This window comes from Rhinopithecus bieti, unplaced genomic scaffold (assembly GCF_001698545.2).
Source record: "Rhinopithecus bieti isolate Rb0 unplaced genomic scaffold, ASM169854v2 scaffold_41709, whole genome shotgun sequence".
NCBI lineage: Eukaryota > Metazoa > Chordata > Mammalia > Primates > Cercopithecidae > Rhinopithecus > Rhinopithecus bieti.
Genome location: NW_016817151.1, coordinates 1,027,714 through 1,171,892, shown reverse-complemented (window position 1 = coordinate 1,171,892; position 144,179 = coordinate 1,027,714). Strand labels below are relative to the sequence as shown.

Below are 144,179 nucleotides of genomic sequence, written 5' to 3'. Positions count from 1 at the left end.
AGCCATATATGTAAACTCTCTGAGGGATATATACTTCAGTTGTCCAAGGAACAGAAAGAAGACCCACAAAGCAGGAATATATAATATAATAAGCCAGGAAAGAAGAGTAGACAGTGAAGCTGAGGAGGCGCCAGAGACCAGATCACCTAGAACCATGGCAAGCCACTGTGGGGTTTTAAGCAAGGATTGAAATGATCTGATTTATACTTTTACAAAATCACATTGGTTTCTGAATGGAGAATTGTTCATGTGGGTCATAAATGTAACTAGAGAGACCACTCAGAGTGCTGTCTGCTTTGGCCATCCAGGTCAGGTGCTGGCTTGGATGAGAATAGGCACTGGGAAGATGGTAAGTTCTTGGAATATGGGTAACGTTTTTTGGTAACATAATTGATACGTGTTGACAAATGGTGAAAGAAGGGAAAAGAAGAAATCAAACAGACCCCTATGTTTTTTCCCAGGCAACGTGGTGCCTGATGATGATGCTATTCACTGAATTGGGAAGTGTCCTGAGATGAACTGATTCAGCAACATATAGAAGCACATTTTACACAAGATGAGAAACATGGACAAAGTCCTGGAATCAAGAAAGGAAGCAAAGCTTTCAGGAAAGTCAGTGAACATTTGGCTGGAAAGCAATATACATGTCAGGAAGCTAGGGGGCACTAGACTGAAGAGGCGAAGGTTGTATATTGAGGCTGTATAACATTGAAGGCCATCGATGTTGTGGTTAGGGTAAAAGGGTTAGGTAAGTATTAGACAAGGAAGTCACAAACAGTTCAAAAAATAAGAAAAACTGGAAGATCCTTATGCACAGACTTATTGCTGCCTTAGTAAACCCAGAAACCAAAGGGACTCAAGTTGGCCACTCAAAAACCACACAGGCCAAGTATAGAAAGTGCCTATAGGCCATCAACAACTACCCAATGTCAGGATCCTTGGAGGTGAGTTTCATGTACCCACTTCCTCTGAATGCTGTTCTTCATAGCAGGCAGATGGGCACCTACTTATTGAACACTGGCAGAGCAGACTCCCTTCCTGACAATCCCATTGTGTGGGATCCAGCATCTTAGTTGCCATCATTAACAACAAATGGCTATCAAGAATAAGCCATTTGAAACTCTCAATACCTTTATAAAGTACATCTAAAATATCAATTTAAAGAGAAGTTGGGGGTTATCTAATTCTCTTTCCAAAATGCACTGTTGAAACATTTTCCCCACCTAAACAAGAGCCATAATTTTCAAAGAAAGAAGGAGAAACCACACCCTCTCCTCACCACCAGGCTGGAGATCATTCAGGCCGAGGGTGGTGGCTCATGCCTGTAATCCCAGCACTTTGGGAGGCTGAGGCGGGTGGATCACGAGGTCAGGAGATCAAGACCATCCTGGCTAACACTGTGAAAATCCGTCTCTACTAAAAAATACAAAAAATTAGCCGGACGTGGTGGCGGGTGCCTGTAATCCCAGCTACTGGGGAGGCTGAGGCAGGAGAATGCAGGCGTGAACCTGGGAGGCGGAGCTTGCAGTGAGCCGAGACTACACCACTGCACTGCAGTCTGGGTGACAGGGAGAGACTCCGTCTCAAAAAAAGAAAAGGAAAAAAATAAAGAAGAAGGCCTGGAGACCATTCAAACCACACATCTACCTCCCAGAATTGCTGAAACTCCTGCCTGCCTTACCTCCTTGCCCAGTGGTATGTGACTCCCCACCTTTAGAAGGATCCACATGGAAAAATGGAAAGCTGAGACCCTCTGAGTCAAGGTGCTACAGGCATTTGCTTTTTGTCCATTTAAGTCACTGATATGCAATTTTATATCAGGAGGCAGAGTCTAAGGAAAAGAAAAGGATCAGACAGCTTTTGAAACCAAATTATTGCCTCTCTGACAGATACCACTGTGCTGCTTACAAGTATTTTTCCTATTAAGTTTTAGCAAGTACAAGGGCTATAGTAAATAACCTTTCATCTGCAGAAGCTTTTCAAGGAACAAATAAGGAGCAATGCAAAGTAATCCTGGGAGAAGTTTAAAGAGAGATCGTATCACCTGAATTTAAAGTAATAGAATAGAAGGAAAAGTAGAAACCTATATACAATAGCTTTGGGGAGGGGGGGTGAGTAAGCCCTCTTTCTAATATATAATTTATATGCAAATTGTTATAAAAATAATTACGCCTACTTGGATTGGAAATATATGTATATATATGAGATTACATTTGAGGCAATGACCAAAATCTGACATTAAGTAACAATACCTTGAGATATTTAGGAAGGTTTTGCTATCAAATAGTTAATAGAGAATTCAGTTTTTACTTTCTTATTTTGAGTTTTTCTTTTTTTCTCTCGGCTAGATGAGAGAAATGATTTCTGTGGCATATGATGGTAGACTTGTTGCGAGGTGGTATTTTTATTTTTTCAAGGCTCAACTAAACATTTTATGCAGTAATAACCACATTTCCAGGAGAAGTTAGGAAACCTTATAATATTACACATGAAAAAGAAACAACAAGACCAGGAAAATGCTGGAGTTTGCACTGGTTTGAAACAAGCCGTGCATAGCTAATCAGTCAGAAAACCCTGGATTACAACCAAACCATAACAGAAGAATATAAATGAACAGAGGGCATGTGAATGATTCTTGCTGGAGAAAAAAAAAACTTGAATTATCAAGTAGTTTTCTGAAAATTGAAAAATAGCAAACACTCAATTATCGGCAGCACATATCCTCGATTAGGCAAATCTGTGTGTCAGTCAACCAGAATATACAATAGAATAATTTAGGTTCATTCTTTCTCAATCTACAAACACAATCATTTTCACATGGAAACTTGGCAATGTCACACCTCATTTCTCAGCAGACTTAAGAACAGTGTGCAGTCTTGAGGTGTTTTGGATCACCTTTACAAAATGAATCCCAGTACATTTCCACTCCCCTTACAGATTGTTATCACGTACAATTAAATCTAAACTGCACTTGTCAAAACAAGATAACAAATCATAGTCCCCATTGCGGTAGCCCTAGATTTCTTTTTAATCATCCTTTGTCACCTGCTCTCAAAGTTTACTAATTGAACCATTTGCAATACAATCCCAATACTTACCAGTAAGACAGCCATAGTTAAAACTTTACACCAACAAATAATTAGTACCTAACAGCTTTATAGGATGTTTAAATGAAGCAGCAGTAATTTTCCAGAAATAAAAATTCAGAAAAGTGACAATTCTTTTTTTTTCTTTGTCTTTGTTTTGGAAACTTGTATTATGATAAAATAAAACCAAAGCCTAATTTAGAATCTAAGATCTTCAGAGAAAGAATACAGTTTTACATATGCATCAACAGACTGAATGACTTTGTTCTTTTCCAGTTTATCAGTTAAGATGGGCTATGGCACCAAATCTCAGTGGCTTAACATGACAAAGTTTATTCTTCGTGCATGCTAATACCTAATGTAAGGTAGCAGTGGGGATACTTGCCCAATGTATTCATTCAGGCAGGGACCAAAGTGAACAGAGGCACCATCTCAATACATGCTTCCAAAGCATAGAAAGGAAAGCCACACATATGACTTCTGTTCAATGTTCACAAATCTTTGGCAAAAGCAACTCAGAGCAAAGCCTATATTCAAAGGGAGGATAGATGTATTAGTCCATTTTCATACTGCTACAAAGAAATACCTGAGACTGGGTAATTTATAAAGAAAAAGAGGTTTAATGGACTCAGAGTTTCACGTGGCTGGGAAAGTCTCACTATCATGGCAGAAAGCAAAAGAGGAGCAAAGGCATGTCTTACATGGTGGCAGGGAAGAGAGTGTGTGTGGGGGAACTGCCCTTTATAAAACCGTCAGCTCTTGTGAGACTTACTCACTATCAGGAGAATAGCATGGGAAAAACCACCCCTATGATTCAATTACTTCCTACGGGGTCCCTCCCCATGACACGTGGGGATTATAGGCGCTACAATTCAAGATGAGATTTGGGTGGGGGCACAGCCAAACCGTATCAGTAGAGATGTACAGTCCTACCACATGCCTGGAAAGCTACCTATTTCCAGTATTGAGGCAATAGTTTTACAAAATGTTCAATATTACATATAGAGAAAACCCGAAATTATCAATAACAAAGTAAATAAATGAACAGCAGAAGAAAATCTTCTATTTTAATTAGAATCATAGATATTCATTTTCCCATTTGGGTCCCCTACTTACACATCAATCAATGAACAACTATAATAATAAGTGACAGAAATGGATTCTTACCCTGCCAGTACTGTGTGGGAGATGCTGGTATCCCGAGATTTAGTCTGGGAGCCCAGAAATGAAATATGTTACTGACCATTGTAATACTAAAGGGAACTTGACCATGTTGTTCATAGACAGGAAGTTTTGCCTCTGCCCATTTGACACAGCCATTCTGATGCCATTGTTTTATCCAGGGAGATATAGACAGCTATTTTGACACATCTACTTTGACACAATCTTGTCAAAATTGCAAAGGCCAGATGTAATAATATTTTTATTGTTGTTAAAATATGTAACAGACATTTTTAACCTTCCAAAGCCTTCCTTAACACCAATATACACTGTAACAAATCAGAGCAGAATAAAAATATTATTTGTGTATTATGTTTATTATGTAATAGTTATAAATTCTTGTCACTGACCTTCATCCTATTATTGAATTTCTCTCCATTCTTTAATGTCAACTCCTCTCATGTGTTTGCTAGCACTTTCAAACATTCTCTACCCTCCTCATTCCATCCCAAAGTCAGCCCCTTCCTTGCTCCTCTTCACTGATGTTGTCTAGCCTCAGTATATATAATCACTGAAAATTATTCATAATATAATTTTATCATCTGTAAATCCATGTTTTGCCGTGACAGGAGATTTGTAAAATATTCATAATAATTGGTGCTCATTAAGTGTTGGACCAAAGATTGACAAAATAATTTCACAATTAACCCACAGGAATTTGAGAGCTACTCAGATACTTACGGAGAGTTTTATTTTTGTATTCCCTCTTTACATTTGAGATTTTTCTATCACTTCTAACCTTTCCTTCTTTTGTAATGTATGTGTCCTTTATCTTTTCAATGCTAGACTGTGAGTTCCATCAATAAGCTCCCAAATGAAAATATCCCTTTTTAAATTTTCTTGGTTTCTTTTTTTTTTTTTTTTTTTAGACAGAGTCTCACTCTGCCACCCAGGCTGGAGTGCAATGGCACAATCTTAGCTTACTGCAACCTCCACCTCCCAGGTTCAAGTGATTCTCCTTCCTCAGCCTATCAAGTAGCTGGGATTACAAGCACATGCCACCACATCTGGCTAGTTTTTGTATTTTTAGTAGAGATGGCATTTCACCATATTGGCCATGCTGGTCTCGAACTCCTGACCCCGTGATCCACCCGCCTCGGCCTCCCAAAGTGCTGGGATTACAGAAATGAGCCACTGCTCCCGGCCTGTTTGTTTGTTTCTAAAGTTGATAGATGCTTTGAACTAGGGGATCACTTATTGTCATTATTTATTGTCCTATTATGAAATGACTTAAGATGACATAAAAATAATGGAGCCTGACATTGTTCTTGATCCTGTATGTACGTGTGGCTGGTGAGTACGCACATAAGCAGCTCATAGATGGATAGATATACAGAGAGTAGACTCTTCCAACCAATTTTAAACTGGATGCAATCTTTCAATTTTGTTGCCTTCTGAGACTTCAAATGTACGTTTTAGTTGATAATATAGCATCTTTATTCTTTTAAAAAGGCACTAAAAGAGTGGGATGGTGGTCAGAGGTAAGTATCAGAAATGCACATTTCAAAACATTACCTAATAATGAATAACGGAGTTTTAAATAAGGGGAAAAAATAGCAGTGGGACAGAGGCCAGGAATGAAATGTACACCGCCTTTGTGTACATTACTCATAAGTATATAAATGAACTTAGTAAATTTGTTCTTTGTTATACATCAAAATAAAGTCAAAATTTCTGCTTCAAATTGTCAAAATGTGGTTTATATTTCCCAAGATTATATATCTGAATAACAATTTTATTTATTTCAAATGATCTGCAGGCTAACCTCAATGTGCAATGCACTGTGCTTAAGCATTTTAGAATAGATTAGAAAAAAACACAGAACTTGACCTAAAGATCTCTTCAACTGAAAAGATAGGTATGGTAAGTACTAGTGAGGGTAGAGAGTCACTAGCCCTGGATGATGGCTCTTAGACTTCAGAGAGGGGAAAGCTAATTTAACAGACTTAGGCCGGTGATTTAGAAGTCCACGGTTTCAAAAAGAAATGCATATCCATTCTTACATATGACTATGCTTTGGAGGTTGGACTTGGGTTCATCATTCTGAAAAATTTGAAAGCTGAAACCACGAGGCAAGTTTTAGTGTGAATTCCCCCAATTTATTTTCTGAGCATGCAAAATTTGATCTTCAAAATATCAAATGTGTGCAGAAGACACTCTGTGCTGAGACGCACGCATCTGTTGAAGTGCCAACTGGTCTGGCCAAAGAAAGAACAGCTGCCTGAGTCTTCAGGCAGAGATGGGTTGGAGACATCTCAGCCTCCAAGGCTAGTTAACTTAAAACATGGTCGGTAAGAAGAAAAGCCTCACCCTTATCCTGCGCCTTCAGCATCTACATCTGTTTCCTAAGTTCTCAGTGAACAGCTTGTTCCTGTTTCTTCACAGAAAATATAAATAATCAGCATTTTCCAAATAGCAGCTTCATAGTACCTGCCAAACAGAGGCCATGTATTTAGCAAGTATTTACTAAGACAAGCTTTCTTCCCATCATGGGCCTGAACAGAGTGTTCTACCCTGCTAGGTAGACACCTGGAGATTAATGCTTCAATTGCATTGCCAGGTATGCTACTTTTTGCTGTTATTCTCTTGTACGTCATTGTCTAAAATGTGTATGTATATATATATAAAACATATGTTACACAAGTGAAGGGTGAATTGTGGAGAGAAAGAGTTTCAATAGATCCTATAATTAGGTTTTCTATCTACTAGGTTTTATTAGGTTATAAAAGTGAGCTCCATAATTAAGATTCTGTGGTCATCCCTCTTAAGTACTCAGTATAATATCTGTTGAATATGGTTGAAGTTCACAATTTGTATCATGGAAATGCATCCTTGGAAAAGTATGTAAATAAAGTCATTCTAAACATCTTAACCCCAGGCAAAATTGTAAAGTAGGTTCGTGTTTTATCTTCAATGATGTCTTTTTTCTCTAAATCCTTTCTTCATTAGATTCTAATTTTTTGAATTCCCACACCAGTGGGAAAACTAGTGCCTCCTGATGCCTCATCCCTCTGGTCATAGGGGGAAAAAAAAAAGCTACTCTGATAAATTCTCACGTTCAGCAAGTTTACTAGTCCTAAACAACAATGGGAACACAATGGATTGCTTCTGTCAAGTTGCCTATAGTCTAGTGAGGGCAACAGATACGTAAACAACACCTCCTCTCTACAATTACAGCCTACAATAATCAGTATTACAATAAAAGGAAGCTCAAGTTGCAGCTGGAATACATGGGGCATCAGTTACCCAGACCCTTTAGACAGAGTTCTGCAATTGGTGACAATTATTTTGAATCGTGACAAAAAGATGTTATCAAAGCAAAAACATGGGTTTACTCCAAGCAGAGGCAACAGCATGTGCACAGTCACAGAAATGAAAAAGGGGATGACCATCAGGAGTGTAACCCCTCCCAAGATGGGTTCACCTAAAGCCAGGTAGAGCCAACTGGAGCCCAAATCCCAGATTCTGACCTGTGGTTCTGGGCTCCACACACTACAGACAGGCCAGACACATAGTCCTGACCTCAGTCACTCTAACGCCCCATAAGAGTTTTTTTGTCCTAGAAAATCCACAGATTCTTCATGCTCCACCTTACTGATTAAATTAAAATTAAGCCCACTATTAGCAGTCATTTGAATTCTTTGTATGATCAGCATATCAAAAATAGGAAAATTGAATAATGATACAAGAATAATAAACATTTCTGAGTACCACATCAGGCACTGTTTATAGAATGTACACGTATTAACATTTTAATCCTCACAACCCGACAAAGTAGGTGTGTTGATTATCCATTTTGTGAGGCGTGAAGAGATGGTGCTGATAAGAGGTATAACTGGCATGCTGAGCCCGGCACCAACCTCCCACACCTCAGAGCACACATCATTTCTCTGCTTTGAGCTGAGGCTTCCAGGATCATATGCTTGGATGCTACTCACTGCCTGATCCCCATATTCTAACTCTAGACTTCCTGATGGCAACAGAAGGAGCAAATATAGACTTTAGAACATTAGGTTTTATTCCTATTTTCAGGAATTAACCCACGCCAGTCTCACAATGTCCCTAGAGAGATATGTACCATTGTCCCACTTTGTAAATGGAAAACCACTGCAGGTTTCTAAGCAGGAGAGGAACAAAATCAAGTTTGCACTATGCAAAGATCATTCCAGCTACAGCGTACACAATGGAATAAAGAGAAGGAAGGGTGAATGTGAGGAGATGGGTTAAGAGGCTGTTGCAGTGAGGGGGGTTAGAGATAATGGTGGCTGGGCCCCAGGTGGTGGCAGTGAAAAGGAGAGAAATGAGCACATTCAAGAGCCCTTTAGGAAGGGAACCCTCAGTTCATCCTCCAAACAGCAGCAAGATTTGGAAGGCAAGTCAGATAACAACTGTCCTTAATTTAAATCCTTTCAAAGGCTTCCTGGTGCCCTTGGGATGAAATCTGGAATCACTTCCAACAAGACTGTCTCCGGGACTCCCTGCTGTCTACATTGCCAGCCCCTGGCTCTCTGTTTCCATGTTTTTCATGTGTTAGTTCCTCTGCCTGAAGCCCTCTTCCGACAGCTTCCACAGTGAGGGCTCCTCCTTGTTTTTTAAGCCTCAGCTTAAATCTACCCTCCTCCCAGCAAACTTCCTGGACCATCCCATCAAAGTAAGTACCACAGTATTACCTATCTCAATGCCTCCTCCTTTCCTTTCCCAGGCCTTAGAGCAATTTTTCATCATTTGTCTATTTCTCATTTACCACCTTTTGTTTGTCATGAGGAATGTAAGATCATGTGAGCAGGAGACCGATCCACCTTGTTCATCTAGCACAGTGCCTGCCCTGCCATGTAGGGAGTTCTCAGTAAACAAACGTTATCAAATTCACAAAGCAATATGTATGGACAGCTTGGGAAGCTTCCATTTTCTAGCAGGCAGAGTTGGCTGGGTGATGGTGACCTTCTCCAAGGACCAGGTTTGGTGGAAAATAGTCAGATTTTAGGTCCAGAAGCTATGTATTAAACATCCCTGAGATTTTTCCAAGAAAGTAACAAGATCAAATGGCCTATAAATTTTCAGACAACATGTACAGCTTGCTAAATCGTCTTTTTACTGTATTGTCTGTTATACCCATATTTTTGTTTCAATTTCTTAAAAGTTGCCAGCACAATGAAAAGCCACCATATTTAACTAGATGATCAAAATAGCTAAAGGTCAAATTGAGCTGCATTTTGATTACCGAGGAGATTTTTCTGATTACTAAGGGAGAGACCCTAAGGGATAGATACAGTTTTAATTAGTTATTAAATTATTTCCTCTTACATTCTGGAGAACTTTCCATTTGAAATCCCACTTCCAGTGATTAATCTTTATCATTCTCCATAGAAGCCAATGTTTAGAAAATTGTATAATCCCTATATTCTAACTCAGGAAATTGAAGCAGGATGAGATTACCCTGGCCAAGAAAGAGAGTGATTTTATGGCTGAGTTGGTTTCAAATTCAGAGTATATCCCAGGCTTTCAACACTCTACTAATGAACTGTGTACTATTTTCATTTCTGTTTGCTTACATGAGTATTCACCAAGCCACCAGCACCATATAAGATTAGTATCCAAGCTACAAAGTCTTCTCAAATTGCTAACACCAGACATAGTTCAGACTTTAAATACCAGCAAGCAACTCGGAACAGCTGCTTTTGAATCAGACATAAATCTAAGCAATGCTGCAATATAGCAAAAGGGGAAAAAAGACCTTGTCTCATTAAATAGCTAACAGGAGAGTGTATCTGATAGTAAAATCTTGGCAGAACATAAAATACCTGTTTACTGCCAAAATCTAGTCACACAACATTAAGGTTACCTATTTAAGCACAGAGCACTGGCTTCTCATCATATATAATTCTATCAAGGAGTCTCCCTCATTGCCTTTAGAGTGGGTAAAAACATGACTGCCAAGATAACCAGGACCCATCCTCACAGGAATTTATAGATAAAAATTAATTTCTCAAACGGTGTCCAAAAGCAAATCAGTGACTAATGGAGACTATCGAGCAAAAGCATAACCAACCTCCTGGAGCCTGTAGCAGCCAAAGCTTTTGAATAATTTTCCAGGGCAGCTCCTTAGTGGAGAACATAGACAAAATCCCATCTGGGTGTTATCAACAGGAACTATACAAACATGGTCTGTGTATTTTTTTTTTTCTTCTTTTTCATGGCCCTCCTCCAATTATTGTATTTGGGTGTCTTCAGTTTGTTGTAGCGCAACCAACCCATGACCAGAAAAAAAAAAAAAAAGTGTGTATGTGTGTATATATATATATATGTGTGTGTGTGTGTATATATATATGCATATATATACACGTGTGTGTGTGTAAAAAGCTATGTGTGTGTGTGTTTGTGTGTGTGTGTGTGTATATATAAATATATATACACCCCATTTTTTTTACTTTTACACAGCCAAAAGATAATTTCAAGAACAATCCTGGGGAAAAATATCCCATGGGATATTTTTAATCAAGTAGCACAACATTTCTGATATAAATATTGCATAGGGACTGCCATGAAAATAACCCATTAAGTAAAATATTCCAAAATCGAATCTAATAAAGCTGGATAGAAAAATCCATTCTTCTGCTTTGGCATAGAATGTATAATAAAACTAGGGAAATGTTCGTATGCCATTAAACTCAACAAGCCTAGGGTAATCCAGAGCATTCACAGAAAAGCACAGTAAGAAATGGGAAAATGAAAGGGTGATAGCATTCTGCCACGGCCACGACTAATAGATCTACCTTCAAATAAAAGAAAAAGAAAATCAATTCAGTTAGAAAGATGTCAGGATGGAGCAATTATTCATGGCTAATTACTTCTTAAAAGATGATGACAATGGGTTAGTTTTCCCTGATATTGATGAAGGAAAACCTTTGGGGAAATCATTTGCAAAGGTTAGCAAGGATATGAATTATTCTCTGGTATGTTGGAAGGCAAAGAAGAGGGAAGAATAAGTAAAATACTAGTACAGCCTCGTGAAGGTCATCAAGACAACTGAGCTGATACTATGAATTACCGTTTTCTAAAATCCAAACTTGTCATCAATATGTCTCACAGTGAATTATTTCCTAGAAAAGATGATTTGTTATGAAATGTTCAGTAACTCACCAGACAAATGACTTTAAATAATTGTATTCAGTAGTACATTGTGAAAGCCAAGATTAGATGTAGTTGTTCTACCTATAAATTAAGAATCCTTTTGAAGCAATTACTATAGCACAATTTTAATGTGTGTTCTCGGCTTTGGCCTTAGAAAAGTTGGTGGTGTGTTTAGTGACACCTGCTCACAGAATTCACCTAAAAAGAAAAAGAAAAAAGAAAAAAAACCATGGTGGTTTTTGCAGGCAGTCTTTGAATATAGGTTAATTATAGATTATAGCCTAGAGCTCTGATCAAAGACCATGCATATTTGTAAGAAATGAGCAGACTGTGGCATATTTGGTCCATTCATTTTCATCATCTAAAGCACCTATAACTAACAAGAGGAGATGCATATCAAAGAAAACCTTTCCCCTTGGTATGGTGAAGCAGGAGCTGCCTACTGTACACCAACATTTTAAAGATACCCCTATTTAAACTCTCTCTCCAAAATACATACGCAGTTGGCTCTCTGTAGCCATGGGATCCGCATCTGTGGCCGCAACCCACTAGTATTGAAAATATTCGGGAAAAACACAGACGGTTGTGTCTGTAATAAACATGTATAAATTTTTTTCTTGTAATTATTCCCTAAACAATGCAAAATAACAACTATTTACATAGCCTTTACATTGTATTAGGTCTTATAATCTAAAGATGATTTAAAGTGTATGGGAGGATGTGAGCACATTATATGCAAATACTACACCATTTTATATAAGAGACTTGAGCATCTGTTGATTTTGGTATCCTCAGGGGATGCTGGAACCAATTCTCCATGGATACTGAAGGGCAACTGTATATGTATATAAATTGATTTGCATATACTAACGTGTATCTATGAGCTCATATTTAAGGCCATGTGTTACCCCCAGACAAAAAGACATGCCACTGAGAACCATTAATAATGGCTGATGTACAGACACACTTTGAGCAGAAAACGTGTATATTTGCTCTTGTCTAAAGTGCAGTGAACAAAATAAAGATCATTAGCTAGTACTGTTTAGTCATCCAGTCTTTGACACTAAACTTGAGTCAGTTACTGAGACAACAGGGTTAATTCCCACTTGCACAGAAATTTATTTTTCCTGACTTGCTGAAATCACAGCTGCAAATCCAAGTTTGAGAACCAGTTAAATGATTTCATCTTTCATCGGGCATTTTACTAGTCTCCCTTCTCTCCTGTTATTTCCCACTACTTCAGGTTGACCAAGCAGTTCCCTGACCTTCCCAGCTAACCCCAGCACTCTGCAGCTTTCGCCTGAAGCAGTTTTAATTGTGTCAGTTCCTCTACCTGCAGTGCTGTCTCTCCCTGCTCTCCCTTATATATCTCTTATAGACCAATACATACCTCTACTCTTGGTTATTATAGCTTATTTATACCTCATTTATCAAGCACAACCCAGGAAGCCTTCTCTCACTGCAGCAGCCCACAGTGAGCTCACCATTCTCTGGCAGTCCATACTATCAGACTTCACATTCTCTTACTACCTCATGTGATTATTTGTCTTTAATAATTATGTCAGTTATAAACCACTTGAAAGCAGGCCAGTACATAACACATCTCTGTGTCCTTAAAAATAATAGCATCATATCTCATTTATAGTAAGTGGTCACAATATATTTTGATTCATGAATGGATTGATTTTAAATGGCCTTCAATGTTTCTCCAGATTTTATGTGGGCAAATTAGCTTATAAGCAGATGGCATGCATATAAGCAATTGGATGAATTTCTGTTAACCATAACATACATGCCAAAATTCTACATCATGATGTTACTGGATAATAGAATTACTCTTAATTAAGTCAATAATGTGAAAAACAAAATGTAGAAAACAGTCGTTATTATCTTAGCTAAAATTTGCCCTTGTTGAGATCATTGTTTTAAGTTCAGAGATTCAGTGATCAAGAAAATGGTAACTCCAAGTTAATTTTCCTTTCATTGTTCTTATTTGAGAATGTTCATTCATTGCTTTTCAGAAAAGCTATTCAGAAAGAGGAAAAGTTGAAGACAGAAGCTGAATAAAGAAGTCTTTCAATGGAAGATACCTGCAATGAAACAACTCTTGCCTTCTTTTTAAAAACACTTCCAGAAATGGGGGGAAAAAATGAAGAAACAGATCGAGAAGGTGTCAGACTCTAACACTCTCAAGCCAGAATATAGAGTACAGTATAATGAAACAACAAAGTCCACTTGCTAAGTCTTAGCAAACATTTCTGAAAACATCCATTAGCCTCTTTTTCCTTTGAATATGTGACTGTTCTGCCAGAGTGTTGCTTCTTGGCTGTACATTTTACTTCAACAAAGAGAAAGAAAACCCTCCTTTTACCATCTTAACAGAATCAAGACATTAATGGGATCAAATTGTCATGGTCCAGAGGGATTCCAATAAGTGATTTTCTATCCTCAGCTGTGTAAGGGAATTCACCATGTCTATTTGTTCATGCGTATTATAAACATTTTCAACATCTTTTGTGAAAATTTCATTATAACCAGCTAAGGGCATTGGTTTTTCAAACCTCTGGAAGTGTTAAGAGTTTGGGTAGACTCTCTTCTGAATAAAAGAATGATTACTCTGATCGTTCTTCCTAAGGAATATTTTAAGATTATGAATGCATTGTATCATGTACATTTAACTCAACTCTACTTTTTTATGAGCATCTAGTTGCTCTTAAAACCACAATAAAATTTGATCTAAAAGTCCACAAAAACTCAGATAAGAGAAAATTACCTATTTCTGAATCCTCTTTGGAGAATGTTTTAGAGAGTTTGAAAAAGGACATTGATGGATTCCTGCAGAAGAAAGTTTAAGAAGTAATAATATCTGAGCTGGGTGGAAAAAAAACAAAAAGATGCTGAAGTGTTTCCAGTGTATTCTGCTGATGCTTTAAGTTCTGCACTGTAGTAATTGGAATGGGATTTCATTACGAGAAGTGTTTACCCAATCACACCAACTGCATCCTTGTAAGAGTGATGGAGACTAAGCATACCTGTGATGACCATTACCATCAAGTCTCCAGGGAAACAACTCAGGAAGTTATCAAAGCTATAAAGTATAGAGGAAAAGCATAACATGCTGCCAACAAGCCCAACACTCCAAAATACTTGAAGCTTTAAAATAAAATAAATAAATAACTTACAGAATTCCACCTAAACAATCATGAAGGAAAAAAAAAAGGCTTTATTTTGAAGATTTTAATACTACAAACAACACATTTCCCTTGAGAAATATTACTCATACTTCTTTTTTCTTTAAAGAATATACAGATTTAGTAAGATTGTCAAGTACAGTGCAGTTGAAAGTTTAGGTAAAGTTAAAATTAGCCATCAATGCAGATAATTCTTTCTATTATAAGTTATTTAAATATAATAATTATTTGTGCTTCTTTCATGTTTCTATTTTAGCTTCCAGAGGTGTGTGTCTAAATAACACTTGGACAAGACATTTAATAGAAATCTGTTATATACAACAGCAAAATTCTCAACTCCAAGCTCTACACCTGGGATGCACATTTTCCTTCTTGTCCAGGGCTGTCTTTGAAATTCATAGGCTCTTCATGCAATGTGATAAGTGGTTTAAGGGCAAAAGGTGGCATTAGCTGGTAGATCTTTTTTCTAGCCTTTTTAGCGGTCCTCAGTCCAACAATCTGAGAGGCAGTCTCCTGTTTTAAAGTTCCTGCTTAGTGAGGAAAGATGGAGTGCCCTAAATCTTTACTACCATAGGCAAGAGGATGTGCAGACCAGTACAGCAGCCTCAAGCCTGCCTTCTTCAGAGCTGGACTTTCCCAGCTTCTGCCATGTTGCCCTCAGGGCTTAATGGCATTGGTCAAGCCTAAACCACTCTGGTTCTAGCTAGAATTGACCAACAGTGGACCAAGAACATCTGGTTTGTACCTCCTAACTTGACTTACTATGTGAGGTAAGAAAACCAAAGTTAACTATCACTAGCAGAATCCAAAGACAAATGAGAGAACAAAGGTGAGAGGGGTAATTTTTAAAACTTCAACTAGCAGGTGGTTCTGAGTATTTATTTTATAGTAAATACAGCAGACTCCTGTTGTCTGCCTAACCCACATCTTCAGCAGAACTGAAGCTCTGTTCTTGAGGGTCAAGGAAGGCAGGGGCCCTCTTCTCTCCCAGAAAAGAGAGAGAACCCTGCCTAGGGAAGAGGGAGGAGGACAAGGACAGATCTGTACATCCCTGGAACTCTCTCAGCCCAGAGTTCATTCCTTCTCCATTTTTAGAGTATTCTTCCTCTTTAAATATACATATTCTATCCTCAGTTCATTTGTTCCCACTCCAATAACTCTCCTCAGAAAAGTCTGAACCCTTAGCTCTAATGATCAGGGAGGATTCAGTTTTTGTGAAGGCAGAAATTTACACAATTTTGAAAAAGAACGCAAAGTTGCCAATACGAAATTAGGTATGAAAGTGAAGGTTTACTAAGAATAAGAAAAGAAAACACAACACATTAGTGGGTAGGTCATGGCTGGTCCTAAGTGCTACCCACCAGGCCCCTTCTGCCATCACAGGATTTAGACCAGGGCTGCCACTGCTACCAAAACTACGACGCCTACCCTCACTCCCACTGTATTGATTTCCATTTTCACATAATTGTGCTTTAGAAAATTTCCCCTTTTGCAAATAAGGTGCCTAGTCAGTTGAGAGATTTCACTAATGCTTATGGGTCTTTTGTGCAATATTTCATTAAGCTGTTGTATATCGTGTTTGATAACTACAGAAGGAAATGAACAGTTATTACAATTAAAAAAAAAATCTTTCGGACAAATCTTTACTTTCTTTTTTCCAAGGATTCTCTTTTGTTTTACATACATTTCTAAATTACAACCACATGTAAAAATGAATTTTATTTTAAAGACTCACCATTGCTCTGTAAAATGCACATAGATTTGCAAGATAGATAAAACATAGACTACAAATTGCTCTCAGTAGTTAAAATTCAATTGCATTGATGAAATTATGGGAAAAGGTTCATTTTCTGGTGCTGTCTTTGGGGTTTTTTGAAATCCTGGTTGCTGGCTTACTCACTAATTTGGTAATTTGCAATAGGCTTCCCAGTCATTAGTGCAAATTAGCAAGGTTTAGCTATAATGTGAATATTAATATCTTCATTTAGAACCATTCCACGTGCTTTCTCCTGGTTTCTAAGGACAAGTTGTTTTTTGAAACCTTGGAGAATGGCTACACAAAATACATGAATATGATGTTTATGAAAAGGTATTTGGTAGCCAATGCATTATTTTTCATCTCATATGAATAAAATGTCAGTGACTTTGGTAATATTGTATTTCCAAAGCCCCAAAGACTGACAGACAGCCTCATGCACATATTGTGCTATATATAAGGAATATTGGTCCTTGGCTAGAAAGGATTTTCTAGCCCAGTCTGAGCAATAACCACTTGATCACACATCTCGCTGGAGTCTAAGCTCCTGATAGCAGAATATGTGCCTCTCATTTGAAGGCTCCAAGCCCTCACTCAGCATTCTGCACAGTCACTGGGGCTGTGTGCCTTCAGCTACATGACCTCTGGGGCATGCTGGAGAAATGTTGCCTTCTGTCCATGACCCTTTTAAGACCCTTTAATGTCTTCCAAAGTTGTCACCATGGTGCTCTCTTGCTTTCATAATTCTCCCTGACAACCACTCCTCCTCAATGCCTGCTTTCACTGTAGTGCTATAATTTAAGTGCATGCCACAGACTTCCACTGTCAGTGTATTTTTTCCTAATAGAACAACACTGGAATTTTTCTTACAAATACACCAAAACTACTAACTCACGGATTTCTTAAGGATAACCTTCTCAGCCTAGTACCTAGTCTTGCTTCGCCTGACTCAGGCCTCAGAGAATTCCAATGCTTTCTCCCCATTTCTTCCCTAAATGTGGCATTATTTCAATTTAACACTTGTAATCAATCAGCTTTCAGGCAAGAATGATCACATGAAACAATATCCTCATGAAAAAGAAAGATAAATTTACCAGCTGAGACCTCCAAACAAGACAGTAAGATGGATGGGGGCATGAGAAATCAGAGTTCCTTATTTTTCTGAATTAAATCACCTTAAACTTATGGTTCTAATATTCCTGAAAGAATATTGAGGTTTAGATTTGAATCTCTGCTCTGACACATCTCAAAAACTCAGTTTCCCTTAATTGTAAAATGAGAATAAATAATATGATCTCACAAGGCTACAGTAAGCCCTAGAAAGAAATATATGTAAAATACTTAGCACACAGCCTGGTGCATAGTTGAGCCTAAATAGATAGTGATGTTATTGTCTTAACCAAATGTATTACTTATGAGGTATGTGCCTGATTGTCCACTCTGGTCCTTACTGGGGCCCTGGGATTGACTACTAGTGAAATACTCATTGACAAGGTTGGGCTCCTAATCCAAGAAGGATTCTGAGAGTAGCACGTGTACAAAGAGGCAGAGAGGCAAGCCAACTCTGGATTCTTTCAGAAATTCTAAGACTCAAAAAACAAGAGATTGTCCATACTAAATTCAAAGGGCCAAGTGCAGGAAATGTTAGGGACAAGATTTAAGAGTTGGGATGGAGATGAAGTCAGAACAAGAATAGATGGGGCACAAGTGACAGCCATCCTGCACCTCAAATGCAGGTGCCCATTTGCAGCTCACTCCTCTGAGCCAGTGAATATGTGGCTCTTGGATAGGTAGGGCAGGTGTAAAGAGACCAAAATGGGACAGAGAACATAGAATATGAGGGATAAGAATGCTTTCAGCCTATTTTTTTAAATGCTGCATAAATACATTTCTAATACTACCACCTTTGGAAAATACCTGTCTTCAAAGCCTATCTACCTGAAAGACCACATTTTCTATAGACCAGCAGTTCTATTTCCTGAAAATCCCACACGTGCTACCCAAAGTCACATTCCCTGCTGTGCAGAGGCAGCCAACAGATCCAACAGCTGTGTACACTTGAACTGTGTGGCAAAATGACCCTGTCGGGGCAGAGGGCTCTGTAGAGCATCCCTCAGAATCGCCTCAGCATGCCCTTTCCAGTTGCAGTCAATCTGTCAACAGCCTTTATTGGGCACTTGTCCTCAGGGCTGTGGACAGTTGTGTGAACCGACGTGGGGTTCTCTCCAGGAGAGAATGAGATGTGACCTCCTCTACACAAATGTTTGGGCCACCCCTTTACGTGGTTAAAGGCCCTTCTCCCCACCCTATCTCTTGCTATTATATGTCATAACTTTCCCACAGCCACCATCCTGGTGCTTCTATAAATGTTTAATACTTTAACACAACATGCCTCCTCTTTAGACTCCTCATGCCTGTTCTTGAAATTCATTGAACCCTTTCCCCGCAAGTTATCACATGCTTCCTGCTGGTCAATGTGCACCCACTTCAAAACTTAATTTTCAGTGTAGTGTTTAAGGGTTTAGTCTAGGGAAGGAAAAAAAGGGGAAAAAGAAAAAAGTGAAAATGTGAGCCTCATGAAAAGGGAAAATCAGAACAGACTGCAATAAAGCTAAACTGTCTATTCATTTGAATCAAATGCTATAAATTTCTAAGCATAATGTTTGACAGTAAACTGTCATCAAAGCAACAGACTCATTATAAAAATGCTAAGGGTATATAAATCTCATTGACTGCTTATCATTAACTGCACGGGGTGCTGATAGGAAATGCCTGGTTATAATTTATATTTCACTAATAAGGTCCATTTTAGAGTATAGCTGTCAAATCTATTACTCACCTTTCCCCAGTTTTATAGTTGTTCTGGACAGCACTGAAATTGAATGTTAAAAGTGTGGTTTCAAGCGTTATCTTTTCCTCTAATATCTCATCCTTGCATATTGAAGCATGCTTCACCTTTAATCAGAATTCAACAGCCAGATTGTTTTTCAGAAAGTAAACCAAAAGGTAGGGGCGGAAACATTCTTTTTAAAAGGCAAGATACAACAGAGTATTATTTGCCCACTTTCAAAATGTAAAAGGTAAAATGCAATTATAATATATCCCAATTATTTTATTTTTCAACATGCTATCCATATTAATAATTTTGGGATGAGGGTTTTGGTGGTCTGGGGGAGTTGGCCATAGTGACAAAAAGCTGCCAGTAAGTTACTACCAGGTGGCAGGCCCAAGACTAGGTCCTTCCACTTAGGTTATTTTATTTATCTTAAGGCTGGTTCAAGGACTTCAAGAAGTTTAATCAAGAATTATACCATATATTCATAACCGCCTAATAAGGAAAAAAGTCATTCATCCCACAAATGATGTGTACAGCAGGGTACATGTCCAAGGAAAATATTAACACAAATACCAAAACAAAGCAACACAATGTTGAACTGCCAGCACACTTTAGGGTCTGTATTCTTGATATGCAAAACACTGAAAAAGTCTCAGTAAACGTGGAGAGTAAGTTTTCATATTTTTGGCATGTGATAAACGGAGTTAGTTACACGTTGGATCTTCAGTGCACCAGTTCTTGTTCACTAGACACTTCCAAGGTATCAAGAAATAGAAAGAAGAAGATTCCAGAATGTAGCAAGCTTATGCATTAGGCAAGGATATGAATTGAAGGCCACAGTGGGAGTTGAGTTTCGACAAAATGTCAAATCAATGAAGAATAGGTTTGGAATAATGAAATCACAGAACTACTAGGTCAAGACCAGCTCTGAACTGAGGAGTTCAAGTGTGACAGGTCTAAGAGAAAGCCTGCTGAACTAGGAGTTGTTGTCCCCAGCCAGTTGGATTTGACTTTGAAATGCTTCCTTTTTGATGGCCATACCCTTTGTGTATTTATTGCAGTAGTACTTATGAGCTCTCCTAGACCCAAAAGATTGTAAATTTTAAGAATGAAGTCACTGAACAGCAATACTACTCCACAGTGGCACTATTCTCAGAGTCAGTGCCCTTGGAACTTCTGGTGCTTCTAAAAACTAATGCAACTGTCTAGAGGACAAGTGGGAACTATGTTACACCAAATTCAGCTCCAATGGGTCTGGGTTCCCAATCCTCCAACTAGATCATCCAGGTGAAAATCAACATGATAGATTATGGAGAAATTAGTTGTTTGTGTCACTGATGCTTAATGTTAGTATCCTACTACCACTCCCTCTGAACTCTGCTATAACTCTCCAGAAACTTCCCCTTAGGAAACAGCTCTTTAACCAGAAATTGTATAACTTCTACTAGATGCCCATCTTGCTGTTTTCGTAAATATTTTGAGAATTCTACATTTCCTCTTAAAATCTTGTTCCCTTTCCATTCTATGCAGCCAACTAGCATTCAGCTTGTCCTCCCTTTGGCCTGAGCCATAAATCCTTATCTACTCTGTCGCTTCTAGTCTCCCCTTCAGCCTTTTAGTGAGATGAAAAGAGCACTAGTGTATTTAGTCAACCTGAATGAAATCCTGCCTCAAACATCACTAGATATTTAACTTGAAGGAAAGTCACTTAACCTCTCTGAGCCTTTTTCCTCATTATTTAAATGAACGTGTAAAGCTGATCCAGTGTGCCCCTGCTCAGATGTGTTCAATAGTTCACAACTGCCACAGCAGTAATCTCAGCTCTTTTCCACTTACATTTGACATATTCTCAAGGGCACACCTAGCTTTTATAGTCACTCAAAGGAGGTTACAGCTAGGGTACTGGAGATGTGTAATTGCTACTCTCCAACTGCCATTTGTCACAATATCTCCTATGATAAAAATCTCTTATAGAGTATAAAGGCTAAGTTCCTTTGCTTGACAACCAAGGTTCTCCATAATCTGGCTGCCTCTGCCTGCCTCTGCCTGTCTATGTGTAGTCCCATCTAGCTCAGAACATCTCTCCTCCAAGTGCCCCCGCCCAACACACACACACTCACTCACACACACACACTTTAATACCCAGCAATACTGAACAACCGTGCCTTGAACAACCATGCTATCTTTTGCCTCCAGACTTTGGTATATTTTCCTCCTCCTGAAGTGTTCTATTTTCTTTTCTTGTTTTCCCTTTTTTATTGGTATAAACTTATAATTGTCCTTGAAGTCTCAATTCAAATTCTATTCTAATCAAAAAAAAATTTCCCTGACACTGCCCACTCAAGCAAACTGTGATTCTTCTACATCTACCCTCTTTCTACAATTTAAACCCTCTCTTACAGCAGTTATCACTGGTGCTTATTTGCAAGGTTGGCAGCCCCCTAGATGTTAAACTTTTCAAGGGACTGTGTTGTTCGATCTCATTTCCAGATGTGCACAGTACCCAGCACATTGTAGTTGCTCAATAAATATTAGAAGGATAAATGAATGTTACCAATCCTTCCACAAAACCTCACCAGAAACTTCAAAAAGAATAAACTATTGTTCAATTTTGAGGCTACATAAATATGGCACTGGTCTCATACATCCTCCTGGCACTGTGTTCATAATGAGAGTTGAATAATAATTTGCTCAGATCATCCCAAGTCAAATGTAACTTCATCCAGGAACTTATCAAAATTGACCACATATATGAAGTCAACTGCCTTATAGAGTCATACAGGATCAAACTGTGAAACCGTCACACTCACTGGAGCCACTGACTCTACAGAGTGGGGAATGGAGGTAAAAAGATGACAGCAATTCGGTGCTTCTGAGGATCCATGAACACTACACAGGGAAAAGTGCTGTTTAATGTCTAGTTACATTCCTAATTTTAGCCAGATATTTCACTAAGTTGAGAAAGCACATACCATAAATCCATCTCCATGGGTGGAAAAAAATTCAATGCATATATATCATGGATAGATAAATGATGATATGACTTCCTTAATGGAAGCGTGTGTGTGTGTGTGTGTGTGTGTGTGTGTGTGTGTGTGTGTGTGTGTGTGTCTGTGTAAACTATGCAACTAAATGCTTCTAGATAGTCTAATCTGACCAACAAGACAGTCAGAATCAAACCTGTGTGTGACAAGCAGGGTAGTAGAAGAAATAAGGCAATCCTCCTCCTAATTTAAGCCTCCACCTTCTTATTACCATAAACCAGTGAGAGTATGCAATTCAGCTAGAAACACTGAGATAATAATAGCCTCACAAAGTGCTCCCGAATCTCCAGACTTGCTAAGCAAAGAAAAGCAATTTTTATTTTTTGCTGATAAATGGTTTAATCAAACCTAACAGATGAGGCAATATATTTTAAGAACATTTTGTTGTTCAGATCATGGGGTCAGTAATTTTCTTTGGTTGAAACACATTACGGTGTAACTGAGTTATGGTGTTGCGGCGGGGGGGCGGCGGTGGTGAACTAGTTGAAGGGGAGGATGGACATAGTTTTCCTGCAATAGGTAGTGTATTATGTTCTATCTAGAAAATATTTTTAAAAAATTCTTATATTTCAAAAATTGTATATAAGAGGAGAAAGGGCATCAGAATTGATAGGTTTCCTGTGATTTTGCAGGAAAGAGAATAAAATAGCAATGCAACATTATGTCTCTCAAAAGAACACAAAAAAATAAAACTGAGGTAATAAAAAAGTAGATGTTGAATTTTAATACAGCTTTCAAAATTCAACACATCTTATACATGGTAGGAAGCCAACTCTGGCAAAAATAAATGATCACTAAAAATAACGATCAGGTCATCAAATTACTGTCATGTAATTTATACAATTTAATTCCATAAAAGAGATGATCCTAGGCTATAATATTAGAAAGACACTGCTTTTCATGGCCAGCTATCCCTATGTTATAGCCAAGAGCTTCCAGCTTTCGAAGCTGTGTATCATGTGCTTACAGATTTGCTTTATGCTTTTGCACAGGCTTTTTTGTGCATATATATATATATATATATATATAATTTCAATAGTTTTGGGGGTACAAGTGATTTTGATTACATGGATGTATAGTGTGAAGTCTGAGACTCTGGTACACCAGTCCTGAGTAGTGTACATTGTACCCAATATGTAGTTTTAATGCCTCACCCCCTTCCCACCTTCCCCTTTCTGAGTCTCCAATGTCTGTTATATCACTCTGTATGCCATTGTATGCCTGTAGGTTATCTCACTTATAAATGAGAACATATGGTATTTGGTTTTTCATTTCTAAGTTATTTCACTTAGAATAATGGCCTCTAGCTCCATCCAAGTTGCTGCAAAAGACATTATTTCACTCTTTTCATGGCTGAGTAGTATTCCATGGTGGATATGTACCACATTTTCTTCATCCACTCACCAGTTGATGGGTACTTAGATTGGTTCCATATCTTGGAATTGCACAGTGCTTTTTATATGCCTGAGAACAGACACTTCTAGAACCACACTGACTATAACTCTTAATGGAAAAACTCAGTATGTGTTTGTACAACATTGCTATGAGATAATGAAAGCCCTTCCCATTTGCAGAGCACTTATGGCTTTCAAACTACTCTCACACACACTGTTCACTGTCCTTTCAAATTTCCAACAAACCTGGGATGCATACAGGAAAGCACTATGGCATTTTACAGATGAAGACACTGAGGCTGAAGTCAACTAGCTTTGGAGAATCTCTAACTAGGTTTCCCACAGTGTTCCAACTCCAGCCCAGGACTCCTGCCACCCTCACGGCTGCCAAGAAAGGGAGCTTTGCAGATGTTCCATCATGGATTTGAGTTTCAGCTCCATCAGTTCCCTCACTGGACTACTGTGAGGATGTTGCCAAGTCTTCTACCTCTTGGCCTTACAGAAAGCTGATCTCAGAAAGGCTCAGCTCACACTCCCTTTAGTTTCTCATTCAGCTACATCCTCTGGAGGTGCTAGAGGTTGCTGCAACTAAATAGAGCAGAAATACTAGGAAGATAACCTCCAAGACATAAGACTTCTAGGGCAAACAACTGCCCCCAGGTTACCCAGTCATCCCAGGACTGAGGGATTTCCTAGTACATGAGACTTTTAGGGCTAAATCAAGAGTGAGAGCTTTCCTTGGAAGTAGGATTTAAGGAACAGTCCCAGGAAAATCAGGACAGTTGGTCACCCTAGTTTTCAAAATTTTAATTTAGTGTCTTTAGAAACAAGGACTTGACTCACCAAAGGTGTTTGGAATGCTCTTCCCTTCTATTTCCAATTCACCCATCTGTAAAATTTAGCAAGGACTCATATAAGATGAGCCCACTTATGAAAGACCCAGTTTAGGGAAAAATTGAAACTGAACTCACCCTTTATTGAGCATTTATCTTACTTTCAGTCATTTGTTTAACATAATTGCTAAATGTTTTGTGCTTCATGATAAGCTAAGTATTAGAGAATACATAGTTAAACCATCAAGACTTAGAACTTGCCATCAAACAACTAGAGAGATAGATGGCAAGCAATGAAGCATCTATACTTTAGTATGGAAAAGACAAAGGATGTTATGAGAGGACAAAGAAATAGGCTGGGCACAGTGGCTCACACCTGTAATCCCAGCACTTTGGGATGCCAAGGCAGGCGGATCACCTGAGGTCAAGAGTTCGAGACCAGCCTGGCCAATATGGCGAAACCCCATCTCTATTGAAAATACAAAAAAAAAAAAAAAAAAAATTAGCCAGATGCAGTAGCACATGCCTGGAGTTCCAGATACTTGAGAGGCTGAGGCAGGAGAATTGCTTGAACCCAGGCAGCAGAGGTTGTAGTGAGCTGAGATGCAGCCACTATACTGCAGCGTGGGTGACAGAGTGAGACTCCATCTCAATTAAAAAAAAGAAATATCTGTGTGTACATATAATGAATTTATGTTTCTCATTCTCAAAGCAATTGTGTCCCATATACACAAACTTTAAATTTTGCCTGAGTAATAAATAGAAGAGCTTGGGATTCTGTAGCTATCTCCTGTTATTACCTCTTTAAAATATTCAGGAAATAGGTGGTTATATTCGTGAGGACTTCTGGAGGAGATTCTCTACAGACCTCTTGCAGAGTTGGTTATATATTTCTATCTCATCCCATCTCTCTCTTCCAGTGAGTTATTTATAGAAAAAGACTGTTTCTTATTTATTACAGAACCATACACAGTAGGTACTCTATATGATACATGGATGGATGGATGGATGGATGGATGGATGGATGGATGGATGAATGGATGGATGGACAGATGGATGGAAGGATGGATGGAAAGAAAGGAGTAAATGGATATTAACTTGACCTCAAAGGATTGAGGAAGAATGGCCATAAATTCATGGAAATTAATGAGGAAATGGTGTTTTATGGTGAAAAGGGATTTATAGAGAAGGTACTGGATTAAATGGTCTATTGGTTCAATTTTGTTTTGTGGAGTTTGACCCTTATCAGTTGATTCTCATTGCTTAGTATTTATTGAGCCAGATTTTCTCTGTACTTAAGCTACTCTCTGGGAGAAGTTTAGGCACTTCTGGAAGCTGCATTAACTCTTTCAAGCCACTAGGGTGCTATTCAATGAATTACTTTTCAGTAATTAAAGATGCTGCAACACAAAAACACAATGTACTGGGAAATTGAGAGCTAATCTCTCTCCTGCCTTCCCCAGCTGCCTATTTCTGATTACTGAAAAGATAGGGTGCAAATATGTGGGGATTACACAATGACAGTCATTCCTGGTTTCACATAGGAACCTACAGTAGTCTCCTCCTAAAGCCCATGAATTTTTCACATTAGAGAACAAAGATTAGCAGGATCAAGTGACTAAAGCACTTAACAGCTTTAATCCTTATTCCTGCACAGATTCACTCTGTGGTTTTGTACTTATCTCCTTCAAACTCTTTACCTTCTTTGCTCCTCTCTGTGCCTCTGCAGGATGATAAGAGCAGTTGTGAACCCAGGACAACCAATATCTCTAATCTTTTTTCTTCTAATATTAAAAAATATATACAGTTAGGTTTGAATGACTGCCTCTCTTTTCTGGTGCCCATATACATGCCTGAAATCAGTTCATTAAACAGGTATGGTCTGCCCTGCCCCCATCTCGCTTCTTTAAAGCCAGTGATATTCACCTTCCATTTTCAAATATCTTGTACTGCTAGTTTGCATCTTTAATTACCCAGAGCACTGGTCTTGTTTTATATGACTTACAACAAGCAGTTTTGTCCTCAGTTCATTTAAGCAAAATCATTCCTAGTTTGAGCCAAGACATATTCAATATACAATTACCTGGTGGGTCAGGGCACTGCCGTTTTGTCATTTTTACTGGCATTTTCTCCAGTATTGCTAAGTACTAAGCAGTATAAGCTGTCAGCCACATGGCTGGCCTGAAGCTTAATTTTCCTAAATTGCACAATTCTTCAGAAACAGCTTACCCCCCAAGCACAGTCCCCTTGACAAGGGGCAAATAGGGTTAAATTTCAAACTGAGTTATACAGAGCTTGCCAAGAGCAATGGTAGAAGGAAGCAATTAAGCAGAATTTGGGTTTGCAGGGTGAATTAGACTTTTAGAGACAATGGGGAATTCTGTGTCAAAGTGGTGACTCAAAAGCCTTTGAGTAGCCAGAGGTTTTAGATTATATAGTGCTGGAGTAAAAGGAAGCAGGCAAGGTGAGGAAAAGAAATGCTTACTCAACACCCATTATGTCAAAGACGGTGTGTTAGACATTTTTATATGCACTATTTCAATAACTCTGATAACCTTTAAGATAGATATTTTTATTCCCATTTTACAGATGAGAAAACAGAGGTAGAAAGTTTAGTGGTTTGACCGAGGACTGCACACTTAGTAAGTGAGGCAATCTTATTCAAACCTAGCTCTTCTGAATCCATGCACAATGTTCTTTGCACTGAACCACCTTGGAGATGGTTTAAAAGAAGTTTTCTTGGAGCAAAGGACTAATAATCTAGCATTATAGGCTCCCTGATTAAAAGTCCTGGAATGTAACCAAGGAATACAAAATTAACCAAGTCCTGATGTAACCGAGGAATACAAAATGCCCAGAGTTAATCTTTCCTTACCTTCACCCCATTATCCTCAGTGCCACTCATCTGCTTTCTGCTTTGCCTCCAGGTGATCTGACAGAAGCATGTCCTATTCCTATTCTGGGTAACATCTTAACCCCCTGCACGCACTTCTCATGAGGAGAAGCCCTTTGAAGTCCAATAATCTACACAGTCCCTTGCACCTGGAGAATTTGAGAAAACACAAATCAGCTTAGCCACTAGTATTGCATTAGCCTCAAAGACAAACTGTTCCAGCTTTTAATGAAGAGCAAAACAAGATTACTATTTCCTAAATCAGAGTGTCTCTGTGAGCAAGTGTACAACTCAGAGCACATTGAAATGCAAATGTTAATTATTTGCAGATAACCTGACAATTTCCCCAAGTCTTTGCTCTCTGGCCTGCCACCCCACTCTCTCTCTCTCTCGCTCTCTCTCTCTCTCTCTCACTCTCTCTCTCTCTCTCTCTCTCTCTCTTACTCTAAAGGATTGAGAATTTGTTTTAAGCAACACTTATTACTCTGGCATTATCAGGTATTTCTGTTTTTGTTGTGTGAAGATAGAAGTTTAGACTATGAATTCATAGCCACTAGTGGTCTACTTGAATGTAAAAACTGGGACAAGCCTAGAGATTGGACTGTTCTGACAAAATATGTGCAGTAGCTGCATTTCTACTCAGGTAGCATGTCTCACCTGGTCTCTTGGTGAAGCAGAGTTCAGCCCATGCAGTTCCGGACCATGGCACATGGCCACGAGTCTCCTGACAGCATTTTGTCCCACTGCTCATTCTCCCTGACCATCTGCTTGCCACACCTTTTCACAACCTGACAAGTTTACACATCCATGAGCTTCGGGTCAACCCACATTGCCAAACAGCATGGTGAAGAATGAACTTCACCCAATCAGAGGTCTGGCCTTTTTCCTGGCTCCTTAGAGGTAACCTCTAAACCCTTGGAATTGCCCAACTGATAGTGGCGCCTTTGGTATTCATCATGGTCCCTCAGACCATACATGACCATCTGTGCTAACAAAGGGACTCACAGTGGGGACTTGACAGTTTATGCTAAAGAATGACATGGGGTGGAGCCAGCCACATGGAGAGGCTTAGGATGGGGTCATGCCACAAACAGCAAACATGTGATTAAAGAATTGGAACTGGGCCGGGCACGGTGGCTCACGCCTGTAATCCCAGCACTTTGGGAGGACGAGGCGGGTAGATCTCAAGGTCAGGAGATCGAGACCATCCTGGCGAACATGGTGAAACCCCGTCTCCACTAAAAATACAAAAAAGTTAGCCAGGTGTGGTGGCGGGCACCTGTAGTCCCAGCTTCTAGGGAGGCTGAGGCAGGAGAATGGCATGAACCCGGGAGGCAGCGGAGCTTGCAGTGAGCGGAGATTGCGCCACTGCACTCCAGCCTGGGCGGCAGAGCGAGACTCCATCTCAAAAACAAAAAAAAGAATTGGAACTTTAGGTCACATGAAATCAACCTGACCTCTGGAGAGGAAAGGGCTGGAGACTGAGCTCAACCATGTGGGGAATAACTCAATCAATTATGCCCATCAAATGAAACTTTAATAAAAACTCCACAAACTAAAGCTAGGATATGCTTTCTAAGTTGGCAATGTTCTGCACATTGCCACACACTGATGCCACGAGGGTGCTGTGTCCCTGAGAAGATGAAAGCTTGGTGTTTGGGACCTTCCCAGTCCCAGATTCTACCCTATGTGTCTCTCCCATTGGCTGGTTCCAGTTTGCACTGTTTGCTATCATAAAACCGTAATTGTAAGTATAGCACCTTCCTGAGTTCTATGAGTTGCTCCAGCAAATTATCAAACCTGAGGGATTCCGCAGGAATCTCCAAGTTTGTAGCCAACTGGTCTAAAGTGAAAGTAGTCCTGGTGACCTCCACACTCAGGATGGGTGTCAGCAGTCTTTGACAGGCTTGACACTATGGAGGACATTGTCCTTAACCTAGATTTTGGCTGATTCTGGGTGCAAACCTACTTTCTGAAGGCAGTTGTTTAAATCTAGGTCCACCTGCTTTTTCTACTGGCCCTGAATCAAAACTCGTATCTTCCTCATTTTCTAACTCAGTCTCATTGTTAACACTCCATTTAGTGTCCTGAGATGTGTCCTTCACAGGCTCACCCAAAATGTCAAAGGTTAAAATCCTTAATTTATGATCACTACTCACTCTGTCAAAAGAAAATTGTTTAAATGATTCAAATAGAGATTAATGACTTCAGCCAGCCAATGCACATCAGGAAACCTCTGAAGACCAGGGACCTCTCTGAGTAGAAGAGAAGCAGGATTGGAGTTTTATAGTGTGAGGAGATGAAAGAAGTATGTGTCCCTGTGGTCCAGCTCAGGTAGCAGTTTCATCTTTTTTTATATATATTCTTTTTTTTTTTTTTTTTTTTTAAGACGGAGTCTCACTCTGTCGCCAGGCTGGAGTGCAGTGGCACTATCTCGGCTCACTGCAACCTCCGCCTCCTGGGGTTCAAGTGATTCTCCTGCCTCAGCCTCCAGAGCGGCTGGGACTATGGGCACATGCCACCAGACCTGGCTAACTTTTTGTATTTTTAGTAGAGACGGGTTTCACTGTGTTAGCCAGGATGGTCTCAATCTCCTGACCTTGTGATCTGCCCACCTCGGCCTCCCGAAGCGCTGGGATTACAGGCATGAGCCACTGCACCCAGCCCAGTTTCATCTTTAACTGCTCTGAAATTTGAATTTAGAATGTTGTTCGGGCATTGGTGCAATCTCACCCCCAAAACTGTCAGAACAGTACTCTCAAGAGATGTTTTTACAAGCCTTGCCCTTTGCAGCTTAGTTAGGATTTGGGGATGGGGTGGTAGCATAAAGGGGAAAGGGAGAAAAAGAGAAAAGCAGCAAGGGTCAAAGGCAAGAGAATTGGGGGAGTCTCTCATGTCTGTTTCACTCTTTCTAACTTCCTATGCATGGGTCCCCACCATCTAAGTGTTTAGAGGCTTAGCGTCCCCCGCTCTGCTCAGTATTCTTTACCACTCCTGCCTCTTCCAGTCAGGCATCTACTCACTCCCCCTGCACGTTGGTATTACTGTTGCAGGGCCAGAACTTCCTACTGTGAGATGGATGCCACACTTCCTGTAGATATACGTGGAACATAAAGAGATGCCTAGCTTTTCTTCTAGGATCTCCGATGTGACATGCAGTATCTCATTGGCATTTTACTTGGTGCCTTAGAAATGAGTCCTGTTGACTGCTAGGCTTTCTGAGCCTGGTGATTCTGTGTTTCTGTACTTTCTGGAAAAATAGACCTATTGCAGTGCCAAGAATACTACTCACTCACTCACTTACTCACTGCAACACTGCTCCTCCTGTAATCGCCAGTCCTCTGAACGCTGCTTCTTCCTGCCTCTTCCTGTCCCGTGACAATCAGGGAGGGGATGTTTACTGAGCTGTTGGAAGCTTGGAGCACTGAGGACCCTTGATATGCCTGAATACTTGTGCTACTTGCTTTCCACTGTTTATTTTTTGGGAAATAGTCAATTCTCTGCACAGAATGTCAGATTATCCTTCCACATAAGAAAATGGGAGAACTGGGAAATTTTTTTTAACATCTTTGTAAAACAAGAGAGAAAAAGCTTAAAAGAAAGTCTTGTTATTTTAAAATGCCACATGGAATCTCTGATGCCTCTACTGTCTCTTTCTAAGACTAAGAGATGGAAAAAGTCTCTGGAGTGGAAGTCAAAAGACCCAGAGTCCAGGTCCAGCCCTCCCCTCACTAGCTGTGTGACCTCAAGAAGCTCGCATGACCTCTACAGGCCTCAGCTTCCTCATCTATGAAATGTACAGATGACCTTAGAGGTCCCTTTTAGCTCCAAGATTCCATGGTAAAGAACACACATAAGAATACACGCTCTCCCAGGGAGGAGAAGAGAAGACAGTGAGTCAAACATGAGAGAGGAGGCAATGGAAAGGAGGCCCTTCATGTGTGGCTGGAGCCAAGAAAGAATCAGATTCCCCCTTTCTTCATAAGGGACTGCCTTGCCTGTAGTGACCCTGGGCACCTTGGCTCTGGGAAATATATTAAACATCTGAGAACCGCTATTATTCCAAGTGATTAAATGAGCCACTGAGACTAAAGTGGACATTAAATTGAAACCACCCTGACTGATTAGACTGTCCTTGATTGTGTGCCGTTAAACAACAACCTGAGTGGGCATGGTGGGCCCACAGAAAGAAGAGGATTTTTACTTAACAATGAAATAAATCATTATAAACCTAAAGAGGTCATTTTAATAGTGGGAGTGGGAGGGAAGGTAATTTCAGATGATTCTATGAAAATTAGTTATCCTACTTCATTTGCATTTTTTTTTTTTTTTTTTTTTTTTTTTTTGACACAAGAGTCTTGCTCTGTCTCCACCAGTGCTGGAGTGGCCAGAGGCGGCGATCTCGGCTCCATCTGAAGAGCTCCGCCTCCCTGGGTTCATGCCATGTCTCCTGCCTCAGCCTCACCGAGTAGCTGGGACTACAGGCACCCGCCACCTCGCCCGGCTAGTTTTTTGTATTTTTAGTGGAGACGGGGTTTCACTGAGTTAGCCAGGATGGTCTTGATCTGCTGACCGCGTGATCCACCTGCCTCGGCCTCCCAAAGATCTGGGATTATAGGCGTGAGCCACTGTGCCCACCCCTTCATTTACATTTTAAAGCACAGTAGGCAGGTATTAAATAGACAGGAAACATGTCTTTGTTATGTCAGTTGCAAATACTATTGAAGCATAAAAAATGAGGTGATATAGTTTGGATGTTTGTCCCCTCTAAAGTTCATGTTGAAATGTAATCCCCTGCATTGGAGGTAGGGCCTGGTGGGAGCTGTTGGGGTCATGGGAACAGATCCCTCATGAATGCTGATATGGTTTGGCTGTGTCCCCACCCAAATCTCATCTTGTATTGTAGTTCTCATAATCCCCACATGTGGTGAGAGGGACCTGGTGGGAGGTAACTGAATCATGGGAGCAGTTACCCCCATGCTATTTTTGTAATAGTGAGTTCTCACTAGATCTGATGGTTTCATGGGGGGCTTCCCCCCACCCCCTTCTCTTATACTTCTCCTTGCTGCCACCATGTGAAGAAGGACATGTTCCCTTTCCCCTTCTGCCATGATTGTAAGTTTTCTGAGGCCTCCCCAGCCATGCTGAACTGTGAGTCAGTTAAACCTCTTTCCTTTATAAATTACCCAGCCTTAGATATGTCTTTATTAGCAGCATGAGAACAGACTAATACAAATGACTGGCCACCATCCTCACCATAATTAATGTGTGAGTTCTTGCTCTGAGTTCACACGAGATGGGGTTGGTTAAAAGAATATGCACCTCCCCACCACCCCCTGCTCCCTGTCTCGCCATGTAACCACCTGTTTCCCTCTTTGCCTTCCGTCATGATTGTAAGCTTTCTGCACACTCACCAGAAGCAGATGCCAACACCATCCTTCCTGTACAGCCTGCAGAACTGTGCACCAATTAAATCTCTTTTCTTTATAAATCATCCAGCCTCAGGTATTTATTTATAGCAATGCAAAATAAAAGGACTAATGCACAAGGTTTGGAAGTTTTCTTTGTAATATCTTGATTGTAGTTAAAGTCTATTGTAAGTTTCCTGGTTAGTAAAGCCATTCCAGATTGCATCTATATATTTTGTGCATTCTTATGTTTTGTGCAGCAAGAATATAAGATCTTTGAAATATAAAGAATAAAGCAAAATAAAAGCAATTAATACTTTATGCCAAAAATGCAGAAAACTTTAAAGTTTGAAAGGACCATTGAGAACCATCCAACTTCCACTTCGCAGATGGGACATCAGCAGTGGGAAGCATTAACACTGTGGAAACATGTATCTTTTTTTGTTGTTGTTATGGTTTGCAGCACAGTATTGCTTTGCTTTTTTCAGAAATAAATAGGGTTTCCAAATTTCTTTCCACTTGAGCATCATAGAGACTCAGTTCTAAATCTCATTTTCACATTGGCGAATATTCTGCATTTGACATTTTTTCAGATTTTGCCATATTTTGGTCTTCAGCCCCAATATAGGATGGCAGTTAATTAACAAACAAAATCACCTACTATGTGCCAGACACTACGCTAGACCCTGGGAGGGAAGCAAAGATGGTAGGATGCCTGCCCTAATCAAGGAGGCAAATATGCAAACAACAGAGCGACATTGAAAGGGCAACAGGTATACGCAGATGGAAAAGAGTCTGCTCGAAGGAATTGGATAAGGCTTTCTCTACAGAACTCTGTACTTTTATATACACAGAACACTCCAGATATTCAATTCCTGACCGGTGAAGACACATAGCTATGGAAAGTCCTGTTAAAAAAGAGTTGTTGCTTATATGTGCTGCACAAAGCTCTTGTGACCTCTCAGAATGGGTAAACCGAAAAATTAGGAAAAGTACCCATGCTGAGAAGTGATCCCGAAGTAAGAGTTCACCAGGGCACATGATGCATTATAGAAGGCTAAGTATAACACATTACATACCTACCAATCTTTCTGCCAATGAATATCTCACACAAAAGCAAAACACACTAAGAATTTTCATTTTGAAAACACACTTCTCCCTACCTCCCAGTGGCACAGCTTGCCAGGCATCAAAGGTCCTGTCTGCCTCCTCTGGCTGTCCTACCAGTAACAGAAGCACAACAGACCTAAAAGGAAGAAAACAAAAGGTGAGAATAAAACACGATGTTTCTGTCGGCCAGACAGCGCAGCTTTCCCTAGAATCCACATGACTGCTGAGGCATACTGGAGAACATTAAAAATCAGGTTGACACTTGCTATTTAGAATTGCAATAAGAAAGTCCATTATACCAGTAGTCAACATTCTGAATAATACTTAAAAATAGTAATATATATATAATTTATCTCCTAATATAGCACTATTATTTCTGGAAAGCTTGCAGCAAGACTGAAATGGCCTTATTCCAACCACCAAAATCAATTCTTTTGTACAAAGTTGATATAGGCAGCCTGTGTACCATTTGAAAAGGCTCACTGACCTGTGAAGCCTGGCATTTATACCATAAAATTTAGATCCTATTTGATGAAGTTATTGAACACTGTACTTACCTCATCTAAGGTCTGAAAGCAGTCATACATACTTTCACTTTTTCTCTTTAGGAGGAAGTTTTGGATAAGCAGCAAATCAAATTGTTTGTGCTTTGAGTTTGGGTAAAGTCTAGACTGTACTTAATGGAAATTGTAAGTTAATTCTGAGTGTCATGCTGTAGGTTCATTGCCAAGTTGAAATGATGGAGATTATTTTTAAAAGGCATTATAAGTGAAGAAAAAAGAGACATACTGCAATATTGGAATATGAGTCTATTTTCTTCACTAGATTGCTAATTAAAAGTTTATTTTCATATTCTCTCATCTTAAGGTTCAAAGAAGATGAATGATACACAAAATCTATATGCTGTGTTAAATGGGGGCAATAAAGAATAGGAATATCCGGCCGGGCACAGTGGCTCACACCTGTAATCCCAGCACTTTGGAAGGCCGAGGCAGGTGCATCACGAGGTCAGGAGATTGAGACCATCCTGGCTAACACGGTGAAACCCTGTGTCTACTAAAAATACAAAAAAAAACAATTAGCCGGGCGTGGTGGCAGGTGCCTGTAGTCCCAGCTACTCCGGAGGCTGAGGCAGGAGAATGGCGTGAACCCGGGAGGTGGAGCTGGCAGTGAGCCGAGATCGCGCCACTGCACTCCAGCCTGGGCAACAGAGCAAGACTCTGTCTAAAAAAGAAAAAAAAAAAGAAAAAACCAAAGAATAGGAATATCCAACCTTCTTAATAATAGGCTTTACAATGATCCACACACAAATGAATTGCCTGATTTTTTCACTGCTAAATCACTGCCTATTAGGACATCGACTTTTAAAAGTACAGAAAAAGCAGTCCAAAACCAGCTTGATCCACTTTATTCACAAAAAGAGCAAGCTTAGCAGCTGTGAACATTCTTGTACATAATCTGGTAGAACTTTGTACTCATTTTTCTTCGATATTTCTGAGTGAAATTGCTGAGTCATGAAATTATGTTTAGCTTTAGTAGATACCAACAAAGAGTTTTCCCTAATGATTGTACCAGTTTGCACTTACCTGGGGTGTGTGAGAGTTTCAGTTGATCTGCACCCTTGTCAACACTTCGTAATATCAGTCTTTAACTATTCTAGGTATATAGTGATATTGTTGTGGTTTTGATTTGCACTTCCCTCATGAGTAGTGCAATTCTATACCTTTTGGCCATTTGAGGAATATGTGTACGTTTTCTGTGATGAAACACCGGTTCAACATTTCTGCTCATTTTAAAAATGGAATGTTTTGTCTTTTACTTAATAATTTGTAGTTCTTTATAAATTGTAGATATGAATTCTTGTTCAATAAACATATTATGAATATTTTTTCAGACGAAAACAAAAGCAAGTTTAGCTGTAACCATTCAACAGTGTTTAAAGAGGCCATGAAAATATCAGTACTAAACAGACTAAGCCGTGGGTGAAAACTGCTATGCCTAACTCTAATCTCACCACAGGTTCACATCACTGATGCGAGTTTCCAGCATCCAATTTAGACAACTTCACAGAAGATGATCTATGATCACAAACCCAGAGGGGCCCAAATATTGGCTTGATTGTGGCAAATGAGTCAAACTTTCCAGGATTATTCTGATATGCCTTGTATAGTGGGTATGATTTTCTTTAAGTATAATCCATTTATTTAGAAATTTGACCAAACTAATACAGCAGACACTTGATAATTGGGATAAATCCTAAGATTTCAACTCAATAGGCAACCATGGAAATGTAATTGCACTCAATAAAATCCATGTCATTTCTGAAATTGTGACTTTGTTTTGCAAATCTTCACACTGAGTGATCAATTCTTTCAAGTATAGGTTGTTTGCTAATAGAAGTCTCAGTCTTGCCTCATCAACTCACAGATATACCTTGAGTCTAGATACATACGTATCTCATAGGAGGTAGATATGTGGTAAGAACAACAGGAAGAAGATCTCTGTGAGATAGAAATAAGGTTGCCCTCTGAGGTCTACCCTCTAAAATCTGCGTAGAGGGAGTAATTCTTTATTGTCCTCATTTTAGCACATAAGCATGCAGAGTCACCATAAAGAGGCAGGATATCTCTCAGGACAGCAACTCTGGCCCATAAACTACTGGAATCTGTTTGCCAGCTGCATCCATGAACCTGACAGAATGCATCATGTGGTCATAAGCTAGTGCTATAAAGCATAAAGATAGAGGTAACTCCTTCCAACACCGTGATTGCCAGGCAGCTGCTGATAATTTGGCTTCCTGTGGCACTTACCCACAAAGTGAGATAAGCTGATCAAGCCAGTTTGAAAGTGTACTCCACTTGACATTGCATTTATCAGCGTAAATTATAACAGCTGACTATTATGCCTTGCTTACTCCGCACCAGTAACATTCTAAGCACTTTAAATTCATTTTCTCATTCAGTCCTCACAACAGGACTGAGAGCTAAGTCGCTTAGCCAAGGTCATAATGGAGAAGCCAGGATTTGAACCTAGGGAACTTGCATCGAGAACATGTATTCTTCACTGCTGTGCTCTCGATAATCTGATTTTAATTATCAGGGTTGCTGGGAGCTTCAAAATCATTTGCTAGCATCCAGATATATGATCATTTGTGAAGCACTAATAAGATACTGTTTTCGATGCCAAAGAGCTCCAGCTAAACCCAGGACCACAGAGAATTCCCCAAGGAAAGGCCACCCATGGCTCCCAAGAAACATCTCCATACATTGCCATCCCTGTGCACCTTGACTTTTAAATTCAACACTTGAAGAAATTAACTATATTTCTGTTTTCTTTGTTGCAGTTTCAATTTGACTGTGTACAGATTATTTTGTCACTTGAATAAGAAAGTGCACTCTTCTACATCACTGGGAGTCCAAAAGCTGGACTCGAAAAGTTGGACTCTCAGTGATATAGAAAGTCAATGGCCTGGCCTCCTGTTTATGTAAACCAAATCTCCAGGCTCTTCTTGAGCTTTTCCAAATATCATCCAAATTGTACGCCATTCAAGACATAGTCATGAACAAGATAGGAATTTACATGATCAGCGGCTCCAACATGCCATGCATGAAAACTGGATTCAGTGTCTTTTTGACATGAATAAACCATCAAAATCTTTGTCTTCCATCACTTTTATTTCTGACTTTTTATCTGGAGTTAAATTAGTGTATCCTCACATGGATCAACTCTTGAAGGTATGTGAGTAGGTACTACAAGTTTTTAATATCCTAAATAAACACACACATTCCTGAATATGCAATATGGCATCATGTTTGGTGTGTGGTATTTACCCACTGACTTCATTTTGAGTAGTTTTTTAATAAGATATTCCTGTGCATTCAAAAATATAAAGTATGCCCAGACTGGAGTACAGTGGCACAATCTCAGTTCACTGCAACCTCCACCTCCTGGGTTCAAGCGATTCTCCTGCCTCAGCCTCTTGAGTAGCTGGGACTACAGGTGGACGCCACCATGCCCAGCTAACTTTTGCATTTTTAGTGGAGATGGGGTTTTTCCATGTTGGTCAGGCTGATGGAACTTCTGACCTCAGGTGATCCACCTGCCTTGGCCTCTCAAAGCACTGGGATTAGAGGCATGAGCCACCATGACTGGCCCAAAGTATTTTATAAACATTGCTTATCATAATTTAATAATTCCCAATATGTATTCTGTAAAACATGAAATACTAATACAATAGAGGTAACCCACAAGAAAAAAAAATATTTCTGAGGCCTCAGAAGTATTTGGAAACACTGAATTAAATGAGTCTCTTTACTGTGTGGCTTCTCAGAACTTTTAGTATATAGTAAATACTGTGAATCTCGAAGCAAAAACAATAGTATATATCATTGTTTCTCTAACTATCTGTGGTGAAGGATCAGTTTTTTATTTCCCCCCACCCCCGCCAATTCATAGAGGAGCATTATTTTAGTAAAATATAATAGAAGTGATTTACTAGAAAACTGAGATAAAATAATCCCTAATTTTTAATTATTAGATTTAACAGATATAAAATTATTACATCAAGTTTCTATTCAGGTCTCTGCATATTCTCATTTTTGTATGCATCACATCACAGACAGGAAACAGTCTGGGGACTGGCATCAGTTAATGGACCAACCTTAAAGTTGTAGCAGATATAGTATTTGCACACATATTTAATCACAAATCTTTGCTTTCCAGATAATATGAATCTAGTGTTCAAGGTAACATGTGATGAGAAATGCTTCTCCATTTTCAAAACCTGTTTTGTTGCTTTTCCAAGTTTAATTACCAAAGTAGGGAAATTATCTCAATTAATTTTTAAAGAATCCCAGTTACTTGGGAAGCCAAAGTGGGAGGATTGCTTGAGTCCAGGAGTTTGATGCCAACCTGGACAACACAGCAAGGCCCTGTCTCTAAAAATAAATAAATAAATTAATTAATTAATTAATTAATTAATTAAGGTTGAATTCTGTTTCTTTTCAGTCTAAGTGATGAGCACGATCAAAGTGAAAAGCATGTAGAATTAATTAATGGTTGGGCTTAGCATATGAAGATGTAGAAGATGGGGCAGGTTGCTAAGGAATGAAACGGTATCTACCTGGTCATTGTTCCCTGCTGATATCTGCAAAGTCCAAACAAAATAAAAGCTAGTGAGGAAAAAGAGGAGAGAAAATGTGCAGTGTTTGCTTGTATTTGGGTTTATTTAAATAAATTTTCATGGTAAGGAGACAGAGCCTCCCATCCCAGATAAAATAGCTTTCTGTACAAACCCACAGGGTCATGCAAATTTCATTTCTCCTGTAATCATTTTGGATCAATCAATCACATTTTTCATTGATTACTCTGTACCTAATAATGTGTCAGATTCTATGTCTTTTCTGATTCTGAGCCTGTTTTGTAATATAAAAATCAATGAGAAGTTTTCTTGAGAGCCCTTTGTGTTTGCCTAAGGTTTCTTCCTCATCAGAAATGTTAAATTATAAAATCATAAAACACAGGTTTAAGAAATATGCCCTTGTCTAGGAAAAATATATATATTAATTCTGAAATTTAACTCAAAGTTTGAGTCAGTGGAAGAGTTCTAAAACAACAAAAGTAAATAAATTCTGTTGATTCTGTACTTTTGTTATCAGAAAGAAGTACCAAGAGAGTGTTCTTGGATTTCCTGCAAGAAAGAATTTGGGGCAAGTCCGTAGAGTAAAGTGAAACCAAGTTTATTAAGAGAATAAAAGAATGGCTACTCCATAAGCAGAGCAGCCCTGAGGGCTGCTGGTTGGCTATTTTTATGCTTATTTCTTCATCATATGCTAAACACAGGGTAGGTTATTCATGAGTTTTCCAGAAAAGGCGTGGGCAATTCCCGGAACTGAGGGTTCCTCCCTTTCTTAGTCCATATAGGGTAACTTCCAGATGTTGCCATAGCATTTGTAAACTATCATGGCACTGGTGGGAGTTTCCTTTAGTATGCCAATGCTTTATAATTAGCATATAATGAGCAGTGAGGACAAGCAGAGGTTACTTTCATTGCCATTTTGGATTTGGTGGGTTTTGGCCAGCTTCTTTACCATGTCCTGTTTTATCAGCAGGGTCTTTATGACCTGTGCTTTGTGCCAACCTGCTATCTCACCCTGTGACTAAGAATGTGTAACCTGGCCGGACGTGGTGGCTCACACCTGTAATCCCAGCACTTTGGGAGGCCAAGGCAGGCGGATCACCTGAGGTCAGGAGTTTCTACTGGCCTGGCCAACATAACAAAACCCTGTCTCTACTAAAAATACAAAAATTAGCCAGGCATGATGGGGGGCACCTGTAATCCCAGTTACTCAGGAGGTTGACGCATGAGAATTGCTTGAACCCAGGAGGTGGAGGTTGCAGTGAGCCAAGATCATGCCACTGCACTCCAGCCTAGGCAACAGAATGAGACTCCATCTTTAAAAAAAAAAAAAGGAATTTGTAACCTCCTGGGAATGTGGGAATGCAACCCAACAGGTCTCATCCTCATTTTACCCAGCCCCTGTGCAAGATGGAGCTGCTCTGGTTCAAACACCTCTGAGACTTTGGCACCACTGTTGAAATCAAAACCAAATTACTTGAATCTTGAATATAGACTCAGGTGTTAAAAATGAACTCATCTTACAGCAAAATGTTTTCACCCAAATTTAAAAGTACAGGAATGGTGTTTGTGGTATTCTCTCACTCTTTACAATGGTTTTTAAGAAAGATGGACACTTGTGCTATACATACGTATAAAAAGCACTTGAGTGATGATCATTACAATTGCAAAGGTGTCATAATAGATGAAATGGATTATTCACTTTTAGAATCCTTTTTGCAAATTAAAGAAATTAATCTGAGACAAGGATGGCTCTGCCAATATTTGAGGTCACAATTACCATTCGTTATCCTTTTACCAAAGGCTGGCTCCATAGGTTAGAAATTCAGAGCCAATAGTAGAGTTAGAATAAAAAAAGATACTATTACTGATACTATCTCCACTCATTTCATAAGTGAAATGTTGTTGGTTTCAGCTGACCTTTTCTCCCATGTACTCTTCTTACTTTTGCTAATGTCCCATTTTAACACCTGAAAAGGTCATTGTTTTACTGCAGTCAGATACATGAGAATTGATAATGATGATGAAAATTTTGCCATCCCCATAGAGTCAAACGATGCCACAGATTGCTTGACATTATGATATAAAGCAGGGTAAGCCCTGTAGAAAGATATTACAAGTGGTGTCACTTGAGAACGAGCAAAATATCCACTTCGTCCTCCAAATTTCTCTCCCACTGAATGCTGTATTACCTGAAAATCTCAGCCTTGAAATTACTATTTGAATTAAAATACAACGTCCTCATGTCAATATCCTTCACTAATTCCTTAATGGGAATGGTAATTTTTATATACATGAGCCTGACACATAGCAAGATACTAAGGCAAGGAATGCAGAAGGTGTGGAAATGGAAAGGAGTGAGGTGAGAAGTATTGAATCTGTTGAACACTATTGTGAGAGTGGTGAGAAAGGACAAAGAGAAAATAACCACCTGGAGTGTCCAAGAACATCACAAGAGGAGGCTGGAACCAAAGACAAGATGCATCACCTATAGCTCTGCCAAGAGATTGAAACTATCCCCACAAGGCTGGCAAAAATTGCATGCCAGGTTCTGGACAGAAATATCATCATAATTAAGCATTAGTCAAGCTGTGCTTTTGCCCAACTTGCTTGTTCCTAAAAGTCACCATACCACTACATACTGACCATTTGCATCCCCATTGTTCCTATAGATAGGATTTCTGATGTTAGAATCATAAGGCTTTTGTTTAAGGATTGCTTAAGATGTTTTCCAGACCCAAAGTCCAGCAAAACAGCTGACACCCCCCAGTTTAATGACCCCCACGGAGAAATGGGTTCAGCATGAGAATACTGCTTCTTCAACTTCCTGTCTCATGAACTCACCCTGCACTCTTCAACCAATCAATGATCTCCACACTTTAACTGTCTCCAAAACCCTTAAAAACCCTAACTCCAGACTCCTTGGAGAGATTAATTTGAGGTTTCCTCCCATCTCCTCACAATTAAGCCTCTTTCTCTGCTGCAGTTTGGTGCCTCTGTGTATTGACTTGCTGTGTGCATGGAGTGACAAACGTATTATGGTTACAAGATCTGCATATGAAGTAGCTAACCCATGTTGGTACACAGAAAATGTTCAATAAACAGTCCCCCCTCTCCATTCTCTTCTATTGGCGAAAGGCCTAGTTTAGGGGATTGGTTTTCATTGCAATAAATCCAAACAGAAGTTTCCTGTTTTGTAGTTTGAAATTGACATGCACTTTATAAGCTTTACCTTCAAAGTCTCAAAACTGGAGGGAGAGAGAGGCGATTTTAGATACTGTAATACATTTCAGTTGTTTTCTTATTTCATCTGCTTATTTACATTTTCAAGAAGGGTGTGTCTGAGCTTGTTTCATATGTTGCTTATGTAGGCATTACCTCCCTTTTTCCTTCCAACCTATTGCAAGGTAAGACAAGACAGGTGACATCATTCTCATCTAAGATATAAAAGGAGGAAGAAATATCAGGGTCTAGGACTAGAATAAGAACCCCTGATCTCTGTCATCTGTACCCAGTATTCTACTAAATCAAAATTTCAAGACTTACACCTAATGTGCAATGCTTTGAAGCCATTTATGTAGCATTGGGTCAGGATCTGAAAGTTGTGAAGCTCTATGAAAGGCAGCAACTGGGTCTTATCACTGCTATATTACAGGACCCATCAACAAAATCTCATGTGTACTAGGTAGTCAATACTTGCTTGTTAAAACTTTGAGTGTGTGGAAGGGAAGCTATTGAGAAAGAATTGGAGAAGAACATGAAAAGCATGGAATTTAATAAGTCATCCATTAAATTTTCAAAAAGCTGGGTTCTTGGTGGTACTATGTTACGTGAAAGATACCTCTGGTGCCCTGTGTCAAATTTTCTCCGACCATATGTTAGCGGCACCTTCGGTGGAGAGTTGTGTGCAAGTGTAGATTCACACTGCACTGATATGCACCCCCTCGGACATGCATTAGGCGCGTTACTGTTTTCTGTCTGCTTCTTTTTCTGATGCTGACAAGTCTCCTCTATTTACACACACATGCAATCCAGAAGTGCAAAGGAGTGAATGCTTCCAGCAGAGATCCTCAACCTGGCGGGGATGGGAGCCTGGGGAAAAATGCTACAACCTCCCCTTCTTGAGAAGAAAATTTTGGGAGGAATTCTCTCACAATCAAGGAGATGAGGCAGCATTCACCCTTATTCCCTATAGCAGTGACTTAGAAACCACACCCCTGGCTTGGATTTTCTTCTTTCTCCTCTCACTCTCCCCAGTCCTTTAGTCTGCTGTTCTGGGATCAATTTCTAAAAATCTACATGCAATGAGTTCTTGGCTCAGACTCTACTTTCAGGGGAATTCAACTAAGACCATCCTTAAAAGGGTATATTGATTAAGACTCAAAGTTTGGTGGAAAATATATATAAGGAAATAGACCATTAGAATTACTTAATAGTATGATAAGTGTGTTGCTAGAGGAAGCATAAAGGGCCTCAATCAAGGCTTGTCTTCCACTAGTAAAACTGCCATGGGCTCAGCAGTTAAGCCATTATACTAGGCCTGTACCATCTAGTGTGTAGCTGTTGCTCTGAGCTCCCAGAATGCCTCCCTTCATCACCCTAGTTTCCTCAGCCTCTCCGTACCTTCAAGAGTGCCTCTCAACCCAGCAACTAAAGGAAAGATGCCAGGGCCTCCCAAGACCCCACTCTAGTGCCATGACAGTTATAAGATCATATTGATTATGCCAATGCTAGACTCATTATTAAATACTTATAATATCCTCCCTGGCTATAGTAACTCATAGGAAATACACCTAATTTTAGGAGTGAGGAAAGCAATTAGCAAGGAAGACATTCCCAGAGAAATGATACTAAAGTTGGGTAAATGTATACCAAGGGATTGCTTGTATGAAAGCCTGAAGATGAGACAAATTATAGCACTTTACAAGGGAAGGAAAAAAGTTAGCATATCTGGCCAGGAATATAAACAGAGGCCAGACTATAAAGGTCTCCTACGTTAAGATTTAGAGTTTCCCAAAGTCACTGAAGGAAGAAAGACTGATCACAGATATTATCATAGTGGTTTCCAGCACATTTAACTCAGGGATATGAAATCCTTGCTCAGAATGGAACAAGTCCCTAAATAAATTTTTGAAATGGCATTCCCTCAATAATTGCAGAGAATGTTTATTGTCTGTCTGTTTCCAGCATGCCAGACACTATTCTAATTAATTTGTTTGTAATAAGTCATTTAATCCTCACAACAAACATGGAAATTAGCCTCTATTACCACCCCCACTTCATAGGTGAGGAAGCTGAGTCAAGAAAGAGGTTAAGTAATTTGACCAAGGTTACAATGCTAGCAAGTGGCAGAGCTGGCTCCTTAATTTCCATGTTTTACGCATTAGAGAGACTAATCCAATTTCAAATTAAGGACATGCAATTCAGAAGCTACTCCATACAGTGTTTTTTTTCTCAGAGCTGGAGCTGGGTTTCAGCACAGCATTTCTATCCAGATTAATAATGAGTGAACAGAAACCCAATGGTCAATTATAGGAGTTTGAGTCTAAAAACACATCGTGTTGGGTCAGCAAATCCCAATGCCAGTGAGGAGTTCCACAACATCATAAATATATAATGTGCAGAAAATAGAAGAAAACTCAATGGTCAGTCAATGATTGACATCATAAAGAACATATATGGGATTTGGAGAATAAGTGTAGAAGAAAAGAGTGAAATATTTATAGTTATCAACTTCTCATTTACCAGTGAATGCAAGTCTGAGTGATTCAAGCATCCTTTGTGGGTACCACAATTGTGAAAGGTACAGAAACATAGGAATTATGCCTCCAAAATATGGGAGACATACTTCCCACTCTCCAGGAGCTTACAATTTCTTGGAGAAAGACAAGATAATAAATAAATAACCACAATATGAGGCAGGATGCAATAAATAAATAAAGTCCAAAGACTCTCCCAGTGCAGGGAAGGCAGGATGCAGAATACAGACTTAGAGGTGGGTTTTAGCAGTAAAGGTGGAGAGAATGTAACTATTCCAAAAGAGCAGAAGACAAAAGGAGAGGGTAGGAAATGTCATTTTGTAATTAAGAAAATAATAATTTCAATTGATTCAGCACAGAATTACAGAGAGGAGTAAAGAACATTTATTCATTCATTTATTCAGCATATTGTTATCCAGTGCTCCTATGTCTCAAACATCATGTTAGGCATTGTGAATAGATACATCAGTTGACATGGATGAAAGTGTCTCTGCCCTTATAGAGCTTATTTCCAGTGTGAGTGACAAACAGTAAAGACAAATAAATAAACAAAGCGAGTAAGTTGAAATAAGTGGCCTGAAGACTGGAAAGATACACCAGGTGTTTCATGTGGACAGCCTGCCATACCACGCCACACAATGGCATTAGGACTGCCTTCCAAGGCAACAGGAAATAACTGAGGGGTTTTGGTCCTAAGCATGAGAGGGGAGTGACAGTCGAACTAGATTTTTGAGACATTTAATACCAGGATGGCATGTAGGAGGAAAGACTGGAGCAAAAACACTAGTTGAGAGGCTGCTACACTGATTCAGAAAGGAGAACTAAGGTAGCAGATATGGAATTGTAAAAGTGTATTTGTGAGAAAATGCAAAGGGAGTCAACACAGGTCTTGGTAGACAATTAGATGTGGCAAGCAAAGAACAGGGAGGAACCTACAGCTAACACCTACTCAACCAAGGAGGACAGGGTGCTGCGAGCAACATGTAGAACCAGGAGAAGATGGATTTGAGACTAAAACAAATGCTAAATTGCAATATAATGACTTTTTGAAAACATCTACTAGTCCATCACGATCAATATCTGAGTACCTATTACGTACTAGGTACTGCTGTAGGTGCTTCCAATCAGTAACCCTGCAATTTGGGTAACAAATCTGAGCTGAAAAGAGATCTGCCAGGAATTGTTAATATAGACATGATGGTTGAAGCTATAAGAAAAGATGATCACACTGAGACGCATCTAACACTGTACATGTCATTAGGTTCTTTTTTTATTCCTAGATAGAATTTTTTCTTTCTAGACCAGAGACAAAAGCTAAGGGTGAAGGGATGTCAGTTGCCTTTGGAAACATTTTCTATCAGGACCACACTTGGCTTTTCATGGTGAATCCCTGAGACACTGGTTTTAGGAGCCTTCAGCTAGCACTGAGCTTGCATACTCCTGACTCTTTCTTATTCCCTCCTCCTGCATGCAGTACTAACAGCCCAGAGGAAAAACGGAAGAGAGGCAAATAACAGTTCTACTGCCAGACAGAGTGTGAGAAGCAGCTTTATATATGTCTTTTTTTGTTGTTGTTTTGGGAGGTTTTTGTTTGTTTGTTTGTTTTGTTTTGTTTTGTTTTGTCTTTTTGAGATGGAGTCTCACTCTGTTGCCCAGGCTGGAGTGCAGAGGGGCGATCTCGGCTCACTGCAGCCTCCGCCTCCCAAGTTAAAGCGCTTTTCTTGCCTCAGCCATTAGCAGAAACAGGGTTTCATTGTGTTAGCCAGATGGTCTCGGTCTCCTGACCTCGTGATCCACCCACCTCGGCTCCCAAAGTGCTGGGATTACAGGTGTGGGCCACCGCACCCAGCCTATATACATCTTTTTAGAGTCACTATATTCCACTTAACTACTTCTTGGTATTTGTAAATATTAATTGAATCACTTACCCTGTCATAGAAAAAAATACATTACAGCTGGGGGAAAAAAATTATTGTCACCTATCCATGCTATTGCTTAGTCTATCTAGGCCCTGGGGAACAGCCCAGACATCAGCAGCTGCCTGAGTTCACTCACCTGACAGCAGGCACATGACACAGAAGAGGCAAACGTACCCTCAGTAGTCTGGCTTGAGATTTTCATTCCCACATTGCTAGCTTTTCTTTCAATGTTTCAATGTGATGTCTAGGATTAGCTTCAAAGTAATTCAGTGAAAGGAGAAGAGTGAGGAAAGATAAAGAGGAAACAAGATTGCTCATGAGGTATTTGTTGAAGCTGGGTAACAACTACATTGAGGTGCATCATACTCTTCTCTCTACTTTAGCATATGCTCAGATTTTTCATAACAAGAGTATATTTTTCATTTTAGATACATTCCTAGAAGTAGTAGACCTGGGCTTTCATGCTGCTCCCCTCTGAAAGAAGCAGGAATAAACTGTAGAAAAGCCAGTGTTCCCAAGAGCTGCAGCCTGAGATCATCATAAATCATATCTGCCTCACAGGGGGCTTCTGAAAATAAACTAAGCGTGTATCTTTACCCCACATTCTCAAGAGGAATCACAATGAAACAATATGAATGTTGCACAAAACAGAAATAAATCCAATAATGCGTGGTGAACAGGTGGTCAATCTTCATTAGTTAGGAGACACTGCTGAATTTCTGAAAGGATAGGAATAAACCAAATCATTCTGAAGTTTACCCTGAGCAAAGGAAGACTCAGAAGAAAGCTTCAGTGGAAGTGGGAGCCACGCCTCCCCATAGAGCCTTAGGAAGGCCTCCACTCTGAACCATCTGTACTGAGAAGGAGCGGAACACCACAGAGGAATCAAAAGTCCGTACAGCACACCTGTCTCCCTACGACTCTGTGCAAAGACGCTAACAGTTGTGGCATTGGCCCTTGGGGAAGCAGGCGATGAGCTCTATGAAGAAGCTGAACAAGCTGTCTGGGGAGAGCTGAGGCTTATATGCCTGGCCACAACACTGAATTTGCAGTCACCTGTTTGTAAGAAAAAGCCCTCTTGGAGAAGCACACCCGCACAATGCCACAGGAAGCCCATGCCAGCTATCTGGAACTGAAGGCATTGATATTAACAATCAAGGGACTCCAAACGCTGTAGGAAAAGACAAAAGTATACAAGATGGAAAAATTATCCTGGAGGATATAGAGCTAGTTTAGGAAATAAGAGATAACTTTTAAAATACAAGTAGTAAACTCAGAGAGATTTGAAAGATAACCCAGCCATAAATTAGAAGAGGATGCTATTTAAAACATAAAAATCAGAGAGAATTCAAATGAAAACTTTAATCATCAAAATGAAAAAAATACAGTGGAAGACATGGAAGAGAAAAGGGAGGCCAAAAAAAATAAGTGACGCAATCTCCCAAAACACAGAGCAAAATTATGAAAAGATGAAGACTTCACTCCAGGATATTCAATATTCATCTAATGAAAGTTCCAAAAGAAGCTAGAAAACTATGGGAAATAGAAAATAATTTTAGGAAGTAAAAGTAGAAAATTCCAAACACTAAAATAAAAAGTCCACTTTGAAACAACCCATTGAATTTAAAGGAAAAAAAATACCCTACACCTAAACACAACCTCACGAAGTTGAAATGTTATAACTATATAACCATATAATGTAAAAGCAATAGTCTAGAGCTGATAGACGTTTGGAAAAGAAAAATGCAAATCTCATCTTACATAATAAGGAGTCAAGAGACATTGTTTACATTTGATATATCAAGAAATAGATCATGAAGTTATGATTTGGAATCATAAAGGTAGTCAGTAGAAGATCTAAAAATAATAAACAAGTAATAATTGGTAGGAGTAAAGGGGGAGAAAGGCATAAGTAAGCTATATTCCTTATCTTTCCCGATGATGATGATGACAGGGTAGCAATAGATACATGTCCAAAATCAGTAAATCAAAGAATTGAGGTGTGAATGCATGGTAATCAAAGTTGTACTGAGAACCACTTAAGAACTAGAAATAGCCAGAGGAATGATTAACAGAAACAGAAACTGTTAGAATCTCAGACTTAATTTTTCCCAGTGACTTACTTGGCTCCTTTACAAAGCTGAGTTCCTCCTTTTGCCTGGGTGCCTATACCACTATGGTTAGTTCTTCTGCCTCAAGTTACGGGGAAACCATTGAAAGTGGTCACTTCTGAAGAATAAACTTGGGATTGGGGAGACAGGCATAGGGTGGGAGAACACAAGATCATTTTTATAATCAGATTTGACATGCCTGAAACATAAGACATGTTTTTTATTTAAATTGAAAGACTCTCACAACTGGATCAAAAAAATATGAGCCTATGGACCTTTTCACATAAGTGAACATATAACTGACATAGGCTGTGCCAAGAATCATCAAAAGGACATGTGATAATATTGCCATGAGTGAAGAAAATGCTAAGCCCATGAAAGCAATGACTACAACCAAGGACTGTAACCACTGCGCTAGCTGAGAATCTCACAGGGGAAACTAGCACTGCTGATGCTTGTGGGCTAGAATCATGAGTCGTTCGGTTTGATATTTGCTAGTGCTTTCTGGTTGTTTGTTTCATAAGTAAATGTTTATATATTAAATGCATAGAAATAAGTTATGCTGAGAAAATAAAATGTGTACATTTTAACTAATAGCAAACATCACCATAAAATATGTAAATACATAAAAATGCAGTGACAGCCTATTAGTAAGAGAAAAATATACATATGCAAACAGAAACAGATTAATACATTAAAATACACTGACCTTCTATTACTGAGGAGAAAAAAATACATGCATATGCAAATAAACAACCTCTAATGAAATTATATACCATATGCAGGAGACAACAATTAGCAGCTTATAAAATACGAATGCTGAATTATGAAGACACATCTGAAATAAGATTGCTAACCTTGAACAATAAATGCTTTAGAGGCACAATCTAAAATGTTAGTGGGAAGAGAAAAGCAATAGTAATATTAATGTCAACATATTTGATTTTCCAACACTAGAGCTATTGATTATTTCCTCCGGCACATTGGTTGGAAACAACCATTTGTCTGATATAATTTTATTTCAGTTATTATTCCCAACAGCTACTTTTTCAAATAGCTAGTGAAAAATAAACCAGCTTTGAAAAGTTTTGGAAGGTTTTTTCCAGTGGGTTTTAGTAGACAAAAAAACTCAAAATAGAAACACATAAGGAAAGGTCAATTTGGTCCAATAAGGCCACTCTTTTCAGAAAATCAGACTTCACATTTGGGTTAGTATTTATTTAAGCATCTCTAACTCCAGACTGTCTTAAATTGGCAACTTAAGACAACAAAAAACAGCTCCTGGCAACCATAAAAAGGGTTGCACAGTGAGAATTATGGCAAGCCCCTGAGAAGGCACTTTATTTGTCTGGGTCTACTAAGTTTCATTGGAGTCTGAGCAATCTTTTGAAAGATGAATGCCTTATTTGAGACAGGGAAGCTGGCTGATCGAGGTTTATAGAGATGACAGGTCTAGACCAGCCATCATTTCCAGTGTTAGGACAGCATCAAAGCCTCGCTAATCCCAGCAGCTTTGAACTCCCAGCTTCTGCCTCTCTCCCTCCCTCAACAGAGTGGAGGTTCTAGAAGCCAATAGCCTGCCATGTAAATTAACAAGATCAGTCTTCTCAGTGGATATGCTGCACTTTCAACGAGTTGTGGAGCACAACTTACCATTTGCATATTCTTGAGAACGGGTTATTTTAGAGCTTCCTGAAGGTTAATATTCTTTCACCCATTAAAAAGAATGCTGGTGTCAGTAATGCAGGCTTGCAGCCAGGCAGCCCACACTGCTATTTGCTGCCGATTTTAATAATAGAATCACGCCATAATGAAACCTTTTTAATGTATTTGCAGAAACTCTGTCTGTTTCAACAAAAACCTTACATAAGTAGCTTTAAAGATTAATTTATGGGAGGCGACTCTCACGCCATCTCTCAGTGGATATGTATTACACTGCATTACATTCCTGCCATTCTACACTGGCACAAAGGCAGACTCAGATCTCCTTAACTCAGCTCTGAAATTAAAACTTCGATTTGTAAACCTATGAATCATTCTGCACAGTTGAGGGAGTTAGCTTTCAACCAGCTTCAGAACTTCACAATCTAACCGTGTTTAGAATCGGAGAAGGTGGAGTATATTCAGACAGATATAATGATAGGTATAATAATTGTGTAATCACAATAGCTAAATGTATTCAGCTTCAAATGTGTGTCATGAACTGTGCTAAGTATTTTACTTTATCCTTCAAAACAACTCTGGAGTAGGGGGTCTTTATTGTCCCACTTTCAGAGAAGGGTTTGGCATGGGTACCTGCTTTAGTTTTCTAGGGCTGCTGTCACAAAGTGCAACAAACTGGGTAGCTTAAGCAACAGAAATTAATGGTCTCACAGATCTGGAAGCCAGAAGTCCAAGACCAAAGTGCTGGCAGGGTTGATCTCTTCTGAGGGCTGTGAAGAAGAATCTGTTCCACGCCCCTCTCTCCTAGCTTCTGATGGTTTGCTGACAATCATTGGTGTTCCTTGGATTGTAAAATCATCACCCGATCTCTGGCTTTTTTTTTTCACATGGCTTTCTCCCTGTATGCATGTCTGTGTCCAAATTTCTACTTTTTATAAGGATATCAGTCATACTGAACTACAGCCCACCCTAATGACTTTATCTTAACTGATTACATCTGCAATGACCCTATGTCCAAATAAGGTCAAATTCATAGGTACTGGGAGTTAGTTAGGACTTCAGCATGTTTGTTTTTAGGGGACATAATTCAACCCTTAGGCAGGCTCTATTTCAGGCAGTGGGGTGACCATTCTAAGTTCCCTTGTTTTCCTTAATGTGCTTTCCCTATGACTTGCCTGTGCTTATATTTGGAGACTTCCTCAAGAGGTACACTGCATCCTACCTATACTTTAGACCCACTAGTACCAGGTGAGGGGAGTCCTTGTGGCTCTGAGTGATCCAGCCTAAGTCACCAGGAGACTGTGATTTTTTGAAGTAGCCACAAGATATCTGTCCCCTTTGAAGCTCTGAAAGAGCTCATCCATTCTCCCTAGCATGGGATATGATCTGTCATTCTAGATTGTTCATGGGAGATCTGGTTATGAATAGAGTGTATCCTAGGGGGCTCCTTGTGATGACAACATGCCCTGAGAGTTCCTTAAGATCCAATGTAAACTACAAAGTGTAATACACAAGGAAACCACAGAGACTGACAATGAGAAAGCAAATGTGGGTCAGCAGGGGAAGTTAGAAAATAATATGTACCGAAGAAAGTAACCTATATGGTATGAGAAGCATAGTGCAGTCATTGCCTCTCCCCTGTAAAGCAATCATTTAACAACTGAATTCTCCTTAAAAATAGTGAAACCTCACTTTTCCCTAATCTGCAGAAATCTAAAATGGAGTTGGGCTTCTCAGTGCATGTTTGGGTAGGTGCCTTCCAGGACATGCAGCCTCTGGAGTAGACTTTGCGATCTATTATAATCATTATTGAGTCTCAACACAGAAATGTAACAATCAAACAACAATCTTCACAGGCTCCCCTCTGGACTGATGGACAGCCATTGGAAGTTTTAAGAACACAGAAAGCTATAATCTTGCTGTTATCCACAATGCATCCGTGCGAGGGCTTCACAACAAAACAATATTCGTACAGGGTTGCCTGATGGTACTTTTCCAAATCACCAGGACCTACTGGGGAAAACACTTTAAGGAGACAGCCTTATTTCCCCTTAAGTATTGGTCACTGTTCTGCTAAATGTATCATGGCATGGCACAAGTCTTTCCCAACATTGCCCCAAAATTACCAGCATTTAATAGGACTGTTTCAGAAATGATGTGTTTGTTTATTCTGGACTTAGAATCCCTAAATGATTTGCCCAATATTATCCAAACCACTGCGATCCTTGGAAAGGCTCAGAGTCATTAATTTCCAGGCCACTGCTGGAAACATTAGCCTCTGCACTCCATCACCCCTGTCAGGACTCGGCGTGCCTGCCTTTTGTCCCATGATATGCTTCTCTATTGCGCTCTCTGAGTTCAGTTCCATTTGCTATTCTTCAAGAATGAATTGTTTAAGTGGTTGATACCTTATGATTATAATTCGGCAGGGTACTGTTAACTTATTAATTAGGTGAGCACTGTGTAATTTATTAGCACAGGAGCACAGGGTGTTTTTTTTTTTTTTACTTGTAATTGCTCCAAGTACACCCAGGGAATCTAAAATTAAAGGGGCTGGGGAATCAGTAGCCCTGCCCGAGGGGAAAGAATGTAATAATCTCATCTTCCTTATTCAAAACAATCCTCTAGGCAGAACAGGTACCTAAAGGACAGAAGCCAGCACAGTATCCAACTGTCCCCTGGCTGACCACCACCTTCCCCTGCCTCCACCCCAGTAGACTCAAGGAACTTAAGGAACCTTGCTCAGCTGTTGAAGAAGTAATTGCCTTTGCTAGCTTTAACTGACTTTTGGGTAGCCCTGAGAGTTTGAGGTAAAACAAGGTTCCTCGCAACCTTCATAACTTTTCTCACTCAGGAAAAAGGCTAAGTGGATTCACATCCTGAAAATCAAGCAAGTCTTACATAAACTTTGACGTTTTTATTGAAGAGGAGACTGCTGATAGCAAAAACTCTTCTTGAAAGACTTGAGTAGGCGAGGTGGTGCCTGCCTTCCCTCTCTGGCCAGAGGCTTGTGGTCAGGGAAGATCTAAGACGACACGCAGGAAGGCAGGAAGGCAGGCTGGTGGGAGAGAGTAGCCAGAGTTCTGAAGAGCTTATGAGAGAGCAAAGAGAGGTGGGCATGGAAGCATGCCTGGAGAGATCTGGGTGGCTTACAGTTACCTTACATAGAGATTTTTTTTTAAACTTCACTAAATTCGTACTTATTTCCCACACTGCCAACTCTGCCAATATCTCTGGTTTCTGGACTTGCTGACATAGGAGAATATCTGCTTTTAACCCTAAAACATGAATTCAAACCATGCCAATAGCTGTTTGACCTCAAATATTTCCCTGGCTTCCATATATGTGGTTGTTTTCTAGAAGGCTGTTGAAAACCTACTTTTAAGGCTCTAATCATGTGGGCCTGTCTCACAAAAGATACATATTTTTTTCAGTCCCCTTAACATTTTTGAGTATCTACATGGGCTAAACCCTTTACTAAGTGCTTTTATTTGTAGCCACTCAAAAGACCTGTGTAGGATAGAAGTTAAATGCTTGGGTTATACAGTCAGACAGACCGGACTAAATTCATACATATGCATCTTGCAATCTATGTGAACTTGGGCAAATGAATAGGATCACAATTATTTCTACCTCCTGGAATTCTGCAAGGATTAAGTAAATTAGAAAAGCAGGCCAGGTACAGGGGCTTGCGCCCATAATTCCAACACTTTGGGAGGACAAGGCACGTGGATTGCTTGAGCACAGGAGTTTGGAACTAGCTTGGACAACATAGTGATACTCCGTCTCTACAAAAATTACAAAAAGTAGTCAGGCATGGTGGTGCACATCTGTAGTCCCAACTACTCAGAAGGCTGAGGCAGGAGGATCACTTGAGTCCAGGAGGTCAAGACTGTAGTGAGCCATGACCGTGCCACAACACTCTAGCACTTCAGCCTTGGCAACAGAGTGAAACCCTGTCAAAAGAAAAAAGAAAAGAGAAAGGAAGGGAAGGGAACGGAAGGGAAGGGAAGGGAAGGGAAGGGGAAAAAAAAGAAAAAAGAAAAGAAAAGAGCCTAGTGCTTGACACATAGTAACAAGTTCTTAAGCAATACCTGGGGTGCCAGGGATGGCCCCTGTGTCAGAAGCCAAAGGGTAGTGGACAAAGTCCAGGACAGACTGAAGGTGATGAAATGAGGCTTGTCTGTAAAGCAAATAGCTTCTCTGTCCATCCCTCATTTCCCCAAGACAAACCTGAAAATGTAAATGATCCCCAGGAATAAAAAAGAAGCAATAAATCTATCCCTATTGAGGGCAAATGAAAAGGTCTAGCTCCTGTAAATCTTTCTCAGCCAGTTTCTGATGATCTTCTAAGAGGCTCCTTATCTGTGTGGTCTAAGTAGCACTGCAGTGATCTCTGTCCCTCTAGGTATGACCACATGGCACCTAGGTTACAGCACCAACATTTTCTGATGTTTCTAGTTCTAGCCTTCTCGTAATGGCTGGAGAATCGTGGAGGTGAAGTGAGTCACCTCCTCACCCATCCCATCACTCCTATGCCACGAAAATGCATTATCCTCTGCTGCAAAGCTCTAGAGCAGAGGGGAGCTAGGTTCTTGGTTCTTCCTGAAAGTAGACTTGCTTCTGATTGCTGCTGCTCTCTTTAGGAGACTATCATATATTTTCAAGTGGCCAGGACTGCAGACAATTTGAGGGCTGTTCCCTGGTTATACTGAAAATTTACCGTTCATCAACTGCAGACCAAATTCGTGTTTTTAATTCTCTCTCCACTAATGTAAATTCCTTCTCCTCTGATATGTCACTTGAGAGACTAGATAGTGCACTTGTTCCCCCAAATGCTTGGAAATCCTGGTGCTGAGAAGCAAGATATCAGTCTTCTTATGTTCTTCTTACTTGATAGCAAAAACACCTCAGCTGGTCTATCCATCCACCCTCCAGACCGGTCTGAGTTCATTTGTTTCTTTTTGTTGCTTACTTGATTATTGCTGCTGTCATGGATGTTCGTTTTCCTGAGTTCCTATTAAAGGATTCTTTGAAATGTCTTCATTTAAAATCAAAAGAATTCACATTAGGGGGATCAGCATGGTCCCTGAGGCCAAGGTCTGAATGACAGAAGACATCCCTGCTCCATATTCTGTAGCACCAGAGTTGGGGAGGAGGAGGAGAGAACCAGGGATCAGGGAGAATTGGAATAGAGGTTGTAGATCTCTTCCCACCAGGGTTTCTCGCCTCATCTTGTCTTGATATATTTGTCAGAAATGATTTGGAAGAATTATCCAAAGGGAGTACCCCATTTCAAATCACGTACAGTCTTTTCTAGTGTTTGCCAGATACTCTGCTCTCCAAAGCCATTATAGAATTCATGCAGTTTGGGCTGATTTGATCGTTTCTAAATTAATAGTAGCTCACAAGATGCTGTGACTTTTTTAAGTCCTTTATCCATTGCTTAATTGTCTTACTGTCTCATACTTCCAGAACAGCTCTTCTCTCTGAGGCATTGATGTACTCCTGGTGATAGAGTTACAGAGTACTGAGAGGGATCGGAGATTAAGAAGCAAGAGGGAAACGATGAGATTTCAGATGACATTGGAAATTAGATGGAAAGCTGGTGAGAGAAAGTTGATGAAAGGAAGCTGCGGACCAATAAAGGGAGTCCAGCAAGAAAGCGGTTTCTAGGGAAAGACAGAAGGAATGTTTTGGCAGGCGCAGGAGCAAGAAATAGAAAAAGCAAAAGTTCTTCAACCACATCTCCTAAATTGCCTTCCAACTTTTTGAATTTCGAAGTAAGTTAATATGCAAACTCTCGTGTCCTTTCATTTATTCAATGCCTTTATACTGAATACTTGCCATGTGTCAGTCAGTTCTCAGTGTTAGGTATACAGCAGTGACTGAAACAGACAAAATCTTATCCTCATGGTGCTGCAATTCTAGAGAGGAAGCGGACAGCAACGAAGAAATACAAAAGATCAGTAACAGCAAGCACTGTGAAAAAAAAAAAAAGCAGGGTAAGAGGTTACAATATGATAAACAGTGATCATTTAAATAAGATGGTCAAGGAAGTTCTTTTTGGGGAATTGACAACTAAGCAGAGACCCAAAAGAAGAAAGATTTGGGAGAAGAGCCTTCCGGACAGAAAGAATAGCAAGTCCAAAAGCCCTGAGGCTGAAACTCCATTGCCTGGAAGCACTGTGATAAGAATCAACCAAGGAGAGGATCAGACATGAGACCAGAGAGCATGTTACATCAGGCCTGTAAGTTATGGAAAAGCTTGAATTTCAGTCACCCCACAGTGAGCTGGGCAGCGCAGCGTCATCCCTATTTACAGCTGAGGAAACAAGTTTGACTTGAATTCAGGACACCTTTACTCCAAGTTATGGGAGTTAGTAGACAGAACAAAAAGAAATGATGGCAATTGAGAACGCCACCAAATGAGCTTGAACTGAAATATAAACTTTAGGAATCTACCATAATTTGAAAGGGGAAAACAGGGCATTTATATCTTTCCCAGTACCACCATTGTGTCCAGAATTTATTCCTCCTGGTGGGTTCTTGGTCTTGCTGACTTCAAGAACAAAGTCGCGGACTTTGCTGGTGAGATGTTACAGTGCTGAAGAGTGGCACATCCAGAGTTGTTTGTTCCTCCCCAGGGGTTCGTGGTCTTGCTGACTTCAGGAATGAAGCCCTAGACCCTCGTGGTGAGTGCTACAGCTGTTAAAAATTGCGCGGACCCGTAAGTAGCGGCAAGATTTATTATGAAGAGCAAAAGAACAAAGCTTCCACAGCATGGAAGGGGACCCAAGTCGGTTGCCACTGCTGACTGCAGCGGCCATCTTTTATTCCCTTATTGTCTCAGCCCACATCCTGCTGATTGGTCCATTCTACAGTGCACTGATTGGTCCATTTTACAGAGTGCTGATTGGTGTGTTTATAATATTTTAGCTAGACACACAGCGCTGATTGGTGTGTTTTTACAGAGTGCTGACTGGTGCATTTACAATCCTTTAGCTAGACCAGAGCGCTGATTGATGTGTTTTTACAGAGTGCTGATTGATACATTTACCATCCTTTAGCCAGACACAAAATTCTCCAAGTCCCCACTGACCCAGGAAGTCCAGCTGTCTTCACCTCTCAATCCCCCTCCCGTTTTTACAGAGTGCTGATTGGTGCTTTTACAATCCTTTAGCTAGACACAAAAGTTCTCCAAGTCACCACTTGGCCCATAAAGTCCGGCTGGCTTCACCTCTCACCATTATGCATGATGTTAAATGTTGCAAGTTTTTCCACAAACACAGCTCTGACACTGGCGACATTGTTTGGATCTGTGTCCTCACCCAAATCTCATGTCAAATTGTAATCCCCAGTGTTGGAGGTGGGGCCTGGTGGGAGGTGATTGGATCATGGGGGTGGAATTCTCATGAATGGGTTAGCACCATTCCCTAGGTGCTGTTCTCATGATAGTGAGTGTGACGGTTAATATTGAGTGTCAACTTGATTGGATTGAGTCAGTGGACCAGGAGAGGCAGGCCCACCATTAATCTGTGTGGGCACCACCTAATCAACTGCCAGCACAGCTAGGATAAAAGCAGACAGAGGAACGTGGAAGGACTAGACTGGCTTAGTCATCCAGCCTACATCTTTCTCCTGTGCTGGATGCTTCCTGCCCTCAAACATCTAACTCCAAGTTCTTCAGCTTTGGGACTCCTAGACCTCCAACTACAGACTGAAGGCTGCACTGTTGACTTTCCTACTTTTGAGGTTTGGGGACTTAGAATGGCTGGCTTCCTTGCTCCTCAAGGACCTCGTCTTCTAATCATGTGAGTCAATACTCCGTAATAAACTCTCCTTTGTATACACATCTATGCTATGTGTTCTGTCCCTCTAGAGAACCCTGACTGATACAGTGAGTGAGTGAGTTATCATGAGATCTGGTTGTTTAACAGTATGTAGCATCTCCCCCATTTCTTTCTCTTCCTCCTGCTCCAGCATGTAATACATGTTTGCCTCCCCCTCACCTTCTGCCATGATAGAAAGTTTCCTGAGGCCTCCCCAGAAGCAGATGCCAGCATTATGCTTCCTGTACAGCCTGTGGAACTGTCAGCCAGTCATACCTCTTTTTTTATAAATTACCCAGTCAGAGTTATTTCTTTATAGCAGTGTGAGAATAGACTAATACAATTGGTTATCAAAAATTGAGAAAATCCCTGCTAAAATGGGTAACAAAATAGTATGATGTCAAAAAGAGGTAGGAGAGTGCTGAAAATAAAACGGATAAAAATTAAACATGTGCCAACAGAATATTCTGAGCATTTGCTCTTACATGTAGCAAGGTATAGGCTTGTGCAATAATTACCAAATTGGTTCTTACCCTACTTTATAAAAGAGAGATCTTTTCTATGTTCATGATGTACCACTATTAATAATGATAGTTAATACATGGATGATGCCAACCATGTGCCAATGTTCTGAGTACTTGCATTACTAATTCACTTAATCCTTTTAAAAATTCAATGATTTATTTCCATTTCACAGATGAGAAAACTGAGGCACAGAGAGGTTACTAGCAAGGTGACTTGTCATTCAGATAGTAGTGCATGGTAAAGTCAAATATCAAAGTCAGCCAATATCTGGTTTCATAACCCACACTGTTCACCACCATAATATGCTGCTTCTGAATATTTATGGAATTATATTGATTTATAAATATATTTTCCCTTGGAAAGAAAACATTGTATTAATATAGTTTAACTAACAGGTAATATAATCCAGGGGTTGGCATGCTTTCTTTATAAAGGATCATATAATAAACATTTTAAATTTTGAGATCCATACCATCTCTCTTACAGCTACTCATCTCTGCCACAGGACAGGGAAAATCACCATAAACAGTGTGAAAATGAATACACATGGCTCAGTGCCAATAAAACTTTATTTACAAAACAGGGAGGGGCCAATTTGGCCCACAGATCTAAGTTTTATGGTTTTTGACATAAACAATTTCAAAGGGAGATACACAACTTGCAACTATATTGCAGTTATGTTTGTGTTGTCCCTAAATTACAAAGCTCAGAAATGAAGTGTCAGAGATGTCTGTGAATCGAAAGTCCCAGATTTTTCCTGAATGTCCTGCATCTTTTCATTTGAACTTTCATGACAAATCCTAGAGAAATCTCATCCGATAGCCCAGTCAGAGCTATCAGCATAAGCATGCTGATCCAAATGTGTTAGAGAAAACACACATTTTTTAAAAATTATTCATCCCCAACAAGATGGCAAAATTTTATAGTCTCTCAGTATCTTAAATGAGTTTTCCTACATTTACATACAGCCCTCTGAAAGCAGTCTCAACCTTTAAAGCCTTTACCTCAAAGCTGTTCACCACCCTATTGATGTGGCCATGCTATGCCACATTTTCTTAGCCTCATTCAGGATCTTATCCTGATGTAAAAGAAAAGTTTCACTGGATACTTGTTACAAAAGGCAGAGAAGACTTCACTAAGACTATTACAACAGGGGAGGAGTCAAACTATTGTAATAGGAGCGAGATTAAGCTCAGCTCCACTGAAACAAAAGGTGGGAGGATTTTTAAACACAGGGTTGAGCTAATGGAAAGGTGGGACATTAGCAGGGAGGATGGTCTATGTGACTGAGTCATCTTTATTTGCCAAATGTTAACTGAAGTCAGGTTCCTACTCTCCCATAGAGACTGGAAAAGTGAGGCTCTATCTTTCCTGATGATTACATTTCAAAGGGATGGCTTCCAGGTCCTTGAGAAAGGCACTCCTAGGTTGTAGAAGATTTATATCTCAAAGAGGCAGAGAAAGAATTTACAACTGCAAGTGTTCTCAAATAAAAGGAGATTGGGGCCCACAGTCAGGAAGAAGCTTCTCTAAAATTGAGTCAAGCTAAGGGGAATGTTAAGGTTGTCTTGGTCACTTGTAGGGAAGCCTCGGAACCTTCCAGTTAGCTTTCTCCTCTAAAAACAGACACACAATCTGGAGTCCTTTCACTCTGCCCACACCACTTCCTTTAAAATCATACTTTGTCCTCTCTGTCTTTCACATCCTGGTTCCCCTACTTATCCTATTCTTACCTTTTTTAATAAAAGTTTTATTTTAGAATAGTTTTTGATTTACAGAAACGTTGTAAAGATAGTACAGAGAGTTCTTAGACATAGTCTCTCCCTACACACAGTGTCTTCAATTGCTAACATATTAAGTATGGTCTATTTGTCCAGTAATGAGCCAATATTGACATGTTATTATTATTCCAGATTTCCTTAGTTTTATCTAAAGTTCTTTTTTTTTTTGTTTTGGGATCCCATCTCTCTTAGTCAGTTTGGGCTGCTATAACAAAAATACTGTAGACTCAGTGGCTTCAAAAAATTGTTGTTGTTTATTGTTATAAAAAACAGTTATGAAGGCTGGGATATTCCAAATCAAGGGGCCAGCCGATCTAGTGTCTGGTGAGGGCCCACTTTCTGATTCGCCCTCACATGACAGCAGACAAAGACAGATCATCCCTCTTAAGTCTCTTCTTGTAAGGGCACTAATTCCATTCAGGAGGGCTCCACCTTCATGATGTAATTACTGCCCAGAGATCCCACCTGCTAATATCCATCACATTGAGGATGAGGATTTCAACATATGAATTTTTTGTCTCAAAGTTTCAGTCCATAACACATTCCAATACACCATATTACATTTTTTTACGACGTTTTGTTTTGTTTTTCCTATGGGTTTGTAAATCTAAGAAATGTTGGTTTTTTTTTTTTTAATAAGTCCTACCACATAAGAAACTTCTATATATGTTCAAGAAACTTCTACTTTCTGGTTTCCATACTGGCTAGAGCCTAGGGTTGATATGGCAACTGTTGAGAGAATAAAGCTAAAAAGCTTAAAGATCTAATAATGCTAAGCTCAATAGTTTGAAATTTTATTCTGTAGAAAATTGAAAACTTAGAGATTTTAAGCAGAAGGATGACACAAAGTGATAATTTGATAAAAATTAATTCATCAGCAATGTGCAAAATGGATTGAATCAGGAAAACTCTGGAGGTAGAAAGATGACTGCAGAGGTCATGGCCCCAGTCTATGTGTAGTCAATATGACCTAATTTTTGTTGCTGCCTATAGAGGTAGCAAGAACAGACACAAATATAATTTAGAGAGGCAAAATTGCTAGGAGTTGTCAAATGATCCAAAGAAAAGAGTAAAGAAGAAAAGAAGAGATATTAAATATTAATTTAATGTTTCATGTCTCAAAAGTGAGGAAGGGAAGTTGTGCTATCTTCAGAAATGCTGAAATTAAGAGGAATAACTTAATTCTGAGATACAATAGTGGATGTACACTTAGAACTCTTAAATTTGAGACGTGGATAAGACAAATCTGGCATGTCAGTGATAATATCTTCTCTTTCTCCCCTGTGGTGGGGCTATAAAACATTGTATAAGCTGCAAAATTCTATATAATTTAACTTTTCTATCCTAACTTTGGATTGATTGTTCTGGTCAAAACTTTCTAAAATTGCCATATCAGACAATCAACTGAAGGGGCAGCCCTCTCTGTATGGGTGAAAATTGAAGAGATCTTCACCAACATGTCAGATTGCTCATGTTTTAACTCAGTAAGTGACGTTATTGAACATTGGATGTTCAGCATTGTCATCAAGAGTTCATATCAAAAACAAAAGAAAAACACCTATGTCACTTTTCTCTCTTTCACATTAAGCTGCAAAACTGTTAACATTTTCTGAATTGATGCTAAAATCGTATTATGCATTTCTCCATGTCAATCTATCCTTATTGTGGAAAAAAAAAATCTATATAAGAGAAAATGAGCTTTTTAACAGCTGTCTGTCAGACTTACGATGTGTAAGTAAAGATAACTATCTTTATAGTGAGGAAACTCCAAATTTAAGGAACTTTAATACTTCTGAGGTTAATATATTTGGCCAAAGGTCAAGTGATATGACTTAGCTGGTGGTGGGCCACCGTACACAGGTAATTGTAAATTGCTTCGTGCCTGGTATAGATTCAAGCATTTGCTACAATCTTTAAAACTGGATGCTACGTCTAAAAATGCATTAGCCTAGAGTCACAGCCTGGCAAATTTTTACCAAGTGCCTTTCCTGTATTTCCTTTCCCTTCACTGCTGATTACCCAGACACATATGTGTGTAGATAGGAGCATTCTCATCCGTAATTATCTGGCTCCTTCTGCTTAATTCAGTTGGATGCATCAATTCAAGTTTTGTGACATCACAATTTCACTAAAATGAAAAGAAATGTCGCATCTCAAGCTGTGGGTTGTAACATCACTGAATGAATCAGACAGCAGGGAAAGGCTTAATTTTAAAAGGAGTTTTATTTACACCAAAATCCTGAGTCACGGAATGGAAAATAAAAGCCAGAAAAGGTACAAGCCACTCTGAAAAGATTTTGGATTGGCACAAAGTCCAACCATGGTTGTTTATTTGAATATTATGGAAATTCATACGGTTTTGCCAGGAGCCATTTTCTATTTTTGTTTTGAGAATTACAAACTAATAATATCATAGAATCAGAACAGATCTTAGAGGTCATCCAATCTAACTCTCTGATTTTATACATGAGGAAGCAGAAACCTAAAGAGATTAGGTAGCTGTCTCTACAACAGGCAGTGAACAGAGCGCCAGACCTGAGCCCAGAGGTCCTACTGGCTCATTCCAGTAATACCTGCAAACTTCCGCTTTACCTGGAAACGCAAGTTCCTCAGGGCAGAATTCAGGAACTTCTCAGTACCCAAGATTTTGCGTCACCTGGTAGCTTAACAGAAGGGCTAATAAAATCCATCCTAAATAAAGGAAAACTTGTTGTTGTTGCTGTTTTTAAGGTAAAGAAGTTTTCACATGCTTTCTCCACATGTTCTGAAATAAATTTCAGTAGTTATAATTTTGCATTTCTGTATCATAGTCCTTCATATAAATTCTATTATATCTGGGTGTGATTTCGGTAATGTTCTCAAAAGGATAGTTTAACTAACTCAAGCCACATTTTCTAGAATTACAACCCTGCTCCACCTTTGATCTGGGTTTTGATGAATACGTTCTAACCTCTAAGCCAATGGCTTCCAATGATTGTGATGGTATTCTCTGCAAAATATGGAAATCTTCAAGAGCAAAGGGAAGGTCTCATGGTTATCCTTTAACGTTTAGTATTTTTATGGGGAGAAAAAAGGGGCTAAAAAATGGACAATACATACTGTATATTCTGATAGTTTCCTTTTTCTTCTCTCTAGATGAAACAGATTCTCTTGGTACACTTAACGGTTTTCCTGGTGTATGCAAATGTCAACATCTCTGATTCAAAGACCACAAATTGATCTCCACTCTTTTCTTTCCTTTACTTTTGAACTGGGTTAGTAGCCAAATTCTGCTTTATCCCAAAGCAAAATATCCTTCCTGTGTAGCTCTTTCTACATACTTCTTCACTGGTCCACAGAATAGGCAGTCTTCTAAGTGGAATATTCAGGACCCAGAAAGGCCACTATGATCCCAAATGTCTTTTCTCCAGGCAGATACCAAGAACTAAAAGTCAATCTATACAGGTATAGAAGCCCCAAGGGACCAAAGGCCTCCGTCTACAGGATAAGTGATTTGTCCAAGCCTTTGGCAAGGCACAGTACTCCCAATCTGAGACATATGCCATGATCTCTCCCACTTCTTACTTCACTGTTATTTCCCAAATTGTCTTCTCCATGCACTGTTTTGAAAATCCCAGAGTCAAGGCTTTCACCTAGCTGCTAAACCTTTTGCCCAAGTTAATACTCACCCCTCCTTTCCTTCTCAATTCTAGCTTGGTTTGTTCAATCTATCCTTCTCCAAATTAGCCTTTCAAGGCAATAATTCATTTTTAGCCTTCAATCTGCCACTCTACCTTCTATTTGCATAATTAGCAAAACCTTGCATCTACTTTTATACCTTGTGTGTATACCCTACATATGTCACTCATGTTTCTTGGCAGTTTGGCATTATAACCTCTCAGAGCCCAAGTTCTTAAATACTAGATCACAAAAGTTATCAGGAAGATAGAGAAAAAGTAAGGGGAATACAAAAGTTTTTCAAAAAGCTAAACAAATCTAAAGAACTAATCTTCCTTGTGAGATTATATGCTTCCCACGTTTTCTGAATCTTCGAAATTATACAATCCCTGAATTTTCTTGTATAAAATGATAGTGATGACAAGTAGTTAACAAAATAAATGATATGCAACCCTATGTGAACTACTCCTCAAATTAAAACACTCCTCAAATTAAAAAAAAATCTGTGAAGTCTAAAAGTTTGGGAACTACGTCTTAGAAGACATAAAATATAATCTATAATTCTCCCTCAGCTATGCTCATGACACAGCAACTATAAACATTCAGAAATGAAATTAGATAATATAAGAAAGTATTGGTAGTCATTATTGCTGCTCAACAAATGTCTATTTTCTCCCTGGACACATGATAGGATTGTATTTTTGTTACCTTTAATACTACATGTGCCATGTGGCATTCTTTGGCTAATAAAATTTTAGTGGAAAGGATTTGTAGCCCTTCTGAGTGGAAGTTAAAAGAGCTATAACATAAATTTGCCACTCTTTCTTTCTCTTTTCTTCAGGGACTGGCCACACTTCAGAGGGTGGCCCAGAGTGAGGATGACCGAGTTCAGACACCCCAGCCAATCTTTGTAGTGAAATAAACCCTGTTGGTTTAAGTCACTTAGATTCTGACAACTGCGAATGCACTTTGAATGAGTTAGAAAAAGCATATCAATGCAAGGTATTATTATTATTTTCCCTAAAACTGAAAGCTTGGAAATAGACCCAAAGAAAATTAGAAGGAAGTAAAGGGTTCATCTTATGCGAGAGCCTTCATTTCACATATTTTCACAAGTGGGAGATCTGACTGACTATTGACAGATCAATTACCACTACAACAGGGGTGGACACTGCGGAAGGACAGGACAGAGTTACACTATACATATCAGGGCTGTTTGATCTGTTCAACAAGATGTTTTCAGAACCCCCCCTTTTTCTATGAATCTAAAAAAACCTCAGTCTGAAGAAAAATAGCTTTGTCCGCTCAAATAACTGAGACTTAAATGGCATACAACACAGAACTATTGACACAAAGTTTTACATTGACCTAGGTTTCCATCAAAACAGAGAAATCCTGAATTCATCCCTTCATCCGCTGTCTGTGGTACCAAAATGTATTCCTCTAGCTTGATAGGATGAAAATATTTTCGTGCTGTTAAAAGTCCCTTTGTACCCCAAGCCCAAGTTACAGCTAGAAACAGTAATTCTGGATCAGAAAAGAGCAAAGAAGACAGAAGGGAAATCTCTTCAGCACCTGTCCACTACAACTCCCACATTTCCCATAGTTGTGTGGTCCAAAATACTGCCTTCCAGCTCCCATTTCATGATGGCAGTTTGCTAAGTGAAGTATGCTTGTCTTTCACAGCCAGGCAGATTCAAAGACAGCTGTAACCAGATTCCTGCCCAAGGAGTACCCCAAAAAGTTAAGTTTGCAAACGTAGGAGGACACTGGCCAGGACCACTACATTTGTTTCTGCTCTGACATCTCAGATGCTGGAGTTTTTAAGTATTTATGAACACATAACACTAATTTATTGAAACTTAAACGCTAATTTTATTAAAACTTTAACAACTTCCTCATTATAAACTGTTCAAAAGTCCTCATGTACTTTTCACCAGAATGAGCTTAGCACAATTATGAGATGAGCGAATTGCTAAAACCCAACAACACAGAGTTAATGAAATTGTCATCTGTGTGTGCAGTGAGTGGCAGCTCCATCTCCTACTCCGTGGTTAGCATGTGAAGAGCAAAAGCAAAAGCAAAAGGAGCCTGTTGTATTTTAAATGCTGAACAATGGTATGCCCAGCCTGAGCAGGCACATCAATCCAGACTCCCAGGGAGATAAATGGAAATTCAAGCAAGTATAAATCATCATGAGAAAGTGCAACCTAGTAATGTGAGTGGCATGGGAGGCCTGGGTTCCAGGCACAGCTCTGTTACTGAGCAGCTGTGTGACCTTGAGAAGGTTGTATGCTTTTTCTGAGTTTGCTTCCTTACCAGAAAAATAAAGAGACAGGACTAGGTGACCCCTAAGGCCACTTCCCTTCCTAACACTTTGTGATTCTCTATGAAATGTGTATTGAGTAGGGTTATTTGGAGAAGCATTCAAATGACGATTGCTCTGCCTTAACGGTGAGTCCCATCCTAATTCAGTGAGCACATTCCCATAAACACAGTACTCATTTCCCAGGCCCCACAAAGAATAGGGTGGGTAGGGAGTATGCAGTTAGAACCAAGAGCTATAGCGAAAATCCAAAAGTCATTTGCCTTGGCTGGATCTTTTGGCTTCAGGCATTACTCTTGGTCTGAGAGAATTAATTACCCATAGTCCTTTCGATCGCTGTCATAGTCAGGATCACCCATCACACATTTTCAGTTCAATGACATTATCAGCCCCTCACCTATGCCTGAGTTCCTACTGGTCCCAAGATCATCTAGAGTTCTTAGCATAATCCTTAATAGTTCTTCAAGCTCCAACTTCCCTCCACTTCCTTATCACCACAGCCACCACAGCCGGCTCCATTTGCATCTCCTGATCATCCCCGCTCTTTTGGCCTCGAGTTATAAACTCTCCCTTGGAGCATGACTGCTTTTTGTAGGTCCCAGAGGCTACTGTTCATAGATCTTTCTGGTAGCCAACAAAATGTTGTCTTCAGTACCAGCAAGGATATGGACAAGATCTAGATCTAGAAGCAGCTCAGAAGGTGGCCTGAAATGTATCAAAGAAACTGTCCTCTAAGTTATGCTATTATTTCTCCTCAATCGGCCCTAGCCCTAACTATGCCTTACAATGGAGTTCATGGCCTTAGTTTTCTTTTTTATTAACTTTTCATCCAGAGTTCATTCTTGACCTTTCCAGAGAAGCTTCTCCAAAGATTTGAGGGCAGTTTTTCTCTCCTGTCTTGGTGTAAGACTCTTCAACCCCAAATCCAGATCTTATATTTAGATCTCATGTAATTATAATTTCTGGTGGCCTGAGGTGACATCCCATAGTTCCTGGGTTTGGTGAGCCAGTTACACATTGCCAGAGCCTTCAGTTAAAAACACAAATAGTCCGAACGTGGTGGCTCATACCTATAATCCCAGCACTTTAGGAGGCCAAAGCAGGTGGATTGCTTGAGTTTAGGAGTTCAAGGCCAGCCTGAGAAACATGGCAAAACCTCATCTCTACTAAAAATACAAAGATTAGCCAGGCATGGTGGTACATGCCTGTAGTCCCAGCTACCTGAGAGGCTGAGGTGGGAGGATCACTTGAGCCTGGGAAGTGGAGGTTGCTGCGAGCCAAAATCATACTCTAGCCTAAGTGAAAGAGTCAGATCCTATCTCAAACACACACACACAAATGGAAAACTAACAATACGATTTAAGCAATATAAACAGCCAGGTGTATCATATATGTGATAAAACTTCATTATCATTTCAGCAAATGAAGTAACTTGAAAGCTAAAGTAGCCTGTGTTATCTTTCCAACTAGATCATTGAGAAGGAGGGTAAATAAAAAAAAATGGTTTTTGAACCTAGGCAATACCATTCAGGACATAGGCATGGGCAAAGCCTTCATGACTAAAACCCCAAAAGCAATTGCAACAAAAGCCAAAATTGACAAATGGGATATAATTAAACTAAAGAGCTTCTGCTCAGCAAAAGAAACTATTATCAGAGTGAATAGGCAACCTACAGAATGGGAGAAAATTTTTGCAATCTATCCATCTGACAAAGGGCTAATATCCAGAATCTACAAGAAACTTAAACAAATTTACAAGAAAAAAACCAAACAACCGCATCAAAAAGTGGGCAAAAAATAAGAACAGACACTTCTCAAAAGAAGACATTCATGTGGCCAACAAACATGAAAAACAGCTCATCATCACTGTCATTAGAGAAATGCAAATCAAAACCACAATGAGATACCATCTCATGCCATTTAGAATGGCGACCATTAGAAAGTCAGGAAACAGATGCTGGAGAGGATGTGGAGAAATAAGAATGCTTTTAAACTGCTGGTGAGAGTGTCAACCATTGTGGACGACAGTGTTGGCGATTCTCAAGGATCTAGAATCAGAAATACCTTTGACCCAGCATCCCATTACTGCCATATATACCCAAAGGATTATAAGTCATTCTACTATAGGACACATGCACACATAGGTTTATTGCAGGCACTATTCACAATAGCAAGACTTAGAACCAAACCAAATACCCTTCAATGATAGACTGGATAAAGAAAATGTGGCACCATAGCACCATGGAATCATGCAGCCATAAAAACAATGAGTTTCATGCCCTTTGCAGGGACATGGATAAAGCTGGAAACCATCATTCTCAGCAAACTAACACAGGAACAGAAAACCAAACACTCACATGTTTTACTCATAGGTAGGAGTTGAACAATCAGAACACATGGACACAGAGAGGGGAACATCACACACCAGGGCTTGTCGGGGGATGGAGGGCTAGGGGAAACATATTAGGTATTAGGAGAAATACCTAATGTAGATGACGGGATGGGTTGATGGGTGCAGCAAACCACCATGGCACGTGTATACCTATGTAACAAACCTACACATTCTGCACAAGTATCCCAGAACTTAAAGTATAATGAAAAAAATAATAAAATAAAATATTTTTTTAAAAATACACATTGTGAAATGTCAGGTAATTTTGGATATCGATTATAGGTTAAAATGATAATATTTTAAATGTATTGAATTAAATACACTATTAAAATTTAAAAAGAAAATAATAATCATTTAAAAAATTAGATTTTTTGTTTCTAGAGTATTCCAGGAACTGTGCTAGTTTGTACCTCATTTAATTCTTACAGTCATCTTATGAGAAGGGCACAAATGTCATAATTTTTAGATGAGTAGAGGTTGCAGAATGTGAATATCTTGCTCCAGGTCACTCAGCTAATAAGTAGCTGAGTGGGTCTTTAAACAGCAGGTCTTTCTCACTAATGAAAATGTTAGGTCTGCCTTACTACTGTCTTTTAAAGTCTGAGTCATGAATTACCTGAACCAGATCCACCCGGTTTACCTCTTAAACTGTAGATTCAAGAGCTTCCTCCCAGGGCTACAGAATCAGAATCTCCAGGCACAGTTCCTGTTTGACAATCTCTGCTGGAGGCTCGTATACGCTCAAGTTTATTTACCAGCTTTCTATAGCATGCTGGCACCCTCTAAAGTCAAAGGCTGTGTCTCATAAATCTTCCATATCCCTGGCAGCATCAAGTACAGAATTGGGCACCTGGTAGGTGCCTAATTAAACTCATGTAGAAACAAATTTGTTCAGATGCAACCTTTTTCTTCAACTGAGCAACAGTGTCTGTGCAGAGGTTAAGGTGACAAGAACACAAACACGGTGCTACAAAATCAAATACAAATTGAAATGCCTGAAAGAAAAAGATTCAAGGAAAGTCCTGGGGCGTTCTCACTTTGATTCCTTCCACCTCACCCATCCTGGTGTCGGGGGATGGGGGTTGCTTCCTGAGTCCCAGTTTGGTCTAAAGCAGCTCTCCTTAGCTCCTGAGCACTCCTGCAGCTCACTCAAAATTTTGGAAATAACTTCACCAAATACTACTCAGAAGTACAACGAAAATATTTACAGAAAATACAAATAACAAGAAAAAAGATTTCATATCTAGGACACATATCTATAACCTTATTGACCTTCAGATGTGATAAACACAGTGACAGGAAGAGCTTCCTGAGCCCCAATCCCCTCTGAAAAGTACAACTCTGCCCAAAAGGACTAATTGGCATAACATCAAAGGAGTCTGCCTTCCTCTCTGTTGTTTGCTTCTATATGAAGTTAAGGTTAACTATTTTTTCCCAAAATAAATACTCCTTTTTGCAGAAAAGAGAAACATAGGAAGGTGATTTAACACTGACTTCCTATTCGGGCAAGAGAACAGAAAATGTGGGAAGGAATTGCAAAAGCCAGTCTTTGTGCCATCACCTGGAAGTACCCACAGAGGGAAAGCACTGATTTCTCTAGTGAGTCGTTTTTTAAATTTACATGTCAGCATGGCCTTAGGAATATATTCAATTACAATTCAGCCTGATTATTTATTGATTTTACATTTTCCTGCCCTGCTACTGTCCAGGCAATTTGCTAACCGTTCTCAAAATACCTCTCAGGCTTCCTGGGAAAAGACTGATACAAACCAAGAATTCCCAAACAAGAGCTGAAGTATAAAGCTAATTATTTCAGGCATGCCTCTGCTACCACAGCAGGTCTTCAAGGGTTCAAGACAAGTCTTAGGTCTGCCACAGAGGCCAGATTTCAATTTGGGTAATTAGACTTTGCACTACCCTTGAGAGTTCCCCTGACATAGTTTTCTTGCTTTTCTTCCTGAGTCTCTACACACATCTGTTTTTTTTAATATTCTTAGTTCCTCTACACTTTACTGGCCTTCTTCAAGCAGATGGCTCTGAGTGCACATTCCTGAGTTTCTCCAGCAGGATCAGAAGCAACTGCCTCAAATCTTCAGGACCAGTGCTAATGTTGCCTGCCCCCCAAATCCTTCCCAACTCACTCCCCAGTAGAATTAATCATGGCTTTTTTTCTCTATGGTTTTACATGTCTCCCTTATTAATGCACTTATTTCATTCAGTCTCATATTAGAGTTAGTTGTGTGCATCTCTTTCATCCCCCATTGGAATGCAAACCCTTTCAGATCTCAAATACATCTTACTTCTCTCAACAGCTCCCATGGCCCCTAAGTAGAGAAAGGAGAAAAGGCTAACACTTATTAAAGCTTTTTATGTACTAGGCAATGCAAATAACATAATCTAACTAAATACTGAAAACAACAATTGATCCTAATTTTACAGATGAAAGAAATGGATAGAAAACAAGATGCATTATCCTACTCAAGGCTGCAGTGTTGATAAGTGCTAGAGTAAAGTAGGTTTTTCCAAAACTTTGGAACTGGGCTGATTTCACAGCCAGCACCACTTCCTTAACTTTATCCAGAGCCTGATCTACAATGGACACTCAAGATTATTGATCAATAAGTGAACAAGAGCTTCTATTATATAATCCCTTTCTGCACCTATCTCTCTGTTGATGATCTAGTCTACTAACCATCTGTGGGGCTGGAAGTTTCTCCTTGTAGGCTCCTCCCCATGGCTATTAAGGCTTTGATAGAATCCTATCTCCACCCATGGCCATTTGAAGGATCTTTGAGCAATGGTGTAACCCTCCTTTTTACTTTCTCCCTACTGCTATGTGATTGGTTCTGATCCTATCACGTAGTAGTAGGGAGGAAGTAAAGAGAAAAATACGATTCCAATATTTTATGGGAAAGCTCTCCCATGGTGGCCAGAAAAATAGACCGATAATTCTAACTCACTTTTAGGAGGAAAAAAACTGTGATTAAAAAAATTGACATAATGACATAATTATTCAGTACTATGAAATACTCATGTCAGAGATTACAGCAGTCGTCCTGGAGCTGGGTTGTCATATAGTTCTCTCCAGATGTTACGTGGGTTGAAAACAAAAATTTTTTTTTGCCACTCAGGTTTCAGGCTTTCTGTTTCTGGAAACAGAGCCAATAAAAAGTGCTGGATTTGTATGAATTTAGAAGTATTTAAACAAATAATCCAAACCCAGTGGTTCTGAAATTTCTTTCCATGATTCCCTTTTTATTGTTTCTATGAGGTATGATATTTTGAAGTTTTTATTGGGGATCATCAGCATCGGAAGAGAAATATATTAGACTAGTGAACTGGAGGGAGGGGTTATACAACGCCCTATTGATTGAGACAAGTAGGCAAAAGATGGAGGACACAAGAAGAAACAAGATTTCAGGTCAGAAAGCAGGAGGGTGGGTCCCAAGACAGGGAGCCAATACCCTTTCCACCTGGAATAGCCTGTTCTCGTCTGTCTTTGTTGTCAGTGGCTGGACAGACTTTCCTGGACAAAGGGACTTCATAACACCCTGGGAGAAAGAGTGTCTTTTATTCCATGGTAAACATCCAGAAAGGGGAAAGAGCTTCGTGTGATCAATTGTAGCTACATCTAAAAAGGCAAACTGAACAGACTTATGCCCTGCCCTTATAAAGACTGATTGACATTGATGATTAGTATATTAATAATGGCACAAATACTCAGTTATAAATATATGGCTGCGACCATCAGCTGAACAAAATGAGGCCTACAGTTCAACTTAATTGTTCTATAAATTGCATGTTTGTGTGTTCATTTTATAACAACTCTCAGATGAGTTGACTAATTTTGACAAAATTTGGTGCATTTATAAAGGGAATGAATTTACATCACATGAAACTTATGAGTCAATGCATCAAATGACAGCCAATAAAAGCTTTCAAACAGCGCAATTTTCTACAAATTGTAATGACTTTCAGAGCCTTTATACTCTTACCCTCTTTAACCACACTGCAGAACACCACAAGATAAATCTCCCAATTTCATCTTAGTTCATCATTTTCTATATGCCACTCTCCTGCTTAAAAATCTAGCCTCTTAAAGTCTAAATTCCTCCACCTGACTTTTGATTGACTGATTGGTAGGCAATTGGACAGAGTAAGACCTACAATTCACAGAATCACAAATATCCAGGCATTTTTCACCAGGTAATGGGCAGGAAAGGTCATGAAATGTATATTTTGTGGGAGTCACAGAAAGGGCTACCTGTCTCTAGTTAGTCAAGGAAACTTCCTAGAGGCCTTCAAGATTCTGAGAAGTGTTTGAAAGGTGAGGAGTTAAAGGTGTCTCAGGCATATGGTTCTTTTTGGGACAAAGTTCTGGTGCAGTTGGGATAGGTATTTAGAAAGCCATCATGAAAAGGAGAAATGTGATCTGCTCTATGTGCTCTAGAGAGTAATCCTCACCTTTAACATGCCCATGGATCACTGTGGATCTCACTGAAATGCAGGCCTGATTCAGTAGGCCTGGAATGGGGCCAAGTGTTGACGTTACAAACCACAGGTGATGCCTATGATGCTGGTCCCAGGAATTATGCTTTGAATAGTCAGCTGTGAACAATAAGGAATAGTTTTGGGTGTGTTTGTTGGTTGATTTGTTTTAACAATTAGAACTGTCAAAAGATGGAGAGAATTTGTCAAAAGACAAGTGCTTTGTCAGAAAGTGCTAAATATGGCATGTAGACGGAATAAGATTTTATCTTTACCACTTAGTAACTAAATGTCATGATTTTATTAACCTCTTTAGACTCAATTTCCTTATCGTTAAAATGGGGATAATAAAGTCCAACTTGTAAGAATGGTGATAAAAATCAAATGCACTAAGGGGTCTAAAGTGTCTCTCACAGATTATGTGCAAGTCAACTACTCAATATAGGTAAGTTTCCCTTCCTGACCTCAACCATCCCTTCCATCATTGGAGATGTTCAAGCAGTGTCTATAATACCAGGCATGGGTCAATGAAACCTGAAGCCAGTCATTTCCAGGATATAAGCCCCAGATAGATACATCAGTATCATTCAAATCTGTTATTATTGTGAACACATCTATTTTGCCCTTATGATAGATCAACCGTCTGGAATCAGAAGCTAATGACAACTAATAACTGAATAAACAGTTCAATAATGAAGTCCGTGTGTGCATAAAGATGTTTCCATCAATATTATTTAGAAAGGGACTTTATACTAATACCTTCCATTTTATACAGTCTTTTAAGTTTTTTGAGGGCTTTCAGTTCTATTATCTCGTTTGAGCCTAACGGAACTCTAGGAGTGAAGCTTATAATCCCCATTTTCAAACAAAGAAGCTGTTTTGTGATTTGCCCAAGGTCCCCACACCGCTGAGGCCCAGGACCAACCCCAGAACCCCGAGCTGACTTATCTGTGTTCTGCTGCCTCTTTGAACAAGTTGTCAACTCAGTTGAATCCAACAAATATTAATACCTTCTTTCTACAAAAGAAAGGAAAAGGCACAAATAGAGATTTTAGAGCATACAAGAATGTTTGCTTTCATCTGTTCCAACTCCTTTATTTTATAAGTCAGCTCACTAAAATTCAGAAAAACGTGACTTGCCTAAGGTCATGGGTTAGTTCCTGCCTACAAAGTCCACTGTAAACATTTTGTGAATCTCGAGTAGCCGTTTTTAATATTCCACACTCCAGGACACCCGGGTTTATCGTTTTTTTGTTCCAGATCCTTTCTGACCTGCCATCATTACCATTTAATCTGGGGTTATAGCATATTTATTTTAACAAACTTGTGAAAACCTTGAAATTATGGTCAGGGGAGAGAACAATCTTCTAGTTTTCTTTGCCCTCTTTAAGTCAAATATTCTTATGAGATTGTGTGTTCACATGTAAAGGTAAGATATATGACTAAGGTGCTAAAACTAACAAGGGCTGGTGTTGAAAAGTTTCCAATCTGAACTTGTGTGAAGGGTCACACTCTCATCTTTCCAACGACGAATTAGCCAAGTCCTGGCTATTCTCCTTCCCATTGCTGCCACTTCTTTAATCAAAGCTGAACAAAATGAATTGCAAATAAAAAGGGAAAAAAAGAAAACATTAAATATGAAAGGCCAAATTGCTAGCCTATATTTTAGTTCAAGTGACAGTTTTAAAATTACAAAGGTAAAACCTTTTGCTAAATCAGGTTTTAAATGTGCCACTTGTCAAACTAGTACATTTTACAACTTTTAAAACTACTGTTTTATCATGAAAGGTAAAATATAAAGTGGTGGTATTATTCTTCATTTCTGCCACCATCCCACACCACCCCTCTTTGCATTGGAGCGGCGGGGTTGTGGGGGATTGTTTTTCTCTGCAGGAAACTGGGCTTTTCTCAGCAAAACTCTTGAAAAGACACATTTTCATTCATGTCGCAACACTGTTAGATCACTTTCCAACCCCAGAGCTGTTATCATTGCACAGGAAGGAGGAAAATAAGCCTTGCAGCAATCACAAAATTTCATAGCTGAGAGGAACCCCAGACGTCATCAGGAACAGATGAGAAGAGAGGCGAGAAAGGTAAACTGACCTCCAGCTCGGCCCCTAGGGGCAGAACCTGGCCGAGATTCCAATTCTCTTCACACCTGATGAGTGGTTTTGCATCATGTTGCAATGCCCTTCCTAACAACGTCACCCTCATATGGCCAGTGCCTCTCGGTTTTGCCCCTCAGATATCTCTCCCTCTACCAGCCCAAGTTAATAGCTTTACTTACAGAATGACCCTCACCTGAAGACTTGTAGAATCTTTGTCGTGATAGCCAAGAGAAAAACACCTTTCCTGCAAGGTCAAGAAAAGGACAAAAATCACTGTTTTATTAGAAATCAGATGTGGTGTCTGGGAATGAGAGGAAGTAACGTTATCAAAAAGAGAGAAGCAGCAGCTACATAGGGAGCACAATGCAACCTCTCCTGGAAAGATAACTCTGTTGTCCCTAGCCAATTCTGCCTTTTCTTCATGATTATATTCAAAAACAACTTGGTAAATTTTCCCTAAGAAAAGGGGAGAAGAAACTCAGATTTCAGAGGCACTCACAGGCACTTTCCTTACAGCTGTGGAATCTGTGCCTCTGAATATAAATAGCTCTGGCTGATAGGAAGTGGGCTGAAACCGTCATCAAGCAGGGAAAATAGCATCCCAAAGGATCCTCAGACCAGGTTCTGCCTCCCGTCTTCTATGGACTACTCATCCACCCCCCTTGCTTTCTGCCATTCTCCATGCTTACTCCTAAAATGGAAGCCCTAGGAACGCATTTGTAAAGAATGTTGCTTAATCCCATCCACAGAACCCAATATAGTTGTTCATTTCCACCTTGTCCTCTAACGACAGCCGTCCTGAGAATAAGACAAGCCTCAGTCTGGGCATGAGGAGACACCAGCCGATGAACACCAAGCACTGGCTGAATACAAAATGCCTCATAATGGAATTGCAGCCCTGTCTAAAATTGAAATTTTATTTTGCTAAAATGGGATATCACCATGTGATTCGTTATTAATGAAAGAAAAGCAAGTATTCACATTTGCTAATTATTTTACTCACTTATGGCAAAAAAAAAAGAGCTTTAAACCCTATAATTTGGTCGCCAATTAGTCTTTGATTTACCCTGATGTACTTGTAGGATTTTTTTAATATTAAAAAAGGCTTGCAGCTGAAAATTTACATTTAAAAAGTAGTTAATGCCAATTCAATGAAGAAATCCTCAGTTTCCTATAGAATTGTATTGAACTTCAAGTCCTTTATAAGGCCAGCAAAACATGATCACCAATAAGAGGTGCTTCATTGGTGCTCTGCTGGACATAACGCACACAGTGCCTTACTCAAGGTAAACTGATATCAGACCCCTTCACTCTTCATACCTATGGGCGTTGTTACTCAGAAGACAGAATTTGACTAACAGTTACGTGTCAAGTTCTATTTCTTTTTATTCCAACTGAGTGCCTCTTAGGCATAGACCAGTTCTGCTGCAGAGAAACCCAGGACGAAGATAACACGGACTCAGGCAGAACCACTCATCTCCTAGGCCAGCTGAATTCTCCCCTCCCCCATCTCCTTTCTCCCCTCCCAGGTTTCCTGAGACCTCATATACCTATTTATTTTCTTAGTGTGAAAAACTCACCATCTCATTCATCACTTTTTTCCTGCACCCTCCAAAACGAGAGCCTGTCTTTAGCATAGGAGAGTGTGGTGACCAGAAGCAGCTGCTATCCATAGAGCAGTAGTCTAGCTTGCAATTATCATTCTGCTGTTATAAGAGCCACAAGTGCTAGAAATTAACCTCTGCAAGGTTTTCTGAGCCAGATAAAAGAGGATATTTGGCAGTCTTTTTACTATTGGACCAAGGAGATGTTTCATTTTTTCTTTTGAATAGACTCTTTCTGGCTTTTGTGTTGGCACAAACTTGAGCAAAATGCAATTTACTGAATGTTTCCCTTAAAAGAAAAGTAAGTGGGGCTACAGTATGCCTTGGTGTTTCCAGAGAGTGCAACCCATATCAGTGATTCTCAATCTTTCATTCTATCACTGCCATTCAGATGTAAACACTCTATCCTTTACAGTTCTCCTTACACCAATGATCCCAACTGGGGGTGAGGGGACAAGTTGAGGGATGGGAATCACTACTGCCTGCAATATGTAATATATTCAAAAAATAAATGCCAGATCTACAGCAGAGAGGGTCCACGTGATTTTTTATCAGTATCAAAAGACCAGTATTAATAAAATTATTTTATTTGACCATTTCTTTTTAAAATATTTTTAGAGATAGGGTCTCGCCATGTTGCCCAAACTAATGTACAGTGGCTATTCACAGGTGCAACCTCACTACCGATCAGCACAGTTTTGACCTGCTCCATTTCCCACCTGGGTCAGTTCACCCCTCCTCAGGGAACCTGGTGGTCCCCAACTCATGGGAGATCAACATATTGATGCCGAACTTAGTGCAGACACCCAATCAGCATAGCACACCACAACCCAGAACTCCTGGACTCAAGTGACCCTCCTGCCTCAGCCTCCCAAGTAGCTGGGACTACAAGTACACACCACCATGCCCAGTGACCACTGTTTCTGATATCCCCAATTTACTATAGGTTTAGTGCAGTGCTGCAGTGCTCCATAACAAGGCTTTGGGCCATGCATATATGCATGTATATGCCATTTCCATTTATTAAACAGTAACTCTGTGTGAGGCATTTTGCATACATTATCTCCCATATGCCTGAAAAGGACAATCTTATGACCATTGTATTGATAAGAAATCTCACATTCAAATAAACTGTTTGGCCCAATGTCATTAGCTAGTAAGTGGCAGAGTTCAAATTCAAACCAATTCTTTCAAACTTTGGATACTGTATTACATAGAGACTTGCAAGTAGGATGTATTCAGAGTTGCAAAGTTTACATCTGGAATTGGAGCATGTGGCCAGTAACCTCTATATAAATTCTTTGTATTTAAGAAATCTGAATGCCTAAGCTATCACACATCATCCAAAGACATCAGAGACATAAAGGATTCAGATGTTCCTTCTGGCATCTTCATCTGGCAGCTGTTTGCTGGGTACCTTGATGGATAGCAAAGCCCTGGGAAGCGGAAGAGGCAAGCTTTATGAGACATGAAAGGACTATTCCTAGTAACTAGGCAACAGTTCTCCTCTGTGCCCATCTTTGTCTCCCCAACTCACAGGAGCTTGAGTTTTAGGAAAGGTCCACCCCTGGCCTGGATCCGCTTGCTGCTGTGCCTGCACTGGCCAGGCTGAGAGGCATAACAGTAGCCTCCACTCCATCAGCTCTTAGTGGCTTCCAATCAAAGCATGGGTTCCAGACCTGAGATCTGAAGAGTCTTTATCATTGTTAGGTTCCCATATAGCCCTCCCAACAAGTGTCTTCGAAATCCAACAGTCTCAGGATGTGCAGAGTCCATGATGAGCCCTGGGCATCCAAGTATTTCCATTTTATAGTACTATAAGCCCCTCCCACATTGACCCTGTTGATAAGGCAGATATTCCTCAGTAATTTCCTCTGTCAAGTCTAGTCCACACCAGCTTCCCAGGCTAGGTCTGGAGACACCTGCTTGGTATCCTGGTATGATAGGGGTCCCAGTGGCACAACTTGCTCCACCAATCTTCTTTGCCAGAAGCTGGAGCTTTTTTCTGGTGCTTAGGATAGCCAGAGCCTTGCCATGTGTGAACAGACTTTCCAGCCCCCATCTCCCACTTGGCTGATATGTGTCCAGCCATTGCACCTCAGGGCTCTGCCTCCAGGATTGAGCTAACCCAGACCCACTAGTTATTGCATAACAACAGACACTGTCCTTGGATAATCCAGCAGCTCTTTTTAGGTGGCCCTGCTAATCCCCCATTCCCAGTCCAAACGAAAGGTTCCCTCCTAGAGCCAGCTCACTCCCAACCCTCGGGCTGTGAGTTGCTGCCCAAGCTGCCCCAAACACTTGGCTTCAGAGCTTGTCCAATTTACAACAGTTTCCATCTGGGGACAGGATTTGGTGCCCCTACCCTACTTGAGCTGGCGTTTCCCCTCACTGCCACCATAACACATAAAGGAAATGGCTATTTTCCTCTCTTTAGGAAGCCTGTTATACACCAAATAGCCCATTACTAATTTGAGCTATTCAAAGTGACCCTGGAACCAGGTCAACTTCACCGAGTCACTCTAGTTGAATATTGGATGGGCCTCTAATCTAAGTATTTAGGGAAATATTTTGAAATATCCAAGTAATTCTTAATGGTTTCATTTCAGTGATTGTCACCATGTAAACCCAGCAAGAGGCTCAGCCGAGAGGACTCAGGCGTGAAGGTCCTACAAGGGTCTCCTCAAGCCTCAGGACCCTGTGCCCAGGCTGGTACTGTAGAAAGAACAGGAGGGCATCTACCCAGCCTAATCCAGGACACATAGATAGGAGCAGCTCCAGCAGCAGCACAGCTTTTGCCTCTAAGAGAAGCATACACTATGGAAATAACATTATTTCTCTAGCCATTTCATCCTCTGCTAGAATAAAAACAAGTGCAGCACCACACACCACCAAAAGTAGATTTTTCAACCTCTGTAAGCCTCACAGACAGGAACCTGATTGCTTGGGCTGGCTTCCAGATATATGCGGTAGCACCTAAATTCTAATAGCCTCCTTCCCAAGACAGAGGCTGCCTCCCACGCAGCCAAGCTAATGAGTGATACTAGCAGTAGTGTTAACTATGTCACTTTGTTAATTGCTCAATCTAAATTAATCAGATATTCTGAAATTTCTCTTGTTTTTCCAAAGGCTCCTGTTAGAGCAGACTTAAAAGAATCAGGGTCTCTCTTAATGAGGGCAATAACATTATTCTCTTTTAATGTGCAGCCCTACCACCTACTATCTCAAAAGTTTACTGTGTCCACATAGGCAAAAGGAGTATAGGGCCAAGCGATTGCCCGTAAATATAATTACTATAGATACTTAACCTAGTTCAAACAGGCCTAAGGAATAACCTAGTTCAAACAGGCCTAAGGAATATTTTTCTACAAATAGCAATTTAAAATCTGAATTATATTCATAATGACCTTGGCTCCTCAATGCTTTCCTTGTTTCGTTATATCTCAGCACCCCAGAATGAAAATGCCAGAGAACCATAATGCTTCTTTTTAAAAGTCCCTTTGCTGCTTGTGTGCCAGCCAAAATCATATCTCCTGGAAAATTTCTTTTCCCAAAAGTGTGGCAAAAGAAAAAGATAGGCCATCTTTCTTTAAATCTATCCCTGACTTTTTCTTTTGCTTGAGATGGAGTTTAAGAGTAGGCAAAACAGATGACCCTTCATTCAATGTGATGTGAAGGAGGCCAAGCAAGAGCTCCCAGCCAAAACATCACTTCCCTTCATTTAATTTGATCCTGAAATTATATAATTACTGCTCTTATGTTGTGAAGGTGTTTTCAGTCTCCTAGAGATAGAACATAAGAGGAAAAAGCCTAGGGTGGGAATCAAAAGACCTTGATTCAAGTCTTATCTCTGTCATTTACCAGCTGTATGACAGTGGCAGTTTGCTTCACTACACTGAGCCCTAATTTCTCACATGCAAATTGCAAGAGTACTAACTGTATGTTAATACTGTTGCAAGCGGTAGATGAAATCGCACTCATAAAGTTCTTAACTAAGTTTATGGAATATACTAAGCAACCTATGAATGTTAACTCTTTTGTTTTTGATTATGATGTTGTCAATATTATTATTATGAATATTACATATTAACATTACAAATAAGAGTAAGAAAGTAATCTTTGTTAACTCAAAGAGGAGATTAAGCATAAGGGATAGGGTTACACAGATGTATACTTATCCCCAGATTCATTGAGTTGTATGCGTTATATATGTACAGCATTTTACTTGCCAATCATCCTTCAATGAAGTGGTTTAAAAAAAAAAAAAAGATGCGGTCTTACAGGTGCAGGACCATGGACAACTATGTTGCACCTTGGCTGGCAGAGGGGACAGGTTCAGAGAAGAGGGAGTACTATCTGCAGATACTTCCCACTTCTAAAGCTTTGCTCAAGGCCTAAACTTTCCAGATCATTTCTGGGGCAGAGTTGAGTTTTTTCTGCCCTAGGTCTCCTTTTTATCCACTTTCATCTTTCTGTGGCCTCCTTCAATAACAGCAACACAATCAGCAGAGGGGAGGCCGTGGTGAACAGAGAATCAGAGATCCAGAGGCAGTGGGAGAAGCAGTAACCTAGCAAGTGGTGCACCAGGGACAGTGGAGGAAAGTATGACAGCTTCTGAGGAGCTTGTGGGGCCGTATAGCAGAGAACTGCAGGTAGAAAGTCAAAGGTGTGGCTCATCCCCCGTCAGGCTGTGAATCAACAATGTAAATCTTGGGTGCTGACCTTCTCCAACCAATACTCTCTTATTATGGTCAATTTAAAGAAAAGAAACAGTGTGGGAGACAGGGAACAACATAGGTTTAAAAATTCCAGATTCCATTCACTTCACTAAGTACCCTCTTCTAACGCTCATGTTATATTTTAAATATAGTGTTTATTATTAGCTATATACTAGGGTCAAATGGTAAAGATACAGGAAAACATTATACATAAAGGCATGCCAGAAAGAGCAATTACAATGCAGTATTTATAAAAGTGGCAAAAGTTCCTTGGGAGCATAAAGAAGAGACAGTCCAAAAAGTCCAGGAAGATGCCCTGGTAAAAGTGATATTTCAGCCAGCATCTAAATGATACGTAAAAGACAGCAGGATAAGAGGGAGGGTGAGAATGCTGTGGCAGGCAGATAGACCATATATGCAAAGGACCAATAAAGGTTCTTCTTGTCAGAACTAAGAGAATTTTCTTATTCAAAGACAGATAAATAAGTCTGAAGAAATGATAAAGACTGGGTGATATAGGGCCTTATAAAATGGAAGTATGGCATTGCCTTGAGAGTCTACAGAGTCTACAGAAAATAAATCAGAAGGCAACTCCTGTGTATCAATCAGAAGAGTCTAGGTTTTGCAGTGGTAACAAATAATACCAAAATCTCAATAGCTTGGCACAACAAAAGTTCACTTCTTACTTCTAACTAAATGCCCAGCATGAAGTTGCATATATGATATGAGTTGGAAAGGGGACTTTGCCCATCAAGATCACTTCAGGGACTCAGGCTAACAATAGTTCCATCTCTCAAAATCTTCCAGAGTGACCTAGGTGGGGAGAACAGAATACAACCATTCAGACCAGATTCTTAGAGCTTCTGCCTGAAAGTGACACATAATTCCTTCCACTCATATTCTCTGGCCAAAGCAAATCATCTAATGTCAAGAGAGCAGCAAAAGGGGCAGGAAGGAAAAGAACCAGAAATAAACGGTGAATTGCACTAATGATATCAATGCCCCCTTCCTCCTTCCTCATGATTAGTTATAAACTTATGTTTATAAGTAAGTAAACATGTTTAAATGTTTCAATGTAAGTAATTAGTGCTCCCTTACATTGGGCATACCAAATAGTTCTTGTCAACTTAGTCTCACAGGTTTACTTGAACCCCAAGATGCCTCTGTTGAGACAGCAAGTATTACCGTGCCCCTTTGATTAACAAGGAAAATGAACAGAAAAGAGATGGAGGAATCCTTGCCAGTATCATTCAGAAGTGGAATAGAAGCAAACTCCTTAGCTTCTATCTGTTGATTTACCCATTTCAATCCTATCTCATCACTACCTAGAAGAAGGAGTAAACAGAACCAAACAAAGCAAATTCCTGCAGAAACCTGAGATGACTGTATTTCCTGGGTCACAGCAATGACGAAGGTAACTAGAGCAAGCCATCCTGTTCTCTTCCTTTGTGCTAGGCAAATATTAAATCCCCGGGTCTGAACCATGCTAATGAGATGAAGTTCTACAGTGCCACTGGGAAAGTTCTGAGTCCTCCGGGAATGAATGTGGTTAGAAAAGTTGATTCTTTGTAGGTTCACAACTCTGAAAGTAATTCACTAGAGTCTCCCTGTCTGCTTATAATTGCAAAGTCTGAAATGGAAGCATTTGCAAGGATAACTAAACCACACCAATATGATTCCCTAAAGGTAGCGCTTTGCTAGTGAATGCCATAGGCTCACTAAGCTAGCTGACTGGAGGACTGAAATATTTTCCAGACAATTCAAGAAAACTCAAAGAACATCAATTTCAATGGCCTGGTTTGTATGAGGGGGCTTATAGGCCCAATGCAGATAATGGACTTCATGCTTCACAAGTTAGTGACTACCAAAGCATTTTCTGAGCCTTTTTTTCACTTCTTTGATCACAGATCCTCTTTGTGGGGAAGCAAGTCCAAATACCATAAATGAAGGATATGCAATAACATAATATAAAACATCTTATATTGTAGAATGGGCCACTTTCTTTCAAGCACCAGGGTTTGTTCTCATCATCCCAACAATTATTACTCCAAACTATTAAAATCCTGCTGCAGTAATAATTAGCTTTAAATTAAAAAAAAAAAAAAAGGTACAAGTAACCCAAAAGGCTATGTGGTTTGGTAGGCACATAAACTTTCAAATATGTGAGTGGGCATGTGAAATGTTAGAAAAGGGGATAGATACATGGTTTTCCCAGGAACAAATGAAGCTGTGGAAAATGCCACAATCTCCTCTCCTTTTTGCTTTTTGCATAGATTTCAGATTCTAAATCCAAATAAAATCTAGCAATTTTTCCTAAATAAAGCAGAAATTAGAAGCTTAGCCTAGACTCAAACATCGACTGAGGTTTCCATATACTGACTGACCCTGAACTCAGTGTGTGACTCAAATTTTTAAAAAAGAAGAAGAAAAAAAACATGTACTCAGCCAGTGGCCTGCACTCTGAAATCTCATGGGTGACTTGGAGCAGTCTTCATTTCCTGCTTTCTTCTGAGAGTGATTTAGCCTTAGCTATTTCTGAAGGCTTGGGAACAGAGATAAAGATTATCTCTCTTCCTGCCCATTTCTCCATCAGTTCTGAGCTATATATCTGGGGTCCAAGACATATGTGTCCTCGTCCTGGATATTGAATTCTGTGTTCACCTTGTATATCACTCACTTGCTGCATTTCCTTACCATCGTTTCTTTCCTTCTTCCTTCCTTTCCTTCTCCCCCACCCCACTCCTTTTGAGAGAGGCTACCAGGTCATTTTAAAGCATGAAGATGAAAATGGATCTGACTTGACTATGTAGGCTACTCTCTTTGGAATATTTAAATGAGATAAATGATCCCAGTCTGAGCACCAGTTCCCTGACATATTGGAGTGCCAAGAGCCATGTAGAGCTGTCACTCTGAAGAATGACTTCCAAGCCACCATCCTGCTGTCCTGCAGTCCTTCCACCCCCAGCACCCTCACACAAATGTGTATTTCCTGCAGTGGGGTGGGAAGGCAAGCCCATCCGTACTGCTTGGGGCCAAAATCAACTAAGAAACAGATATTCCCTAAGAACAAGCTAGCACACACTTACCCACACAAACCCAAGGTTTGAAATGAGGAACTGAAACTGCAGTTTCAGATGTGGATTTGTATTCCTTGCAAATGTCTCCAATAGCCAGCAAAGCTGTGAGGGTGCATGATCGCTCGAAACTGGACTATTGTATTCAAGCTGTCATTTTTCATTTTTAAAACCCAGATCCCTTTAGATAATCGGTAGCCTTGAAAAAAACTGAACACTGAAGCACGGGTCTGCTGAAAGTCCTCTGAGAGACTAGAAAACTTGGTGAAAATATATAAACATCAGTGCCCATACTGCACCCCACCGCCTCCTCCAGTGTTCCTCACCCTTTTCTTCTGTCTTCACTTTGAATGTTTCACAAAGTTGAGACAAGTTTAGGTTATCACTCAAATGCTATGACTCAAACTCGGGGAAATTGTTCCTGTAATGGAGTTCTCAATTTATTGGTCAATTTCACCTTGATTTTGTGTCACTGTTAGCTTTGCTAGCCCTTCAGCTTGTATTACATGCTCGAAAAATGTGAAACATTTTCAAATATTTTAAATATCACAGATAATTTTATTCAGCTCATAATCTCCTTCTGGAAAGATAAATAAAAATAATTTTTTTTTTTTTTTAAAAAAAGGAGACTCGTCTCTGTACTTGTCTTTTCATAGATAGCCAAAATCTGCCACCTTCTGGATTTTCCAGGATAGCTACCACATAAAGTAGCCCGCTATTCTTTATCACTTGCCCAGATGTTCTTTAACTATGCAGTGACACTGCCATCTAGTGGGCATCTTCTAGACTGTTAATTCAACAGAAATGTATAAAAGAACGTTTTTTAAGGAGGAAGCAAATATTCATTTAGATCAATGTACTCAAATTACAACGACCAAAAGAAAACAAACTTCATAAAGTGTATTGAGGGTTGAATCTAAAAGTCAGAATTTATAAAATAAATTTTCAGCATGGAAATAAGATATTTATGGTCAAATTAATACAGCTGCATGAAAAAAGCATTTTTACTTCAAATGACAACAAACAATACTCTCATTAGACCCATGGTAACTTCATTCTCCACCTAAAACAGATGGAGAAATTGAGCTATTTTCAGTGTTTTACTTCATCAGAGGAATAGATTAAATTATATTGGTGGTTTAAACTCAGCTCTAATGTTGCAATCAAAACAAGATCAATATTTTTTTTTTTAACAATTTCCAGGCTCTGCACTTTAGACCCATTCTTGAATTTCTTCCGTGCCTTTAGGACAATCCATTTCAAAGAGCATCAGAGGCCAGCAATGTCTGACTTCCTGGTCATTACCCTGTTTCATCCCCAGGAATCAGGTCACAGTGAGAGCAGAATGTAGGATCAGATGGGGCCCCTACTTGTGATGTTTCAAGGACGTAATTTCATTGCTTTCTTTTCTCATATGTTTTGAAATCTCCTGGGAGTCCTCCTTTGGTAAGATGAAAAGGTTTCGGGGGATCTTTGCCCCCCATGTCAGAAACAGTGACTGCAGCTGTGCACTCTAGTTTGGTGAGTTGTCAGGAGTTTAACAAACTGTCTCGGCTGCTGTAAATCTACTTTGCGCTTGAAACACAGTAAAGCATATATTGTATATTCACAATCTGGCACGAAATTTAGTTTCAGAAAATCAAAATCAGTTTAAAGTTTTTACTGACAGAGGAATAAGCTCACCATCCTCATCCTTCTTCATGTCTTCTTTCCCATATATGGGACGACATCTGCCTGGCCTCGTCTTTTCACATGCCACAGCCCTAAACAATTCCCTGGAGCCTTTGTTCTTCATGGTGGTCACATGTTGCCAGCCTGGGAGCACTGACTGTCTCACCTCTGTGGATGTACAGGTAGCCTCAGGTCACTTGTCAACCCCATCAGCTTGGCCACAGAGAAACACTCCCCCAGTGCCTCCTCATCACTCCTTCTTTAACTGTTTGTTTGCTGTTTGTGGAGAAGGGGTTACGGTTAAACACATAAAATAAGTTGAGTTGACCACCCAGGAAAAGAAACATTGCATTGAAGCCAGCCCCAAACCTCACAGTATTTTAAAATTTGGAAACACAAGCAGCAGAAGCTTGATCTGGCTGAACTCCCAAGTCATTTGGGAATCAGAGGTAAGGATTTCAGTAATGCTTCTGCTCAGGGTATTATTAGCAACACCACCTCTAGGCAGATATTGATCACAGAGGACCTACTACATGTTTTAATTCCTCTCTCCTTTCTCTCCCCCAGCTGCAGGTGACCTGCCCCCGTAGCCCATTTTCAGGTCTGCTTTGATGTAGGATAAAAACACACGCAGATTGGGGTGAGGGGCTGAGAAGGGGACGCTGTGGCTAGAAAAGCAGCTCCAGGGCTTTGGTGAGATTTTGACTGCACATAGATGAGGCTTAGATTTTGAGTTTCTGCCTGCTAGTGCCCTCCATGAGATGGCCCTAGCTTTCTGATCTCTGGAGCCATAAGTAGTGTCCTCACAAAATTCCATATCTCATCACCAGCCCCACTCAAAGGGAAAAATAAAGTAGAGGTCAAGGAGATTATTTGCATTGGCTAACCGTGGATGCTACTCTAGCTCTCAGCTCTTAGGTAACTTAGGTATTGTAACCTGTTAGGGACCCAAGATGGAGGCATGAGTAGGTTCTTTGGACAAGGTATCACAACAGCAACTACCCACAGTGGGCTAGGCTGGTGGCAAGAAGAGTTGGGGGTCAGAAGATGCTTTTTCTGAAAAGTAGACTTCAGAATAAGGGTTGTCCATTTCTAATTTATTACATAAGTATGTCCTGACAATTCTTCTATGCCAAACAGTGCTAAACAGCAAGGATTCAAAATGTCTCCTGGATTCAAAGGGCACTCAGGATAGAAGGAGAATCAACACTTTTATAACTAACTGTACAACAACTTGGCAAGTGGAAAGAACAAAGAAGTATGGGAGTGAAAATGATGGAGTAACTAAATTTTCTGGAAAGAGAGAAAATCTCACAGAGAAGGTGACATCAGTAACACCTTAAATTTTAAAAAGGGAGGGATGGAGGTGCTAACAACTCAAGAAAAGCACCTGTGCAAAGGCAGGGAGGCCAGGGCACTCACTCAGGTCTGGAGAGCTCAGGCAGAAGAAGCCTGAGTCAATGTGGTGGGTGAGGCCTGGAGAAACCAGTGGTCCCTCTCAGCTGGAAACTAAATATCTTACAAAAAACTGTGGCAATAGGGAGCTGGCATAATTCTTCAAGCAGGAAAATATATTTGAGATTAACTTTGGCAGTAGTAATGAGAAAGGCTTGGAGTGTGTATTAGTCCATTTTCACGCTGCTGATGAAGACATACCAGAGACTGGGCAGTTTACGAAAGAAAGAAGTTTAATGGACTTATAGTTCCACATGGCTGGGGAAGCCTCACAATCATGGTGGAAGGCAAGGAGGAACATGTCACATCTTACATGGATGGCAGCAGGCAGAGAGAGAGCTTATGCAGGGAAACTCCCATTTTTAAAACCATCAAATCTCATGAGGCTTATTCACTATCACGAGAACAGCACAGGAAAGATCCACCCCCATGATGGGAGATCTTCAATTATCTCCCCACAGTCCCACCCACAATGCACGGTAATTATGGGAGGTACAAGATGAGATTTGGGTGGGGACACAGAGCCAAACTATATCAGAGTGACAGGCTGGGGGCGGGAAGACCAGTAAGAGGTTATTCCAATGGTCCAGGTGAGAAATGATGAGATCTTTAACTTTAGACAAAGAATTAGAAGTAGTGAATAAAAGAGAGATTTGGGAGAAAAGTCCAAAGCAAAATCGAAAAAATATTGGAGATGAAAGTTAAGGGCAAGATGGTTAACTTACATAAAACTAGGGGGTGATGGTGCCATACCTTCAGAGAGAAAGAGAACAGTTTTGGGTTCACGTAATAATGAAATTGGGTTCAGAGATGCTGCACTGATGGAGCTTTGGGGATGTCTGGCAGGCAACTGCAATTACAACTCTGAAGATCCCATGAGAGGCTTATAGCACAGATTTGATCCCATAAAGGCATGAGCTCCATAACTGTTTTGTTCACCAGCACATCCCAAGCCTAGAACAGTGCTAGGCACCTATTAGAGGCTCAATGAATATTTGTTGAACAAATGAATGAATCTGATGATCATAAGCCTGTGGGAGACAGAACGTACTGGAGGTGGGTAAGATTTTTCAGAGAGTGGAGAACCAGGGTTTGGTGGACCTGCGATTGCCCAAGGTGTCAGCTTGACTGGATTGAGGCATGGCTGGATGGCTGGTAAAGTATTGTTTCTGGGTGTGTCTGTGAGGGTGTTGCCAGAGGAGACTGACATTTGCATCAGTGGACTGGGAGAGGAAGACTCACCCTCAGTGAGTGTGTACCATCCCATAGGCTGCCAGCATGCCAGAACTAAGCAGGCAGAAGAAAGAGGATAAGCGACTTGCTGAGTCGGCTTGCACTCTCTCTCTCCTTGTGTCAGACTCTTGCTTCCTCTCCTCCTGCCCTTGGACATCAGACTCCAGGTTCCTTGGCCTTGAGATTCTGGAACTTACACCAGTGCTCTCCAGGGAGTTCTCAGGCCTTTGACCTCAGACTGAAGGCTGCACGATTGGCTTCCCTGGCTTCAAGGTTTTTAGACTTGGACTGAGTCACACTGCCAGCTTCTCTCCTTCCCCAGCTTGCAGAAGGCCTATTGTGGGACTCCACCTTGTAATCCTGTGAGCCAGTTCTCCCTAATCAACTCTCTTTTATATATCCTATTGGTTCTCTGCCTCTGGAGAACCCTGACTGATACAGTGGAATTGAGGAGGACATCATAAAAGTATAGAGGACACTTTTAAGAAGTTTGCTGTGAAGAAGAGGAGAGAGAAACAATGGTAGCTCATGGTTTCTTTAAGATGGGCACAATTGCAGAGTGTCCAGCTGACAACAGAATTTCATTCAGATATTTCATATAAAGAGACTTGATGATGAGGTGGTTTATAGTGATCTGGACACAGTTAATAGGACCATAAGGAATGGTGTGGCACTGATGCCATAACAACATCAGAGACCGATGGCAGTAGGAAGCCCTTATTATCCCCTGGTCTGAATAGGCAATGGCAGGAAATAGTGTTACCAGTGCCCAATGAGAGATGATAACTTGAAGCAAAACCTGCAGGCAGAAGCTGTGGTTGCAGAGGGATAAAGCCATTGCCAGACCACGATGCCAAAACAAGGAGTCAGTAGGAAAGAAAAATCCTGACCTATCCCTTCTAACTTCCGCTCTCTTGCCCATGCCTCCCATTGACAGAACCCAACTGGAAACCAAAGGACAATGGAGTGAGGTAATGCATTGTTGGGAACCCCATCTCCTGGAGCACAGAGCAGGGCAGAGAAGGGACAAAAAGTGATCTGGTGGGGTGGGGCAAATGGAGAACTGCCAACACATCGACCCAAGTAAAACAGCAGAAAAATAGTGGAAAGCTTGCAGATGCAAAAATGAGTGGAGCTAATCGCTGGAGTTAGGGGACCTAACTATGGGATGAGAGCATATAGGCTTAAAAGAACTGGTATTTCAACACAAAGTAGATTTTGATGACACCAATCTATTAGATGACCCTGAGTGGCCCCTCTCTAGGTGCCAAAAATAAGTGCTACATTAAGATCTCCCTCCCTGTCTTCCAGGATGACACTGATGCTGTGAGTTTCAGGAACTTGGTTCAGCTGGCTCATTCCAGGGCCACCTCTGGGCATATCCTAAGGATCTCTCTTTCCTCCTGATACCACCACCACCTGCTACCTCTCCAGAGGCCGCAGATGCTGAAGCTTCCTAGTGAGACATGAAGCAGAGCCCTCCAGAAGCGTCATACCACTGCAGCTCTTAAAGCTGAGTTTTTACCAACACATCCAGCCCAAACAGCTGTCCATGAAATGCAGCCTGCCAGATACAAAAATAGCTTTAGTTGCTTTAGACACCCTCCCAAGAACACTAGAAAGTCACTGCAGTTTAGGGACAAAAAACTGGCACTTAGGATTATTAAGAAACTTGTCCGAGGGTATGCTTTACTATCTGACTCCAGAGCCCATGCTTGGGACACTTTTTTCAGATAACACATATTCACTGACCATCTAATATGCACCAGGGATAGTTCTAGATGCTGGGAATTAAGAAATAAACAAGGCAGAATCCTCGCCCTCCTGGAGCTCACATTCTAGGCGGAGTGGCTGGGCAGCGAGCACAAATCCATATGATCATCTCGGATAGCAAGAAGGTCCTCTCCCAGCACCTTGTTGTGCAGCTTTTGGATATTCTCCAAAGCCGAGCTCCAAAAATCCATGATCACAACACAAAACCTTGATTGTTAAGAAGGCAACACACCCACACAGCAGGTCTGTCTGCTGTGTTTGTGCTGCATCTTCCCACCAAGCACTTGAAGTGTGTTAAATAATCATTGCCATCCTACTGCAAGTGCATTTCTCTTTTATTTTAATCCTATTATAGAATTTTTTGATGGCAACCTGCTGTTAGAGTACATCTAACTATGTTAAAGCTCCCCAGGCCCTGAGCATGAAAGAACCTCTTCAGAACACACGCTAGGACAGGTCTACCTTGTTAGCATGGAAATGAAAATAAAAAGTGCTGCTTTGGGGCAAGGAGGAGGAGGACGGGTGTTCTAACACCAGCGCTTAGGAGGTGATCTCTCCTTGTTCTCTACTTCGTGCTTCAGGTGGTAGTGGCTTGATGGTGGGAAGGATTCTTTTCTGTATTCTACCCCGTGCCTGGTGCTTGGTGTTTAAGCAGAGATGACGAGTAATATAACTTGCAACTCTTTAGCTAAAGGTCATCTCTCCTGCCCTTTTGCTCCAGTTGCTTTTTGGTGTAAGGGAATCGGTAGTCAGCATAACCTACAGGCTCACTGCTGAATTTTGGTGATGTTTCACTAACAAAGTGGAAATATATATCATTTCGATATGCAGGCAAACTTCTTCCACCTGCAAATATGTAAATAGAGAACAGCCCCTGGCATGGCACAAATAACAGCTTCCTAGAGACTAGTGAGTTCATATTCCTTAAACAAAGCTATGTTTATGGTTTGCCACAAGAAGTTGTATTCTAATGAATTATTTCACTTTAAAAAATAACAACACAGAGGTAAAACTTCACTGGCAGTAGAAATTAGAAAATATGTAAGACACTCAGACTTCTGAGTGGCAACCTGTATGCCCAGGAGAATATTTAATGGATGCCGTGAATAGTTAATAATTGAAGCCCATTTGGACAAGACATGCTGGCTCTTGTTTGTAGTGGTGGAGGAGGAGGTGACAATCATTAGCCACTCTTCATGTTCTGAAAGGCCAATTCCTGAGAAAACTGTTTATAACGAGTAGGTTCCCCTGTAAGGATAATGACTTATTCTGATCTTTTTGGCCCACAATACACTATTGCATCTCAATGTATATTCGAGAGTCAATATGAAGAGTTGAAATTATTAATAATGTTTTCTGAATGTTGCTCATGAATTCTTTTCTCACTAACAGCCACAGTTGTACCAAGGAGATAGGAGCAGATTATTTTAAAGAAAATTTGGCCAAATTATTTACATGTAAGAGTGTGCACGTGTGTGTGTCTGTGTGTATGACAACTAGATTCCTTGCTGATACGGAGGTGTGACATACAAGTCATCTCCTTAAAAACAGTCTAGAAAATCATACTGAGTGAATCCCTCAACTTGGGGGTGATTTTTAAAATATTTAACAGCCAACCAGGCGTGAAGCAATCAGAGCAGACCTTGGCTGTACCAACGCATTGTCACAAACATGGGTCCTCTCTCAACCCATGTGAAGCTCTCATTAAATGAATAGAAAGGACCATCTATTGATTTAATAACAAGCTGTTTCTAAGTTCATTCTGTGGGGATCAGGGATCCTGGGCTAAATGATAGTGATTCATAAAATAAAAAGATATAGGCTCCTGCCTGCAAGAAGCTCAGAGTCTATTAAAAAATATAGAATGTAGGCCGGGCGCGGTGGCTCAAGCCTGTAATCCCAGCACTTTGGGAGGCCGAGACGGGCGGATCACGAGGTCAGGAGATGGAGACCATCGTGGCTAACACGGTGAAACCCCGTCTCTACTAAAATACAAAACTAGCCGGGCGAGGTGGCGGGCGCCTGTAGTCCCAGCTACTCAGGAGGCTGAGGCAGGAGAATGGCGTAAACCCGGGAGGCGGAGCTTGCAGTGAGCCGAGATCCGGCCACTGCACTCCAGCCCGGGCGACAGAGAGAGACTCCGCCTCAAAAAAACAAACAAAAAAAAATATAGAATGTATACAAAACTCATAATACTCAATCTACATCATACTCGGAAGAAAGTATAACTGTCTTAAGAAGGGTATGCACGAGGAGCTAAGGGATTTGAGAGAAGGGAAAACTTGCCATAGCTGGAGGAAACAGGTAGATCTTCATGGAGGAGGTAGTGTGTCGAAGGAGCTTGAAGGGTAGATAGGATTCAGACGTGAACAGTCAAGGAAAAGAGTATAGCAGGGGAAGGAAAAACCTAAGTGTCGACTGAAAGATGAGAAACTGTGCAGGCAGTTTCAGAGAATGTTTCAGCTTGTCTGTATCACAGGACTCATGAACCCTGGTAAAAAGAGACACAACTAGGAAGGTAGACTGGGGTCAGATCATTATAAGCCATGGACACCAGAGTAAGGAATTTGGACCTGATTCTGTAGGACTTGGAGCAACTCAAAAATTATTTCAGCAGGAGAGTAGCATGATCACAGCTTCATCATCAATCAGCTCAACGATATTTTAACCTTAACAGGTAATGGTGGCAGCAAGCTGCCTCCAGAATGCCAAGCTCAGCTGCATAAGGTCAGGCACCGGGTTACATGTGTCTCTCATGCCTGAGCCTGGAGAAATAACTGCTTATTCAAGCTGTCAGTCACCAACTCGCTGGAAGCACCCTCTGTGTGGGGACAAAGACGAATGCTTCTCCCACTTAGTACTTAGCAGCAGGATTTTGCTCTGCTCCACAGCTGTCACCCGAGACCCGGACAAAGGAGAAGCTTAAGAGGATCTGAGAGGGAAGTCCGTGGGCACGCCCATTTTTACTGTCTATTTCTGTGAGCTTGGCTGACAGTGCTGGTCAATGTTGATTTTTCTGCATGAAATAGAAAAGCAGAACGCTGTTGATTTTATGTTTTACGGCTGATCAATGGGGGGTCAGAGTGAGACCTTTGAGAGGTGCTGAGTGGGAGGAACTGTGATGCTTTTGATGGCCTCATTTGTGTTGTGTCTTCTTCTGGGAAAGAGGAAGGTCAAGGTGAATCCCTCTTTCAGACACATATGGCTCAGGCGATGTCACCCCTGGGCTGAAAGGCAATGGCGGGGGCGTTTCCAGCCAGGCCGAGCAAGGAGAGGTGACATTTAAGGGCTTTTGAAGAAATACTGCACTTTTGGCAAAGAGACCCCAAGTTGCACCTGCGTTTCTGCAGGCTCTTCACTTGCTTTTTATATCCTCGCAGGCTGTATCTGGAATTGCTGAAAGGTGGAAAATCTGCACACCCCTTAGGCATTAAGAAAGACAGCAAGGACAGGGCAGAATGTGATGAAAACTCAGGAGACCTGGCTCTCCAGTAACCAGGTATGTGTAATTCCAGCCCTTACCATGGTGCCTTCAGTCAAGGCTCATAATCTTTATTTCTGCAATACTACCACTAATAATAACTACCAATTATTAAACACCTTCTGTACTGAATGTTTTACGTGTATATTATTGTACTTAATCCTCATAATAACCTCAAAGGAAGTTACTATTGTCCTTATTTTAAAGAAGAAATTAAAGTTCTGGCAGGTTAAGTAGCTGGCCCAAGATCACATAAAAATAAGCAACAAAACAGAATTGATCCCAAAATTTCCTGTTCTTAATAATTTGCTATGCTGTCTCCTCTACATTACTTTGCTTACCTGTATAATGGAGATAACCAACATAAGAATCACAACCAAACTAATTACACAATATGGACAGACAGGCCTTACACACCATGAAGGGCTGGGCAAATATAAGACTTCATTGCTGTAAAGTCCACTCTGCCTCTCTTTTGTTAGGAATTTGTGAGATATAGATGTGAATGTGCCTTCAAAAGCCAAATAGGTAACGCAAATTGAAGTGTTACTATTGTAAAAAAAAAAATTGCTATATTATTATACAGCACATATCAGGAAAGCAGAGAAACAACAGGGACTACCCTGGGATCGTTGGGAAGCATTTGACTAGGGAAAGAGGTTAAATGGCCTCTTGGGCCAAAACAAGAGGAAACAGACAGTGCAAGACACATCTGCTCTATTCGACAGAGCAGGAGACGTGGTGCCTGACACAGCATCGCTCTTCTCTCTTCTGCCAGTTTAGGGTTTTATTTTCCCCATTGTTCTGCTCCAACATGGTTTGCATGTAAAAGCAGCACAGTATGGACATCATTAAAAGTATCGTGACTAGAGGCTGAAATGAGACACTGATTGTCCTATTAAGCAACAGATTTCATAAACAAATGCAGTTCATTCTGCCCACAGCCTGACATCGCTGTCTGAGGAGCACTGCTGAAAATAATTTATCTGCTAGCGTTCTGTTTAAAGTTTCAGATTCCAAAGGGCCCCACTAAGTCAAAAAGAAATAGGTCGGCAAATGGTTTGCTGCAGCCGCACAGTGCTTAGTGAGACCCCTCCCAAATCACCCCCGAGCCTGCCCCCAGAAAGCCTCCCAGTGTCCCTGTTTCTGTTAAACCGTCATGGCTACAAAGCCACCGGTGCAGCCAACCGAAGCTATGGCCTCCCGAGAAGTGACAGATTTAAAAGAAGAAATACTGTGCACTTGCTGAAGGCAAGTTATTTTAATATAATGCCGAGATGACAGCTCTCCACATTTAATCATCAGACTCCTGATTTTTTGCTACGATGTTAGAATTTCTCACAATTTGAGAAAAATGTTTCTTTTCCATCCAGGCCTGACAGTTGCATGTTTGCAAGAAATGTCTGTAAACTCCAATTATTTTTAGTAAAATGTAAATGATTGTCTACATAAGTCCTCTCGTTTCCAACAGCCCTCACCTCCAGCAAAGGGTAGCAGTTGGCCGTGCTTTGCGGAGAGGCCTCTGAAGCTCTGTCACTTTCCTAGTGGTACTAAGTTGCCACTCAGAAGGCTTGCCTCTCTCTTTCTCACCTGTATTATGACCATTTCTTTCTTTAATAGTGTCTGTGATCAGCAGCTGTCAGAGAAACTGTGCATTTGATTATCTATGCTTAAGTGGGTTGAAGCAGCCTGGCTGGTTCCCAATCATAGCTCAGCTACATCTTCAAGTTTGGCAGCCATTAAAATGACGTTTGCGTAATTCTCTAGTTTGCTAATTCATACAAGGTCCCGTAAGGTAGATCTGAACTATTCTCATACCTGTTTCTTTTTTAACAGATGAGAAGCTGGAATGGAGACAGGTTATAGCTTCATTAAAGATACACAGCACAATGGGACCGCTGCCAGGACCCACACCCGGCGCGCACACGACTCCATTCATTTCATTTGGGAAACTTTCGGTAAATGTCTACTCTCTCGAGGCCCTGAGGATGTAAAAATAAATAAGACGTGGGTTCTTCACTAGAGGAGTTAACAAGGTAATGGAACAAATAGAGAAGAAAATAAATAATTGCCGCACGTTGTGAAAGGCAGGGCAATCCAGGAAAGCTCAAAGTGCCATGGGGATGTTTCCGTGACTGAGCCTGCCTGTGGGCTGGGGAAAGACTCACAAAGACGGTTAGGAAGGGAAGGGAGGGGGACCTCCGCCTGCAGACAGAGCCAGATCCGCACAAGCAAAGGCAGGAGACGTGAGGAAGCACAGAGTGTTTGAAGAGCACGGCACCCATGGAGAGAAAAGAGTACAGGTCACTGAATGGAGGAAGCATCTGGAAAGTAAGCTGCAAAGGAAGACTGAGGCCACATGGATGACATTGGTGGCCTTTTAACTCCTGAGGGTCTAACGACCATCCCAAAGCAGTCTGGAATAAGTTTTTGCACATCAGCAACACTCCTATCCCTGCCCTCAAGAAAGGTCAACCCAAAACCTATGGTCCCTCGAGGGAACACCAACCCACAGAGTGAAGTTCCCTCTACCCGCTGTGATAAACCAACCAGGATGCCTTCCAAAAGACAAAGCAGGCCCTGACACTAAAGAAATCATTTCTGGCACCTGAGTAAATAGGAGAGAACTTTGCTTTCCTACAGTAACCTAGAGAAACTCAGCCTATTCTTGAACTCCTGTTAAATAATTCCTCACCTGCCCATTCGTGCTCAGCCCACTTCATTTACAGCCTTCTCCACTGGCTTTGGTCTAGCTATACCTTATAAACTAGAATGTGGGTCTCTCAGAGAGAATGAGGCCATCATTAATACCCTTTTCCTGTCACCTGAAAGAGAAGTGTTGATATGCATTCCCCTGGAAACATGATGAATTGCAGCCTCCACTTCTCTTTGATTTCATTGTCACCTATTTCTGAAGTGCAAAGCTGGGACTTGAGAAGTGGTGCTCCTGCTAATAACAGGAGGCATCTTGCAGATCTGGGTTAACTTCCGAATTGTATCCTGGGTAAACAGTGAGTGCTTCTCTGTAGCAGTCTGTGTTCTAAATCGCTACTCACCAGAGACAACAAGTGAGGGACTTTCGAGTCCTACTGAGGATGTCCCTGGAGATGAGTCACATTCCCTGCTCCATTACCTGCTGTGTTTGCCACTGGGCACCTTGCCCAGCACCACCGACAGTGCTAATGGGATAACTCATGTAAGCAGCCTTCTCAGAATGCCTGGACAGGCTGCTGCTTTGTAAATGCAAAATATTGTTCCCAGCGAGGCAGATGCCCGATTCTTAGCAATGTCCAAGATCCGGTTCTGCAGCCACTAGCACTTGTGCTATCTTTGCAACCTCTCTTCCTTCTCCTTCAATGTGCTAAGTTGAGATACAAATGATGCTGAAAAGGAACCTAAATTCTTTTACAAACTATACACTCCAAAGGGGAAGAAAAACATCTCTGGAGGTGACTGTATTTATTCCAGCACAGCTCAGTATAACCGCCACCAGACCACCTCACCACAGGTTCCAAATGAAAAATTTTGAGGGCTGTTGAACACACTGCAAGTTTTCAGAGCAGATCCGTGGAAAGTTACTTAGCACAGTTGTCTCCGTAATTGTGACACATTAGAGAAGTGTGTGGTGTTCCTTGGCCCTCAGCCTCACGCTTGCCTGGGTGGTGGGACAGCCTGAGGTTAGGATTCTGCACCACAGCCCGTTAATACCAGCAGGGAAACTGCTGCCTGACAACCACATCACAAGCTGGGCTTTGCAGCTTAATCCTATTTGGTTTAATGGATTTGTTTCCTGAATCAGAGGGTCATGAATAGAAAGAGGATAAAACTGGTGCCACGGTGATGCCTTTGAACTGGCCTGGTGTACCTATCAAGTGGGCTCTTTTTCTCTGATATCCACATATCCAGGGTGCTAAACTACAGAGACTGCAGAGTGGAGACACCCTACAGGGTCCTCCTTAGCCTAAAAGCAACTAGAGGGTGTCTTCTCCTCCACATCCACTGCCTTCCACCCCCATGCCCAGCCCCTGCCCCCTGACATCATAATTCAATCCAATGCAGTTCCTGGGCAGAAAAGAGATTTAAGACATTTTAACACATGGATATTTTTCTTTAGATCTTCTTTCAGCTATATGTGATTTTGTGCTTTCTCATTTACTCAGTGAGGGGCATGGCATGGCATAAATAACCATACAAAATTAACAGAAATCCCAGGCTAATTATGTGCCAGAAGGACACTGAGGGCATAACTTATCATTGCTTTTTTACTCTTCATAAAAACCCTGTGAAATAGCTATGATTATTATGTCCATTTTGCAGATAAGCAAAAAGAGGCAGGAAGAGGAAATTTTTAAGCAGACATTATTGATTGCAGAATTCTATATATGATCCGAACAATGCCATAACAATGATGTCAGTGGTCACCAGTCGAAGGACTGGAAATTTCCTTCTGAAGTGGAAGAAAGAACTCAGATTTCAGAATCTAATCTGGGTTAAAATCCCAACTCCACTACTTGCTAGCTGTTAAATTTTACACAATTTTCTTAATGCATCTGGACTTCAAGATAATTGCACCGAAGGTTGATTTTTGTAAGAGTCAAATATGGAAAAAATATACGATGGGTTTAGCACAAAGTAGGCCCTTGACATATGCATCTGCCCCTTCATTTCTCTGCCTACCCACCTCAGTTCTGCATCTCATTAACCACACTATTTTCTGTTTAATTGCCTGTGGCAACTCACTGTCACCTTATAGGTGTTTTATATATCATTAAGATGTATAAATGAAAGTGGTAGGGTAATACACCCACCCTCATCCCTACCCAGAAAGGGCATAAAATAAGGGTGTGAATTACTAAAATGCCTTAGAATGATTATCCGTGCATTTTAAAAATCACAAAGAAAAGCCTTAATTAACCAGACCCCAACAATGAAATCAGTTAGTCAGAATTTCTAGCTATGACACAGAATTATGAAATAATAACAACAAAAGAGTCTTCAAATACAGTGAGCTGCATCATTAAGTAATGAGCTCCCTGTCACTGGATATTTTCAAGCAAAGGCTGGACAACTACCTATGAAAGATGTTGTGTTAGTCCATTCTTGTGTTGCTATAAATAAATGCCCAGGGCTGGGTAATTTATAAAGAAAAGAGGTTTAATTGGCTCACAGTTCTGCAGGCTGTACAGGAAGGATGGTGCCGGTATCTGCTTGCCTTTACTCATGGCGGAAGGTAAAGCAGGAATAGGCATATCACAGAGCAAAAGAGGGAGCAACAGAGAGAATAGGGAGGCCCCAGACTCTTTTAAACAACCAGATCTTGCGTGAACTGACTGAGTGAGAACTCACTGAGCACCAAGGGGGTGGCTCTAAGCCATTCATGACGGATCTGCCCCCATGATTCAATACCTCCCAGCAGGCCCACCTCCAACACTGGGGATCACATTTCAACAGGAGGGGACACACATCTAAACCCTATCAGAGATTATAAAGGGAATTAATACATGGGCTGAGGATGCAATGAAATCAGTGATTTTCAAACTGTTTTAGCAGCAGAATTAAAATGAGGCAATGGTAGAGCCACTTGGGCCGAAGTGAGGTGAGAAGCTCTGATCCCCCCATAAAGGCTTTAAGGAATTCTTGTGATGTCTTGGGACACTATGCAACTCTTTATAAAACAACTGGCCAAGATGATTTCTAAGATTCTATAATTCTGTAACTCTAATTCCATCAGGAATTAAACTAAAAAGAAAAGCCAACATTAGCATAGTATCTTCCAGTTTTGCAAAGTCTTCCCATGCATGGACATTATCTTGCAGAGTGTGTTATAATGTGAGTTCAGACTGATATACACTGTGATTTACAGGGCCATACACATGCTAGCCCAAATAAAATAAGCACAAAATTGTAACCACAGTGCTATTATGGAGACAAGAAAGAAGGATGCTGGGAAGTTGGGGAAAGGGGTTGACAATGAGGCACAAGAAATATTAGCATCCTACAACTTCTACCCTGAAGGAGGGGCATGTTTTCAGGCACTACTGTTTGAGACAAAGCAAATATAGCCTTTAAATTATCTACCAGTTCTGAGGCCCAAATTAGGGAAACAGCCTAGAGAGAAAAAAGATGGAAAGTAGAAGCCATTTTTTTGCAATGAACATCTGCAACTAGAATTTTGCATTGTGCATCCCTTAGGAAAGTGATGACCTAAGGTCTAGTATTATTACTCATAAATCTGTGCGATAATTAATCTGAATAGCAAAGTGGCAAGAGTTATAGCAATGTGGTTCACGGAAACTTATCATTGAGATGGAGATTTTGTGCAATCACCAACAGATAGACTGAGGTTTTTCTGTGATTTAATAACTTAGCTCTTACTTTTAAAGAGAGCATCTCATTCCTCATAAAACAGGCCTAAGATTATGAACTCCTTGATCAAAGTTCTTAATTGAAACTATGCAATCTAGTAAGTTTAAAGAAAAATAAATTTAATACTGTAGAATGTTATATACCGGGTGTGTTTATGAGTGTGTGTGTGTATGTGTGTGTGTGTAGCAGAATCATTAAAGGGCTGAAGAAGCAGGTAAACAGATGATTCTAGAATGAGGTTTTAAGAATTCTTCTCAAGAATCACAGCCCAGAACTGACCACCAAAGAAGCTCCTGCCAGAGCAACTCACTCCTAAATCATGTAGGCTCTGCCATGATCCATGACAACAAATAGATGTGTTCCAAATGAAAGTGTCCCATGCATGCATCTGATTAGTGGAACCTCATCGTGTATAGAGCCCCAGCTGCAAGTGAGCCTGGGAAATGTGTTTGGTTTCCATTATCTTAAGGACAAAGAGGCAGTTCTAGGAGGGGGATGGAACAATGCATAGTGTTCTCAACTGAACCACTGCAAAAATACAAAAGATGGGTAATTGGAATTAAGAGAAAGTCATACCGTGGATTGTATCTCATTTGCTGTATTATGTATGTTTGCTCAAATTTTGATCATAAATTAAATATTTTACTCTAGAATGTAGGTTTATTATTTCCCATCTTATCCTTTTGCTGCCCTTGTAAGATCGTGAATTGAGAGTCCTTCCAGATGGAGGCACCATGGTGAGTCTGAAAAGATAAGGGCTTTCAAATCAGAGAGGCCAAATCCTGAATCCTAGCTTCAGTACTTACATAATCAAACAACAGTTTGCTATTAAATCTTTTGAAATTTCTATTTCTCTTTCTGTAAAAGCAAACATGCTGCTACTCACCTTTCAAAGTCAGTGTGCTCACTAGGCTGGGCACAGTGTCTCACGCCTGTAATCCCAGCACTTTGGAAAGCCGAGGTGGGTGGATCACTTGACGTCAGAAGTTCGAGACCAGCCTGGCCAATGCGGTGAAACCCCGGCTCTACTAAAAATACAAAAATTAGCCGGGCATAGTGGTATGCACCTATAGTCCCAAGCTACTCGGGAGGTTGAGGCTCGAGAATCGCTTGAACCCAGGAGGTGGAGGTTGCAGTGAGCAGAGATCGCGCCACTGTACTCCAGCCTGGGAGACACAGCCAGACTCCATCTCAAAGAAAAAAAAAAAAAAAAAAACTTCAGTGTGATTACTGAGTGAGATCCTATCCGTTTTTAAAACAGCCTGGCACAGAGCAGGTTCTCGATGACTGCTTGTTTTCTTCCACCCTTGTTTTTATCAGTTAAACAAAGGACTCCTAGCTAACAGTCATACAAAAGTTCTGTGGTCACAAATAAGCCAATCTGGTAAGTTACATCCCTTATGCAGTCCTAATAAGTCTCCACCAACCATCTAACAAAGTCTTAGCCCACAGAAACTCCTGATTAAGGATTTCCTTTTAGGGGGACATTTCTTGTGAGTGGTGATCGGTCTTAGGTAGAACTAAACCTGGTATTCCCCCTTGGTCGGAGGCTGCCCCAGAAGAGTTGGCCTCATTTTTTCAAGCTGACGTTAACCTTGATGGCAGTAACAATGGAAGCTGTCAGCTAACTGCAGCCCCTGCAGCTGAAGGGCAAGTTCTGTCTTGAAGGGTAATCCAAGTGTCCCATCTCTATGACTGCCACAATTTAAGAGTAATTGAAAACAAATTATTCACACATATTACAGACAAACACTATCATACTCAAACACTAACATATAAGAACTGAAGGTTTACTATAATTAAAAGTTGTTAATTTTGTCATCCAATAAATATTATAATGAGCATTCACTCCATGCCAGGCTCTAGTCTAGTGCCAGGGTTATGACAAACAGTCAGAATGATAAGGTCCCTGCTCTTGTGAACTTAACACAGGTTTTTGTGAGGAAGAATCAGAAAAACAAATAGTGCTATGTCCTAACAAAATTATAACAGAGTGTTGTGATAACCAGTCACAATATGAATATTTTCAATTTGATGATTTTAAATTTGGTGGTGGGGGAGGTTCTTCTAAAAGCGGTGATATCTGAATAAGAAAAGGATGCCAACCTTGCAAAATTCTTGGGGAATCTTACTCTAAGCAGAGTTAACAGCTGGCACAAACTGCTAAGGTGAGAATAAGTTTAGATAGAAGAATCTGAAGACTCCCAGATCCAAGCAGGCAAAGGGATTGAAATTAAAACCAAAAATAGCATCTAGACTTTTGGGTTGAGTAATTGAGAAGATGGTGGTTCCATTATTGAGATAGGAAGAAATGACAGGTTCAATGGATGAGAATCAAAAATTCTATTCTATAAATACATTAGATAAGATATATAAGTGCATAAATGATACAAGACATAAAAAGAGTAAGGAAGGAGGGTGGGCAAGAGATGGAAACTTCCTTTGACATGTTTTTTTTTTTTTCCCTTCTTCATTTTAACCATGTTTATAGGAAAGGGTTTTGGGTGGGGGATGAAACTCTGTAACCACACACCAAGTAACTCTAGAATACACTCTGAAAGCCAGAATTAGTCCTATAGATACAGGCATCACCAGGAGAGGGGGTAGGTGCTTCGTTGAAGACTTCAAGTCTCATGAGTCTTCCTAAAACTATTCCAGTTCTTCAGAAGTTCCATTTCATGGGGGAAAATGTCAGTTACACAGTTGCTAAACCTTTGGCAGTCACTCATCCTATGAATCCATGAGGCAAAGTTGGTTGGCAGGCTCAAATGTCAGCTTTGGCTTTGTTCTTTGCAGAAAGGTGTAGCAAACCCAGCTCAGAAGACACATCAGCCATATCCCTCCCCACTGTTCCCAGAAGCAGTGTGCTACAAGATTGTCTGCCTAACCCTTGAGATTATGATGCAGAGATATTCACGTGTCCCATTAATAGATCACCCAGAACTCATCACTTAGAACATGAAAATATGCCTGTGAATTGACCAAAGGATATATTTTTCTAATAAGAAAAAGATACATGTTATTTTAAGTATTTGGAGAGAGATAGATATTTGGAGTGTCCGGCATTCCCCGCCTCCCTCTTCTCTTTATGCTCATTTTCATAATGTGAGACTGTATGAATGAAGAGCCTGTAATGAAAGCCACTGATGAATGAAGATTGGTGCTTCTAAGGTGCATCATCTCCAAGAAGCTCTGAATTAAATAAACAGGTAGAGCCTTTAAGGAGTAGAAATAAAAGGTGGATATGTACGGGTTTAAATGATTCATGGAGAAGAAAAATACTGTATTTATTCCACTTTGAGAGAAAGGCTTAACCAGTTTGTTGAAATACATAAGCCCCACTAACATAAAAGAAATCTATTTTTGTGGTTATTTGTGGTTAGTTTGAAGTTATTCATAAGACAGATCAATCCAACTGATGACCAGACTTCTCTTTTCAACAGCAGTATTCCAGGTTTCTTCTCCAAGATGTGAGTTCCTTAAACTCCTGTGTGTTCAGGTTACCCATGACAGAGCATTATTAATTCTGATCCCTTTACAATTTGGAACTTCAATGAAGTCTTCCCATTTGTCACCTCTTTAACCCAGCACAGATTTGACACCTCTCAGATTAATTTTGGTGATGAATCTGATTTCAAAGAACATTCATTCAAAGTTGAACCTATGCACCTGTTAATGTATTTCACTTCTTTTACTAATAGCTTTAGAGAGGTTTTTAATTTATATTTCACTGTATATTAAGATATCCTCCTTCAGTTCGCCTGCCTCTCTGTGAGAACATTTTTCATATTTCAGATTAGGACACCAAACACTAGAACTAAATGGATGAGATCATTTTAAATATTATGCAGATACCCACGCAGGTCAGGTATTTTAATATTTTCTCATCTCCAATTTATTTCTGTACTTGTTGAATGTAGCTTCTCATACATCCTTTTAAGTACCTTCTTAATTTTAATGACATTTTAGAAAATTATTTGAGTATGTTCTGTATGTAGAAGTTTTAATATAATGGGAAAAGGCCATGGGGGTAATGAAGTAGAAACTATTCTGGTTTGGAGTTTCTAGTACAATAAGAACACATAATGCAGCTATCAGTATGTTCACTGACCTTGGACAAATCACTTAACCTCTATGTAAAATGGGTCAGTTGATGCCCATCTCATCATCAGCCACCCAACTCTCTCAAGACAAACTTCACAGTCACCATCTATCCTGTGCTCTCCCGAATCGAATCTGTCTCCAACTTCTCCTGCCCCTACAGTTTATTCAATTCTGTCCCCATCACTACATCCCTACCAATCAGTTTCCTAACTTAAGCATCTATCATGCCTCATCCTGATGGCCGCAAAGCCTCCTACTTGGTCATCCTGCCACACCTCTCTTCTAAAACCCACAGGTTCCTCCAATATCTGATTACACAATTCACCTGACATCAGACAAATGAGGCGACCCTCAGCGGCCTCCTCTCCTACAGAAGAGTCAGTAATGTTCAATAATTGTTTCTTGAATGCTGGAACTACTCAGCTAGGCAATGGGAGACCTTGCAAAGCTACTGGCAGGGCCAGAATTGAGAACCAGAAGGATAGGACACAAGGCAGACATTCCCTGACCAAGTATCTGTTTTCATTTCTTCATATGCATTCAGGGATTTTTTGGTCACTGTTAACAAAAACAAGAGGAAGATAATGGTGCATTAATAATGATGCCTGTGTACTAATGGGAGAGATAAAGTCAGAGAAGACTGTGGAATGGTAAATATCTTCCCTTTGGGCCTGGAGTATAACTTTAAGTCCTAATGAGAAAGAGTGTAGGATACAAGCTGAAGAGTATTCAGGAGAGAATATAAGATTCCAATTTCAAGAAGTACAACCTCACAGGACTCTCTCTCTCTCTCTCTCTCTCTCTCTGACATACACACACACACACACACACACACACACACACAAACACACACACATGAAGGAATAGAGGAGACAGCTTGATCTATCCCCAGGTCCCCATTTGCAGTCACAGATCTGGTGCCTTGAGAGTTGAAGGAAGCCACCAGCAAAAGTACCCTGGGCTAGGCAGAAAACATTCTGGTGGAGGCCACAGTCAGCAGTGGTGAACTCAAGAAAACTCAATGAGGCCATCAGGGCAGACAACTGAGACTAGCTGATTCTGAGTCTAGGCAAAACAGATGCATCTGGGGCTACAGGAAAGTTCCCAGAAATACCTAGGAGAGACTTTGGGCATGGGATACCCTGAAGAATTAGAACTTCTTTGTGAACAACCGTCAGAATTAGGACATTAAATGTTAACATAACGTCATTATACTCATCAGCAGGTAAGGCCTGGGATTTTCCCATGACAGGCTCGTCTCCCTCTGTACTCTATCACCAGCCTCTCTTGAACAACCTGTACCCCAGTTATCTGGAGCCCTGTGCCCAACGCTTCTTGGGTGTTTGCCTAGAGTAATTGTCCCTTCCTTCTCTGGGTAGTGATAATCTCCTCATCCTGCAAAGCTTACCTCCTTCGTTAGTTCTTTGGTTAAGCCCTCTCTCCAGCCATATCATCATCCCTCCCAAATGCACTTCAGGCAGTCAATCACTCCCTCTACTGTGCCCCTGTCATGTGATATGCACACTGCACTTTCAAATTCAGTTCTCAGTTGCTGTTTATGGGGTAATTCTCTCACTAGATTGAAAGGCAAACACCAGGCTTACTCAGTTTTATGCAGACAGTAACCTGGGACCTGGACACATGCCCGTTCCAGTTCCCTACACCCTTCCTGAACCCACAAGTGTGGGTTAGGCACCTCTCCTCTTGTCAGTCATGCTCTCTGTGGATTCATCACCACTGGAACACTTAGCATACTCGCCTGTCACCTCCACATGACTGTTAGGTCCCCATTGCTCATACAATGGTTGTCACATGACAGGCACTCAATGGCTATTGAATGAAGGAATTCATTGAATGATTAACTGATGGAACAAATTAACAAGATTTAAAAAAAAAAAAAAAGAGTATTTGCCATGTTTCTACTAGGCATGAGTGTCTGTGAGCATTCATAAATGACTTGCAAAGTTCCAGTGCAAGAGAGATGATTGTAGAAAACAGACCCCTCTCATTATTTTTTAGATATAATTCAAATGCCAACTTTGTAGTTTTGTCTGTTTTGTCTGTGTGAGTGTAAGAAAGTCACATTTCTTTCCGAGGCTCAACTTCTTTATCTGTAAAATGAGAAGATGCTACTGTTAGCTAGAATTTATTGAGTACTCACTCTGTAAAAGGACTTTGTTAGCCACTTTAGTTGCATTGTCTTATTTAATCCTCAGTAACTCCATGAAGGAGATGCTACATTTTGTATTCCAGAATTCAAATAATCAGCTCCTGGTCACACAGCTAATAAAGCTCTGCACACCTGAGCCTAGGTGTACCTGATGCCAAAATCCAAATGCTCAATTCTACCCTTACCTCCTTTAAAGTGCCTTTCACTTCCAAACTTCATAAATGTTAAGAAATGTCTGTGGCTTTGAACATCATGCGCCAGACCAGTTGTAAGTCCCTTTTCTCACTACACAGCTGCATTTCACCCCACAACTGTGTAAGTTTGTGAAGACAAAGCATCATATTGCATTAAATTTGTAAAATAGCATGCAGTTTACTCCTTTGTAACACTAGGATCACACGGGTAACACTAATGATTCTACTGTTTCATTGTGAACACTTTGAAACTGTCTGTGCACGTCCAAAATGGCTAAACAGGGAATAGGAGGAAGTAACCCAAGTGTCCATCAATGGATGAATGAATACACAAAATGTGGTATATTCATGCAAGAGAAAGTTATTCAGCCTTTACAAGGAAATTCCATTACATGCTACGAGGTGGGTAAATCTTAAGAACACTATGCTAAGTGAAATAAATGAGTCACAAAGAGACAAATACTTTGTGATTCTTCATATAGGAGGCATCTGACGTACTCAAATTCATAGAGAAGCAAAGTAGGAGAAGGAGAATGAGGAATTGTTTCACGGATACAGAGTTTCAGTTTTGCAAGTGAAGAATTCTGAAGATGGGTTGCACAACAATGTAAATGTATTTAACACTATTGAATGGTACACTTAAAAATAGTTAAGATGGTAGATGTGCATTGCCATAAGCAATTACCCCAAAAAATGTTGAGAGAAATAAAACCACTTCTGAAATTTCAATCATTGGCCAATATGCCACAGATATGTTAGCTCTCAGATGACAATTGTGATGGCTGGATACAGGGTGGGGGAGGTTTGATGAGCAGAGAGACATGCTATTCAGACTCCATGCAGTATGAGTCTGGGTAGAGGCAAGAGCAGCAGGAAGACCTCATGGAAGAGGGACACAATTTTCCCAAGTATTGTTTGGGTGTATTTTTTTTTTTTTTTTTTTGAGACGGAGTCTTGCTCTGTCACCCAGGTTGGAGTGCAGTGGCGCGATCTCGGCTCACTGCAAGCTCCATGGGTTCACTGCATTCTCCTGCCTCAGCCTCCCAAGTAGCTCCCAGGTAGTGGGCACCCGCCACCACGCCCGGCTAATTTTGTTTTGCATTTTTTAGTAGAGACAGGGTTTCACAGTGTTAGCCAGGATGGCCTCGATCTCCTGACCGCGTGATCCGCCCACCTCGGCCTCCCAAAAAGCTGGGATTACAGGCGTGAGCCACCGCGCCCGGCCTGGGTGTATTCTTTTTAAGAGATGGGGTCTCGCCATGTTGCCCAGGCTACAGTGCAGTGGTTGCTCACAAGGCAATCATTACAGTACACTGCAGCCTTGAACTCCTCCCACCTCAGCCTCCCAAGTGGTTGGGACTACAGGAGCACCACCCACTCAAGTGTTGTTGCTGTTGTTTTTAAATCGAGAATAATCAGTCATTTTGGTACTATGTACACACAATCTAAAAAAATTAATTGATTCAAGAACTAGGTTTTCCTTCTACTTTTCTAGTTTTCTCAGTAAATAATTAGATATGTGATCCTGAGAAAGCCATTTAACCTCTCTAGATGTTTATTTCTTCCAGTAAAATGAGAGGTAGCAGGATATGATGGCATCTAATTTTCCTTGCAACCATAAAATCCTGATTCCATGCCAAATTACAGTTTTCACTCCCCTTCTAACCAGCCTCACCACTACACACAATATAATTTAATTTATCTTTCCCCCATTCAGTATCTAACATTTTCCTCAAGCAAATTATCTCATTAAATTGAAAATATTTTTCTCCATTGCGAGGGGTATTTTTTTTTTTTTTGAAGAGACACATTCTCTTCATTAATACAACCACACACTTTGTTTCCATTTAAATGATAAAGAAAAAAAAAAACAAATTATCTTCTTGCTCCTATTCCTCTTCCTCAAAACTCACCAGCTATTTCATTACCCTGAATACTTCCTTCAACAAAAACAAAGAGTGTGATACGGTAAAATGTTTTCTTTCTAAATTCTTTTTTAACTTGAAAAGAAATAAATTGTATTAAGACAGATGTTCACTTATGGCAGCTTCTGCTTTAAACATCTTGCAAGAGAAAATAAAATAAACATAAAAGTCATCTATTTCATAATGATATGATCTAGTAGGCAACAGACTATGGGAATAGGAGGATTGGGTTTTAACTTCCTACTTCCCTACTTTTCCTCTGTTAAAAAAAATAACCATAATGAGACCTGGTATTTGGCTACTATGCACAGGTACAGCCATATCTGTTTTTCAAGGTTGGCTTCTTTTCTGATCGATTGAGTAGGCTTTCCGATTGGTTCATGTACTAGTCCATTCTCTCATTGCTATAAAGACATACCTGAGACTGGATAATTTATAAAGAAGAGAGGTTTAATTGGCTCACAGTTCTGCAGGTTATATAGGAAGCACAGCAGCTTCTGCTTTGGGGGAGGCCTCAGGAAGCTTTCTATCATGGCAGAAGGCAAAGGAAAAGTGGGTCTCTTACATGGTGGGAGTAGGTGCATGAGAGAGGAAGGATGTGCTACACACTTTTAAATGACTGGATCTCATGAGAACTCACTCACTATTGTGAGGACAGCACCAATAGGGATGGTACTAAACCCTTCATGAGAAACCACCCCCATGATCCAATCACCTCCCACCAGGTCCCACTTCCAACATTTGGAATTACAATTCAACATGATATTTGGTGGGGACACAGATCCAAACCATGTTGGTTAGGCACCGTTCTGATGGATGAGGCAGCTGTTCTGATTGATTGGCACCCATGCCAAACAGTTGTCAAATATTTTATCATTGCCCCATGCCTATAATTCAACAATATAAATACTGTGCTTTCTGACCTGTTTATTTAGCCCAAGCATCAGAATGATACCCCATGAGTAATGGAAATGAAGAGAAGAAGAAAAAATGAAGGGAAGGGTCAGAGGAATTGCTACCAGCATAGTAGCTTATCACATACAGATTACTTATCACATACAGATTACATGAATTAAATTTTGAAATTATCATGTTTTGTAAGCTACTATGCATAGAACTCTATTCCTTAGACATGCTTTGAATTGGATTTTAAAATTAACATGCTTTGTAAGCTATTCATAGGACTCTATTCCTTTGACAAATAAACTAAATTAAACAATACCTTGTTATCATTCTGTTTATACTGAAATTTAATATATTTGAATTAGTATGGGCTAGTTGTCAAAACACCTAAACAATAGAGTGCTAGGGATAGCATGAATCTCCTCCTGTCAGTGAATTAAGTGTTTAGCCCTGATATTTAAGCATAATTTTCCAAGTCATCAGTGATATTTTTAGAGTCTTGGAAGAGGTCATTTATTACCTGAAAATCCAGGTTTATTCACCTTCCATGGATGAACAGTTTGTATTTAGGGAGTAGTATAGATCATTCATCAAAGGATCTGACCAATGTTACCCTCATTTTGTTTGAAAGATTTCTCATGATTGTTAAAACATCAGCTTTTTTTGTTGTTTTGTTTTGTTATTGTTGTTGTTCTGTTTTGTTTTTTTGAGACAGGCTGGAATGCAGTAGCACTGCAGCCTTAACCTCTCAGGCTCAAGCAATCCTCCCACTTCAGTCTCCCATGGAACTGGAACAACAGGCGTGTGCCACCAAGCCCAGCTAATTTTAGAAATGAGAGTCTCCCTATGTTGCCCAGATTGTTCTTGATCTTCAGGGCTCAAGGAATCCTCCTGCCACAGCCTTGCGAAGAGCTGGAATTGTAGGTGTGAAGCCACCATACCTGCCTGTAAACATTGTCTTTGACACATTGGTTAACCTGTAAGAAAAGTCCTCTGTAATACTTGCTAAACTTCTATTAACTTCTCACCTTCTAAATCTGAACATTTATCATTGTTTCTTAATTTATATTTGTATTAGTCTGTTCTCACGCTGCTAATAAAGACATATCCAAGACTGGTTAATTTATAAAGGAAAGAAGTTTAATGGACTCACAGTTCCACATGGCTGGGGAGGCCAGATCTCGTGAGACTTATTCACTATTACAAGAACAGCATGGGAAAGACCTGCCCCCATTATTCAATTACCTCCCACTACGTCCTTCCCACGCCACATGGGAATTGTGGGAGCTACAAAGATGAGATTTGGGTGGGGACACAGCCAAACCATATCAATATTTTATCTTATTCAAAAGCAGACTTTTAAAAGACTCTAAAAGTATAGTATAGTGAATAAATATATGAAAAAAGCCATATATGAAGTTAATATCCCCCCCAGGAAAATATATATATATATCTCTAATAAAATCCCATTTGTTTGTTACAAGTAAAACAGAAATGCAAAGTGGATAACATAACAATTACACAGTTTATCTTTTAATAAAATACACTGGCTAATTAGAAGCAGCACTCTTCTTGGTACTGAGACTAGAGAGAAATTTTTTTTTGGATCCTTCAAAAAATAGCATTGCATATGGGGCAATGCTCTCAAAATAAAAACTTGTATTGCTTAACTATGAGGGACTATTGCTTGAACTATGTAGCTTGCATTAGACCACGCTTCCTACTAAGAGCAATTACAAAATGAGTACAATGCAAAAAATTAGACCAGCCACAAAAAGATTCTGGACAAAAAAGAATTGTAGGGAAATGAGTCAACATTCTGTATTATGTTCCCCATAAAATCTTTGCTGATTTCTGAATTCCCCATAATGAGAAGCCAGGCATACAGCAACATTTACATCAGGCCTGAATATTGATAAAGTTTGTGAAGTGCAGTTTCCCAGATGCAGCTTGGACTCCTCTTGAGTACAGTTCCTCTCCTTCTGAAGACCTGTGAACCAAAGACACAAGTTATCTGCCCCCACACACTAAACATAACAGTGGTAGTACCAGCATATTATAACTGCAATGGACAATGCCATTCAAAAGCTGGGCATGGGAGTGGAGGAGATAAGAGGACAAGAGTCACATGGCAGTCACTGGTCCAAAGCATTTCTGAAATCTAATTGGGCATATGTTGCCAGTTTCTTGATTAGGGTAAGGTTCTGAGAGTTGTTTTCCATGGCTTTTATTTTTACCCTCAGGAGTACTGTTGTCTCCTTCTTGGTTATTAATCCCAATCTTCCTTTGCCACAGAAATTGTTCATGTTTGCAGCTAAGTAACTATATCAGCCTGATCCTTGCTGATATAAGATGAGGAACCCAGAGGCATCTTTTCATTTCAGACTGACTCTGACCCTTTTAGTCCAAGCTTATGATGTTTCTGTATACACAATTCTCTTAAAGATTGTATAGGTTTCCTATGAATAGTAGTGGGGTTCACTCCAATAAACAAAAACTTCACTCAGAAATCTCTCTGATACAGTCCCCAGTTTGCCTTGTGCTGAAGGTGAGAGTGTTGAGACATAACACTCTTAAGATTCTTAGAAAACTTTTGTCTAATTCAAATGGTCTGTAAGACACACTCGTAAATCTTCCTGAAATCTTACAATGTGTCTTACAGTTGCACTGTCATCCACACTGGAATGCAGTGGCACTGCATTAATAATCATCTGAGATAATTTTTATCCTGAGATCACGTGTTATGTTGACATCCTTTGCAATATAGAGTGGCTAAGACTAATAGACAGTTTCACTTTTACACTTAGTAAGCCCTAAGTTATTTATATCTTCTCTAATTTCTGCTTTATATTATAAAGTTTCTTCCTTAGCACTTCTCTCTCTTCCTCTTTACCTTATTATACATGGCTAAAAAATAATCAATTTTCCTTCTGACATTTACTGTGGCAATATCCATACATAGTTTTGCTATTTCATTAGGCATATTTTCTATTGTCCATCTTATATCAGAGACAACAGTTCTCCTGAATTTTCTGACACTGCATAGCATGAGTTTTCTTTCCTCTAGCCTCTAATTACAGACTCTTCACTGTTCTTCAAGTTTCCATGAACAATTCCTTGAGCATCTTCCATCCTCCTCCCGCTCCTGGTCCCAAAGCAGATGCCACATTTTTTAAGATTTAGTTACAACAACACCCGGAAAATAATCTAGATATTATTTCTGTTCCATTTATCTATCTCAATGTAACTAACCACACCATAACTTAGAGTCTTAAAACAATTATTATTATAACAGCTCTCTTAGTTCTGTGAATTAATCAACTTCAGCTACACAGTTCTTGCTTGGGTCTCTCATGAAGCTGCAGTCAGTAGTGCCAGGGTTATCACTGTCTGAAAGCTGGACTGGGCTAGATTTCCAAAATGGCTCAATCTTGTATCTTTTATCTCAGATTTGTTTATCTCTCTCATTCTCTCTCTCCCTATCTTCCCCTCTTTCTCTTCCCAGTAGAAACTTATGTTCTAGGATCTTTCAGGGCTTCTCTATGTGGCTTGACTCTCTCACAGCACAGTGGTCTCAGAGGAGTTGCACTTCTTAACAGTTTTCCACAGGAGCATCCTAATAGTGGGTGTTCCAAAAAGCCAAGCAAGCAGCAAGACTTCTTATGCCTGGACTTTGGAAGCAATGCATTGCCAAAGCTGGTGTACTTTCCTAGTCAGAAGTGTCACAGCTACCCTAGATTAAAGGAGAGACACATCATAAGGGCATAAATACTACGAGGCATAATTCATTAGAGGAACATCATTGGAAACTAACTAACATAGTAAAACCATTGAAAAACAAAGATGAAGAGGAAACTCTGAAAAGCAGTCAAAGAAAACATGACACACTACCTTCAAAGTTGCAATAATAGGACTGACAGTAACTTTTCAAGACTAAAATAATAGCATCCAGAAGATAATGGAGTATCATTTTTAAGTGCTGAAAGAAAACAACTGCCAACCTAGAAATCCATATCTTACAAAAATCTTACAAAATGTGTAATAAGATATTTTGCAACAGCATCAAAGAACATCAAGTTCTTAGAATTAAATCTAAAGAAGTATAGAGGTCTTAAATGTGCTCAAGACCTCTACACTAATGAGAGACATTTTTTAAAACCTATAGATTTGATGCAATCACAGTAAAATTTTAGCCAATACTTTGACAAAATGTACTGATTCTTCTTATAAAATAAAGAGTCAAAATAAACAGAATAATTTAGAAGATGAACAGAGCTGGAGTATTATTCTATCATATATTAAAACCTATTGCAGGGTCAGCAAGGTAATGATGCAATAATAGACAAATTGACCTATGGAAGAGAACACAGACCTAAGAAACAGAGCCTCACATACATGGCCATCTGGTTAATAATAATGGCAAAACCACAATTCAGTGCATAAAAGTTCATCTTCATACTAAATGGTGCTGGGTCTGTTGGATATCTATATAGGGATAAAATGTAACTTGAGCCCTGTTAAGGAGCAAATTTTGTCCTCCCAAATTTCATATGTTGAAGTCTCAGCCTTCAGTGTAATCATATTTGGAAATAGGGTCCTTAAGGAGGTAATTAAGGTTAAATGAGATTATAAGGATGAGGCCCTAATCCAGTAGGACTGATTTCCTTATGAGAAAATAAATTGACACTAGGAGTACACGTGCCCAGGGAAAAGATGATATGAGGACACAGAGAGAAGGTAACCACCTGCATGCCGAGAAAGAGAGAGAGAGAGTGAGAGAGAGGTCTCAGGAGAAAGCAACACTACTGGCCCTTGATTTTGGACTCCGCCTCTAGAATGATGAGAAATTGAATTTCCATTGTTTAAGCCCAGGCTGTAGTATTTCATTATGGCAGCCTTAGCAGACTAAAACAGATTTTGGTACTGTGCCGTACTGTGCTGCTAAAACAATTATTTAAAAGTATCAAAGTGGCTTTAGGGCTGGGTAACAAGCACAGGCTAAAAACGTTTTTCAGACAGGTTGGTGGGAATCTGGACATTAAAGGTGGTCCTAGTGAGGTCTTGGAGTAGGCAAAGAATATGTTATTGTACAATAGAGAAAAGGCAATCTTTATTATAAAGTGGCAAAGAACTGGGCTGAATTGTTTTCTAGTGTTTTGTAGATGGTAAAACTTTGCCAGCAAAAAAACTGGATATTTAGCTGAAGAGATTTTTACTCAAAGTGTTAAAGTTGTGGCCTGGTTTCTCCTTACTACTTAAATGTGAGAGAAGAAAGATCAGTTGAAGAAGTTATTAAGCAAAAAGGAATATGAACTTATAGATTTGGAAAATTCTCAACCTGTTCATTTTGCAGGATAAAAAAAGTATAATGCAAGTTATGAAGAAAAAAACAAGGGTGCAACTGGACAATCACCCCAAAAAGAGATTGCCTATGGTCCAAGCAGCCATGTCAGCAGAAACCAGAAATAGAGGTGAGTCTGTACCGTTAGAAACACTGCCAGCATGGACAAAATGCAGGAAGACTGTTGGACTTCTGGGATTTCACAGGATGGGACAGTGAAGCTATTTGGCTAGAAACATGCATCATCCTTCAAGAAAAAGAATTAATGATTCTGAAGGCTACTCAGAGATTACCGGGGGTGCCACTCCCACCACAGGCCCAGAAGACACAGGCTGGCCCGAGGGGCAAGTGTGCTCCTCCTTGGTGTCAATGGCCAGGCTGCCACCACCTAGTGCCTCAAGGTCAACACTGCCAACCAGAGCCTTGGGGTCAGGGCTACTGCCTGAGACCACACAGGAGAAACATTCACTCTAGTGGGCCCAGAAACCAGAGCATCAAGCCAAAGAGGATTGTTCACTAGCCTTAAGGCCTAGTGGAATTTTCCTCCTGGGTTTTGAACTTAGTTGAGACCCATCACCCCTTTCTTCTTTCTGATGTCTCCTTTTTGGAAAAAGAATGTCTATTCTATGCCAGTCACACCATAGTATTTTGGAAGCACATAATTTATCTGATTTCAGAGGTTCACAGCTGGAGAGGAATTTTAACTCAGGATGAATCATACATCAAGTCTTATCCATACTTGATTTAGATGATGTTTAGATGAGACTTTGGACTTGGAGTTGATGCTGGAATGAGTTAACACTTTGAGGGCTGTTGGGATGGGGCAAATGTATTTTGCATGTGAGAAGAACACGAATTTTGTTCCAAAATACTCATAGCAGCACTATATGTAATAAACCAAAATTGGCAACTACCCAAATCTGTATCAACAGTGAATGGATAAATATCTGTATATTTATTTATCAGATAATGGAATACTACACAATGGAATACTACACAGATGAATTACTACACAGATAAGCACCAACTTTATAAAACTACATGCAATAATATCAGTGGATGTCACAGGTTCACAAATATAACTGATAAAAGAAGTCAGTCTTAAAAGAGAATATAACATATTATTCCACGTATGCAAAATTCAAACACAGGCAAATATAATCTATGATGCTAGCAGTCAGAAGAATGGATACCCTTTGGAAGCAATAGTGACTGGACGGAGCGTGAGGAGCTCCTGGAATGCTAGTCATATTCGCTTTCTTGAGCTTTTACACAGCGCTGATTTTCAGTTTGTGAAGATTCATTGAGTTGTATGTTTACAAGGTATGCACTTTTCTGCATGTATGTTGTAGTTTGATGATGTTTTGTTTTTAAATGGAAAAGAAAGAACAATGTTTTCAGACAAATTAAATACAGGGAATTCGTATCCAGCAGGTTCAGAGGAAAAGAATTATTAAAATGAGTTCCTCAAGCAGAAGAAAATGACCCCTAATGGTAGCATAGAAATGTATTAAGAATAACAGAAAATAAATAGGTGGGTCAAACTAAACAGATATTGACCATATAAAACAATACAAACATTAGCTTATGAAGTATCATGTATATATGAAATTAAAATACATGACAAAAGCACAAAAGATAAGAGAGGGGTCAGTGCAAACTGTTCTTCATTCTGACATTGTTCAGGAAGTGACAAAAAGTTATAATTCATAATAGATTATCTTAAATCTAGTATGCATGCTGTAACCTCTAGGCTAACCATTGGAAGAAAAATAAAACAACCTATGCAGATTATAATATGTAATATGTAAAGAAAACAAACAGCAAAATAATAGATTTAAGTACATGAAATAGTAATTACATAAATATAAATAAGCTGTTCTCAGACTAAAATTTTCAGGATAGTTTTATTTTAAAAAACTATGCTGCTTATAAGACACATACTTTTAATGTATGGACACGCAAATGTTGAAAGTAAAAAAGATGAAAACAGAAATGCCATGAAGACAATAAACAAAACTGATAAACCAATATGCTATACTAACATTTAAAGTAGATTTTAGGAAATAAGAATTACTAGAGCACAACAGTGTTAATATACCCAGAACTACTCAGTTATACATTTTAAAATGGTTAAGATGCCATATTTTACATGTTTTTTGCAATTAAATTTTTTTAACTTTGTAAGGAAAGAAAGAAGCATCACTAGAGATAAATAGTGATTTTATAGTAACAAAAGGGTCAATCTAGCAGAAAGATACAACAATCTACCAGAAAAATAAAGCAATTCTAAATTTGTGTTTATATAGCATAGCCTCAAAATACAGAAAGCAAAAACTGAAAGAACTAATGGAGGAAATAGACAAAAACATCCTTACGATAAATACAATTGTGAGTTTCGTAACTCTTCCTCTTACACTGTTGCCCCCAAGTTGGTCCTCTGGCTCACATCCAAAGTCAAGTTTAGTAAAAACAAGTCTTTGGGAGGGCAGAGTGATTCATTCCAGATATATAGATCAAAAAAGGCTTGCCTTGATCTATAGGTACATTTTAGGGTATCTAGAAGAATGCATGGGCTGCATATCCATCAGATAATCCCCTGAAAGGAGAAATGTACATATTAAAATGAATCATATGCAGCTTCCCAGGAAGATTATTGATATATAAGATTTTGTTTGTTTGTTTTTTGACATCTAACCACTAAAAGCACAACTGGCTATGATTCAAGATAAGAACTTTAGTCACTGGGGGCATATTATATTTAGTAATATATGTGTGAAAAACTGTGCTCAGTGGCTCACAGTCTCCATTGAACTGTGTTTAGTGACATGTGTGAAACACTTTGTTTAATGGTGCATGATACATTTGCCACTGTGTTTATTGATATGTGAATGTCTGAACCATGAGCAGAACCAAAGAATGTAACTACCAGGTTTACCAAAAAAGGCAGCAAAATATAGTAAAAGAATATTTGAACTCTCAAATCAGACATACGTAATTAAAATTTCAGTTTGACAATTTTATAACTTGTGCCCTTAGGTAAGTCACTTAACTTCTCTGAGTCTGGTTTCCTTATCTTAAAATGGGGGTGATAATATCTACCTTTCAGAGATCTGCAAAGATTACAGATACAGGACAGAAAGCCTCAGTGCTATGCCTGGCACACATACTGACATTCACAGCCTAAAGTCATTTCTCACTGTGGAAGGTCTCCAGGCTACCAAGCCACATTCATGCAACCCAGTTTCAAGCACATCTAATCATTTCCCAACACAAACTCTATCGGTCTTTAGAACAAGGTCTTCTGCAAGGAGATGAATTGATGCCTAAGTTTTTGCAACACAAACAATAGACTTAAAATATGCTGACACTCAGAGTGGCTGAACCACATATAATGCCATGTAGATTTTCATTCATCCTTTACTAAAGAAGTGGTAAAGCTTGACTCTATTTCATCCAGGGCTAAAAAAGAAAGAAACATGCCTTCAGCATGTTCATATGGAGTTCAAAATAAAATATGGATATAAAAGTATGCTAATTCTATTTAAATGAAATTTTCATTTACCTAACACTTTTCTCGGCTTAATCATCTCATTATTTAACAAGTGTTTCCTGAAAGTCTACTGATGTCAAACAAGATAATCACTAAGGCCATTATCTTAGCCAGTTCAGGCTTGCTATAACAGAATACCATAAACTGGATGGCTTATAAGCCACAGATATTTATTTCTCCCAATTCCGGGGCCTGGAAGTTCAAGATCAGGATGCCAGCATCACTGGGTCCTGGTTAGGGCCCTCTTCCAGACTGAAAACTATACTGGCTTCTCATTGTATCCTCAGATAGCAGAAAGAGGTTGAAAAAGATCTCTAGGACCTCTTTATTTGGGCACTAATCCCTTTCATGAGGACTCCACTCTCATGACCCTATTATCTCCCAAAGGTCCCACCTCCTAATACCATCATATTTGGAGTTAGGGTTCCAACATACAAATTTTGGTGGCACAAAAATATTCAGTCCATAACAACCCTATACAGGGAGAAGGCAAAAGCTTATCTGCTGTCATTCTGTACTGGCTGCATAGAGATCAGACTTTTAATACTTCTAACTTGATTAGATCTTAAACATAAAGAGAAAATGGAGAGAGAATAATGAATGAAATAAGACTGTAGTATATATTTTCCATTTCCCAAAACATCCCAGCCCAGGCTTTTACAAAACTGAAGATGGGAGGTTACCTGAATCATCAGGGACAACCATCTCAACCATCAGGGACAGCAATAAATCCATCATCTTTCCAGGCTGCTGTGAACTTGGGTGTTTGAAAGGGAGCTCACTAAGCAAGGAGCAGATGGCTATAGAAAAGAACCTTCCTTCCAGACGGCTGGGCCCCAGTCTGTCCCCAAGTTCAGCTGTCTCCTTCCCCTCTGAGCAGAGCAGGTGCTTAGCAAGAAGGAAAACTCTATAAAAGGGGCTCGCAAGTCCAGCTGAATGTGGACCACCTCTAAAGCTGATAGGACATGCATGTATGACCTTTTTCTCATAAGGTCATCTAAGCAACTAAAATTACTAACCTTCAGTCCTGAAAAAATGTTTTTTCATTGAATCTCTTCTTTGGTTTGCTTTAGAATGCATGGGTTTCAGCTATGGCAACTGTTTAAAAAAATATCATTGCATAAAACCGGATTCTTTCACTTTTCTATATATTTATGGTTAAGTGAAGTCTATAAATGTGACTCTTGTAATCAATAATCTTAAATCTTTTTTAAAACAAGAACGTGGATATCTAACTCAATTATTCTCCAAGTTTTAGCTTAGTCTTTCTGAGGAATGTGGGCATTCAATTGCATGGAATTGTAAGTATGACTGTGTGGGATGCCAGAAAAAAAAAAAACCCTTATGGGATGAAGTTGATAACAGTTGCAGAAAGCTAGTATCCATTTCTACTCCCTACTCCAACTTATTCCATGTATCTAGAAAAATAATAGTAGAAACTGAAGCTCTAAACTTTGTACTGGTTGCTTGATTTATTTGATCACTTTTCTAAAACACTTGATGGGCCAAATCACAAAAAGTCAAATATATATGTTTGACTTTCCTCACTCTTCTATTTTAGCTCTAACACTAGAAAAATACTAATGAGTAGGGAAAAAAAAAAAAACAGTATCCAGGAGGTAAAAAAACTAAAGCCATAGAGGAGAAAGAAGGAAAATATTCAGGTTATTGGCAAAGCTGATGTAAGTCTCAGAATTAATTAATGAAAATTATATATACATGGAGCTAGGTGAAGATTGGGGCACTGATTTATATCTATATAAACAAGGGCACAGTATCATTGGAGGCGTTATAGAGCTGTTCAGGTGTATAATGTGCTGTCTTAACATTAGTTATTGTGCACTGAGCACTTTCAAAATGGATTTTCATAGTTTCTTAGCTTAGGGTTTTCTTCCCCTTTAGGGAGCAATATAAAAACAAGTCAGATGACATTACCACAACCAGATAGAGGAGGACAAAAGAAAGTGAAATACTTCAGAAAAAAGTATTTATTATTTTAAAAAGTAGTTTTCTTTTATTTTAAAGTGTAGTTTTAAAAAGTAGTTTTATTTTATTTTAGAAAGTTAGTGGTTTGTGAATTACAGAACAACAAAAAAACAGGTTGCAAACAGGTCAAAATCACCTAAAAGAATCATTGAATTACAAGTATAAACCCCTGACCAGGCCACTAACTGTTTTCTAGTGTTTTATGTAAAACTCAAAATTATATTTGCCAACAGACATGGAAAATTAAATTCCCTTGAGAAAGTCCCAAGAGCCTACATTTTGCTACAGGAGAAATAGAACATTAATGGAAGTTGCACAATATCTGTCTTTCTTAATCAAAATCTCAACAGGGCACTGAACAGGAGCATGCCTCAAAGGAAGCACCACCGAGAGAGGGAAAAAAGCTTCTCTTTGTGCAAGACCTGTCATGTCTATCAGGAGCATGCATGATGGATGAGCGGCGCTCAACCAGGGACCCGATCACAGCTTCAAGTGGTTGAATGTGCATTTAGACTGCTCATTTGCTCCTGGTGATTTGAGCAAAGAAACTACCAAAATGGGGTTTTTGATACTTTGATTTCCAAGCCTATACACATAATGAAATGAAGAACTAATAAGCTAAAGGAAAGGCAGGAAGGCAGTGTGGAATATGCGCTGAACTCAGAAGACATGCCCTAGCATTGAAGCTTCACCACACTCTGGTTCTGTGACTTGTTAAGTGATTTAACCTCAATTTTCTTACATGGAGGAGAAAGATAATCATGGTACCTGCTTCAAGGGATTGTTCTAGCACTGTACACAGGAGGAGCTCTACTGATATTAGTTATTACTCCATCATCATGCCTGATAGACATAATTAATTAAGAAAGGATATTCCACACTCTGCCTTGTCCAAGGCTGGGATCAGGGTAGAATACTGCCTAAGAAAGGACCTGTGGGCTGTCCCCTAGGAAGCCTTAGGGACTTGCATTTATTGTCTTTGTCAGTTAAACATAATACAGGATCCAGCTTTCAGATATGCTGGTTATTCAGCAATATGAATGAGATCCTTCTCTGAACAGCAGAATCACATCAACTCAACCTCATGGAACTAATGTATACAACCAAAACACAATTTAATATACAATGAAAATTCTAATTTGCATAAGAACACAATGCATGCTCTTACATGTCCAGCCCATTCTCTCCCTAAAGACATACCTACACAGAACACTAAGTCATAGGCAGAAGGAGGAAGGTTGCTCAGGGACATGGACTCAAATGAACCAGTTATCCATGCATTTCAGGCACCTATTTCTCTAAAGACTCTTGAGTGGATTCTGGTCTCAGGGCTGAGAAGTGGGCCTGGCTCCTAGGATAAGAGCTTGACTTATTATCTCTGTGGCTGCCCTTTCTACAGTGATACTTAGGAAGTGCAAGCAAGAAGGTGACAAAAGATGAAGCTGAAAACCAGCAAAGACCAGTATGCCTTTTATAAACATGTCTGCAAAGATGTCTATAAATGTCTGTGAATGTCTTCTGGGTTATGTAGGAGATGTTCTATAGGTTTTCCTGGTTTTAGATGGAAGAAAAATACCTTTTAGATTGAGTCCTTCCTAGAAGACTCTCTTATGTCTCAATGCCTCACTATCAATAATCTCCCAGTTACAGTGGCCTGAGCTAGAAGCTGATCATTCACCCTTTTATTACTTAATGCCTCTTGCAGGGTATTACAACTACACCCTGATGGGAGTATTTGGAATACAGAGCAGGTGTCCTACAGGTTCAATTAAATGGCACATTAACAAGTGTCAAAGCAAGTAAAAGGAGGATACCTACTTTTGTGAGATTATTGTATAATCCTTAAACTAAAGAATCAGTATATTTATTATTACTGAACCTTTCCATTTAAATACCCTCAGACGTCTGTCAAGATTGCCACTGGCTTGAAATATAGCAGTAGACAAAATGACCAACTGATCTAACTTTATAAGAACTATTGTAAAAAAAAAATGTTTCTACTAAGGAATATTTTAAAATCAGTCTCATACTGCTGTCAAAATATTATGGCCCCCAGGGATTTAAACCATTTTTGGTCACCTATTTGAAAAGCTAGTTTAAAAAATAATAATGGTAACCAACCAAAAAAGATGGAAAGTATTATTTGCACCAAGCAGAAAGAAATAGAGAAAAATGCAGGAATATTTAGAATACGATGCCAATTTAAACAAAGGAAGAGAAAATGAAAATGTTAATAACATTAAAAACATTTTTGGCCAGGCACGGTGACTCATGCCTGTAATCCCAGCACTTTAGTAGGCCGAGGCAGGCAGATCACCTGAGGTCAAGAGTTAGAGACCAACCTGGGCAACATGATGAAACATCATCCCTACTAAGAATACAAAAATTAGCTGGGCATAGTGGTGAGCACCTGTAATTCCAGCTACTTGGGAGGCTGAGGCAGGAGAATCACTTGAACCCAGGAGCCACAGGTCGCAATGAGCTGAGATTGCATCACTATACTGCAGCCTGGGCAACAGAGCGAGACTCCATTTAAAAAAAATCTGACGTTAATAATAATAAATATTTATTAAGTTATTACTAGGTGAAAGGCATTGCTGTATGCATTTTATACATACTGTCTCATTTAGCTAACATAAAATAGCAACGAAGTAGCTACTATTCCTCCACTTTACAGGTGAGGAAACCAAAAACAAACATATAAAAGGATTGTGATATTTCTTTTAAGAAAGAAGACATTATTTCACTGTTATTTCAGGCCGTTTTTCACAAAAGCAGTAGTGTACAGGTATAGTTAAACCATTACATCTTCTGTGTTGTGCCAGGGAAAAAGGCATTACAACTTGTCAGAGACTATACAAATCCTGTATGACAATGGCAACATGGATTACTCTCTAAGAAAACCAGGCACACTGTGGAAACCTATTCTATAACACACAGGTCAAGTCATTCCCCCAGAATGTAATGCTGCATTGCCAAGAGTTCAGGAAAGCTTGAGAGAGTTCAGTTAGCCTGTAAAGTCCATTTTAGCTTCATCTTCCAACACTACATTACAAAAGGGCTACTCTGTACATCTAACAATAAGAATCAATGGGCATTAAATTAAGATGAGTACCAGTTTGAAAGAGGGTGATAGAGCAGGCAGCTGGCTGAGGTTTTTCCTTCCACTACAGCTAAATATTTCATCTTCTTCAAACAGTGAAATGACTAGACCACACCTAATTAAATGGCATAGCGATCGTGCTGTGCTGCCTTTAAAGAATGACAGACAGATTGCCTCACCAGTAGTAAGCTACAGAAATCAATAGCTGACATTTACTCGATGAAATACAAATTGAGATTAGCCAGCTTCACTTTTTATTCAGCAAATTCAACTCTGCAATCAATTCCTGTGCATGTGTAGACTATGGAAATTGGCTTTAAATTGATTTGTTTTTTCCTTGGCTAATTACAGTATACAAGTAAATGAATGATCAATTGCTAACTCTACTCTTATTGTATACATTTCAATGAGTAAAACAAGTCTGTCAAAGATGGGTATTATCATGATCGTTTCAAAAAGAAGCTACTAAGTGTTCCACATACATTGTAATACATCAGCTATTTAATAATAATGTAAAAGACTCTCCTATTTGTTGAACAAATAGAAGACCTCCCCCTGCTGTTGTTAAGCTTATAGAAAGTTCTCTACTGAGTCAATATCCTGCTTAGAAAAGGAGAGCTTAAAGACCTGATAGAGAGCTCTCAGTCTTTATTAGCTGCTATTGATGTAATGAGTGTTACACAATGGATAATAGTGGAGTCAGAAAACTCAAGGTTCAACTTGGGTGCAGGGGTGCACACCTGTAATCCCAGCTACTAGAGAGGATGAGACAGGAGGACTGCTGGACCCTAGGAGTTCAAAATCAGCCTGGGCAACAGGGTGAAACCTAGTCTCAAAGAAAATAAAAAGTTCAAGGTTCAAACCGTAGATACATCACTCTTTGACACAAAAATTCTACTCCTGGGTATATGGCCAACAGAAATGAGTGTTTATGTCCACCAAAAAAAATGTGCAAACTAATTCATTATTCACAAAAGTCAAAAACTGAAAATTGCCCTAAGCTCCATCAACTATACAATGGATAAATTGTGGTAAATGCATACAATGAGGTACGATACAGCAAGTGAGAATGCACAAACCATGGAATACACAGCATGGAGTGAAGTTCATAGACATAATTTTGAACCAGGCCCCAAAAGTATAAATTGTATCATTTATATGACATTTGCATACAGCAAAAAGTAATAGTGAAAAAGGTTTGAATAATAGTTACCTCTTTTAAAATTTTTAATTGAAATTTTATGTATTTAAACTGTACAGCATGATGTTCTTATACACATATACATAGTGAACTGATTACTATATTCAAGCTAAAAATCAGATAGTTGTTTTTTCCCCATGTGGTGAGAACACTTAAGATACATTATCTTAGCAAATCTCAAGAATCAAATATAGCATTATCAACTATGGTCACTATGCTTAACATTAGGTCTCTAGAATTTATTTATCCTCACTGAAACTTTGTACCCTTTGACCAACATCTCCCAGTTTCCCGTCCCCCTCACCTAGCACACCACCACTCCACTCTTTGCTTCTGTGAATTTGACTTTTTTAGATTGCACACATAAGTGAGATGGTGCAGTATTTTTCTGTCTATGACTGGTTTATTTTACTTAGTGCAACGTCTTCCACTTTCATCCAAATTGTCACAAATGGTTAAGGTTTTCTTTTTTCAGGCTGAATAACATTCCATCATACATACATATATATGTATGTGTATATATATACACATATATATACTGCAATTTCTTTATCTACTTATCCATCTATAGACACTTAGGTTGATGCCGTATCTTGGCTATTATACATCATGTTGCAATGAACATGGGGGTGTAGATACCTTTTCAAAATAGTGCTTTTGGTTTTGTTTCATTTGGGTTTACATCTAGAAGTGGGGTTGCTGGATCATACCGTAGTTCTAGTTTTAATTTTTTAAGGAACCTCCATACTGTTTTCCTTAATGACTACAATAATTTTTACATTCTAAATAGTAGTTACTTCTAGAAGAGGTATTGCCCAGGAAGGTATATGTGGGAGCTGTCTAGGGATCTGGAAATATTCCAAACCTTGATCTAGGTGATGGTTACAAGAGTGAGTATATATAAAACTTCATCTGGCTGTGAACTCAAAATTCGTGCACTTTAGCGTTATACCGTAATTTTTTTTTTTTTTTTTTTTTTTCTGAGACAAGGTCTCCCCCTCTGTTACCCAGGCTGGAGTACAGTGGTGCAATCACAGTTCACTGCAGCTTCAACATCCCCAGGCTCAGTGATTCTCCCACCTCAGCCTCCTGAGGAGCTGGGACTACAGGCACATAACACCATGCATGACTGATTTTTATATTTTTTGTAGAGATGGGGTTTCACCATGTTGCCCAGGCTGGTCTTGAACTCCTGGGCTCAAGAGATCCACCTGCTCAGTCTCTCAAAATGATAGGCTTACAGGCATGAACCACTGCACCCAGCCTATACCATAATTTTTTAAACTCTAAGTTCATTTGCTTACTATGTAACCTCAAACATATTACCCTCTTTAAACTCATTTCCTCAGCTATAAAATTGAGGTAGTAATATAATTACCTCCTAGGATTGTTACAAGGTGTAAAAACAATAATTCATGTAAAGCATTTAGCATAGAACCTTGCATATAGTGTTTGATAAAGATTGCCTATTATTATTCATAGGAATGCAATCATAAACAGACAAGACCCAGGAATTATAAATTGCATTAGGAATCATAATTCAGGTAGAAGCTAATGTCACAAATACATGAGAGCCTCATTTTAAGAAAAGTAAAAATATCTAATTCTATATTTGTAAATTTGAGGAAAAGTTTTAGATTCCCAGCTTTTAAAATGTTTCCCACAGAATGCATTTACGCAAACAATTACTCTAAAATTTTCTAATATTATTAGATGTAACCCAAAAGACAGGTGTCCTTTACTTTTAAGATATGTATCAGATAAAGCAAGGAACATTCACATTTGCCACAGTCTCTCTGGGGCCTAGACCACCCAATCTGGAAAGCTGATACTTCAGAGGACACACTGACTCTCTGAAGATAACACGGGACTCAGAAACTGATTTCCAACAGCAGTAATTTTCTGCGGGAGACCAGTAGCCAAATGATTGAAGTTCTTCCTAGCTTCTTGCCTGAGCATGGATAAGGAATAAATTACTGGTTTTAAAAACTGCTGAATTATTTTTGGGAAAGTTTAGGAGGAAGAGCATGTAGGTTTTATCATGACTATCGCTACAAAATCTCTAAAGTAATTGGACTGAATATGAGGACTATAAATTTAAGGTGCTATAGCAGAGGAGCCTTTAGAAATTCTCCAGCCTACAGAAAACCTTCTACCATTGAGAATTCTTGCCTTGAGATATTTTTCAAAGATTATATAATAAATAATGTGTCAATCCATTTTAAAATACATGAATCATTAAAAGGCTGTCACGAAGTAGTTCTCCACACTTGGAAGGGTGGAAAACAGACAAAAACACACAGTTCCCCATATATGTGCTGAGCAAGGACAGCGAGTCATTGGCTACCTTCAACTCCCAGCCTGTGAAGGTAGAACTCTGGCCCACTCCTTCTGCTAGACCAAAGCCATCCATCAGAACGTTCTGTGATGATGGAAACATTTTACAGTGACTCTGTCTGAGACTGAAGCATTTTTCATTGTATTGAGTTGTAATTCATTTAAACAGCCACATGTGGCTAGTGGTTAGTGTATTGGGCAGCACAGTTCCTGCCCATCAAATCTTAATGAACCCCAGGCTCTTCTAGTTGGAGACACAAAACATCCTGCACTTTGCAGACTCAATTCTTCCCACAGTCCGAGCCGATCTTGCAGAAAACAAGACACAATCAGACGCTTCCATCTCATCACCCAGCCTTGCTGCCCTTGGACCTGGTTGGACCCAGATTAAGCCCAGCTGCTCAAGTCGCCTTTAAGTCACTGCATTTGGGGCCCAACTCTTCCTTTAATCCTTGCTCTTATGCCTCAGTTTTCTAGCATCCTGTTCATAGCTAAGAAGGAGTCCTGCTAGGAATTCTAGCCCACATGGCTGAGGCCATAAGACACTCATTCTTTCTCACCATCTCTCTCTCTCATCATGCTGCTCCCTGTAGCCCCAGTCTCTGATTGAGCTGATGCTGTGAATGGGATAAGTGCCCAGAAACACATCACCAGCCACTGCCATTTGATTTTCACCCACTGCCAAAATCTGCCACTGTTATACCCATGAAACACTCAGCAACCCTCTCAGAAGCCAGGCTAGAGAGACAATTTGAGTAACCCCCACTCAAATACTGCCTGCCCACAGCTTCCTCTTCCTCCTTACTGGGCCTCATGATTAAGGTCCGGGTCCAGGTTCTTAACTCAACTTAAAGTTATTCTGAAGTTGAATTGCATTCGCAGTAGAATCACATACACTTCAAATGTAAATGAGTAGCCAGACTGAATATTTTATTTATATTCATAAAAGGCACTAGAATATAAAATACATGATCATTTACTATATTCATGGCAATAAAGACCACTTTTAAGACTTTTTGGTAAAATATCCTAGATTCTATAAAATCATCCTGTGCTGTGTCACGGACTGTCAACCTAATTTAAGAAAATGTATATCAAAACTAGAAGGCTCATGCATGTAACCTGGCTTGTAAACACTTGACAGAAATGACCGCCTATATGAATTGCAGCTTTTTAGAATGAAGTGGCTATTTCTGAAGTAAGTGAAGGTGATCCCTCCACTGAAGGATGATTTAATTCATCATTCTGTCCAAGAAGAGGGAAGTGGCATTGCTGGCCTGCAGTTCTGAACTCTGTCATAGACACTTGGCAGCCCTTCACTTGGGAGGCACAGACTTGAAAATAAGATCAATTGAGTTCTGAGTGTTCTGGTTGGAAATTTGTATTTTTCATCTGGGAAATGTGAGGATAAAGGGTACTTGAAGAAAGTTCAATCCTGTAGCTATTTGCATGATGTGAACCATTTTTGCTGGTTTGAGATTCCTGGTTTAATTTTCAGGATCCTTGAATGTTTTCATCCTGAATAATCTTAAAAAAAAGTTGAAAAAAAAGAATAGCTTACAATTCAAAAAAAGGAGAAACAATTGAATGCTACATAGAAATATACTTAAAAATGTAAACAATATTCAGTTATTCCAGGACTGGTTTTCTAGCTGTTTGCTTCTTTTTTCTTCCTCCGCATTTTCTGCCAATGACTTGCACCTCCACCTGCTGGTGTACTGAGGAAATGAAGTGGAAATAAAATTCAAGCAAGTCAATTAGATTATTTGCTGGAATCTTTAATACAGGTTTGGTGGTAGGAATGGGGGAAATAACAATCTAAAATGAAGTTTCTGAGGGCTAGTAGTGTATTTATTGATTCATTAATTCTCTGTTAACTATTAAGAGTGAGATGCAAAAAAATTAAAATATTTTCATTAAACTTCTTATCTCCTCTCTATCAACATCTAATTCAATTCTCTTGCCATCACCTGTGTGTCATCCTTTCAATAATCCCACTAAAAGTTTTACAAGAAAATGCAACAGAGAGTTGGAGGATAAACCAAACCATAAATCAGAGCATCTCATTCAAACTCAAAGACAGAAACATCCTCAGGAATGTAAACTGGCCCTAAATCTTTAAAAGACTCATAAAATAAGTGTTTAAAAACCTGCAGAAAAAATATGCTACAGCAGAACATTAAAAGCATGAACTCCAGAACCAGACTTCCCAGGCTGGAGACCAAGCTCTGCCCCTCACAGCTGAGCAGCCTCAACCAAATTACTTGAACAGCTCTGTGCCTGAGTTTCCCATGTGTGAAATGGGGTCAAATGATAGCACCTGCCTAATAGCACTGTTGTATGACTCAAGTGAGTTTAATATTTATAAGGTACCTAAAACAGTTTCTGGTACATAAAGAGTCCTCTGTAAATGTTATTAAACAAATACAAGGTTTTTGTTGAATACAGGTAAGAAGCAATGTTGTGACTGTTATTACTAAGAAAAAAATATTCTCTCAGGTTGAATGCATTGCCTTGATCACATTCTCGTTTGCCATAGCAGCACTTTAAGTTATCATGCTTGTTATTAGGAAGAAGAAACTAAGTTAAGACAAGAATAAGCTGGTAATTTCCTAAATAGAAAATATAAACAGTAGGAGTTCCAGTCCTTTGATTCTTTTGAAAAGGCTAATTTAACACTAAATTATCCGGAAACATAAATTCACTATGGAATCTTCAAGTTTTAAGATCACACTAACATTTTTCAGAAAGTTAGGGAGTACAATGGAACTTCCAAAAAATACCAATACAATTTTACCCTAAAGTGCAATATGATCATAAGAACTAGTCATACAAGTTTCAATGTATGTGCTGGTTAGACCACACCTTTCATTTATCCACTCAGTAAATTTGCTGATTTTTGTTTTGCTCTGGTTTTTTTTTTTTTTTGTTTCAGTATATACCTGAAGGTGGCCATTCAACATGGAACAAGAGACAAATAATAAACAAATAAATATACAAATAATGCCAGGGAGTGACAAATGCTAGGAATGAAAATAAAGCAGAGTAAAGAAGATGGAGAGTGACAGGGAGGAGAGGCAATATGAGGTGTGGAAGACCTCTTTTGATTAGATAGACATGTGAACAAAGGCCTAAATGAAGGTGGGAAGCAATATGGATATCCAGAGCAAGCTTACCAGGTGAGGGAACAGCAAGACCCTGAGGTCTGAGATGGAGAGATGCTTTGTGTATTCAAAAAACACAAGAAGGCCAATAAGATAATCTAAGGCATCCTGGGGAAGAGGGGTAAGAAATTAGGTAGAAGAGAGAGCCAAGGGCCAGATAATGCAGGACTTGATGAGTCATGTGTGGCTGATTTACAAACATGGCCCTCAAAACTCTTGGAAAATTTTCTAGGGTAGGCATAGGGTCTTTGTCCCCTCCACTTGAATCTGGGTGAGCTTAAGACAGCTTGGACTGTAGAATATGACGGAAATGACCATGTAGTTTCAGAAGCTGGGTCACAAAAGAGGATGTGACTTCTGTCCTGTTGGATGAATCATTCATGTTTGCAGCCCGAGCTGCCATGTGACTTTGCAGAGGCTGCCAGGCTGTAAGAAGTCAAGCCACGTGTAAAGAGAACATGAAGCCTCCCTTTTTCCCACTTCACCAAGTCAGGTCTCCTGGACTTTGGCTCATCACAGCCCACAAACCTGGCACGTAACTAAAGAAGCTTTCAGATGGTTCCAGCCTCCAGCCATCATATCATCCCAGCTAAGGTGCCAGATACTTTGAAACAAAGATAAGCCATTCCTGCTGTACCTTGTCTAAATTGACCACAGAATCCACAAGCATAATAAAATGGTTGTTTTATGCCACTACATTTTAGCCTGGCTTGTTACACAGCAATAGTAATTGAGACACCATGATAAGGATTTGGGATTTTATTTAAGCGACAAGTATTTGGAGAGTTGAGTAATGCAACCTGATTTATGAAGTAAGAGACCAGTCTAGTTCTCATATGCAGAATGGTCTGTAAGAGGGCCAGAGTAGAAGCAGAGGGGCCAAGTTTGAGGTTACTGCCATTGCCGGGCAAGCGATGACAGTGCCTGGGGTAGAGTGGTAGCAACGAATGTGGTGAGAAGTGAATTGATTGAGAATATATTTTGAAAGAAAATTCAACAGAATTTGCTGATGGATTGAAAGTTGTGTGTAGGAAGAAACAAATGAAAAATAACACCAAGGATTTAAGCCAGAGCAAGCAACTAAGTAAATAGATATGTCATTTTTGCTGAGATATCAACACCAGAGGAAAAACAGGTTTGGAGAATAGAAACCAAGAGTTTAGTTTTGAACATATAGCATGTCCATTCAGAATCCAAATGGAGATGTTGAGTAGGCAGTTGTGCATACGAATTTGGACCTCAGAAGAGAGGCTGGTACTGAATCACCGTATACAACTTCAAGTTCTCCATTTTAGAAAGTATGTTGACCACTAGAGAATATTCAGAGGAAGGTAACCAGGAGGTGGATGCTTCTGGAAGCCCATCATCTAAAAAAAAAAAAAAAGTCAAAGGAACTGAACATAGACTGTGCAAAAACACCTGTTATGGTGACGAGGCATTTGAGTCAGTAGAACACACCATTATGACTCCTCTTTGAGTAAGATATTTTCTTTGAGGGAAAAGATCTAGTGCCCATTTTCATGCAGACTAACACAAAATACCTCATAATTGACAATGCCTTTCACCACAGGAGCTACCACTCCAGAACCAGACACTATTCCAGAGAATTGGGCCTAAAGCGCACCCCCAAATGACACAGCAGATGGACTGGATAGAATGAGGTTGTGTTGGTGCAGTATTCTGTAAACAAAGCAAAGCCAAACAAAATCACATACTCACTTATTTAATATTGTAATTAAGTCAGGAATGAGTCTTATGATGCTTTGGCTTCAAAGTCACAGGTTTGAACTTACCCCCTTGTTTTGCAATCATTTGAAAGGATACTTTTTTGAAACCCTCTCTGCTAATATCCAAATGGCTGTCATTCAATTCACTGTCTACTTTCCCACTGTCCTTCATACTGAACTCATCTATATTTGAATGTATACTGAAAGTGAAAAGGAAAGAATTACTTTGGTATCCATAAAAATGTATAAAATGTCAAACACATTACTTAGAGATAACAATAAATATTCTGAAATTACCTTTAACTTGCCGCAGATTTATTTTCTCCACAAGGGGATGAGGAATGAAAAGGAACTGAGATTGAACCCTACTTTTCAAAAGGGGTAAGAGCAGCAGTTAATAATATTTCACCGTCTAATATCAAACCTGACAGAGCAGGCGCCGCATTCCTCATCCGGAGTGTTTCAGAAAAATAGTATTAACCCTGAGGGTTGACTGTGTCCAAATTCACCCAAAGGAAGTTAACATAGGCAAAAACAGCAAAACAGACATGGACCTATATGAATGAACATGTGACTATCAAGCCTGCCCCTAACCTTGTCTGTGGATAACTTTTCTTTTCAAATAAAAAAAATAAACAAGCCCAGAAATATCAACCATTTGAAGTCCCAGATCAGTCACTGCAGTTTCATAAGGCTATTAGCATGAAGATCTACTCCAAGTGAATGAGGACACTAAGAAGGGCAGGGGTGCCCTACCGGGGCCCATGCAGTCCTGCTCCTCTCCCGACAAGAGGAGCTCCAAGACACCTCACTGACCTCAGACTAGGAATCCTCCACAGATTCAACCGCCTGGGCCCCGGAAATGGAAACTGGACGTGTGTCTGCGAAGAACCCGGAGCGGAAGCCCCCAGAGTCAGCCCCTATGGCTCTGACACGTGGACCAGCGTGGTCACTCGTTGCCTCAAATCTGCTTGGGGAGTGCTCATGGAGCTTCTTCACCAGCGTCCTAGCCTTGCCTTGGCAAGAACAAGTCACAGTGATGATGACCACTAGCAGAAGGACGCAGCCGCTGGCCAAAACACCGACCAGAACAGGGAGGACTCAAGCTGTCCTCCCATTCCCTGCCTGATGCATGGCTCCCCTCCCTCGTGAGGCGGCGGCATCAGCACCACTTCTGCGCTAGGTGGCGCCCGAAGCCGGGTGCAGCGCCAGCACCCCGGGGCCGCCGTCGCTGCGGAGGACTATGTAAGTCGGCTCGGCGTTGGCGCCCTCCTCCGCGTCTTTTGCCCGCAGACGGGTCAGCACGTAGCCCAGAGCAGAGGCAGCTGGGCTGAGCCACTGAGGAGCAGTGGGGCCACCAGGCGGGGCGCGTGGTAGTTCTGGTCCTCCGCCTGCAGCCGCACTACGGCCAGGCCCCATAGCGCCTGAGAGCAGCCGTCTAGTGCCTCCAGCCGCAGCTGCATCTCCACCAGCTCCTCGCAGTCAAAGTGCCGTCGAGGGCGCAGTTCCTGGTTTTGGGTCCACCGAGACCTAAGTGGACATACCGCCCCCGGCGCGGCCCACCTCGGCCTCCAGCAGCCTGTAGGTGACCTGGCCGTTGCGGCCCAGGTCCGGGTCCCGGGCCGCCACCGTAGCCAGGTAGGCGCTGGGCGGGGCATTCTCACTCACCTACACCTCATAGACCGGCCGCGTGAAGAGCGGCGCGTTGTCTTTCTCGTAGCCCACGCGCACCGTGTAGGGCCTCCTGGTGCACAGCAGGGGCGCGTCGCGGTCCTCAGTCACCAGCGTCAGATTGTACTCGGCGATGCGCTCGCGGTCCAGCGACGCCGCGGTCACCACCAGGCCGGCTGCAGCCGGAAGTGCACGTGCCAGTAGAGGGCGCAGCTCATCCGCCGGTTGGCTCCCGAGTCCCTGTCCGAGGTGCTAACCAGAGCCACCGGGCTTTAGCGCGCCGCCCCCTCCAGCACCATAGAGGTGGCGCCAGCCTTGGGCGTCCCGGCTTCCACCGACGAGCTCCCCCGAGGGCAGCGGCGGCAGCGGCGAGGGGCGAGGCAGCCGGCGCGCCCGGGGGGCCAGCGGGGTGATGGCGATGTCGGGCGCGTTGACATTGACATCGCGGATGCGCACGATGACTTGGAGGCGGCAGCTCAGTCCTGCGCCGGCACGTGCAGCTCGTAGGTATCCTGACGCTGGTAATCCACGGGCCCGGCTAGGGTGAGGCGGCCCGAAAGAGGCGGCGCGCCTCCGGCTGGGTGCGGGCGCCAAAAGCGAACACCACGTTGCCGTTAGGGCCCTCTTCGGGGTCGGCCGCGTCCAGGTCGAGAAGCAGGGAGCCCACTAGCGTGCCTCCGCCAGCTCCACTTCGGCCACTGTGCCATACGGGAAGGCCGGGCTGTGGTCATTGGCGCCCAGGGTGCACACAGTGAAGACGGCCGTGGTGGAGAGCAGCGGGCGGCCGCCCTTCAGGGCCACCAGCTCCAGGCTGTAGGCGGCCTGGCTTTCGCGGTCCAGCTCCTGCAGCAGCAACAGGTCCACACACTGAGCGCCGTCAGTGCGCTTCTGCAGCTCCACGCGGACGGGGCTGTGCGGCTCGTCCAGACGCAAGCTCTGCAGCCCGTTGGCGCCCACGTCCTAGTCCACCTGCACCTCCAGGGTGCGTGCCCACGGCCCTGGACACCTCCACGGGATCTGGGCCCAGGGAAGCGCGGCACGTGGTCGTTGACGTCCCTCACCTCCACCTCCACGTGCACTAGCCGGAACTGTTCCTGCGAGAAGCTGACCACATCGAAGGCCAGCACGCACTGCGGGGCCTAGCCACTCGCGTTCCACGCGTCCCCGACGGTCAGCTGCCGGTAGCCCTCGCGCACCCAGATCAGAGAGCTGTTGAATTATTTAATCAGCTGAAACTGACTTGGCACCTCGCGCTGGGAGTTATACTGGACGTGATCAAACGAAACACCAATGCTGGTGCCGGGGGGCGTCTTCCTCACAGGTGAAGAAATTGACAGTATCGGTGCAAAATCCTGACACTAGCAGCAACCATAGAATCAGCAAGTACTCCAATCCAACCCTGCATGAAGTGTCAGCAGGAAATCTGAGCCTCCTGCGAGACATTTATTCCTTAAAGAGAAAAGCCAATCGCGAGCTCTGCACTAAGACTTTCAGGCTTCTCAAGCCCTCCCGAGTGCGCAGTCAGAAGACTCTTTTCCCCTTAGAACATCTCATCACTAAGTCCTCTCTGCTGTATACTTGCTTTTCTCTGCCCCAAGCCTAAGCATGCCTCTTCATAACCCTACCGGGGAAGCTACATACAGAAGAATATGCAAATAAACATCCATTTGAGCCAGTCCACAGTTTCTGGGCCTCTGGACCACGCTGTTTCACTAAAAGGACCCATAGAAGGGGACCTGAAGAGCTGACCAGTGGCCAGGGTGGTGCAGGTGGTTATTAAGATTTCTGCACTATAAAAACACGTCCTGCTTGCTTTTCCATTGTACTGGTCTCTCACTTTGACAATAAGAGCAGGGATCCACAGCCACTTTATTCCTTCCTAAGCACACTCACATATTCCCCACACAGAGGCACATTTGACCCTCTTTACCATTTTAAGATGAACACATACATGCTTGGTGCAATGCATCCTCTGCCACCCACAGTTACCCATCTATGTTGGGTTGTCATTTCCTGTATTGAAAGATTTTTGGGAAATATCTTCTAGAGTGTCAGGCAATGTCTAATTAGGGAAGAACTGTTTTCCAAAATAATCATTTCTAAATAGCTTTTTCTATAGCAAAGAAACCATTAATGATGAAATTTCAGCCCCTTCATCTTTTATGTCAGTAATTATATGTGAGGAATCAGTGTCAGACAGAGAAGTCTGTCAACCACAAACCACTGTAAGGGATAGTTAAGGGTAAAAAAAAGATTTAGAAAAATATACTGCAGTCAGACTTGTTAGAAAATTGCTGTAGACCAATTATTTTTTAAAAGCCCTTGGCTGAAGGAAACCACGGGTGGTCTGATAGGCTGAAGGCTAAAAAAACATTAAACCATCTGTCTAAAGCCCAATAAATAGTCCTGTGTTAAGTTCTCTTTATGAGTGAAGTGTTCAAAATGCTAAACAGTCTCACATGTTAATGATGACATTGTTCCTGGTGCCATGGAGTCCTCATCAGTGCAGAATGCTATTTAACTAGTCATCTCAAATCAGTGAGTCGGCGGAGTTATTAATATGCCCAGGCTATTCTTGTCTCCTCTATGATCTGTAATGTTATTGATTCCTGCAGGGACATGTCAGTAAATGACTATTTTTCCTTTCATTCTTAGGAGGGAGTTGGCATTTATTTTAGTGCCAGGACGTATGAATCTGGTTCTGAAAGTGAGCCATCTTTGATGAGATAATTAATTTTCAGGGGTTTTCATTTAGTGAAGCATTTGGCAATGACTCTCATTATAAGTACCAGTAACTGGTATTGGAGAAGTGTACTGGGAAGCATGAGTTCATTTGAGCGGGGTACTCTGAGATCCTAAAAGAAAAGTACTCTATTTTCCTAGATTTTAATTTTGCCTAATGAGGCATCTGTCTGAGGAAGAGAAGAGCTCTACTTTGGCCTGGTAAGAACAGACTTCTTTTAAGCCAGTATCCTCAATGGCATATTGGAGAGCTTTCTTTCTGAGAACCGAATATCTCTGGAAGTTCCTGGTTATTCAGCCTCTGGGTCTCAGGGCAGACAAGAGAATCTGGTTCTTCCACCGAACATCATAATTGTTATATATCCCTTAACTGAAAACTGAATCTGCTTCAGCTGATGTCTTTAAAAGGTGCCTGCTTCCATATACATTAGCCAGGAGAGGGACCCATTTAACCACAGTCCAAGTCTCATGTCATCCTCTTCTCCTTCAGCTCACACAATTCCTGCCAAGCCTAGTCTCAGCTAGTCTTGAGCATTACTGTTTTTCTGATTATCCATGATCAGAAAAATCATTCAGCATACTGAAAATGAAGAACAGTACATGACTGCACCTACAGAACATCAAAAGATTCAGATAAAATATTTTAAAAAGCAGGCAATCAAACATATTACCTCCACAAAGCTAAGCATCTGGATACTTATGTTTGGAAACATCCAGCTATGATATTTAAATGCTTGATTGCATTTTCCCCCACGTTTCCTCCAGCTGTTTGGCGTAAAGTAGACCATCCATGATAAGAAGTGTGCTGTACTGTTAGTGATTTATTATTAGCGCTATCATTGTTTCGTACTAAACAACCACCTTATTAAAACACCACTTTATGAATGAGGGACAGCTGGAGTTTCAGAAAAGAAACATTTTCTGAAGCAAAAATCAGTTCTGTGCCAGTAGAATAACAAGCTGAATAATATAGAAACTGTATGATCTGTCCCCCTAGGGATATGTCATCAGGAAGCTGTGTTTACAGCTCTGGGCTGCTGGTGCACTCATGTTACATTCTGTCGGCTCTGTTAGATAAAAATCTGTCTCAATATTAAAAGCATTGTGGAAAAAATTTGCTTTATGTGTTTTCCCATTTGCCAGCATATTGCCAAACTATAATTCCACAAAAAAATGTATTTTGATCTCTGTTGGAGTCAAAGATAAAGCAAAACAAACAATAGACTGAAGGGGGATACCATACCACAGGAAGACCAAAATGTGAATGAAGCAACAATTTGTTCCTCTTAGTTTGTAAAGGGTGAGGATTTTGGTGAACTCCCTACAGAGTTTACTTTTGTTCCTAAAACAAAAGCAACAGACATGCTAGTGTTCCCCCCAAATGTCAAGAAATCAGATCTGAAAAACAGGATTTATATTCCAATCATTTAAATAAAAGATTTTCTGTGTTATTGAACACATAACACCAATGTATCCACACACTAGAGCACACTGTATGTAAAGAAAAGCAACTTTCATCAAAAGCGTGGGAAAATATTAGCCCCCTAATGCAGAATAGTGTTTGTGCCTTTGCATATTTCCCATTTCCTGTCACAGAAAACCAACAACATACGTTTGGGGAAAAATTAAGCCATAAGAAAGTTTCTAATTTGCAAATTCGGCTGGATTATTGCATCCATGTGTCAGAGTAAGCATCAACTTATACAGGACCCTGAACTAATACTTCCCTAGGCCAGAAACAGTTTAGTGCCATTTAGAAGAAATCACTCTATGTACTATACTGAGACCCATTTTCATTTCTCAACTGAACAAACATTCTGGAGATGAATGAGCAAAATATTATGAAGTGCAATGTTACTGTCTTCAAGAAGTAAGTTCCAGAAATTGAAGCTATTAAGACTGTTTGAAAAAAAACAAATCAACCTAACAGCTTTTTTTTTTATTTTCTTTTTTTAAATCATTTCTTGGAAAAACTGAAGTCAGTCTTCAGCAGTATGAGTCTCCAAAGCAGAGAGAAATTGTTTTAAGTTATTTCATAACAAGTATCATTATCTCACATTCTTGTTATCCCATTGTATAATCAATTTGTTATTAGGTCTTGACTATGTGGTTATTTGTAACAAAAGTTATCAGCAAATTGCTGGTCTTTTTGCTGTAAAATTATTTCAGAGAAAATAATTTAGCCTTGAAGTCAGCCAAAACACCCTCTACAAGACAAGCATAGAAACAAATGATATTTTATTCACTACTTAAGTGCTTTAACCCAGAGAAAATCACAGAAAACCTCTATAAAATATCAACACTAATCACAAGTTCCCCTTAACATAAAATAAGGATTTAAACGATGTAGTCTTCATTTAGAAAAAAAGTTTCCCGTAAAGATCATTATGTTAATAAAGATATTATCAAAACTGTGTAATCTTAAATCCTACATAAAATTACTTCTTAAACTACTGGTATTATTAAAATCTCTGCATGAAGGAAATTAAATCAATGAATAATAAAAAATATTTTACTGGTTGGGCACGGTGGCTTATGCCTGTAATCCCAGCACTTTGGGAGGTTGGGGCGGGCGGATCACAAGGTCAGGAGTTCGAGACCAGCTTGACCAACATGATGAAACCCCGGCTCTATTAAAAATACAAAAATTAGCTGGGCATGGTGGCACACACCTGTAATCCCAGCTACTCAGGAGGCTGAGGCAGGAGAATAGCTTGAACCCAGGAGGCAGAGGTTGCAGTGACTCGAGATCGCACTGCTGCACTCCAGCCTGGGTAACAGAGCAAGACTCTGTCAAAAAAAACAAAACAAAAAAAATTTTTACCATTTTGCCTCACTAATCCAAAGTGAATTAGTGAAACTGACTTTGGTACTTGACTTTCAGTTCATACTGGTTTATACTTTGTGTCCTTCCCATCCTGCAGGCAAGAGGCTTTCTCCTTCACCAGAAAATGTATCAAAGCAAGATGAAGAATAAAACTTAAAGACTGAGGGGCCAGGTGCAGTGGCTTATGTCTATAATCCCAGCATTTTGGGAGGCCAAGGCAGGAGGATTACTTAAAGCCAGGAGTTTAAAACCAGCCTGGGCAACATAGCAAGACCCCTTTCTACAAAAGTTTAAAAAAAAAAAAAAAAAAGCCAGATATGGTGGTGTGCACTTGTAGTCCCAGTTACTCAGGAAGCTGAGGGAGAGAATCTCTTGAGCCCAGGAGTTCAAGGCTGCAGAGAGCTGTGATCATGCCACTGCGCTCCAGTCTGGGCAACAGAGTTAGACTCTGTCTCTAAAAAAGAATAAAATTAAAAATAAAGACTGAGAAGCAATTTTTCATCTGTGCCTTATTTTGTTCTCATCTCTTTTCCTCTTAGCTGAGTCCCTGTATTCCTACTCTGCACAAAAGCTCATGTCCACCAGTAATTAGAACACTTTCAAACCCTTTATCAACAGATGTTTAATCACATATTGGTGATGCAATGAAGCAAAACATCCTTGTTAGAAGAAAATACTTACACATTAAAAAAATTAACTCATCATAGTTTAGAGAAGGTCACAAATGCCAATGACACAGACCAAGTTATAGGAAGTACAAATGAGAAACCATCTCAGAGTTTACAAATAAGATTACCATCAGGCCACACACGGTGGCTCACACCTGTAATCCCAGCATTTTGGGAGGTAGGCAGATCACTTGAGGCCAGGAATTCAAGACCAGCCTTGGCAACATGGTGAAATCCCATCTCTACTAAAAATACAAAAATTAGATGGGGGTGGTGGTGCCTGCCTGTAGTCCCAGCTACTCAGGAGGCTGAGGCAAGAGAATCGCTTGAACCCAGGAGGTGGAGGTTGCAGTGAGCTGAGATCGTGCCACTGCACTTCAGCCTGGGTGACAGAGAGAGACTCATCTTCAAAAAAAAGTGAAAAAGATCACAATCAGCCAGAATTTCCAGTAATGGAGAGAACCTAGGAATGATGTGAACAAGTTGTGGAGAAGGGCAGGCACAGACGCTACAGGGACTGAGTAGGCCAGTTGGTTGTGGTACATGGGTCAAGAACAATATGTAGAACAAGTATGAATGGATGGCATAGCTAAGGAAGACCTTGATGCTAAGTTAAACATTTTCAACACTTTTAAGGCAGCAGTGAGAAACTATTGAGGTTTGTGGAGCAAAGGATTGTTGATGTGTGTTTTATCAGGATAATATGGATGACTGCCTTTCTAAACATTGATGAAATCCTTAAAAATGATTGTGCTTTATGTGAAGCTTTAAAGCAGCATCCAGCACAATGACTTCCTTGTAATGCGTATTTATTAAATAAATGATCAAGGCAATATTGTATGGTGTACAACTTCTACCAACCTCAAAAACCCACTTAGTAGCAGAATGAATTAAAGAGAGACTGAAAGTAAAAGGAAGCTCATTTAAAGTGCCTCTGCAATCTAGGTACAGGATGTTGAAAGCCTGACCCATGAGTAAGAAGAAGTATAGGGTGAGACCTGAGAAACATTACTTAGGAATGATTGGTAGGACTTCATGACAGATAAGCTCTACAAGGTGGAGATGAAACAAATAAATGGTCCCAAAGCTTGTGGATGGCTAAAAGAATGGTCATGCTTTTGTAGTATTCCCAAATACTGAGAAATAAAGTATTTCCAAATAGAATTCCCAGAACTTCCTGCTACTCACTAGCTGGTTGACCAAAAAGACTTCATCTCTCCAAACCTCAATGTCTTCAGGGAATAATGCCTACCTTGAGGAGTTGCTTTGAAATTTAAGGAAAAAATGTGGGAGGAGAAAAAAGCCCAGTGCCTAGCAATTTGTGGGACTTTAGAAGACAACTGTGTCCTTTGTTATAGGCATTTCATGATACACTGTGATTTATTTATTTAAAGTGTATGTCTTACCCCATTCTGAGTCCTTCTAGGATATGAACCATGTCTTCATCAAATTCGTATCCCAGTCCCCAGTTCAGTGCCTACAGCATAAAGGGGACTCCTTAGTATTTGTGGTATACTGGTGAAGTTCCCACCATTTCATACGATTTCAGTGAAATACTTACCACATAACATCATCTGAATTCGAAACCAGAAGATTGACTAAAGGATCATAGGATTAGTATGTGGAACTAGTATGTTATATGAGACTTCAGCAATAAATGGAATTTGCTGAATATTTCAGAGTTGGTCCAACCACATGTGATAAAATTGGCTTTTTAGAATCTTTATATTTTTTCTGTATTTAATTTTTTTGACTTGCAGAGTTTCTTTGGGTATAAAAACTGGTTTCTTGGATCAATTTCAAAACTGACCTATCAGGACATGAAAGAGATTTGTTGTTTTTACCTGCTCAGCATCTAGTTTTCTTTTAAGAATCCACCTCTTCACCAAATTAATCATGCAAGTAGGGTACAATAGACCCCCACCCCACATGACCCAGGCTTAGCCAAACTAGAGCATTCCATCCAACTAGCTACAGTGACTTATCCAGATAGGTACATGTGTCCCAACCCAGGTCCTTTTTAGCCACTGGGGATCACCTCCAGGATTATTGCTGCAACTACTATGAAAGAGATATTTTCCCCCACTGGAGTTGATGAGTTCAGAAGATAAAGGCTGGGATGTGAAACTACCAGGTTGGGAATGCTTGCCTGAGAATAAAATCAGTGTTTTGCAAAGAAAAGCTGAGGTGGCTTTCAGATCCAACCATACCTGATCTCCAAATGAATTTTTCATTTAAGTGAAGTAAGTTCCCCCAATATGTTTAAGCCAATTAGTGGTTGGATTTCTATCACTGACTCCATAAACAATCAAAACAAATTCCAAATTGGGAAAGAACTTGTAAGTAAAAGACCCCAACAAGAGTGATTAGCTGAGAGGATCTAGGAGGAGGTTTTCATGGAGACCTATCAGTACTAAGCTGAGAGGCTGATCTGCATTCTTCGTGGGTGATTGCACAGCTGCTGGTAAACCGCTGCTCACATTTTGAGACCGGTTGTGTGTCTGTTAAAGCCAGAGACCAAATGGTCAGGAATTGGAAGGGATCATATACATTTATAAGAAAAATTTAATCTCCTACTGAACATAGTCCCTCAGAAAGCAGAAAGAGAAGAAAATATATCACTAAAATAGACCCTTTCTGACTGAGGCCAACAAACCGAGAGAACTGAAAGTCACAACCTGGCAAGTTTTAAGGACAAAATACGCAAACTTTTCTCCATCAAAGCAAAGTTAGTGCAAGAAAATGAAAGGAAAACATAATCAAGGAGATAAGAGTGAAGCCTCACAGAGTCTTGAGCCCCACGTCTCTTCCAAACTCCCCTTAAGTCTGGCATATCTGATTGAAGAAAAATAGCAGTCAACCTTCAGAAAAAGCCATCCCCTGAGCTGCAACCTGGGGGCAAAAGGGGCATATTAGCTGTGACCTCCACCCCCAGGAAATTGTTCTGAATGGCACTGAAGAGGCCCAGGGAGAAGTCATTTAAGCTGAGGGCTAAGGGCATGAACAAATCATCAAGATCCATTACTCAAAGATGAAAATCACTAGGCTCTGAGTAAATTCGAATTATCTCCAGCTTTGATTGTGGAGTTAATCAAATGCAAATAAACACAAAACTTTTACCTGGCAAACAAGGGACTGTGACAGCTGAACCCCCAATTAAAACTGGTCTGTTACGTTGGCAAAGCCCCTAAAATATCCTTAATGACCAGCTTAGATGTGATCACAAAGGACAAAAGCTAAGAAAGACCACTGTTGTAACCAGAATCTGGGGAGGCCACACTAGGAACACACACCTCCAGCAGGCTAAGGAGTTCCTGCATCTTGTGGCCAACAGGATTTTCTCATGTGCTATAGATAATGGCATAGCCCACCCCACCATGTGTGGGTTCCCTTTTCCAGATGAGATTAATTGCAGTTATCTGTCATTATATTTGTTGGGGAAGGTTAACTATATTATACAGATAGTCAGATTTTGAGCAGCTATGCCCAGTCCTGACTGAGGGCAACGCAAATCTTCCCAACATCTGACTTATAGGACCCAGCAATTATATCAGTCTTTCAGCTTCCTTAAGGGAACTGGTTAAGTCA

General features: G+C 40.2%; 1 pseudogene; it reads right to left on the bottom strand.

The window, feature by feature from the left end:
- Nucleotides 1-75,793: 75,793 nt before the first annotated feature.
- On the bottom strand, nt 75,794-136,323 carry LOC108517790 (protocadherin-8-like; annotated as a pseudogene).
- Between the last annotated feature and the right edge of the window lie 7,856 nt (nt 136,324-144,179).